The following is a 144,179-nucleotide window of genomic DNA, read 5'->3' as shown; positions in this document are numbered from 1 at the left end:
CACGCTACGGCCGCGCGGCTCCCCTGCGGACACACTTTGTGCGAACCCTGCCGAGACGTCGCCTTCTCTATCCAACCGAAGCGAGCTGCACTCCCTGACCAGAAGACAATGGAAGAGACTCGCAATGGCACGTGTGTCATCGACGGAGACCCGTTCTCCAGCCTCGACCTTCAGCTGCTGGACTTTTCCCGTGAGGCGATGTACAGGGAGACGGTGATCTGCCCCAATGCAGAGTTTGGCTGCCGGTTTCGTGGTGAGCTGCGCTACCTCGAGCAACACTTCCTCGACAAATGCCGTTTCCACATTACCGTCTCCAGCGGAAAGCGTGAATGGCCAGCTCGTGACATCATCCGCCACGTTCTTCGAAGAGCTGCCGAATCATCCAGGGTTCCAAAGCGGAAAATTAGGGCAGCAAAGCGGCGCCTTCTGGACACTTTCGATCTGTAACGTATGCTACAGTGCTACATTGTCATTGTTCAATACCGGTGTTCTTCACTACTCTTCATTGACCAATAAAGACTGATTCTTTAGGCAATATTTGTCGTATGACTGTCTCGCATGAATTGTTTAGTGACGGTCTATTCACATGTAGTTTACTTCTCCGCGGTATGCACATAGAATATTGTGCTGTAATGACAATGCCATGAGACTATATAAATATTGCATAATTATAAGCGCAAAGTCCATGATCGCCACTCCAGCAGACTGAGACCGACATTTTATTTCTTTTTCTGTCGTATTTCGAATATTTTAACCGCTTCTTTTCCTTATGGAGTGGGGGGTTATGAGTGTCTTTCTGGCTGGCTATCATTTCCTCTCTACAGCCGGTCATTTCGGCAGCGCTTCTTCCATGGAGGAGACAGACAAAAATGCAAGGGGATTAATCGAATGCACGCCCAATTCGCTACCCTGTCCTGGAGGGGAAAAAATTAAGAGTAGAAAAGACATAAAAGAGAGAGAGAAAGATACGCGTACATTCTGGATCCAATTATAGGGCCAAAGCTTTAGCCTATTCTAATTTTTCAGCCACAAAGATCTAACCTTTTCGTCGGTCGAACGTTTATAACTAAAGCGAAAAGATGGTTCTTGCTTGTGACGGTGCATGCTTTCTTTCCTTATAAATTTCTTCTATTGTCATAGCGATTATACGGACAGTCTCGGCTAGTTTCTTCACCGCCATTCACGCATATATATATATATATATATATATATATATATATATATATATATATATATATATATATATATATATATATATATATATATATATATATATTTATATATATATATATATATATATATATATATATATATATATATATATATATATATATATATATATATATATATATATATATATATATATATATATATATATTGCGCGTTTATTCAGTGAGCGAACAAGGGGGGGGGGGGGGGGGGTCGCTTATAGTTTCCGCACTATCCGCGGCAACGATCAGAAAATAAATCTCTCCACCACAGAATGCGGGAGCTTCTACGAGCTGCGCTCTCAACCCAAAAAAAAAAAAACGGTGCCAGAAGTGTACCTGGAGCGGCCGTCCACATATAGATGCACTCTACACATAAAAAAACTGCCACGAGCGGCGACACAGTTTCTTAGTACCAGCATGCACTCCCCACGGGTGACGCTTGTTATCAACGCCGTCACTTCGCATGAGCGTTGTTGTGGTCATCTACTGTGACCGCGCTGCAGGAAACGTTTTCCTTAGCAAGCGCATGTTTACTACAATTATTATTGTACAAAACAAAAACACAGCATGGAAGAACAACAAAACAGCACTGAATAAGCAAGAAAACGAAAACGCAGGATTTAGCAAAGGCTCAAGTGCACTCGAAGCCCGCGAGCACGAAGGCTATAGGAAAATTTGTGTACTCGTCATTACTATGGTCGCTAAATGATCGCAGCGCCAAAGTTCCCTCTAGGTAATTTCAAAAACCTCTATGGCAACAAATACATAGGTAGTGTAATAGCGGTGTTCTTGTGCTGATGGTCGGTGCTCCTATCGCCTAAGTTTCCTCCCAGATTGCAACCCCATGTAAAGTCTACTGGATTCAGTGTATGCAGCGCGGATGCTAGGCATGAGTCACAACGAGAGAACATGCGTTCTAGTTTACCACGTGGGTGCGCACTGACCTACCAAACTGATTCTTCAAATTGAAACCACTGGGCCTTAAAGACAATGATGATGGTCTGCCAATGACTTACACTCTCCAACTCGGGAGCCTTAAAAGGACTGAGCAATGATGGTGATCATGATTGTCTTCGTATACGGCTCACACCCACTCGGAAGGGTTAGCCTAGAAACAAATTATTTATACGAAAAAGTGGTCATTGTATGACTAATGAATTCTAGCGGCGGCTGCATTTTCGATGGAGGCGGAAATGTTGTAGGCCCGTGTGCTCAGATTTGGGTGCACGTTAAAGAACCCCAGGTGGTCAAAATTTCCAGAGCCCTCCACTACGGCGTCTCTCATATTCATATCGTGGTTTTGGGACGTTAAACCCCACAAATCAATCAATCAACTAATGAATTATAGAATAGTCAGAATAATTTATTCTTACTAACTTAGATAAACGAAATTGAGACCACCCTGATTTAGTAAAAAAAGTTTCTACCAAAGAACAGAGAATCTGGTGACAATAACCCAACGAGAAAAAAACTCGCTGGGATAGAATAATTGAAATAACAAAATAGACTGCGAATAAACGCCACGTTCATAATGTTTCGTCGTCGTCTTCAACTCCAGGCCAGCAGTGGGTGCGTGTCACGCAAGTTGAGGCGAGTGATCACCGTCATCGGAGAAGTGAAGAAGAACGCCCATCGACGGCCATGTTGTCGAACCAGGAAGGACTCGTGAACCGGACGTCTTCAACTGTGGCTCGGTCCACGGCGGCAAACGGGGAAGACGAACAGCCACAAGTCGCGTCACAGGGCGCCCTTGGTGGTGCGCGTGCCCGGAGCCCGCAAATGGTCCAACGGGACCTGTTCAGGATGCTTGGCCCAACCAGGAGCTGCATGCTGATGGCAATCCTCGTGATTGCGGGCCTCTGCACCGCCGGCCTGGTCGTGTACGTCACGCAGAGGGTCATCTACGCCCGCATACAAGAGGTTCGCGTTCGTTATTGCGAGAAGTTGATTTATGGCTGTGCATTCCCTTTCACACGTCGGAGGGCGTATTCTCAGCCGTGTTCCAGCTATTCGGTCTTCCTAGCTGTTTTAGAAGCTTTTACCTGCTTTCCTCATAACGCGCTCTAGTTGTGAAATGAAATTTCAATTCTGAAGTTCCGCCATATAGTTGAACCTATGGCATTACTTGAGATCGGAAACAGAAATTGTAATTGAAACTGAGAATTAGAAAAGGCCACCCCGGCGTTCATATAGCAACCCACTGCGAGAAATGTGGCTGGGCTGCGCTCTTTGGTGAAGTTCTGTGTTTTTTTGGCATAAGAACCAAGGATGCGTGAAGTTATTCAGGCTGCGCATATTTGCAAGAAATCTTAATTTTGCGTCACTGTTTCCTCTGTGGCCATACATGGTAAAGAGTTATCTAGATTTTGTATTATGGGAGTGCTATGCTTTATGTGGCCAAGGTTTTTTGTAATTTGGTCCATCATGCCTTTTTTCTTCTCTCCATGAGTTTCCTCTTGCTTTTCATTCTGTCGATTATATATTGCCTTGTTCTTGCAATTAAGCTTCTGTTTTAGTCTGTGCTTGTCTCTTCCTTTGTCTCCCTTTTTTTTTGCTTGTTTTCCTGCACAGTTACATTATGGATCATTAACAACTCGTCCAACGTACCATTATGTAGTAGTAGTAGTAGTAGTAGAAGTAGTAGTAGTAATAGTAGGAGTGGTAGTAGAAGAAGAAGCTACCGATCAAATAGGGCTCGCTACGCAACAGGACTGACCACGAACACGTGACATGTTGACGTCACAAACCTAAATAAGTTTACCCAAGTATCTGTTCGAGTGTCAGTACAGCGCCTACCCTAAGTCTTGCATTTGGGTCGCTTGAGCTCATCTTTTTTTTTTCTCGTTGGCTACAGCACCAGCGTGTGCGCCAGTACCTGCGCGAAGTGCTCGGAGAGGCCGGCCCTGAGAGTCACCCGGGTGCTCCCTTCCCGCGGCAGCCTTTCATCTTCGCCTGTCGGACCGAGCACTGCACCAAGGAGGGCAAACATCTTCGCCGAAACGTCGCCTGGAGCCTCGATCCATGCAGGCGAGTGCTTACGTCACACAGTGCCACCATATGCGATACTCGCACATAGATTTTGCGTATCAGATAGTGCACCGTTCAAGACAGCATTTTTTTATACGCCCGCGTGAACACCTTTAAGTTCATGACTTCGTCAGATAGCATGGGCTCCGGAGAATATAAGCTAAAACTGGCTGCTCAGGAGCTATTATATGAAGATATTCAGGTGACTCGACTGGCTTTTTTTTCTTTTTGCTATGCCGCTGATTTTTGGAACTATCATTTAACGCTTCAAAGCTCGCAAAATAAAAAAAGAAAAAAACGAGGCGTTTCCGTTCCATAGCAAAGAAACTCTGAAGTGAGACAGCGGATCAGTTTGGACTGCTAAAATGCAGTCTGAAAACATTCATGTCGTTGATATAACCATGGCCTTTTAGTTCCAAAATTTTCGCGCCGATATCTCCGCACATGACGCAACAGATTTCAACTTGTTTCAATCGTATTTTCTTCTACACTGATTCGAAGAAATTTTCTGAAACTTGGCTAGTAAAGTCAGTGGCTTTCTCGGGAGCCAAAGTACTTCAAACTTACCAATTAGAAGCTCCTCAGGCTTTAGTAGGCGCCATTAATATGTAAGAAGTCATGGCATCTGGTGCGAGAACATAAAGGTGGCGTCACCACTTTCATTTTGTTCTTGCGTGTTTTTTTTTCTTACCAAGCGTAGTCCCGTGGAAAGCGTGGTGATCTTGTTATTATGAAAGAGCGATTTACTAAAACGAGACAGTCATTTTTGTTTTTAGTGTCATTATTCGGAACGGCACTCTGAGAAACAGTTGAGCACTTGCGGAGTATGTCTGCCACAAAGTACGCACCGAAACGGAGACGCCATGTGTCGCTGTGGTGCGCAAGGGTGGGTGCCATTTTTGTGGTCTAGCAGCAGACGATTCATAGATTTATTATAGCAGACTTCAGAGGAAAAGTGGGGCCGGAGAAGTTAAAACAACCAAAGTGCTGACATCTTAAAAAGTTGTCATTGTTGTCATTACAATGCTTTAATGAACCACTAGGTATAGCTGCGCAAACGGCTAAAATTCTTGCAGTATAAATCATAAAAAGAGCGTGTTCATGCATTGTAAACGGACAGAAAATCTGTGATGTGTATATCAACTACGTCTAGCAAAGATGCGATGGTCATTCATGAAAGTGATTGCGTGCGGAAAGCAGCATTTGAAGATTTATTTGCTACATGGCACCACCGTCCTCGTATTGTATCAACATTTGAGGGCGAGAGCACGGCCGTGTGGCCCAATGCGGTCGCTTCCTAGTGCGTCGTGTCAATCGCAGTGTCTCGTCCACCGTGTTTATTGTTGTCGTGAGCCCGGAACTAGACTTTATGTGACATTCTCTAACTACAATGAAACGGAGAGCCACAAAATAGATTAACATGCCAGGGGTGATTGCAGCATGCACTGACACCGACCGCAACCGGTCCGTCATCAAAGTCGCAAAACGTGGCGGCCATGACTCTGTGTCGCTATCCGACTACTTGACGAACGTTGTTTGTCCTTATTTTAGTGAACGCTGTGCGGTTACTAACAGCTATCTGATTCACGGGATAACTTCGTGACGCGGGAGCTATTAGTGAACCACAAATCGTTAAAGGCTCGTAAATGTATTATCAATGATTTCACGGATCTCCCGAGTGTGAAGTTTGACGTCGTCTCGAAGGTAATGTACGGTGTACCTAATGAAACACATGTCAGCTATTCGTAAATGTAATGATATGACGCGTAATCAGTCGCTGATGAAGTGCCCAGCCCATCGCACTTTCTTTCCGCTGCTCTCTAGATCAGTAGGCAAGTTACCGATATGTTGCTCGTGTTTTTCGAGCCTGAGGTCGTGCTCCTGCTATATAATCCCGTGAGCGGAGTATAGTGATTTGCCTTTGTCACTGTAAAGGTCCTCCACTCACATGCCTTTGAGAAAAAGCCACTGCCGCCATTGTTAGGGCTGACGGAGAAGTTCTGTGCGCACACCGCACGTGCATAGCTTACCACGGTGCCACGTGTTCACAAGTGGGAGTAGTGCGTGGCACAAACTCAGCAATGCAACCCCGAATCGTCCAGGTCTTCACGAAGGAATTCTGCTTAGCTACGGAGCTCAGCGCCTTGATGACAGTGCCGTTGCCGTCGCACACTGTCCTAGCTTCGCTTTCGCCCCGACATAAAAGCCTACCCGTTGAAAGTATATACTCGTCGGATTTTTTTTTTGTGCGGTTGGAGCAACCGTAAACCACGCAGTCGACCATGATTGTTTTTCTACAACACGACACGTAACAATGTGTCGCTGTCTGAGAACATTGACAAGTCCATGCACCACGCATTTGTAGAGCAAACTTCCTGTGTCGCAGTATTGAACATGCAACAGACGAAGACGTGGAAGGTCAGAGAACACCTATACAACAGACAAAGATACGGAAGATCAAAGAACACCCACACGCAAGTACAGCAAACAGAGTCGCAAACATGGTCCATCTTCTGCGCGACAACCACAAAAATGGCGGCCGGCCCGGTGCACCACAGCGCCACATTGCGGCTGAGTTTCAGTACTTACTCTCTATCCTATGGCCGGGCTACACTGCACCTGCGCGCGCCTCTTTTTTAGCCCGGTCGTGCCTATCCAGAACGCTATGTCACGCTACAGTGTATTCACGCCGTTAGCACGCACACCGTTCGTGACTGCGAAATGCTGGGTCCAAGATGATAGCGCAAAATGACGAGGTATAGGACAACATAGCTGCGTGCCCAAAATACTGCCCTAAGTACTCAATTTTCTTCCAGGGGGTATTTTTCAAACAGCACAACTTTTAAAAAATAAAGCGGAAAAAATTAAAATACGAGCATATTGATGTCTTGACTGCATAGCTATGTGCACACCAGCAGCTTTTATTTCAGTCCTGGGCAAATACAATAATGTTGTTGCAGCCCTTTTCCCTTCAGTGTCTAAAATAGTTCTTCGCTTGTGCATTTCGGGTAACGTGAATGAGAAAATAATACTAGATGTTACACGAGCCAGTAAACAGAAAGAATCTAAAATGATGTAGCACCGCACAAAGAGCAATCCGTTATCTTGGAGCTCTGTTTGACTCGGCACGCTCAGCTGCCATGTGCCGAAATAGCTCAGTTGGGAGAGCGTTAGACTGAAGATCTAAAGGTCCCTGGTTCGATCCCGGGTTTCGGCATAGCTTTTTTTAAGGTTTTTTTTATTTACTGGAAATATTTATTTTGTGTTATACTGTGCTCATGAATATTTTTCATATATGATTATCACATATAAAGATATTCATTGTGGCAACTGATATTGTCATATGTGAAACAATATACTTTGCTCATGAATATTTTTATATCTTATGATCATATCACATATATATCTTTATGTGATGATCACAGAGAACCTCATGCCCCGTCACAGAGAAGAAGAAAAACAAAGGGGGTGGGGGGGGGGGGAGAAGCTTACAGAACACAATGTCTTCATTAAAAGTGTGGGAGCTTGGGCTAGTTGTTATGACATGAGAATAGCTATAGCGCGACAACAGAACGACGACAAAGAAACAAGAATGCTTCGTGTCCTTCTTGTCTCTTTGTCGTCGTTCTGTTCTCGCGCTATTACTATCGTCTTCATTGAAGCACACTGAGTGCTCGGTTCGAGACATGCTTGCGAACATTTCCTTTCAATAGTTGATAGGATCGGCAATACTATTACCATTAGATTGATTTAAAGATATCTGGGTCCTAACATCCTAAACCTGTTAAGATTATGAGGGACATTTTGCCTCCATAGAAATGCAGCGCAGATAGATAGATAGATAGATAGATAGATAGATAGATAGATAGATAGATAGATAGATAGATAGATAGATAGATAGATAGATAGATAGATAGATAGATAGATAGATAGATAGATAGATAGATAGATAGATAGATAGATAGATAGATAGATAGATAGATAGATAGATAGATAGATAGATAGATAGATAGATAGATAGATAGACAGATAGACAGACGGATAGACGGATAGACGGATAGACGGATAGATAGATAGATAGATAGATAGATAGATAGATAGATAGATAGATAGATAGATAGATAGATAGATAGATAGATAGATAGATAGATAGATAGATAGATAGATAGATAGATAGATAGATAGATAGATAGATAGATAGATAGATAGATAGATAGATAGATAGATAGATAGATAGATAGATAGATAGATCGCGGTCACACCATACATGTGTAATGCATAAATAAGTAAGCATTTCCAGGTCTCCGTATCGCTATGAAAACTGGCGGCTGTTAGTGACAGGGTTTTCTAGTCAGCGTATTGCCGAAATAGCTCAGTTGGGAGAGCGTTAGACTGAAGATCTAAAGGTCCCTGGTTCGATCCCGGGTTTCGGCACGCTTGTTTTTTTCTATCTTGTGTTATTATTCGGAAGATTGATCTTTCCACTGCAGTAGCGCTATTGAAAAGCGATCAGACATTTCTTTTTTCATTTATCGTCTGTTATGTTAACGCCTCGAAGACACGGAAAATAAACCGCCAGCATCACAGAGCCCTCAGTAACGAAACATGGCAGTTCTATTTTATTTATTTTTTGACAACCAGTTGGTGGTTTCATTTTTCCTACGTTGCACTGTGTTTTTCATGGCACCATGACCACGCTTGTGATCATGTGGGTGTGACATATGTCTTTCATCCCTACGTACAGTGTAGGGTGTGGGAATCGTGACGTAAACAGAGATAGGCGCGGTTAAAATACGGAAAATAAAAGTAATCACTTTGATACCTGTGATGTCATGATTGCAATCATGTCTAAAGATTGCAACATGGACTACAAAAATGAAACTTTAGCCTTGTTTTTTATGTATCGTAGATAAACAAGCGATGTGATATTAGCATTTCATTTTCCAAACTCCTGCGCACTGCGTGAAGACGAAGAGTGCAGCAAGGGACGCAGAAAATTTGCCTGGGCCGCGCTCCGAGGCCTGGGCGGACGATTTTAAGAAGCTTTCAAAAGGTGGAATGACTATGACAAACACAGTGCTGGTTTAATTGAATAAATTACCGGGAACGCATTCGCCATGTAGTTGGAGTATTCAAGCTGATAACGACGCTGATAATGCTGCATGCCTATCGGCAGGGACTTCCACGAGTACGCGTGCAGCGGCGACGCGAGGCGTCCGTCCCTCCGGGAGGACGCGCTGAACCACTTCCTCGCCGAAGTGCGCTCTGTGCTCGGCAAGTGGGGTCAGTACCGCTGGACGAGCCGACCGCCTCTGCACATAAAGGTGAGCTGCAGAGGCTATGCCTCACAGGCGTCGCTATTGTTGCAGCGGAAGTCTTCCCACTCATGCATACGAGGCAGCTCTGCCTTTGGAAAACTACCACCCATAGAGTTAATATACAGACTCTACCGGAAAAGCTTTAAAACCTTGGTGCCACCATGATGGAACGACGCTCAGCTTACGCGTGATTTTCACTCGCACTCGCCTGTATGTTGAAATAACCAATCCCATTTTTCTGTTTCGTGGGTCTCTATTACATCGCAGTAAGAGACTATCACGTGAAGTCGGGTTTTTCGCTCATGGCAACGAGCAGCACGGAAAACGAGGCACTGTATGCAACCTGCCCGGCACGCAAGCAAGCCTGCGCAAACAGCGCCGCACCACAGAACACCTACATACTACTATTACAGTGTACTAATATCATGGCCGCACCGCTTGCTCTCAACGTTACAACGATAGTGGCGCCATCTACTAAACAAATTTACAAACGCTTTGTTCTGTGCGCAGCATAAATAGTCGTATGTTACCTAAAGGTAATTGATATTAACGTGATACGACTTGCGTTCGTTTACAATACACGAACACGCTTGTTTACGATTTGTATTGTGAAAACTTGAGTGTTTTAAACGTCTCAAGTTAGCGCTTCTGAAAAGCATTGTGATGGTAACATTCACAACGTTTCAAGATGTCAGCGTTCTGGTGCTCATAGCTTTTCTGGGCCAGCTTTGCCTCTAAGAATACTATCTTTATGCTGCCACCATTCTTTGTTCAACGCCGCTCCCTGTTCGAAGTGCCTTCGGTTGAGCGACCACACTTGAGATAGTGCGTGCTTTGACTTCGTCACTTACTATTTTCTTCTACGCATAAGCGCCATGCTGAAAGTTACTTTCTGATCTCCGTGTTCACGTGGCGCGCTTGTCCCCAGCCTCGATGGGTTTCAGAGGCCCTATTTCAAAGCTTCACACGGCACTGCCGAGGTGGTCTGGCTGTTGCTAGCAATAATAATTCTGAGTAATGGACAGTAATGAATCCACGAAGCTGGTGGCGAGTATTGGGGTAGAATGACGCGGGAGAAGTGGTGGTTGCAGTAGTGCGTGTAGTGTTGAGTTGTGTATTTACAAGAAGTGGTTAACAATTTAGAGTACTCGGTACTCTACTATGGGAGAGCTGAAGCCCGCCCCTTAGGCCCCACACGTGATAAATTGTGAGAGTGGTGATCAGTGGTTGTGATCGAAGGAGCTGCACATCAGCAGTGGGATTTACCCTGTTTCTGTGAGTAGTTCCCCCGGACGTAAAAGCACCGACCAAGAATAGCATCGGCGCGGAAAGACGAAGCGCAGGAGCGTCAGCGTTGGAGGAGGTAGCTCATGGCGTTACTTTTCCACGGTTACAGGGTCTTTAACGGCACTAGATCGTCCACTTACCTCTCCTCTTATCGTTTGAGTAACGAACAATGAAGAGTTGTCATTATTGTAAAATATGTAATGATTAATGTAATAATTTGTGGTTTAGGCTTAGGTGTTTTAAGCAGGGTAATTTCAATGATACCTAATTACAATAAATAGTAGTAGTAGACAGTGAGCCTAAACGAGCTTCGTTTATTTGGTCAAAACATGAAGACATGACTAGCCAAGCCCTGGGCCGGTGAGGAGGGAGGGAGCTATAAGCAGCACGCATTTCTTTGGAATAAGGAGATGCCCCGCAGCTTGATGGTGCCTCAACGTCTTGTCTACAGGCTTCCCGGTTTTTTCGTGCCTGCGACGGATCAAAGCACAGCCGGGAGACCATGGAGCACGACCTGGCGCAGTACCTGCGCGGAGTCGATAGAAACCACAGGTTGCCGGAGGCCTGGGCTGCCGAGGTGTCCCGCACGCTGCAGCTTTTTCCCGTGTTCGAAGTGAGCGTCGCCGAGGTGTCGGACTCATCGTGTATCGTCCTCAAGGAGCCCGAGCGGTTCGACGGAGACGCGGTGCTGGGCATGCCCACCATTGCTTCGCGGACACATCGCCAACTCATTGCGAAGATGTGAGTGCAATGCACTTCAGCGTCTAACTGTAGTGCTCCTAACCGTTAAGCTGTTTTATTACAGCCTTTCCCGTACGTTCATGGCGTTGCGCTGGTCACGCGTGGTCTTGCGGTGTGGCGAGACTGCGGACCCGGTAGCAAGAGGAAGAGATATGTCCCGCGCCATAAATTGGGGCACCCTTAAGCTTCGCCTTTAGGCGTTGAACGTGATAGTGAAATCCGGCCCCTAGTGTGCCCTTCAACCCCTAAGTGCATACTTATTATGTTTTGTTACACACACACATTCACGCGCGCACGCAAGCGAGACGTATCCATTGTAAAGTAGTGACAGTGCAGCATGGCCACTTCCCTCTGCTAGAACGGCACTCTGCTGTAGCCGAGACAGGTTTTTCACAATGTCTCGAAATGCCACACATACACACACGCGCGCGCACGAGTGGTACATACAGTTTTTTTGTGTGTGTGTGTCTGAAACAAGAGTCGCGTGGCGTCCAAGATACACGCCACGTGCTCGCCATCTCGAAGGCCATAAAGAGTCTCACAATGCCTCACAGATGGCAGCACATTATCTAGCGTTTGATGTTTGCTTGATCAACGCCTCTGGAAAGGCATGATTTGTTTTCCGCTAGATGCACATAGTTGTCCATTTTTATAGCTGTTTGAAAGTTATTGTGTGTTTTTAGCGGCGATGGCTGCACTATCCCGGCTTTTTTCTACGTAATTTTACGGGCTCCCAACGGTGCCTACAAATCACCGAATGGGCTCGTTTTCGTCGTGACACCTGTCGAACAAAGTGCGCTAAGGAGACTTCTTCCACTACATGGCATTTATGTACTGTTTTTTTTTTTTCGAAGCAGCTGCAAGTAACATTGTAACGTTGTGGTAGGACGCCTGCTTGCCACGTGAACTGCCCGGGTTTGATCCTCATTGGAACCAAAAGTCTTATTCGTTATTTTATTTGCTTTTTTCAATTTTTTTTTTTTTTTTGCTCACGTATGATTTCTCGCTTACAGCCAACGGTGCCGATGCCACCGGCGGAATTTCTGCGATATGAGCTCTCCAACGCTATTGTGTTAAAATTGGTGAAGCTCAGCAGGAAGGCGTGTCATTGATGAGCGCGCAAAGATGGCCGAGGGCGAGGCTCGGTGGACTGGGGGAACGAGTGAGGGGCGCGCGCAGATTGGTGAGGGTAAGTCTGACGAAGGAGGCTCGTGAACTTCACTCTTTCGACATCGTTCGCGAAGTGAAGCTCGTCACATTTGGCTTTATTGATGTGCGCGCTTAAGAGTGATAGCACTACTGACACGTAGGAATCTGGAAAACGTCTGGTTACGAAAATCTAAGCTTCGAGATCTGGCGAGCTCATCCCAGCGTCTCTGAGCTGCGTTCAAGGTTCTCGTTGATGACTTCGCGCCAACATTCTTCCAACGCAGAGGCGCGCAGATAACGCACTTCGTCGCACGAGCATCGCGTGTCATCTTGACGCCGTACAAAGGGCTTCAGCAAAGAGCTAGCCACGCTTAACAAAATACTTTCGCATGCGAGTCGGCAAGCATGCAGGGATATCCCACATGTGCGCGTCAGAGTCCCAGCGAGTCGGGTTTAAAAAAAAAGAATGATCCGATCTCCAGTGAGTCCTGTTGTGAAAATTTTTCTTGGTTCCAAGCTCGACTGAACCCTGAGCGCGAAATATATTTCTTTATTTCACGGACGGGACGGACCAACACGGACACGATGAAAAATTCAAGAATTACGCAAACGTTAGGTAATGATCTGTACGTTGTTGTATCATAATGTTTCAATGAACAGTAGAGAAGAGCACACCTGTTTTGTCATTTAGGAAGTCTTTCCAACATATTTTAAAATGTGCAACAGATGTCATTACCAAAAGAAGACACGTCGACGCGATTTCGACGGCTTGGCCTACCCGGTTTTATTTTCACGAGTCCCGACCGAAAATCTCCTAGCCGCTGTGATCAGAACAAAAAATTTCCAACATTTTGGCGATCTCCGACATCATCGTAGCTCTCTCTTGCCAATCGGCCCGCCATCCGCGCTCTCCAGACGCCGTGTAGCTCTCGCCGAGTGGTGCCCCGTCCTCGGACTCTTTTAACGCGATAGCGTTAGGGAGCTCGTGTCGCAGAAACTCCGCCGTCAGCGTTGGCCCCGTTGGTTGTGAGCGAAAAAATCGTTTTGAGAACGAAAGAGCTCGTTACAGAGATTGCTGCGGGAGACCACTACTTGTCCACGCTTGCGCACGCAATCACTCTGAAAAAAGCCGCGCATTCGAAGAAAAAAAATAGAAGGAAGTGCTCAAGGTCACGAGGCGTGGGTGACGTAGTTGATTTGCCCCTGCCACCCCGCCCTGCTTAGATTCCAGCGCTTGCTTTAACACAAGAGAAGAGAGAGAGAATGCAATTGCATGCATGCAACAAACCTTTGTAACTCCCCTCGCACTGTACGGATTCTTAAAATTTAGGAACGTTGAATTCGTGAGGCAATAAACTCTTCTAGTTAATTCATTCCATGGTTTCTTGAAAAAGTGTTTTAGGGCCCCGTTAAACGCATTGTGCTCGACGGGTGTCTCGACAAACACTAGCCCATTCGGCAATTTGTAAGCGCTTTTGGGAGGCCTCAGACTACGTCGAAAATGGCCGGAACAGTCCAGCCATCGCCGCTAAATATACACAGAAACTTGCAAACAGCTCTAAATATAGACAACTATGTCCATCTAGTGGTAAACATATCATGCCTTTCCAGTGGTGTTGATCAAGCAAACAGCAAACGCTAGATGATTTGCTGCCATCTGTGAGGCATTGTGAGACTCTTTATGACCTCCGAGATGGCGAGCTCATGATGTGTATCTTCGAGGCCATGCGACCCTTGCTTTAAATAAAAAATCTGTATGTACCATTTGCGCGCGCGCACTGGTACAATCTACTGTGTGCGTGTGTGTTTGCGTGTATGTGCGTGTGTGTATGTAAGAAAACATATTAACAAGTATGCACTTGGTGGTTGAAGGGCGCACAGGGGCCGGTTTTCGCTATCGCGTTCAATTCCTAAAGGCGAAGCTTAAGGGTCCCCAAATTTTTTACCATATATGTCCCCCATCTTTCCTATCTCATCTCTCCTTTTTCTTGACTCGTGTGTGGCGAGTGCTCCGTATTTTGTTTCTATCTCTTTCAACTATTTTTTACATACCCTTACCTCATTCCCTACAAGGAACTTGACCGTGTCGCCTACAAGGAGTACAGAGATCAGCTCCTTTCTTTTCTTTCCTTCAAGAACAACTTACTTATACCCATCCTTCCGGCACGTGTGCAAGTATTCACGGGAAATACTTCTTTCTTTTCCCCCTGTTTAAACGCCCTGTCCTTCAGCATTGATACTCATCATTCAGATTAGCTATCTGTTACTCTAACATTTCTTGAGGGAGGCATAATGAGCTCTACGTTCTCCCGACTTATGATCGTACGGTAATATCATACGATCACGTTTTGCTATTCATTACGATGGTAGGAACTAATAGTTAACATACGTTACGAATGGCGTGCTGTGCCTTAGTATGCAGAATTCGAGAGGCACAACGTTGCTACCGACGACGGTGTGTTTTCCTCTAGCAAAGAATGAAAGGGGTCGCCTAGTCCCTATACAGTGCCTTCCAGCACGCTCTCCCGCGCACAGAACATACGACGCGCGAGGCAGCTTTATCAATTGAGGATTACAAATCATGACGGCCTCGGCGACGACAAGAAATGTGCTTCGAGAGCCCATATAGTTACTATCGCAATCAAAGTAGTTTTACAGTAACTTTATTAGTGTCACTCAACTACTGCCGTGTCTGACAGTGACCAAAAACGGACCATTCGTGCCAAATATGCTCCTTGGCACTGCCGCACACGAAACACACAACTTTGGGTAAAAACCTCGCCAGGAGATTTGAGTCTCCTTTCGCCTTACCTTGTGGACATATTTCTCTTGTATATAGGTCTGAAATAAAAGAATTGAATTGAATTAGAGTGTTATTCATAACTATTAATTTCTACAAATGAAGGATGAACAGAGAAGCCAAGTCTCTGGACGATGCCCTCCAGTTCGCCTGGTCTCTGCAGTGCTTCGGCGGTCCTCCGGATGACACCCTCACACCCATGAGCAATATCTCACAGACCACGATCACTGCGTTGGCGGCCGAGTTCAAAGGAGAGTGGCGCTGGGAGCGTTTTCTGGAGGCATTTCTTCTTGGACATCTGGACATGAGTGACCAGACATGCGTCATTGTGAGGTAGGCTATCCAGGTTATTGCAGAAGAGCTGATAGGAGGGGCAGTTGATATAGATCTATTATGCAAACATGGTTCTGCAAACAAACGACATATAGAGGGTGTGGTGCAAGTGCATACTGAAAACGGGATTTATTCACAGAAGAAACACTCAGGGTGTGTCAAGAAACGTTCGAAAATCATCAGAAAGGAAAATAGGATATTTTACCGCTGCTTTTGTGATTACTTTCTTTCTGCGGGGAGAGATTTGTTTTATATGACGTGACACAGCATTTAGAGATGTAATAAAGTAAAATTAATTATCTCTTTCATTACCTGAAATGAGTGGTCAAGTCTAATGGGAGCATTGCTGTGCTTCATCCTGCGAAGAGGCCAGAGTCGCTTTGAGATTCGGAAAAATCCGCCTTTGGTAATTATTGCGGAGCAATGAAATTTAACGAATTGCACCGGCGAAACCGAAGCTCCGATGACGGCAACTAGCCGACGTCATGAATGACGTCACTGTTCACGGCGACGATTCCAATGGTATTGGTTCTGCATTTGTCAACATGCGTGTGCCATACCTGCTCTTATAGAAAACGAAATCCGCACAACCACTAAGAAATTTTCAGTGCAATGGTAAAGCGACCCTTTTGCTTCGGTCGCCCCATATCAGCAGTAACGCAGGCATTGCGGATTCAGGGCGTCGACGAAGTCAACTCGGACATGCTGAACGTTATAACGGATCCACTGCCACGATAGTCCTCCTTAAAAGTGACAGAACCCCAATAAAGACACAGGAATGTAAGGCAGGAAGACACCAGCGGCACAATGCTATTCACCGTGCTTTTACGGGAAGTTTCCAGGGTTCTGGATTGGGAAGAGTTAAGAATTAATAAATAGTACCGTATAGTCACCTGCGTTTCAGCGATGACATTGTATTGATAAGTAACTCAGGGGAATAATTATAACTCATGAGTACTGCTGTCGACCCGGAAAGCTGAAGAGTTGGTATGGAAATCATTATACATAAAACTAAAGTAATGTGCAGCAGTATCGGCACAGAGCAGCGCTTTGCGATAGGTGGCGATACCCTTAAAGTTGTAAAAGAAATACGTCTACTTAAGAAAGGTACTGACCACATAGCCGGACCATAAGAGTGAAATAACTAGACGAATAAAGATGAGGGGCTGCACAATCTGCAATTCTCAAACCGAGAATGGTAGACCGCCGCTATCCCTCAATGGGGAAGTATATAACATAACAGTTACATCTTACGGTAGTAACCTGCGCAGCGAAAACCTGGAGGATCACAAGGAGGGTTTAATTTGAGGACACTGCAACAAGCAATGCAAAGAAAAATGCACTATAATCAATAACAATTTACGTGAGAGTGATTTATTAATGTATGACAACATTTAAAACGACAATCTTATCAAATACAATGCTTTACTTACCGATAAATTAGGGTATATGCACGTGAACACATGCACCGCAGTAGAGCATTCTCAAAAAGGTCCCGACGACATCAGAGTTACAGCCTACAATTTATGGTAGTCAAACTAGCTGCACTAAATAAAGAACCGCCTATACATCAAAGGATGTAATAAAATACTGTATTCCGCTTTTGGTTTATTCATGGAAAAAAGATCCGCCTGTCACTACCATGAACAAAGGCACGAGTGGTTCAAAAGTGCAATTTTCGCTTGGTTAAACTGGACAGGTCGTGCCATCTAGCGGAGCCCAGTTTAACCAAGAACGTCTGCCATCTCGGAGCCAACGGCAGGAAATTGTTCAATAGTCGTTGTTGCTGCTGGGGTTTCAGCCGCTTTCGTTCTGCTGCTACTAGTGTCGGTGGCCAGCAGTAAAGCCGGGCAACATTGGGCACGGCGACAGTGACGTGAGACGTTCTGTGTGAGGCGGGCATTGCGAAGTGCGCTAACGCAATGGGAGCCACTGAAACGTGATTTTATTTCAAAATAAACACTTTTTGGCACAAAATAACACTACGAGGTTTCTGGGCCGCTATTTTAAAAATCAACGTCGATGTAATAGTTGCCTTTAGTGACCCTTTTAGAAGCAAGAAGACAGTAGAGTGGGTCAGTGAACGAACGGGGCTCAAGGATATCGTAGTTGCAATTACAAAAGGACATCAACATGGACTGGGCAAGTAACGCGTGGACAGGGTAACCTTTGGTCATTGAAGGTAACTGACTGAATTCCAAGAGAAGGCATACGCATGAGGAGGAGAGAGAAAAAGAGGTGGGCAGGTCAGATTTAAGAGGTTTGCGGGCGTAACGTGGCAGTAGCAAGCACAGGACCGGGTTGATTGGCAAAGCTAAGGAGAGGCCTTTCGCCTTGCAGTGAGTGTAATCAGGCTATTGATGATGACGATGATGATGATGATGATGATGATGATGATGATGATGATAACAATGCTCGTTCATTCTAGACGACCCTGAAGAATACGACAATCGCCCTTTTCTTAGTTTTGGTTTTACAGACGAAGTTTGTCATGTTACTGCTAGTTGTTGTCAGCGGCTCCTTTTATGTACTCTGAAAGTGGCAATTGTCTCTCCACAAGAAGGGCCGCAATTTTCTAACCGGAACCAACGCCACTAATTAAAAATATGGTTAACTTAGTTTCCTCAACTGCTGCTACAATTCATGCTTCTACACATATTAAGGGGGGGGCGTGGCACCTAAGGGCCAAAATCAGCAAAAAAAAAAAGCATTGTCGCTGACAATATTTGCACATTCATAAGATCATCGCACACCTATTAGCAACTTTTCGCAGCTGAATGCCGTCAATTTATATCATTAGCCTACATTAAAAACCGAAACCCGTGCACCCTGCCAGTTTAATCGAAAGTAAACAAGGATAAGTTTTTCATGTCCTTTCTGTAACGGAGGAGCATGGTTCTCTCTGGGTTATAATAACGATTTATGTTTTGTTTCTGAGGTAAACAGATGCGATGTGCTGTAAGGCAAATTTTGTCATTATACTTTCATGAGAAAATGTTCAAAGTCGGATCTATGGTTTCAAGCGTCAATGAACGCATAGTCTGAATATGGTTTAACAGACCACAAATTTGCTAGGAAATGGCCTATAGCCATGGTTTATCCTTTTGCGACACACTATGAGCACCTGCAAGGGGTGCTGTGGGTTTTAAATTGCTGTCAAGGCTACTGTTAGTTAGCTAATTAGGTCCTAAACAAAAAAGAGGAGCGTTCGTGATATCTTGGAAACTAGTTACTATTCAAAAACAATAAATTATCCAATATCAGCCAACAAATATACGTAAACTCAGCAAGTTCCATCACCCTTGATCAAGATTGTTAAGAAAAAAAGTTTTCAAGTGACATATCTCCCCTTGAGGAAGGCAGCATGGGAATCTTTTTCTTAATTTTGAAGATTTTCTTAGATTTCTTCAAACACCCTGTATACAACAGAAAGAACACGAGGGGAGAAAAAAATAATAGAGGGAAGGTTCAACCCTTCTTTATATCACATGTAGATTGGGAGACAGATAGCTTGAGGAAAGGAAAAGACGCAACTTTGACAGCCCTAATTGGGAGCGCGGTGCCTGTAGGGTTGGGGTGAGGGTATTAAAGAGAGAGAAGAAGAAGGCAAATGGCATCTATCACTGAGGACGTGGTGGGTGGCTTCTATATAGTCGGTTTCAGATTGTGAGATCCCGTCTCTTGAAGACCCTTGATATTAGTTTCCCTCTTACATTTCCCTTTTCACTTCCGTTTTGCTTCCATATGTGTATTCTGTGAATAAATCCAGGTTTCATTTCGGGCTTTTATGTGTCTCTCGTTTTCTATGTCCCCAATTTTCCGCGCTTCCAAGCGTTCCTTATGTCCAATTTACGTTGTTAAATCATATTTCTTGTCCTATATACCTGCACCGTATAAGCAAGACTTCAAACAGCATTCATGTGGTCTGAGACGATTGTAAACGAAAGAACCGATTGAATTTGTTTTGTGTGCGTGTCAAGAACGACAGCTCATTTTGTTGTGATAGGCTTTTTCCTCTCCGTATGGTGCATCTGCTTTCTCGCGTATAATTTTTTTAATGAATGGTTTCGCATCTGTTAACCAAGACACGGGCGGCAGGACTATCTGGTCAGACAGACTAGTCTGCTTCTTGTCGTACATTCCATTGATATGTAATGTGTTGATAACAAAGAAGATAATAAAAAATAGTGATTTGTAGGGAGCACTGTCAACGGCTTTGAATAATCAAGTTTTAGAAAGCTCTATACATGGCGAATATATCTTCGATTCTAGCGTGAATGTAAGCGAGCAGTGCATTCTCAATTTACGTCTTCGTCTTCATGTTTGCCATTGGTTTCATTATTACACTGTATCTATTGGTTGTATTCCAATTTACTTATTAGACCCTTCTGTGGTCGCATCAACGAGAGACAAAATTCCAGCTCAGCCGTTCATGGAAACGAGCGCTGCAGCTGCCTTTCACCTACGATAGACAGTTACGCCGGTAGGTTTTTGTTTAAAATTTAAGTTATTTCTCGCAATTAATTCTAGAACTACGAATACTTTATGATAAAGGTTCTATGGTCGCCCTTAAATAATTTATTGCAATTTATCATCGATGTCAGAACCTTTTTTTTATTTTTACTAGGACGTTCATGTTTTTGTTATGTAACCAGTAACTGCAACGCAACTTTCTGCGGTGAAGTCAACTGGTAAAAGTTTCTGCTTGTGCGTCGTTTATATCACTCGCTCAAAGCGTAGACGCTTGAAATGCGGAGTAGAGCATCAAGTACTCGAAATCGTTAAACATTCTTTCTAAACACACGTGCCATCATCAGCGCTTTTTAAACAGTCTCTGTAGGCTGTCTTGTGAGCAGGACGGTTTTAAACCCTACCATAGTAGAGTACCTATAGTACTCTAAATCGTTAGCCACTTTTTCTAAACACAAACCCAACAGAAGTTTTTGCTTAATGGACGGCCTTATGCCAACCCATAGTAGACAACAAAGTACTCAAATTCGTTAACCACTTCCTCTGACCAGCTAACAGCACGGCTTATTGTTCTCCCATAGTAGAGTACTTATAGTGCTCTAAAGCATTCACAGTTTATTCTAAACGGTTGTTGCTTTCTCACAGTGTAGTACATTGTACTCCAAGTCACCGAACATTTAATCTCAACACGCCAGAAAAGCGTGGGGAGCTGGAACGGCTTCCTACTCTCCCACAGTACAGTGCCAAATCGTAAAACGAGGGTTCTTGTCGTCGTGCTCGGTGAAAGCTTTTCGTCGCAGCACTGTGGAACCTACAGATCTGAAAAACATGCCTGCCTGCTACCGCGCTAAGAAAACAGTACTGAACTTCACAGATAATGTTTTCAATTTACCTTGGTGTATTAATTAAATACTGCTCTGTTTATTCTGAGACTCTAACTGCACCAGACAGTCGTTGGTGAAATACATGTGTAATAACTTTAATTATTGTTCACTTTTCAAGAATGGCTTTCTTTTTTTTTCATTTCCTAGGCAATGCTACTTTTTCAGCATGCCCGTTTTTTCCAATGTAAATATGGCGTTAGTGACATACTCGGTCGGTATGTGGCCACAACCGCAAAATCAGTTCACCGAAAAAAAAAGTACTCGCAATATGCCGCGAGGCGTACATTTATCGAAGTTTTTATCCCATTCACATTTTCGCGCAAGAATGAAAGCTTGTTCTAGTTGGAATGTAGTCATATTAGCAAGAAGTTTATTTTTTTTTTCGGCGCGCGAGAATATTGAAGCGAAAAAAAAACTCCCAAGCATTTCCCCGAGGGTGAACATGGTTAAGTGCGAATACACGGGGTGATGCTATGAGGGGTATTTATTACTTCGCACTATTATATTTATTAATCACACTATGGTGCCTTTATGGTGTAATCGTTCCTGGGAATCGCAATTTGATCACACGGGGGAGTTTACGTTAACTCACTGGCGAATGCCAACGGATTTTAACTTTACTCCCCCTCACGACCCGCTCCCGACGGGAGACTGGGAGAGAAGGCGGGCGCGCGAGAGAGAGGGGTGCGCGCGCAGCTGCAGCGAGCGAGGAGAGCGGAGGAGCGAGCGAAGGGGGGGGGGGGGGGGGTATAAGGCGCGTTACTGACACTGATATCAGCGTCGCGTCCGTGGCTTATTCGGCAGAGCGTCGCGCTGCGGCCCGCCAAGTCCTCTTTCTTTTAAAGATAGAGAGATGACTGCGGACGCCGCCGACGGCGGTGGATGGTTTAGGGTCGCTTATAAAGTGTATTCACACAAAAAAAAAAACACTATGATGAAAACATCGTAATTTCCTCAGCAGTGTTGCGTTATCACATTTAGGACGATTACCTGACAGGGCTTTAAGGCGCTCGAAGAACCCTCACACGTGTTTTGACTACTGATACCTGTAGTAGGCTTGTTTTTTTACCCGCATGTTTTTTTTATATCTTCCTTTTCTACATATATATTTTTCCACTCTGCGAAAGAAAGTTAGTTGGAAGTGAGCGATTTTTCTATGTACCCTGTCCTTTCTTCCTATTTTCGCGCGTTACAAAAAACACGCAAGTATGACACACTTTGGTGTGGTATTATAAATTCGTTAAAAATGCGAGCGAGCAAGCACTAAATCAGCCGCAAGCCACTGTGTAATTGCAGAGCAACACCAACGTGCAGAAGCCCCACCTCTGCAGCCTTCGTTCGCTCCAGTGTCAAGATAAGTCCTTGTCGAGTATACTGAAAAACGCTGTCTTTGTTAATAAACACATATAACAGTTGATGCAGTCTTCATCTAGAGTTCTCGTCTTCGTTGTGGACTTCTGTGAAAACGTTGGCTCCGGCGACCATGAGGGGTTCCAATTCGGCGTGATACCTGCACGAGTGTAGTGGTGTTCTAGATAAACCCTTCTCACCAGCACCAAAGAAGTAACGCAGTGGACAAAATTAAATTTTCTTCCCTGAGCCAGGGTGTGGACCCAGGTCGACGTGGTCCGGAAGCGAATGCACTAGGCACTGTGAATCGAATGCGAACTGAACTGATCCATGCGAATTCCTCCCACCGATGATACAAAAAAGAAATTTTGCCTCGAAGCAGTTTACTTTCTGTGGGCGCTTTGCTGGAGTATTTTGTGCAGGTGGACAAAAAGTGATCTGCTGGGCAACGCTTAAGGTCGTAATCAGAAATTTCCCACTTCAGGATAATTCCGACTTCCAAAAAAATTGTATTACTAAACCACGTTCCCGTGATGGCATAAATGCCCTTTCGTTTGGTCGTTTTAGGGCTGACGAACACTGAAAGAAAATGAGGAAAGCATGCTGATTCCACCCGATGACAGCCTTGCGGGGATGGCCGCAATATTTGAAAGATAGATAGATAGATAGATAGATAGATAGATAGATAGATAGATAGATAGATAGATAGATAGATAGATAGATAGATAGATAGATAGATAGATAGATAGATAGATAGATAGATAGATAGATAGATAGATAGATAGATAGATAGATAGATAGATGGATGGATGGATGGATGGATGGATGGATGGATGGATGGATGGATGGATGGATGGATGGATGGATGGATGGATGGATGGATGGATGGATGGATGGATGGATAGATAGATAGATAGATAGATAGATAGATAGATAGATAGATAGATAGATAGATAGATAGATAGATAGATAGATAGATAGATAGATAGATAGATAGATAGATAGATAGATAGATAGATAGATAGATAGATAGATAGATAGATAGATAGATAGATAGATAGATAGATAGATAGATAGATAGATTATTACCGAAAGGGGAGGCACTTCATTTTTGTAAAGTACGTGCACTCTCCGCGATTCAAGACGACCGAAAATGGGAAGCGTAACTGCTTGTTGTCCCTGTAATTCTATTTTCTTGGTGCTGTCCAGTGGTAGTACATTTGCGCAGTGGGGTGGCCGACTTGTTTGTTAATGCACTTGACTTTCCGAGAAAGGCAACGCAAGAGACTTTGACAGCAGCTCTAGTACCAGTATTGCCATCTCCTGACGCTCTCTTTGACCACATTACGTTTAAACATGGCCTCCGAAAAGGGGCCATCTCGGAGGCATCGATGAAGAAAACTTCTCTTTAAGGCCGTTGCTCTCGTAAAAACTAAAAAAAAAATGAATGAGTAAGTTCACCCTTGCCTATATGTTGCTACTGGCGTCTTTTTTGCACCTGAAGGGTGACGAGTTCTCTCTTAAAGCGATATGTTACGCGCTGCGAGTATGCATAGGCGTGCATGGTCTTGTTGCACGCAAGCTTCAACAGGTGGCGCGACCAGCGCTGCCCTGTAAATTAAACTTCGAAGGCGGTTGGATTCAAAACTTCGAAAAATATGTTGATGGCATCTTCAGGAGCACATGAATGAAGAAATATCTAAAAAGCGTCTCACTCACCAGTGGAATCACCCTCACCCCAAAATTTTGACAATTGTCATTGTGGTATATACCTGTAGGCATACTAACCCACTCAGGTACATACACGAAGGGGCGGCGGCCCCTCCACCACCTCGGAAGATTATCCAGATAGGCATGCACAGGCTTCCCCTTCAGGATTGAGGGGGGGGGGGGCGACGGCTTTTCGCATCGCCCCTTCCCCTATTAAGTCAATGTATGTATGGGGCAGGCGTTGAGCCGCCCTTATTAGGCGACAAAAGGAGGCGGCCAGCCCCCCCCCCCCCCCCCTGCTCTGCCCTTTTCGTTTACCCACCTATGCTGGCTAAGCCCCTGCATCGAAGAGACTGGCAAAATTCCTATATACAGCACGGGTTAAAAAAGCCCAACTAGAGAAGCAAAGTCACGTCATTTGTTTTCACCGAGTGTCGAAATGGATGCTCATTTTAATCATTATCTTTGATTGATCGACTGATTGATGAATTGGAGAAAAGTACTATAGTGTCAGAAGGGATAGCAATTTAAATCATTGATTGATTGATTGATTGATTGATTGATTGATTGATTGATTGATTGATTGATTGATTGATTGAATAAAATATTCCTAGAAGTATTCATTGAATCAAGGAAATATATTCATAGAATTGTAGTTGCCACCAAAAGTAGCCATAGAGAAAGGGAATCATTTGAATGAACACAGGTATATGAACAAAATAATATTGACGTAGCCAGGAACACCCCAACCCCGGGACCTTTCGAAGTTTCTGACAGCTTGTATGTGTCAACCATTCGGGGCTCATCCAAAAGTTTATTTCCGGGAGAGCAGCTTTAACTACCCCTTTTGCATGTTCGTGCTGTGCTTGTGTGTATATATATATATTACACCCACTTACAACGAATACACTTACTTGCATACAAATACAATGAAGACACAGGATATCATTCGATACTGATGTGATGTTAAGTAAGGCAGATTAGAGTAAACAAGCTTCCGACAGACTGACTGACCACCTGACTGAATAAAGCGAACCAGACTTGACCAGCTTGGCGAAATCAGATATGGTATTTGGGAGCCGAAAGTTTTGCATCAGTATACATACAATCCCCCAACAAGCACACATGGACACGTCCACAAAGAGTAATTAAACAACCCCCGGCTTCTGGCTACGCGCCCGATTGATTGAGAGACATTGTTACAGTGCCCGATAATTGCGTCTTATCTCCTTGGAATGGCCACAGGTCCCCTTCGTACATGAAGCATGTGGCAGAGGTGATGGCAGAGGTCAAAGCCGAGACGGTGCGGGCCTACTTCAGCTACTCGCTGCACCTGCACCTGTGGCCCTTCTGGAGGCTACTCGACGGCGACAAGGAGCAGCACGAGAAGGCGTGCGCGATGCTCACGTACCGGCTCTTCAACTTCGGCTTCGTCAAGCACTTCAACGACACGGCGCGCATGAGCGTGGTTGCAAAGGCTGGTCTCAAGGAGGCCGTCGTGCGGAACTCGTACCGGTAGGTTGCGGTCGTGCCATGACCATTCATTCATTCGCATACATCTTCCGCCTCGGTGGTACAGGTTTACGGCTGCTCAACCGAGAGATGCGGGTTCGACCCCGGCTGGTGGTAGTGTGATTTCAATGGAGGCTAAAATGCTGGACGCCCTTGTACCATGCCACATCAGTGAACGTCAAGTAACACCAGAGAGTAAAAAAAAAATCAGGAGCACTGCTATGAAGTGTGTCTCATCGCCACGTCACAGTTCTGGCCCGTATAGCTCTATATGTATCACTACAAATCGCGCTACCTTTGCAACGATGTTTAAATCAGTAATTAATTGGCGCATTGAACAAGGCTAGTGACGATCACAGGATAAAAAAAACACTCAATAATCGATTACTTTTCGATTACCCGTATAATCCATCAAATGAAGGGACCGGTCTCTCATTAACCACGACCTGTCTGCTTTTTTATGTGCAAGCATGGCTATGCTCCAGTCTGGGGACATACCAAAAGACGTGAGGGAGCAAGTTCTGGACGGCATCGCCAGCGCCGACAAGTCATACTTCAACCCCATGGACGATGTCGATGCCTACTACGCGCCGACGCAGTACGTCTCCGTGAACTGGCGACACATCCTGACTACCTACCTGGAGATTCGGCACAGTCTAGTGAGTATAGGGTGACCTCCAGGAGCCGTCGTTAATTTAATATTTTATTTTAACGTGTATGTTTAGTGCAGAATGAAATAGATGTTTATTTCATGAGTGATGCACATCGCGGGCTGTGAGAGAGAATTCTGCTTTCGGGCATTTTTACAAGGATCTCGCCCAACGTATCTCGGACTTGGGACTTGACCACAAGCCTTAACTACAATACGTAAATACAATAAAAATAAACTCGTATTATTGGGGAAAACGCAGCCGCAGAACAGTTTCATGGTGAAATCAGGGTATGGCGGAAGTCCTTTTGGTCGGGATGAAACATACTAAAATAAAATTAAGGGCACCCACCAAAATGGTTTTAGAAAGCAAATGTACTAATACGTCGGCTTCTTCGTGGGAGGCTTGTTCACAGTTAAGATTGTGAGCAAGAATTAAGGTTAGCAGGGTGAAGAATGTTTCTCATTGGGTGGAAGGGAAAGATGTAGCTTCATTTCACGTCTCTCCCTCCCGACCAACTTTTTGCATCGGTCGAGTCCAAAATAGAACAAGTTTTGCGATTCATGCAAAAAAGAAAATGAAAAATTACAGTGATAACATGCTTAGCGCAACGGCCTACCTGTGGCCGTTGTGAGAAACCCGTGCGTGGACATAAGCCGGCTATTTAAACAACAAAAGGGCAGGTCAAGCCAACGTTATCATTGGGTCAAGCTGAATAACAGTATGGAGCAGTCTCAACGGCGCACGCTACGAATATTAGCCTCCCTCTCCCCCTTCTCCCGGGGTGCATACTTACGTATAGTAAGATGAAAACATCTGCAATAGACATCAGCAAAGTGCGACTTGATGATTGGTGGCAAAAAGTTAAAGTGAAAGAACAAAAGCGAATTAGAAAATACATTTTTTTCCAGCACGAAGCGCTGAGAATGAAGCAATGAATTTCAAGTTTAAAAAAAATACTTGAATGAATATATGCAAATGCCCTAGGCTCAAATATAAATTAAACGTGGTGGCTGACAATTCAATGGACATACTTATACCATGCATCCATTGACATCGTCAGGTCTCTCACTGGCTGAAATACGTGGTCGGATCGGGTGGTCGAGTGTTTGACACCAACCTGGACCTGGCGTGCCGATTCAACCCGGACACGAAGACCCTGGGCATACCGATGTCCATCGCTGACGTGGACGTGGGTGGCCGGGAGTTCTTCCTGGACATACCCACCGTTGGACTGCTCATGACGCGGTCTCTGTACAGGATATTCCAGGCATGTGCGAGTCGCACCGCTCCGTCCTCGTAGGCGTGCGCACAAGTAGGTGCGGGAGGGCAGGCCTCCACCCGCGTCATCTAAGAGGGGAGGGACGATATGTCTCTCTCATATATGACTGACTAGGTGGAGGCACTGCGATGAGCCTTCACCACCCACTTAAGATAAACCTTGTGCAAGCCTTCTCCTTTTATCAGGATTATTTGCTTGTTAGCTGGTTAGCATCCGATGACTCTGGTGCAAGCGCAGTGTGCCTTGATGTCTTACAATGCGACTGGAAGGGCTAAAACACGTGGGTGATCGGACAGAAGCGATACTTAGCCGTGGCTGCGCAAGAAGACTGTCACGCTTCTCATCAACAAACAAGGTACCCACTTGGTTTCTTGGGAGCTGAAGAGATTCAAAAGGAAAGACAATTTTCAATGATATGTGCTCGGAAATGGGAGAAGAGTAAGACGTCCCCAAAACGCAAATACGTAAGCTTAATGGACGAAAGAAGCATGCAGGTTTGATTTACAAAACGTGTCACTTTTTTTTAGGAAACGTGTTTGTGTTGTTCCACTGTCCCCTATGCATGCTAAGGACCACGGGAAGTCGAAAGCCATCTTTTTTTATTCTTTTTTAGCCAACTGTATGGATCCCACCACGTCAGCACCAGGCGATGCAATGCCTCCGGGATAAGGAGGCATTGCAAGCTTCCTGCACCTAACCTGGTTTCGGACGGCCTCCATGATCGGGCTTGCCTTTGACGAAGTAATGTCACTTGAAGACGTCCATCATTCGACGTCATCACGTGGTGATCTTAACAGCAGCACTTCTAAAGCCAAGCATATGATGCAAATTTTCAACTTCAAAAACCAGGCCCGGCCATGGTGGTCTAGTGGCTAAGGTACTTGGCTGCAGACCCGCAGGTCGCGGGATCGAATCCCGGCGGCGGCTGCTGCATTTCCGATGGAGGCGGACATGTTGTTGGCCCGTGTGCTCAGATTTGGGGGCACGTTAATTAACGCCAAGAGGTCAAAATTTCTGGAACCCTCCACAATGGCGTCTCTCATAATAACATGGTGGTTTTGGGACGTTATACCCCATATCAATCAATCATTCATTCAACTTTGAAAGCCAGTGGGGGCTATGTGCCACAAGAATTGGTTGATCCCCATTACAAAATACCAGCTTTTATGAGAATCATAAGAATGCATCACTGGTTGGAAAGGAAAATAAAAATTTGAGGAGGTGTCAGGTGATGGTGATGAGAAGGGAAAAAAAGAAGAGGGTTAAGATAACATTGGCAGGAGTAAAGAAAAAGTGTAAATGTAAGGCCTCGTTTTCTTTAATAGACACAGTATTAAGAACAACAAACACACAATGATACCAAGGAAAGTACAGGGGATGTTATTGAAAGTAATTGTAATGCAAACGTAAAAAGAGAAAAGTGAATGAAAACATAATTTACCACTGGCAGAAACCAAACCTGCCACCTTAGAATAACGCCACTGATGCTCTACCACTGAGCTACCGTGGCGGCGATCCCTCCGTCCACATTATAGGTTACAAATGTGCATTAAGTGTGCGAGGGTCAGTCAGCGCCACCTGCTGCCATTGCGGCGGGTGCGGAACACTTTTTGTTTTTTGCCTGTTGGTGTTACGCATAGCGCGTGATCTTATTACGACTGGCAACTCGCCATAATGGCACCAGGTGATACCTTGATGTAGCTCTTCCTGGAGTACTGTTTACGTGAACGTTCCCCTATAACTCAGGCTTGCCAACCGCAGGGTAATAACCTTGCTCATAGGGTATTTCCAGAATGTTTCGCCCAGCGTGGAATTGTGGGGTGGTTATGTAGGGTAATTTGAATATCTCGCTCGTCTGTGATAAGTGAAAAGCCTACAAGAGGCGCGCGTCATATGCAAATGTCACATTCTTGGAGATATCCAAATCGGATTTGTCCTCATTCAAATGTCACCAGCAGATGTAGGGCAATGACGAAAGATAATACGTCGGACATCCTCTGGCTAAAATAGTTTTTTTTTCTGGGGGGGGGGGGGGGGGCTCTTTTTTTTTTCTCGGCCATCTCCCATGTGTTCATCGCGTGGAGAAGCTTTTAAATTTTGCGATGGTAGTCGGAATCGGTAATTAAGGTAAAAATATTAGATGCCTAATCATACGTGACAAGGAATGGTCGCCGTCAACGCGAGTCATGCAAAGAGTTATCATGACATAATACGCCCCGTCATCATGTCATCGTGCCATCACACATCAAACGGAATTTTTTATGGCATCATAAAGTCGCGACTTTACTGTAGCATCACACTATGATGTCAAATGGTGGCGTCATCAGATTTATCTTAGCGAGAATAGAGATTTCTAAAATTAACTGGAGGGCACTCTGGCATTGCGATCCTTCAGCGACCTTGGGAATGATGAGTAGTGCATAGATTTGCCTAGTATTCGTGCTTGCGGGGTTCGACCGCACTTGTGCGTTCGTTTATTGCAGTGTTTTGGTTTTTTTTTTTTTTCAAATAAAAGAACGAATCGTTTACAACTTCGTGACCCGATTAGAAAGGGTGAGCTTGAAAACTTAAGGTGGTGAAGCGCAACCACTCAACACTTGCCGATTGTCGTTTCACGAAGAAAAAGCCGCAAGCCACGCGAAGCCAACCGGAGCCAAAAGTACAAAAAATTAGGCAAATCCGTCTACTACCCATCATTACCGTGCTCGCTTAAGCATCATGCTTTGCAGCTCCCACAGACACTAGCACCAGAGTTCCCTCTGGTGTATGTATTGGAAACTCCATGGTCGCAAGGTCATAGGAGAGGAGGATCTCGGAGGCACAGGATGTGCTGAAAGTTTGCGATGGCACTGATCCCGGAGGCAATGAAAAGCCACACTAGGAGCACAAACTTTGCGACTCGGTCAATCTCATCGTCTCAGAAAAAGAAGAAAAGGAAAATCGAAAACCGCCTTCCAACCGTCTTAGGTGAATGCGTTAGAGAGCATGCGAGTTTTTCGCTTAAAGCTTTTTGTTACCATGTCGCTTACAACGACAGCCGTATAGTTTCTTTTTTCAACTCAATTGACACTTTTCCTATAACAATGCCGAAACGTTTTTTCCTTCCATCTTCTGTTTTGCAGGCTCGTTCATCTCTCTTCGAAACTAATAGTCTAAACTCTGAAGTCGTCAACGACTCCGGAATCCCCATACGTCTGCGCGTCGTATAGGGTGTACGTTATCTGTACCTTATCATTGCTACACGGTGCCGTTTTCAAGCGTAGGCTAAAATGTGGGGTAATGAAACAAAAATCACAGCTTACGCACGGAGTGAATGATGATGAGTGGGGCGAAGCGTCTGTCCGTTCGTCCGCCTGCCCGTCCATTGGTTCGTCTGTTTGTCCTGTCCGTCCGTCTATCAACTATACGAAATCGCCAACTGTACAAAAACCTCTAACGCCATCTAGTGATATTTCGAAGGGCATATACGCACAACGCTATCTCGTGAGGAATTCCTAAAACTAACTATAAATGGCTACATACTGCTACAACTACTACTACTCCTGCTGCTACTGCTACTACTGCTGCTACTACTACTACATAGCAGGGAAATACCTACACCCTAAGGAGCTTCGCCCTTAGAGTTCTGTAGGGTAAAGCGGGGCATTTTGGGAGCGAAGCTCCCAATGCCTTGGGTAGTGCGTCCGCGATGTGTGTAGTCGCCGTAGTAGTAGGTAGCACCCTCCACGGCAGGACACTTTTCAATTGCGGAGGAAACCCACGCACGTTAATAATTAAATAAAAATAAATAATAAAAAGACGTTTCATTCTGATGAGATAACTTACAGAGACGAGTATTGGTGACTTACTATCCAATACAATTTGCCTTGAATTCGATGCTTACTAAAAAACACTAGTACCAGAAGGACGCACTTTGAGCACTATCTGACCAGAAAGGGTTGCCGCGTTAGACTCACAGGGCGCAACCTCTTAGGTTTTAGCAAGTTTTAGCGAAGGTTGGGTCACAGTGCCATGAATATATTGAACTAGAATATAGCCATGAACTATAGAGGTGGTGAAAGGTGGGAAGTAGACACGAAGCGCAGGCCGTAAGAAAGTGCGCGTGTGCCACCTCTCGTCTATTTCTTGGAATGTCCGCTGGGTGGCGGTACTTCTATATGCTGAATATATTATAAAAAGATGCCAGATGATGGTACTTGGAGCGTTCACCAGATGTACAGAGAGACAGATGCACTGACAGACGCATGAATGGATGGATGGACGCATGGATGGACGGAAACAAGACCAAACGGACGGACAGATGCTTCGCCCCACTCATCAACATACACTCCGTGGATATGCTGTGATTTTTTCTAAAGTGCCTGAAGAAAAAAGGGTTTAACAATTTCGAGTACTTGTTACCCAACTATGGGAGAGCAGTGAGCCGTCCCCAATATGAACGTTCGCTGGAAATGCCCATGCTTGGAGTTAGTTAGATAGACTGTATAAAAAGTATTGCAGCGCTTACGGGGCTGTTGCCCCTACCCGAACAGCTGCGTGCCACGCTCATCTGAAACACGCTGCAAAACCATGTCACTTTCTGTGGCAACAAGCGATTTCCCGTCAACCTTTGTCATCTGCAGCTGCAAAAACAGCGCAAAGTGAGTTACGGCAGCAATGCGTTTCATTGAAGGCACTTGCTTCTTATTACGGAAATTCTATTCGCGTATAAGTAAACATAGCAAGCTGTAGTTAGCTAGGTGGAAAAAAAGACTGCATATTCACGGGATGAATGATGAAGAGTGAGGTGAAGCTCTTGCTATTTAAGATAATTCGCCCCAGACCTTGAATTCAACTCGCAAGTAAAATGCCATTGAATAATGTTTATTAAACAATGTCGTTTATTACTTCCGGTTTTCGTTTTGCCTTAATTAGGACATCCTTATTTATGGTCGGTGAAATGCACCAAAAGCGGTTCTTGCACTGGTTGGACTCACTCTCTGTATTTCGTGCCGACCGGCTGTGCCCCCGCCATCTCCGACGACAGCACAGCTCTGGCTCGCCCTACGCCATCTCCTGCCGCCGACAAGAGCTCTCGTTGAGTGGGGCCCTGTCCTCGTACTCCTGCGACCATGTCCATCTTTCCTATTTCTTTGCTTCTGAGTGTCGCTATCTCTGCGCCACGCTCTCTTTTTCTCCCTCTCTATCTCTATAGTTTTAATCCTATCCTTTTAATCCCCCCTCACCCCCATCGCTCGTGAGCTACTATTGAGGTGTCGCACTCTGATGCAAATAGTTACGCGGCTCACTTTTCTTTTCTATTCAAGAATCACATAAACTACGTGAAAGTTTACAAACACGACATCGATGAACGTTCCCCTGATGGTCATCTTCAAATCAGGGTAATAGAAGGAGATGCACCCGAGTACGTAGCTGCTCCTGCTTGTCATGTATTGCATCAACCAAAGTTTTTTGCGGGTCTGATACGTCGACGTGGAAGTCGCTGACGAGCAGGAACGGTCTCGACCTGTCGTATATGCACATGTCCTGGTCGATGAACCTTTGAGATCTTCGATTTGAACATTGGGCGCCAGGTACAGCTTCTCGTGTGGCCTGGCTTCAAACTCCCGCGCTCGTGAATCGGGATCTTCAACGACCCGCCACGTATGGCAAACTATCCAGGAGACTGTGAGAAGCACTCGTTCGCGCACCATGAACGGCGCACAGGGAACACCGACGAGACGCGAGCCAAGGAAGCCGAGTGCAAGCGTCTTCAACGCGCCCACCACTCTGCTCCGTCCATGCTCCACAAACTATCCGCCACGTATGGCGAATATCCAGGAGACTGAGAGAGGCACTCGTTTGCAAAGCACGCGCGGCAGCCAATGGGAGAGTAGCGGCACTTCGGAGAGTAGCAGCAGAGTAATGCCATCTAGGAAATGAGACGAGAAATGGTCATCCATTTCTTTTGCTTTCTATTCTTTCTCGTCTCTTCTTCTCTCAATTATGCGTGACTAGTCACAAGGTTTAACTATAGGGAGCTTCGCCCCTAAAATGGTAAACAGCCAAGGAGAGAAGAATCAACAATGTATAATAGTTAAGAATCTATGAGTGAGTATACAGTTGATGGTATAACCATGTCGTATAGAAAATTGATATCTTTAGCGCTCAATTTATAATCGATGTAATTGTCGGTCACCGACTTGAGCTCGTATGGGTCACCGTTCAACATCGCATTCGCAGGAGCGAGCCATGTGGTCCAGCGAACTGCGGAAGCTGCGCGTCTGCCTGCAGCGTGCCTACAGCAACATTACCGTTTCCGAAGGGCAGAGCGTCGACGGCCTCCGCTGCCTACGCACCAGCATCATGGACCACGTAGTGCTGAGGGCGGTGCACAAGGCTTTCAAGTGAGCACTGCTTTCCTGTCCTGGCCATGGGCGTCGTTAGGGGGGTGCTCAAATCACGCATTTCTTGCGTGTAGGCCCTGTTGTAGCTCTATATCCCGCGCTAAATATTGCGCTTATGTCGTCGTGTGGGTCCTGGAGTAGTTCTGAATTCGCGTTAAATTCTCAGGCAATACCGTCCCTGTGTCGGGTCCTGGTGTAGCTCTTAGTACCGCGTTAAATCCTGATCTGCCATTTTTGTGTAGGCCGTGGTGTATGTCACGCTAATAGTGTCTTTCCTTCTGTCTTGGTGTAGTCCTAAATACGGCCCTAAATGCACCTCCACTACCTTGGAAATCGAGGGAGTGCGTAGCTCGGCCAACCTAGCAATTTCCTCAGCAAACGCGCGAGGTGGTGGTGCCCTCTCTATCGCGGTGCAGGTACCAGCCTGATGTCTCTGGAGCGTTTTTCGCGATTTTTGGTAAACTGTTGCGATTATTTCTTGGTTTTTTTTGTGTGTGAGGTTTACGTTTTAGGATCGGTTAGCTTGATTCGAAATGGTTTTGAGCACTGATAGCCAAGTCGAAGGTCTGTATCGACAACGGCGTGACCATGTGACATGAGACCAGTGAATGGATGATGAGCCGGGCCTCTAAATTGCTGCGCTCTTCAAAAGGCTTTCACCCCTCCCCTTCGCATCCTCCAAAGAGGCACCAACACTTAGCCTCCACCCAAGCCATGGAGGTAGGAATATACTGAAGATAGGGCATTACGTCCCATTTTGTAAAGCCGGAAGTAAGGGCAGAGTAGGGGACTCCTCCTCACAAGGATGTTCACGCTTCTGCGGCACGCGTATGCGCAGCTGGCGCCGGCAAGAGGGAGGCAAGCCGCGCGAACTGATTTTTAACGCACCGGGTGTCACTGAGAAGCTAGAAAAGCGAAACTTTTGTGCTGATTATGAGAAAACGTGCCGCAATGCTCGCTTGTGGAGTCCCTGTGTGCCATTCGCAGCATCGTTTTGGCTCATATTGTGAATCTACAATAAACTTGCAGCTTAGCACTTCGTGTTTCATCCGCTGAATGCAAGAAGGAAACGGTGCGAATTTGTTGAAAAGTTGCCACGACAGGCTGTTTTTTTTTTCTGCAGATACGGTAAGTTCGGGATACGGAACATAATGTAAGGATGAAGTGTTACTTATTTGGTCTTGCTGTTTAGCCAGATGAAGCACCTCCGAATAATTCATTGAGCATGTTTGTCAAGATGCGTACATACGCGCGAGTATTGTTTGCAGCAGCGCGGGTCAGCTCACTGCGATCATACCGAGAAAAACTAACTTGACCAAAGATGCAGTTACCGCGTGCAAAACGTAAACAGGAAGCGGTCATTCACACAATAAACCACCTTATTGTGCCAGACACGTCTAATTCTTCACTTTGCAAGCTCCGGTGACAACAGTGGGCCGCGTATTGCTTTCCGACAGTTCCAACCGCCGCACACGAGAATGGCTCACCGCCACATCTCCCGCCATGGGAGATGTGGTCGTGAGCTTCGAAAACAACCGCTTTCGACCAAGCGACATAAACTAAATTCACAACCGCGAAGACCCACGCTCACTGTAGGCTTTTGACACATTACATTATCTTTAAAGTGCAACAGCTGCATAAAAATGCACATTTGGAACTCGTGCCGGCCATCAACAACGCGGTAATACGAGTGGTGATACGAGTGCTGTACTATTATCTAATTCAGCAAGCAGTGACACGTCAAAAGCCGATGTACACTAGCCAGCACCAATGAGCTCACGCTCTACTATTACGTGACCAGCAGGACTGAAGGAGACGCTCACGTCATGGAGCACAGTCATGAACATGAGAGGAACTATTGTCTTCCCAAGTTGCAGCCGACTATAGACAAAAAGTAGACTACCGCAAAGCAACCTTGCTCACGTAAAATTATAGTTTGATTGATCGACTAGTTATACGCAGTGCCCGCCGTTTTGTTCTTGCCCGAAAGGCCACTATGAAATGTCTCGACACACGGATTGGCGTCAATTATGAGATTTTCACTAAACTATACCAGGATGTAGCAGGTTTCTCTACTTGGCGCAGTTTGGCGCATTTGACGCAGCTACTGCAGGGATGAACTTTTCGGCGCCTCAAGCAAAGAACCTAATCAATCGTGTTTGTGACGCGACTTAAGAAACCACCTTGGCGTACGGCAACTGTACTGAAATGACGACGTGTGTTGCAGACCACCTTAAACCTGTTCTGGTGTCTTTAATTTTCGTGATCTATTCCTCATAGTCTTACAACGAACTGAACGAGTTACTGCATGGATCTTGTCATATATATATATATATATATATATATATATATATATATATATATATATATATATATATATATATATATATATATATATATATATATATATATATATATATATATATATATATATATATATATATATATATGTGTGTGTGTGTGTGTGTGTGTGTGTGTGTGTGTGTGTGTGTGTGTGTGTGTGTGTGTGTGTGTGTGTGTGTGAAAACGGGAAATAACCTAACGTATACCAAGAACGCGTGAGAAGGTATTTCCATTGATCACAGATGCCTTATCATCCATAATGCGTTTTTGATGCTTGTTTTGTGGTTTTCTTTGTTGAAACGAGGACTGAGCTTCGTGCTGTATGCCTGATTGCAGGGCAGGATATGATGCTTGCTTCAATTGTTTGTTACCTGCATGGCTCTTAAACCACCCAGAGGTCAAAATTTAGTTGTGGCATTGCAGTAGTGCACGAGTCTACAGTCATTATCTGCCTGTTTCTCAACTAAAGTTCTCCAAGTGTCCTTCCTCAGCGTTCGAGGTGGAAGGCTTTTTTTATACTTCGCCAATGTGATAGAGAATGCACCCAAGTTCAGTATTCCAACTAGCCCAGCAAGCTGCTTTAAGCCCTTGGGGGAAGGGGGGTGGGGTCATATGTGACCTTCTTTTGCATCATTGCGGTGTTAACGCACTTATATTTTAAGTAACGCAAATCGCCGACTTGCCCAATCGTGTCATTTTGAGAACGGCCGTTTATACTTCTATACGACGACCCCGCGCCTACCGTGGTTTACAGGACGGCCGTGGTGACCTACTCGCCCCAAAAGGAGCGTGGCTACCAGATGCGAGACGTGTCCCTCCACTTCCCGGAGGTGCCGAACGTCAGCTCCGAGCAGCTCTTCTTCCTCATGTACGCGCAGTCCTTCTGCGAGCCCCACGAGGACGTCGCCGACGTGCTCCAGAGGGCGTCGTGGGCGCCCATCAAGTTTAGACTCAACCGTCAACTGGCGGACTTCGGGCCCTTTTCCGACGCGTTTCGGTGCGCCCCCGGAACACCCATGCACCCGAAGCAGAGATGCACCACGTGACCATCACCACGCTAGCGGTCTATCAGTGTTTTTTTTTCTTTTCGTTACTATATGTTTCTTTTTTATAACTTTCGTTCAAGAGCCCTCATAAAGGAGGTGAATCGGTGTTGTCGCAAGCATCATTTAATTAATTAGTTTGAAATACCTCATAAAGACTTGTTTTAGGCCTAGAGGGTTCATACTTTTACGCGCTAGTCTTGCTCCTCTTTGCAGATACTTTCCACGTGGTGTGTGCATGCCCAACTAACCCAGTCGTCCCACCAATTACTTGCCTTTCACCCCCTACCCGAGAAAGCTGGGAGGCTGCCCTGCTCCGCTGCTCGGCCTTAGAGGGTCAAAAAGCCCTCGTGGTCAGAGCGCGTGCCGTCCCGGAAGCCATAGAGATTCCGAATATAGATCTTTTGTTCAATACAAGGTTGGAGTACCTGCAGTGGCTGGAGGTATATTTTCAGGTGGGGGAAAACAAATGGTTACGTATGCTCCTGCAAATAGAGAAATGAGGAAACAAAAATAAGACACTGACAGAAGTAGAAAAAAATCATTATTTTATACATCCAACTGTAATGCTATGAACGGTGCTTCAATGCGGCAATCGACAACTTGCTAGCCGATTCCGCTGAATTTTCGTGTGCGACGCCTAGATATATCAGGATTCATCAGCGTTTAGAAGCGCCGATAGTTGAGGTTAAGCTGTGGGGAGTCGTACTTTCAAGAGGTTAGTCGAGAGGAAATCGTCCCAAGTTAAGATAAATGGATGACACGATAGACCGCCTTACAAGTTAGGGTACGTAACTTTGCGCATACGCATTCGCCTTGGGTGGTCGCGTTGACGTTTTCACGAGGAGACACCTCGTCTTCGCCGTGTGGTCTTATTGTAAAACTCACATTGTACGGACAGCACTAGTGACTTATTGCACTGCTCGGTTCAGTTTTGTTCTGACTTAGACTTTAGGGTCTGTTTGCCGGCGTTGCATGTCATCGTCATGGTGCGTCGTAAATGGGTGTTTGCCGCAAAAATTGAGTAAACCCAACTACTCGCCCCCAGACCATGCATGCCATGAGTTGAACGTTCATACTTAAAACCTAAAACGTTTAAGTTTGGGCCAAAATCCCTGACGAAATTTATCTAGATGCTAAAGTTTCATACATAAAACCAGATACACGAAGGTACATCTCTACGGTGAAATCATCTATTTGATACCACTTATTTAAACATACCGAAGAATTGATGCTATGTTAGTGTACCGGGGTGAGGGCAGTAGTAAAGTGTACTAATTTTGCTATGAACACCGGCGACTGCTGCATGCTTCGTCCTTAATGAAGTTCCACGTTGGTGCACCTGAAACACCCTTTCTCCTCTTTGCGCAGTGCTTCCGTCTGTATTTTTTGCGTACTTTTTTTAAGTGCCCTCTTAGCCATCCTCCACCATTTTTATCGTCATGGCAGTGACCACATGCATTTGGGCTCAAGTATGTAAGATACGTAAAATTGCAGGGGAGAGAAGTCGTCGCTACGACATAAGACACTGTCCGTCGACTCAGATAATTCTTACCCGTTGGACGTTTATGCACGTGGGTGAGCGAAAGACCTTGCTCAAGAATATGTTACAAGTTGGGCAACAAAGCTGATGCTTCGCAGAAGTGCAGGTTGAGCAACAGAATGATTAGAGACAGTCTCTTCAGGCTTTCTTCGAACGACTCCCTAATATACACGAACCACACCTCTCGTTTTATTATGGGTTCTGCGCAGAACATGTCACGATATCTCTGGATTTAATCCTGCTATTGAAATCTTTCAACGGCCGCCTTTTACCAAGAGCAAGAGATCAGTAAGAGATAGCCCTCTTCAACTATCAGTGTGTACGAATAAGCTTGCTGATGTAGCAATACTGCACCCCTCTACGTCACAGTAGATGCCGTTTCTTTCTCCCCTAGATCGCGACCACATCGCCAGGTGCGCACGCCGAAACACACGGCTCTGAAATGGCTGAGCTTGTACGTTTAACTGGGCCTGTTCAAGACTATAAAATTAAAATCATTGCGTGCAAACAACATTCGTGAACCATGCATTGTTTTAATACGACTGCAGAGTATGCCATCGTAGAGACCCCAAAACAACGCTGACAGCCATAATTTATGCTGATAATTATGTCGCATGGGTGTCCGGACAGAGGTTCGTGAAGTGGGGGCCTCTCCCGCTCCCCCGAGTTTCGGATATTTTCATATGCAGTATGAAATAAGCTACACGTACGTGTTGGTTAGCACGCTCAAGGTTGACATATCTTCGTGATACGGCCTTCAGCATTGCCAGCCAATTTTGCACGCCTATTACACAATATTTAATAACCTTGCCGCTCATGTCTTGGCAGTTAAAAAGTGCATCCCCCACCCTGACCCCCCTGAAAAGAGTTCTGTGTACATGCCTGGTTACGCTTGGTGAATTAACCACCGATAATTTAAACAGCTCTCGCGTTCTTGGAAGAACTCCCTCGCCCGGTGACCTACAGCCTAGGCCAGTACACTGACAGTCCCAAGCCCAGTACACCAGGGCAGTACCCGCTTAGGCCAGTACACCGAGGCCCTCAGGCCAGTACACCGGCAGGTGCAATTTATGTTAGGGAAGGGCGTACGTAAAGCTCACATACTAATGATGAGTAGTGAAAGACTGTGCTGATCAGCACAGATCTAGAGGAACAGCTCGGGGTGAACCTACGGGCCGAAAACGCCACCGGGGCCCAAGAGCTCCTGGCTCACGCCTATGTGTATGGGATCCACACCACTGAGGCCACCGGATTTTAGCAATTAAGCTTCACCTTCCCCCTCCACCTAACTTTTCAAAGCACAAGTTATGAAGCCACCGGTATGGTTCACTTATGGCCATCACAGTATGACTCGCCTACTGGTGCATATGCATGACTTTCATTGTTGGCACTGAAACCGTCATACCATAGCACCCCATGGTGTTTTTTGACGTCATGGTAATATTACAAGTTCATCGTGTGCAAGTACCCTTGCTATTTACGGCCATATGTCCATAATGGAACAAGATGATGAGTTGGGCAAGTTAGAATAGAAGTTTGCATTGTAAAGAAGAGGAAGTACTGCGGCGCAGAGGCAGCAGCATCGAGTGTGCAGCAGCGGCTCGAGCTCGGAAATTGCGGCTGGTGCATCGCCTTCCAAGCCTTCCAAGCACCAACCTTTCTGCTTAATAAATCTCCTTTATAATTGGTGGAGATGCTGGGTACCGTCCCTTACACCTTCCCGCTACCATCCTGGAACTCCGTTCTCGACGGCTACCTTCTGCTATGCCGGACGCCGATCAGCAGACGCTTCCATCTCTTCCGGCCACCTGTCCAGGCAGTGTTCCTCAGCGGGAGCCTCCAATCTTCAGTGGAACAGATGACAACGACGTTGAAGAGTGGCTCTCGACTTTCGAACGGGTGAGCGCTTTAAACAGATGGACGGACGCGGACAAGTTGACACGCGTTTCGTTCTATCTCACGGGTGTAGCCAGCCTTTGGCTTAGAAACCACCAGGCAGACGTCCGAACGTGGCCGCAATTTAAAACGTCGATTGTAGCAGTCTTCGATCGACCTGCCGTCCGAAAACTTCGTGCCGAGCAACGTTTACGCACACGCGCACAAGAAACGGGTGAAACCTTTACAAGTTACATAGAGGACGTCGTCGATTTGTGCAGACGCGTGAACGCCGAAATGACGGAAGCTGAAAAATGTAAGCACATCCTCAAAGGGATTGACGACGACGCTTTTCAAATGCTCTTGGCGAAAAGCCCGACCACTGTTAACGACGTAATTAGCCTCTGCCAAAGCTACGATGAATTGCGGAAGCAGCGAGCGCTGACAAGACGTCCTCCAGCGCACGATTTGGCATCGCTGTCTAGTGCGATCAGTGGTCATGACCACGCGTCACTAATGGCCGAAATAAAAGCATTTGTCCGCGAAGAAGTTGCACGACAGCTTTCCTTGGTGCCTTTCACACCAGAAGCTACCACGACTTTACCATCGTCTCTACGTGACGTCATTCAAGGAGAGGTCGCCGAGGCCTTACCAGCTGCTCGCGAGCCTAATCTTGTGGCTGCTCCTCTCACCTACGCCGCGGCTGCAGCCATGCCAACTCGCAAGGCGCCTGCGCCTCCGTTCCAGCCTCGCGCGAGCTATGCCCCAGCTCCAGTTCACTGGACCAGCACTAACACCGCCAACCCGTGGCGCACCCTCGATAATCGCCCGATATGTTACACTTGTCGATACCCCGGACACGTCGCAAGGTATTGCCGCCGCCGGACGCATATCACCAATGAAAACCGCCGTGAGCCTTTCTTCCCGCTTGACTCCAACGCGCGATACGGTCCCTCCACTCCAATGCCAGCCCGCTACCAGGACGACCACCGCCTTCGGCCGGGACGTCTTCGCTCACCCTCTCCACGCCGCCGCTCGCCTTCTCCTATGCGTCGACGGCCCGCACCTAACGAGGAGGAAAACTAGACGACGCAGTTCCTGAGGCAAGAACTGCGCAAGTTTCGGTTTGCCCAAGTCCTCATTTGTCACCTAGTGTTCGTCGAAAATATCCCTACTGTCGCTCTTGTAGATACCGGTGCAGCTGTTTCGGTAATAGATGCTGGATTTTGCCGCTCAATTCGTAAGGTTACGACGCCTTTCTCCGGATTATCGCTTCGCACAGCCAATGCTCAACCTGTTCAACCGACCGCAGTATGTACAGCCCGCGTGACAATTCAGGACGTTCTGTATACGATAGAGTAAGTTGTTCTTTCATCATGCTCCCATAATATTATTTTGGGATGGGACTTTTTGTCGCGTCATAACGCCGTAATCGACTGTGCTAGGGCTGAGGTCGAATTTTGCTCACTGGATGACCAAGCGTCCGTCGACACCCAGTTTGCCGCTAAACTTGTCGTTAGCGATGACACCTACATCCCTCCATGCTCTTTTGCGTTCGTGCCAGTTTCATGCAGCGCCATATCCGACGGCACGGTCTTCTTCACACCATCTCCAATATTCGTCGCCCGAAGAGCTCTCCCCCTGCCTTTTGCTGCTCTCGATCTGGTAGAAGGGTCAACCACACTGCCAATTTATAATCACGAGTCGTCGTCTTTATCTCTACTTTGTCGCGAGTGCCTTGGCCACGTCGAGACAATCAGTTCTTCCAGAATTATATCCGTCCCCGATGAGGTGCCTTCTACCTCCGTCTGTGAACTGGCTGTCGTCTCAGCGCCTGACTCAACGTCGGCAAACATATTTCAACCATTCATCTCTGCAGATTTGACATCTTCGCAGCGTTCACAACTCCTCACCATTCTTGAGAGCTACCGCCACTCTTTCGACGTTGAACAAACATCTCTCGGCCGTGCCTTAGCAGTAGAACACCACATCAACACTGGGTCCCACTCACCGCTGCGACAACGACCATATCGCGTGTCCGCTACAGAACGCCGCGTCATTGCTGACCAAGTAGACGACATGCTTCGCAGAGGCGTCATTCGACCTTCACAGAGCCCATGGGCGTCTCCGGTGGTTCTCGTCAAAAAGAAAGACGGTTCTATTCGTTTCTGTGTCGATTTCCGGCGATTGAACAAGATCACGCTGAAGGATGTCTATCCACTACCGCGCATTGACGATGCTTTGGACAGTTTGCAGGGTGCCGAGTTCTTTTCCTCGTTAGACTTGCGGTCAGGCTACTGGCAGGTGCCTATGGCGGAGGCCGATCGCCCCAAAACCGCTTTTGTCACGCCAGACGGCTTATATGAATTCACCGTCATGCCCTTCGGACTTTGCAATGCACCTGCAACGTTCGAACGAATGATGGACAACATCCTGCGTGGACTAAAATGGAAGATATGCTTGTGTTACCTCGATGATATCGTGGTCTTCGCCCCTAACTTTGACACACACTTACGTCGCCTTCAGCACGTCCTTACTTGCTTAACTAACGCCGGTTTGCAATTAAATCTCAAAAAATGTCGATTTGCCATGCGTCAACTGAACATTTTGGGCCACGTTGTTTCCAAGGAAGGCATCCTCCCGGATCCCGAGAAATTGCGAGCTGTTACGGCGTTTCCTAAACCTGCCACCATCAAAGAACTTCGAAGTTTCATCGGCTTGTGTTCGTATTTCCGGCGATTCGTCCGAAACTTCGCGTCTATTATATCACCTCTCACGCAACTTCTCAGCAGCTGTAAAGATCTCTTATCGTGGTCCCCTGCCTGCGACGAGGCTTTCAACACCCTGCGACGGCTTCTTACGACGCCACCAATTCTACGCCATTTCGATCCTGAAGCGCCAACTGAAATCCACACCGACGCCAGTGGTGTAGGCCTGGGTGCTGTGCTCGCACAGCGTAAACCGGAACATCAGGAATACGTCGTGGCATACGCTAGTCGCACACTTACCAAGGCTGAGAGCAACTACAGCGTCACAGAAAAGGAGTGCTTGGCCATTGTGTGGGCCCTTGGAAAGTTTCGCCCATATCTATATGGTCGTTCTTTTGACGTCGTGACCGACCACCACGCGCTGTGCTGGCTTTCGACGTTAAAAGACCCATCTGGCCGCCTCGCTCGCTGGGCGTTGAAAATTCAAGATTACGACATACGCGTGGTTTATCGGTCAGGACGGAAGCATGCTGACGCCGACGCCCTTTCCCGTTCCCCCCTGTCCCAGAATGCTACAGCTGACTCCGCTTGCGATTCCACATTGTCATCGCTTGACTTTGACACCATTGCTATCGAACAACGCAATGACCCGTGGACTGCGTCTCTCCTCAATCATCTCTCCGACACTTCTGAACTCCCGAAGACGCGAACGCTTCGGCGCCAAGTTCCACACTTCTCGATACGTGACACGCTTCTCTATCGACGTAACTACGCACCAGAGGGACGCAAGTGGCTGCTCGTCGTTCCACGAACCCTGAGGTCGCAGATTTGTTCCTCTTTTCACGCTGACCCACAATGTGGCCACGCAGGAGTCTTCAAGACCTACGAAAGGCTTCGACATCGCTACTACTGGCGTGGCATGTATACCTTCGTCCGCAACTTCGTCCGCTCTTGTGCCGAATGCCAGCGCCGAAAATCTCCACCACACGCCTCCGCCGGTGAACTGCAGCCTTTACCATGCCCTTCCCGACCCTTCGAACGGGTTGGAATAGATATTTATGGGCCACTTCCATTGACTCCGACTGGCAACAGGTGGATAATAGTTGCTATCGACCACCTAACGCGCTATGCTGAGACCGCTGCTCTTAAAACGGCTACAGCACAAGAGGTTGCCACTTTCCTACTACGTCATTTTGTGTTGCGTCATGGAGGCCCTCAAGAACTCCTCAGTGACCGCGGCCGCGCTTTCTTGTCCGAGGTCATTGAAAAATTGCTCGCTGAGTGTGCTATTGTACATCGCACATGTACCGCTTACCACCCACAAACTAATGGGGCTACCGAGCGCTTTAATCGTACTCTCGGTGACATGCTATCTATGTATGTGACGCCTGACCACTCTAACTGGGACTTAGTTCTCCCATTCATTACATACGCCTACAATACGGCAACGCAAGCGACAACAGGCTTCTCCCCTTTTTACCTCCTCTACGGCCGTCACCCCTCCCACACCATTGACACCATTTTGCCCTCTCGACCAGACGCGTTCGAGTGCCTACCGATCTTGGACGCCGCCAGACACGCAGAAGAATGCCGCCAGTTAGCTCGTCGCTTTACCTGCGATGACCAAAACAGGCAAAAGGCAATTCGTGATGCCCAGACCTCAACTCCCGTTTTTCTTCCGGGTTCTCTTGTATGGCTGTCAGCGCCGCATCACACACCTGGGCTCTCTTCCAAACTTCTGCCAAAGTACGATGGGCCATATCGTATTGTCGAACAAACTTCGCCAGTAAACTACCTCATTGAGCCTCTTACGCCACCATCAGACTTGCGACGTCGCAACCGCGAGGTTGTACACGTACAGAGGCTCAAGCAATACCACGGTTCAACGCCGCCTGCACAGGACTAAGTCGCCAGGATGGCTCCTTTTTTTCTCCGTGGGGCCATTGTAAAGAAGAGGAAGTACTGCGGCGCAGAGGCAGCAGCATCGAGTGTGCAGCAGCGGCTCGAGCTCGGAAATTGCGGCTGGTGCATCGCCTTCCAAGCCTTCCAAGCACCAACCTTTCTGCTTAATAAATCTCCTTTATAGCATTAACTAGTCGACGCGTTGATCCAAGAGGTGGACTTCATCGTATAATTTTTAACACGGATGTCAATCACGTATCGCCCACTTCATTTTAAATTGAAGCAGCTTAAAGTCAACGGGGTTATTTTGCCTTGAAGTATACCGTAACCACCCGGTTGTAGTGCATGAGCCTCAAGAATCGACGTCTGTGACGTCTCGCGCAAGCAATGTCTACGACAGATATCGCCTACATATGCTGCCCCTCTTTACCATGCGCTGACACGCCCATCCTGACAATCCATAACAGCGTTCACCACGTGTGTGCTGAAGGATGCCTAAGATATCACCCGTAGCAAAGCTATCGAAGGCGATGAAAGAAGCCGCTATCGTAGCTTCAAGCAAACACTCGTGCAGGGGCTTGCGGAACGATGCTGAGCCGTGCATGCTTTCTATATAAATGGCTGAACAAATAGCGTCTCTTCCAAACCTGGTTCTGATTCTATATCTATCTAGCTATCAAAAAATAAACTACTTCAGATTCAGATAGCTTTATTCCGGTGTACAGCTGTACATTGAGAACTGCGTACCGAGGCAATTGGGCTACAGGGGTTGCAATACAATGGACGGAGGCCCAAATTCCTTTCGATTGTTTAGGCCCATATTGATGCATGAATGTTGCACGAGTGTTATGCGGTCACGATACGATATTATACAGTGTTATACAATGTATGAGTTCGACTGAAAATTTATCTATCAATGTGAAGAATGAATAGCACTCGGCAACTTTTTTTTTTGTGGCAACTTACCGCACTTACCTGATGACCTGTTCTTTTCTCATCCTTTTTTGCGGCAGAAATATTTGAACACAGGCAGAAAGATTCTTATCAAGCAATCACAGCAGCGTCATCTGGACTAGACATTTCACTAAGCGAACGAAGAAGCAGCTATATCAACAAATACAAAAACTAACGACATCTTCCCAAGTGGAACCTTGATGGGATGCGAAGCAGCAGCGTTGCGCACGGGTGGCGTGAAGGTTTTGAACGGTACTAACACGGGTGCTGCCGTGAGCACTGGAAGATTCGTTTGAAGCGATGGCTGGTGTAGGTCTTGTCGTTGTTTTTTTTTTTCAGAGTGAACACGGGCGCTGGACCAGAGCTGGCGCGCGTTTCGCCTTGACTATACCTCGGCCTTGTGATCGGTGAAGTGCATGCTGATAGGTTCCTGCAGACATTCGACGTCGATGTTGGCAAAGACCGAATCGATGCACGTTTCCCTTATCGTAGTTTCCGTCCCGCCAACATGCACTCCAGCGAGTGCACGTCACGCATGTAATCGATGGGACTCCTCCGCTGACGTCAACGTTGGAGTCTCCCGCTGCTATAAAGGCGCGTTCACACTTGGCCTCGAAGAGAGCGAAACCGGCGAAACTCTCCGCAAACTGGCTCGTTTCGCCGCCCAAGCAGCCGGAAAACCACGCCGCGCGGCTGGCGCGCAAAAATCGGTCCGAGCGCAATTTTCCGCCACGCGAAACCAGATCTGATTTCCGCTTCACAGCTTTGGCTGCGCTAGATGAAACCACGTGACCTAACCAGCCGGTCACAGATTCAACATGGCGGCACAGGCGTCGGCGGTGGCTCGCATCGGCTCAAATCGAAAACTACCCGTGCAGCCCGACGAAGCTTGATGGCCTCCACTAGGACGCGCTCATCGAGAGCCTGACTTGGATTAAGATCACCGAGAAATCTGGAAGTAGACGGTGCTGCGGCAGTCACTCAGTCCACGTCTCCTCCAGACAGCGCTGAACCTGTTCCTTCGGCAGGTTGGGAGCGAAGTGCAGCGCTAGGATCGCGACGTCACCGACGCGCACGGAAACGCACTCGGAGAAGGAGCGTCTTCGATGGGTTCCAGATCGGCTGGCGTAGCCCGTCGCTTGCGGGCGGGCGCTTTGGTGAAAGGCGCGCAGCGCTTTCGAGACGTTGCCGACGACAGCGACGTCGAGGATTCGACGGCGTTTCCACTCGGCACTTCCACTCGGCTTCCTTGACTCGCGTCTCTTCGTGGTTGCCAATGCGTTGAAGACGTCTACGCTCGGCTTCTTTGGCTTGTGTCTCGTCGGTGTTACCCGCGCACCGTCTCCATTCTCCAACGCGATCGGCCTGCTAGACTCACACCTCGTCTGTGTCGTTGGTCTTCCAGTGCCGACGCTTGCGATCGGCTTCCCTAACTCACGCCTCTTCGGTGTTAGGCGCGACGTCACCACTCGCGAACGCGATTGGCTCTGCTAACCCTCGCAAAGCCGGCGACAGCCGGTCTGGCCCAAATGCTTTGTCGGGCGAAGAAGCTTCGCTTTCCAGCATCCTCCCATTGCGAATAAACGAGCAGAAAGGGTGTTCACTCAATGTGCACTCGAACATTGCGAGCGGTGGAGAGGGGGAAGCAAAAGAGGTGACACGCGGCAGGCGAGGGAAAGAGTGATGTCACCGCACACTGCTTGGGAAGGTGTGACCCACTTGGCACCACCCCAACACCTGCAGTGCGTTAGCACGGAGGGACAGCGTTGCACCGGCAAGACAAATATCTGCTTCGCATCTAAAGGCTTCAGCGCCAACCCCTTTGATTATTTTATCAGCTTCCATCCCTTCTGGCTCAGCAAGTGCTAGTAGTCTTCTTGAAGCACGGATATCCGTAATGAATCCCGGAAGTGTGTACGAAAGGTCATGCGGATGTTATCTCAATAACATAAGCCTTCATTTCCTAGATGTGCGGCCCGAGGGCATAGACTGATAATGCCTGATAGCTTTTTCTTCAAAAACACTTAGACCTGTAAGATGGCGCGAAAGTATGGGGGCACATTCCTGTTTAGCTTCACCCTTCTCGACTGCACTATTCGAGTGTGTGTACTCTGCTGAGATAAGACCCATCTGTTTGCTAGCGATAAATACGTGAGCATTTGCCAGATGATGTCAGAGTATGCCGCAACGTTGGAAGATAAGCGCTGACGCGATTGAGGCTGTCGTACCGCCACATTAATCAATTTTTCAACGCTGCGACCTTGTCGTGATTCACTTATCCCTTCCGGTGTAATTGACACCACTAATAGAGACAGGAGTATGGCATATTTACCTTCACGTGAATGCGCTAGAGACTAGAAACATCGACTGTCAGCGCTGCTCAGTCAGTCCCAAGATGGCATTCACCTTAGCAGCTTGCATGTCTCCTTTGAAAACTCCCAAGTTTTCGCGTCCGTCTTGTGCGATTGTGGAAGAGAAGTTGGTGGACTGAACGGCAACAACGCGAGCGTCTCTGAGTCAATCATAGATGGATGATGGATGAAAAACTTTTATTGGGGTCCTGAAGGATTCCACCCCCGTTTTATAGGGGTAGAATCGCGGGCCGCTCCCACGTTGGGACGGGGAGGCCCAGCCTCACCACCGCATCGTGGGCCTTCTGGACAGCCTTGAGTTGTTGTATGAGAACCGGACTCGTGAGCATTGAATGAAAGGAGTTCTCAGAAAATTCTTCATTTTTTCTTTGTAAAGAGGGGCACCTCCAGAGCATGTGGTTAAAATCACTGCGATTCTGGCAGTCTGAACAAAGTTCTGAAATATCGGAGTAATGGCTATAGGTTACGAGGCTAGGGTATGTTCCCGTCTGAAGCATGCGAAGAGAGATTGCCTGTGGCCTAGACAACTTTTCGTGTGGCAATGGAAATGACCTACGGCCTAATTGATAATGCTTCGTGATCTCGTTGAAAGTAGTCAAAATGTCCCTAAAATGAAGGCTGCTGGCTGACTCCTCTGTCTGAGAAGCACAAGTCCCGGCGCGGTAAGTGAAGCCTCGCGCCTTGGAGTGGGCTAGCTCGTTGACATTGGGAAGGCCTCCAACCCTTAAGCCAAGGTGAGCAGGGAACCAAATAATTGTGTGGTGGGTGAGTTCCTTGTGAGCGAGAATTCTCAAAACTTCCTTGCAAACGGAACCAGAAGCGAAGGCCCTAGCAGCGGATTTAGAGTCCGTATAAATATCCGTCCTTTGTGGATCAAGGAGTGCTAGTGCAATGGCCATCTGTTCTGCTTTGTAAGAAGAAGGGGTTCGAACCAACGCCGAGGATAAAATCTGACCCTTAGTATCTACGGATACTACCGCAAAGCGAGCGGAACGCCATACTGGGCGTTAATCATAGAGTTACCTAAAATTAACTATAGTGGACTCTGGCTCTGCGATCGTTCAGCCACCATGGGAATGGGTAGTGCACAGATTTGCCTAGCATTCGTTCTTGCGGGCAATAAATCGCGCATGCGGCTTATATTGCTGGTTTCGGTTTCGTTTTTAAAGAAACAGTGAATTCATGCAGTTTTGTGACCCAATTCGAAATGGTAAGCCTAAAAGACTAATGTGGTGAAGCGCAACCGCTGAACATTCGTTGATGTTTATTTTGTGAGAAAACAGCTCTAAGCCACTCGAACATAAGCCAAAAGCAAGCCAGAAGTATGAAGATTGGACAAATTTTTGTACTACCCATCATTTTCATGCTTGCTGAAGTGTCATGCGTTGCAGCTCCATAGACACTAACGCCAGAGTTCCCTCACGTGTATATTTGGAAACTCTATGGAGTCAATCTTCTTGCGCTAGCTTCGCACGGTCGTGGTCATAGCCGTGCACAGGGTCCCTTCTCGGGGGGAAGGAGAGGGGGCAAATGTTCATCATTCAATGTCAATGTATGCGACGGACCCCCCCCCCTCTAGTCACAGCGCCCTACCCTCCATTTTATATGAATGTTTAGAAGAACCGAGCGTTGGTTGGATCGGTATTTCATTGCAAATAGCATACTGCGCAAACAAACAAAAAACACGGACAAGAAGGAAGAGAGCACCGACAGGCTCAGGTATGTGATTTCTTCCTTCTTGTTCTTGTTTCTTTGCTCAATAAGTCATCCACTATATCAATGTATGGGGCTGACTTTGGGTCACTCCTTTTAGGTGACTATGGAGGGCGCCCTCCCATAGTCACCCCCAACCGTTTGCGCACGCCTATGGTAGTGGCATGGCTTCCGAGATGGGAAACCCGCCACGTGCCCGCTATCTCGGAGGCAATGATAGTGGAGACCCAAACAGCTTTCTACAAACCGTGCGTCATGGGACATCCCAACTTCATTTTGTCGCACCCAGATACCTCGATACAACTAGTAGTAATCCGGGCGAGGTATCCGCGTCACTCGTAGATTCCAAGTTAGGAGCACTTAATGCGGGCCCGGCTGTCGTATGCTGTCGTAGTCGCTTGGCGTACTGCTCCATGTGTATCACATTGAGCGCGCGCACACACTAAGGAGAAGTTTTCTTCATCTTATTCGTGCGCCTTGGTAACCATCACTTAGCATCAGCGAAATAAAAACGAATAGTGCGCTTGTCGCGACGCAGTCCTAACCACGTTAAAATGATAGGGGGGTGAGTAAGCAAGCTTGAAATAGAAAGAGAGGGAAAGGGCAATATAGGGAGGAAAATTAAGAGGGCAAGAAAGGAAAAGAAATAGGTAAATAGACAAAAGAAATTAGTAGAAGTAAAGAGAGGAAAAGAAGATGAAAAAAAACAGAAAAGAAGAAAGGAAAAGAAAGATAGGAGAAAGAAAAAACTGAAGAGAGACAAATACTGTTTTGTAGTCCGAGGCGAAATCCGGAAAGAGGAAGAAATAGACGGAGAGGATAGCGCGCTGCAGAGAAAGTGCTATAGAGAAATAGAGCGCGATATAGAGAGCGCTATAGACAAATAAAGTGTTATAGTGAAACAAAGAAGGCTGCCCAGCTCCGCCTTCGCACCCCTAGTGCGAAGGGCATGTTTGTAGTAGTAGCCACCTCTCGTTTAGTTCTAAGAAGGTTCGCTGGATGGCGGTACTTGTATATGATCAATATATGATGACAAGATGCGAGATGGCAGTACTTGGAGTGTTTACTAGATGGACAAACGGTCAGACGAATGGACGTATGGACGGGCGGATGAACGCTTCCCACACTCATCATCAATCACTCCGTGGAGACGCTGTGATTTTTTTTTCATACATACTGCCTCTCCTAGCGCCTTATACGCCACTTATTCAACTTTTACATATATACTGGCTTTTGAATGACAGCGCGACTCCTCACTGGGGGGGATCAGTGCCCAGTTGACAAGCAGCATCATTCGACGCGTACTAAAGAGGTGATGCTCGAGTAATGGACATGTTTCAATGCCCCACCTATAGCTTCCTGTATCCTGTCTCTTATGATTTTCGCAACTAACTTTTATTACCCGCATGCTCAATAATAATGATAACCACCTCTATACGTTATTATGAATGCAAGACGAAAATAAATGTGTTTCATGGAGGTTCCGACTTCCCCGCCAAAATAAAGGGCACGCACTCTATTATCAAGTTCTCCGGTATTTGTTTAATAAACCAGTAGATAGAAATGGACGACAATAATGAATTAACTCGCTGTTTAGCATATGCATCGTTTGTCGCACGTATTGTACACACGTGAAATTTCCTCTTGAGCCGCTCTGCCGATAAGCAACAGACGCGCTTTCGTGCGTTACAAAACTTTGCCGGAACTGGTAAGTCGTTCTCGAAAAGGTTACCACAAAAGTTAAGCATTATATCATGCCCTAAACGTGCATGCTGGGTGTGAATACAGTCCTCCCGTTGGTCTTTCTTAGGCGCTTTTTTTTTCATATTGGCTTTCTGTCTCTTTCATTGTGGATTTAACTACGCTTAAAACAAGATATGATGAAGTGATGGGGGTGGTAGAATTATTTCGTTGAATCGGGAAGTTCGTACAACTGAGGAAGGCGATTTTCGTTGTTTTTTTTTTTCGAGGTGTAAAATTGTAAGATAGCGTCACTCAAAAGTTACCGCCACATTTTATTTTCCGCTTATATACGCCAGCGCGAGTGAAAAGTTCGCAAGGGCAGCCCGATCGTGAATTTCTCCTATGTACGTGCCGACAACCTAACCTATGGATACGTGTCCCGACAGACCGGAAAAAGAAAATTTCTTCGTTATATCGAGAAATTTCTAAAATCTGGTTTCATTTGATCTACCTTGAACTTTATAACGTCCTCGTACAAGTATACAAGCGCACCTGCGCCGCGAAACGTCAAACGAGCAACGATAGCGCTTCACGGGGTTTGTTGAATCTCGCAACCGTCCACAAATGAACGAGCCCCCGTTATTACATCGTATCTTTTTCTAAACCTGCAATATTACGCAACGCAGTCTATTGAATCAGTCGAGCCCAGCTCATCTAAAAACTGACATCGCCACACGCGCTATATATCTCGAGGCTGCTGGCATTGCCCGCAACGAAATTAGCCTTCAACGACTGTGCCAAGAGGACGCGCGCTCAACTTTGCGGCTTACGCCAGTCTGTTTGAACGGTCGCAGCAGCGCTCGGCGGAAGTCCAAGGACATCTCAGTCGTTAAAGGGCCGTCGCTACTGCGTCGGTCGGCCCGGCATCCCGGGCCCGCCCCCCTGTCGGCTCTGTTTTCCTGCCTGGAGCTTGCACACCCAGTCATTCGTTCATCGCTCTTTTTTTGATACTTTTTTATACTTATTTCTTTTCTTTCCCCCTGCTCTCGGTCGTTGCTAAATCCTACCGCTAGCTTGACTGTGACACAGTTTGACTCGAAGCCCTGTGTTGCGTGCAACAAAGGCGCGAGTGAAATTGGTTTGAGTGAGGTATCGTCTTAAGTACATGCACGTACAGTTGTGCCCACTGTTAAAGGAAACACTGAAATCAAAAATCTCCGCCGCTTTATCGCCTCTGTTTCCCTGCCTGAAGCACGTACACCCAGTCATTCGTTTTTCGTCCATTTTTATTGTACAGTTCATTTTCTTTATTTCTATATGTTACCCTGCTCTCTGTCGCTGCTAAATCATACCGCTAGATATATTGTGACACAGTTCGGCCGAGCGAGACCTCCTATTGTGTACAGAAAGTCGCGATATACCATATCTACTTAGAGAGGCATCGTTATAAGTAATATATGTACTACAGTCGTGAACAATATCAAAGTTAACAATAAAATCACTCGCGATAATCCGTGCCCTCCTGTCGTTTTTGTGTTTCGGCCTGGAGCACGCACAACCAGTTACTCATTCGTCACGCTTTTTAGCTTCAACTCTTTTAGATGCGAAGTAGCTTTTTCGACTAGCCTGTGTAACGCTGTCCCTCCATGCGTCCGTACGAACGCACTTCTTTTGTCGCAGGTCTTGGAGCGGTGCCAAGTATGTGACGCCGCAGCTGCGCGTTGACGTCACGCTTTCCTCTTAGTGCGCGCTTACTTGCTTCTCTCCCTCGCCTGCCGCGCAATCTCCGACGTGCCCACAGCTGCCACCACGTCCATTCGGTAGCAACATCTGCCACTACCCCAGCTTGCTCCGCTACCACGACTGCCACTCGCTAAAGCGCCGACTCGTCGGTTCACGCGTCATAAACCTAATGCGCGCCTAACGTATGTGTTGAAGCATGTATGTACGTGTCACGTCTCTCTCACTTCACCCTCTCCACCACTCGCAACGCTCGAGCGCACATCGAGTAGTAACACTTGGTTCGTTTATCTGCGATGGAGAGGACGCCGGAACACGACGCTCTTTCCCCCACCGAAACATCCGCCGAAGCGATTAGGCCTAACACGGCCGTAGCCGGTGTTACGAGCGTTAGCGAAGCTGATCCCGTTCGTGACGTCGCGCCTGCAACACCGACAAGGTGTGAGTCGATTGATTGATTGATTGATATATTGATTGATTGATTGATTGATTGATTGATTGATTGATTGATTGATTGATTGATTGATTGATTTGTGGGGTTTAACGTCCCAAAACCACCATTTGATTATGAGAGACGCCGTAGTGGAGGGCTCCGGAAATTTTGACCACCTGGGGCTCTTTAACGTGCACCCAAATCTGTGTAGACGGGCCTCTAACATTTCCGCCTCCATCGAAAATGCAGCCGCCGCAGCCGGGAATTGAACCCGCGACCTGCGGGTCAGCAGCCGAGTACCTTAGCCACTAGACCACCACGGCGGGGTAAGGTGTGAGTAAAGAACACCGATCGCGTCCTTGCAAAACGCTGCTGCTTCGTATTCAACCAGGGTTCGCTTTGAGACGATGGAGCCATTTTTTTTTCTCGCTTCTTCCCTGTGATTTCCCTTCTCTCTGTCGTTGCTGAATCCTACCGCTAGCTTGATTGTGACAGTTTGGCTCAACGCCTCCTGTTGCGTGCAGTCAAGCCCATAGCGACAATTGGTTTGAGGGAGGTGTGATACGTAATGCGCGCAGCCCACAATTGCGAACACTAGCAAAGGCAACGCTTTTCCAAGAGCATAAGCAGTAACCGCGCTTATGCAGAATAACATACGAGTGCATGGGCACGTTTGTTCGAATTCATAAAAAGAAAAAGGCAATGTTAGAACGATTTCAAAATGAACGAAAAAATAGGAACATACTCAGATGTGCTGTACCATGTTGCGAGTACAGCGCTTGTCGTGCGTTCTTCATTTTGTGTTTATTCCGGCGCTACTTTTGTGGCATTATGGCCATGTTTACTTGCCCTTGCACTCTTTTTTTTTCCTCTTTGTTTCTATCCTTTCATTCTATCTCTCCGTCTTTCTCGTTGCTAAATCCTACTGCTAGCTCGCTTGTGGCAGTTTGGCTAGGCGCCTCCTGCATCGCGTGGCAGCAATGTCGCAAGTGACAGTTTACTTTAGGGAGGTGATTATATGTAATGCTTCAGGGATACAGACACATTTTTTGTGTGTGTGGGGGGGGGGGGGGGGAGGAAGAAGGAGGGAGTTTAACCATACTTTACGTGTGCACGTTGAATTGAAAAAAATGATGATGAACTGAACTCCCCCCCCCCCCCAGACAAAACTTACCTAATGTATGTACCACAGCATCTAGCAGTCATGTTACGTGCATTGTATCTAGCCATATACCGTGTAAGTTAATATATGTTACATAGTATGCAAAGAATCTGGATAAACTCATTTGACTCTACTTGTCACATAACGTAGCATAAATCAGAACGCTCTGGACGAAAAGGGCACGTTGGCAGTCCATGTTTATGAACTGCAAACGAACGCTGGAAACAAACACACAACGAAAATACACGCACGCACGCACACATGAGGTTGTAAGTGGCGCGACCTGCACGCATGCGTGATCTTTCGTTGTGTGTTCATCTCCAACGCGCTTTTAGCGTTCATAAACATGAAGTTGACGTCTACAAAGCAGGCGACACCAGGGGCTGCTCCACAACTGTTTTACTGGAGGACGGGGTGGGAGAACTTACGCGTTATGGTTTGGCGATGATTCCTCCGTGGAAAGAGGGGGGGGGGGTGAAATATAAAGGGGGGGGGGGGCTGCGTCTCTTTTCATTCTCACCTTTGGCACCACCTTTGGGTGACACAGGTGCGGACGTTCGGTAATCTTTATAGCTGCTTTATAAGCATTTCTTATCTTCTAGATTGCACTCACTGTCAACAGGTTACTCGCGTTTTGTCGTACGCTGCGTTTGCCACTGTCTCGTAACAAGTATTTTTTTCTGAAATGAGGTCGCCTAATTATCCAGCTCCCGTCGTCTGATTTCTCACCCGGTAGACCCACTCAATGTAAAGCCTGACACTTTTTTTGTTTTTTTTTTGTTCTCTATTTGTCGGCTGTTATATGTGCATGTTTAATTTTACGATTGAGAATTCTCTCAAAACCAGATCTACATGCACCTGTTTCCATCTCCGCTTGTCGTACGCTGTGTAACTCTTATTTGCACCAAGAAAACGTCTCGCTGAAAGCCAGCCAGTGTTCGTGTGGTCTGCATTTTAACGAAAAACCTGTTTTATATCGCACCGCGACCTTCCTCGCTGAGTGCCTGCTGCATGCCATTTACCCCCGACCTTATGCAATCTTTTCCATTTACCTGTGTGTCTTCTGCGACGTAACGCTCATTTTCGGTAATGAGAACTCCTTTAAAAAACGAGATCTTTTTGCCTGCGTTTCATTCTCCGGTTGTCGTCTGGGACGTAACGCCTATTAGCTCTGGCAGCGCTCCTTCTGAAAGCCAGTGCCTGTGTCTTCTGCATTGCAAAAGAAAACCAGTTTCAAACGACACCGAACTCCCACGCAAAGCGCACCGTGCATGCCATTTTCACTCGCGCTTATGCAATCTTCATTTTTCTCTTGTTTCTTTCTCTCACTTCCCGTCTCTCATTGTGCCCTTTCCTTTGTTCACAAACGGTCGTGAAATCGTTGTCACGTGACCGATCGCCACGTGGGCTGACGAGCCTCTTCTCTCCGAGCGAAGAAGGTCAACCGTTCCGCATCAGTCAAGTGAGGCGCGCGCGTCTGCTTCGGCGACTTTTGCTCGCCAGCATAAACACTGATAGAAAGCCTTGATCGGCGCTCGACGGGCGCGCTTTATTCTCGACGCCGCTTTCTTTTTTAGCCGTTGGACTCCGTCACGCCGGGAGCTCTTCAATGTTCCTCGTGCATGCTCGCTATATCACTCTAGGAAAAAAACGAAAGTAATGCCGCTCAAAGCGTAAACAAACTGTGAGGTCACTCAATAGACATGTTGTGCATTTCGAAGCGTAAGCTTCATTGAAACGTAAAGAAGAAAATGTGCCGGAGCTCATAATGCCCGAGTTTCAAGAGACCTTGCAAGGCTGCTCGAATGCCTTCTTTCTTGAAATTATTACAACACATTTGCGCTAGTCGCGTCTCGGGAGTTAATAAAGTTTCACCATCCATCCATTCATTTAAAAAAAAGACAATTTTGGCCTTGCAGTCACTTTATATGGACAAGTGGAACACAAGTGAACGTGTGGAATTTATATTTTATAGCACCTCTGGTCATTCTTTGTGGAAAATACCTTCGCCGTAATATTCATCAGATTTATTTATTGATTTATTTATTTATCTAGTTTTTTAAGATACCTCATGGGCCCTGTACTCAGGGTTTTACATAAAGAAAGGGATAAACAAATGAGATAGGTGATTTACAACCTACGACTCGACGTAGTTATGATGTCTGAGGGAAGATTGTCCCAGTCAAGGAGGATTAAAAAAATTGCTGGAGTGGAAGCTCCCGCAATGCCTTGCTAGCAGAAGTGAAGCCATCTTTTGCCACTGCCAAGATGGCGGAAACATGCTCTTTTCTGATAGTGCCCACTTAGAGATCAAGTGCTTTGATATGTTAGTGCAAATTCTACGATAGTTTTATATTGAAATACAGTTGTTCCCGACGAGATAACACACAGAAACGAGAATGGGTGACTGAATTTCCCAAGTACTTTGCCTCCAATCGGAGGCTCACGAAGAAAAACTAGTTACACTAAGACGCACTTGGAGCACTATGTGACCTGAAAAAGTTTCTACGTTACACTCGTTGGGCGTTCGAGAGAAACGCTCCGTTCTTAATTGCTGAACGGTGATACTTTATCATGCCCCTAGTAAGATGGCCGCTGCAGCCTCCATCTTGCCAGAGGCCCGGCTTCACTCCTAGGCAATGATTTCCACTCTAGCAATTTCTTTAATTCTCCTTGGTCCCAGTCCATGGCAGTCTTAAAAAAAACTAATTCAAATTACTCATTACAAGCACTCCTGTGCTTCTAATAAAATTCTTTATTGAATACACGTGCGTTTACCGTTTTTACTCAACCACAGGAAATCCTCGTGCGAAGTTTCACCTGTAATCACAAGGGGTAAAAAGGGCGTTCGTCAAGTGTTCCAACAATGTGTGACAACTCAGAATGCAACCCTGAGGCATCAGACCGTAAAAAGTACTGAGCAATCGTGCGAATGTACAAATACTCTGAAAACTTGGGTTCGTGAAAAACTGCTGCTGCAAGATTCTGTCGGAGTATGCTGTCGGGGGGCGGAAAGAGATGTGCTTGGTATCTTATTGGCGCATGTTTCAAGTCTCCAGAAATTGGGAATGAAGCACTTGCTTGGTATCTTATGATAGTTTGTACCTCAAACTAATCAGCTAAGCCGCGGCAGTCGTACAGGACAATCACAGCTGACAGGATGGCAAATTTTAAAAGAATTGCGTAATCCCGCTATGAATGCATTGATAGGAAGAGCTCTATTGATGTCCTAGGGAAGGCAATCTAGCCTGCAGCGCGCGTCTCTCGTCGGAACAAAACGACCAAGCCTCAACCTGTTCTTTGACCCGCAATCTGGTGGTGTTGCGGTTTTCACGATTCTCGACTGCTGATCCGCAGGTTGCGGGATCGATTCCCGGCCGTGGCAACCGCGTTTTCTACGGAGGTGAAAGTGCTTGAGGTGCTTGGATGCACGTTACAGAACCCCAGGTGGACGAAATTTTCGGAGCCCTCCAGGGTTTCCAGACAGCGTTCCTCGCAATCATATTCCGGTTTTGTGAGGTCAGACACCAACAACTGTTTTTATCATTGGCTACTCTTCCAGTCCGGGAATGTACAAGTCACGGACCATGCTTCTGAAGTGGACGCTAATACCGTCATTATTTTTTCAGGAGCTAAGCTCCATGGTACCTCACGATGTCCATCCGGCTTCAATACGTCCAGGTTCCGTGCACCAAAGAGAGGTAGCGAGGTATAGCGTGAAGGCCACCATGAGGTGACATTCCCGGTATTTCTTTGTGAGACGCGCACTGTGATTGGAAGCTGTCTTTGACGTCAGCAGGCGAGTGAAATGGTAGAGAGAACGTTTCTCGTCGTCGTCTGCTCGAGTTTTCAACTTTGAGGACTCATAACTTCACTTTTTGTGCACCAATTTTTTATAATTTTCGTTGCACTCGTCTCAGCAATCATTGGTACGTGTGGCCCGGTGATGAATAGGCTTGTCGCAAAAGTGTCGCAGGGCCCCTTCAAGGAGATTTGCCCCTAAAACCTTGCTCTCGCGAGCGCAAGATAAATACGGCTCTCAAAGATGCGCCAGTCACACACCATTCGTATACGCTGATTTCAACAATAGTAGGCACTCTCTCGATAGTTTTCTCGTGAAAGATAAGCCGTTTTTGATATGGCAATCTGATTATGATATGGCAGATTAAGCAATTGAGGTCTAGTCATTTAACGTCGCCTCATTTCTTCGTCGCTCAGATATGAACGCTTGACGCCGTTATTGTCTGTACTAATTCAATTATTGCGCTGATAAGGATGTGAACAACAGTGGTGTTCCCTGAAAGAGGAAGGAAACAGTTGGGAGAAAGCATTGCGCAATGCAAAAGAAAGAAATTATTAACGAAAGAGAGAGACGACAACGAGAGGCGGAGGCTGGTCGACTACAAAAGAACGTCCCTTAGAATCCCTTTTCCAAGTATACTTGACTCAGTTCAGTTAATCTTCTTGTCCTGAATAACAGGCGCTATATTTACTGTTTCCACTACAAATTCCTCGTGTAATTGTGTATCTGTCAGGTCCTACAGAACACAATGGAAGTGTCTGTAACAAATCTGAAGTGCGTCAACAAATTACCTAACCTGAACGAACATTACAGTGATAACGATGCCGAGACAACTGGAGATAGACAAGCTCAGACTTGCGGCATTCATCAATATGATAAGCGTCCCGACGGTGTTTATAGGCATATGCACACTGTTTGTAACTTTATCTCTTCGCTCTTTGTTGCGCGCGATAACAGCAGGTCGATCGCAGGGACCTCAAATTGAAACCCGAATTCTGAAGATATGAGCGTGATGCTCCTCTAATTGTGTTGTACCCAGCGGCCTCGAAGTTATCAGTTGTTCCGAGAACTCGGGAATGCTGGCTCATTTCGTTATCTCTGTTGCAGGTACATTTCCATGTACAGCTATTCTGGGCATGCCCATCACGGGATCATGGCACTGAAAAATTGCCGTGACCCAAAGTAATATTTAGTTTTGGGTCTATAGGCCGAACCAAATTTTCTGAAACTTGTTACGTTGAATCTCTGGTTCTATCAGAAAGCAGCGTACCTCCCTTGTGCCGATGTAGGCCATAGCAGACGCCTTCAAAATCTATGACGTCACGGTGATTGCAGCGTGAACATAAAGGTGGCGGTGCCACTCGCCTTTTCTTTCTGAGCGACTTTTCTTTCTTGCTTACGAAGCGCATTCTCGCAATCAGCGACATGTCTTCGGTGTAGTAATAGGGCAAATTACTAATAACAGAAATATCGTGTTTCTCTTGGGCGGCCCAATAAATTGTATTGGCGCAACCAATCTTTACCATGTCTTTTTTTTTCTTTTTTGTTGTGGCAACAGGAAGCTAATGACCCTCTTATTACGACTTAGGGCCTCGTCTACTCGATCACGCGACGGCTATTTATTTCGAAACATGTTCGCAGCACCCAGTCGCAGTTTACGTGTCAGAGTAAGTAGAGGACAGGCCGGACCCAGAGTTGTTTTTTGTGTAAGCACAGCTGGCTCCTTGAGCACGCAAAGCACTGAGCGCCGCGCCGACAACTCTTTTCAACGAAGACGCCCCTGACGCCACCTTTATCCCCTCTGAGCCGTCGTATACTAAGCATTTGGCTTCTTGCGATTGGCTTCTTGCGAAGGTGAATGCGCGACACAAAGCTTGGCACGTGTAAGCTTATGACAGAACGTTGATGGTGCACTCAGAATCTGTTCGTTTCTGTTGTTATTTTTCATGTCATCTGTCGGGAGTAAAATTTTTCATTGTATGTCTAGAGGTCGTCCTGTGTGCATCTTTCTGTACTCTTGTTTTGTTCCACTATCATATCTATTCACAATGGTACCGATGAAAGGGAGCTTTTAAATAGAAGCTGGCCAAGGGTATCATGGTATAGTGTTACAGCGTCAGCTCTACGTAAAACGGCGGGGCAGCTCCTCCATTGTACACTGGATGCAAAGACGTAACGTGGATAACCGAGCCACATACTTGCTGTCTTCCAAAGCGCGTGCACTTGGCGACCAATATCTACAAACAAAAGACAGAAAGGAATGTTTTTTTTTAGCTGTAAAGGGGCACTTGAGTCAAATGACAATTTACGTCAGGGTGAAAGCTCAATGTATGACAATATCTAATACGCGAATATTACCAACAGCAGTGCCCTACAAGGTAAATGCAGAAGAGTACATGAACCGCAGTAGTACATTCTCAAAATGATATCAATGACATCAGACAAACCGCCTACATTTATTCACTAGTAATCGATCTAGCTGCACTAAATAAAGAACCTACCGTGCCTCAAGAGACGCAAGAAAGGCCGCTTGTTCGTTTCTGTTTGATTCATGGAAAAAAGAACCATTAGATGTTACTATGGGGAATGGCGCGAGTGGTTCAAAAAAAATGCCGCCATATCCACGAAGTGAATGATGATGAGTGGGCGAAGCTCCGGAGGTAAACCTGGTAAACCATGAATCCTCCGTAAATTTTGCCCACTCGATTTTATTGCAACGCTCCCCCTAGCGTACGTCGCCGCACTATATCGAACGATGACACGCGCCATATGTGGCATCATTCCTATTTTATAACACCTCGCATCTTTCATAATCAACTACATGTACCGCCGTCTAGTTTATAACATCTTGCATCTTTTGGACGGACGGACGGATGGACGGACGGATGGACGGACGGATGGACGGACGGACGGACGGACGGATGGACGGACGGATGGATGGACGGATGGATGGACGGACGGACGGACGGACGGATGGACGGACGGACGGACGGACGGACGGACGGACGGACGGACGGATGGATGGATGGATGGATGGATGGATGGATGGATGGATGGATGGATGGATGGACGGACGGATGGACGGATGGACGGATGGATATGGCTGTACCCTTTAGATCGGGCGGTGGCTAGCGTAATACTTAGAACTGAACGAGAGGTGGCTACATACAGGGGACGCACAGCCCACGCCTTAAGGAGCTTCGCTCCTAAAATTTCATTTTCGCGTGGTTACACGAGACAGGTCATGCCATCTAGTGAGGCGAAGTTGAACCAAAATACGTACGTCTGCCATCTCGGAGCCGATGGCAGAAAATTGGTCAATGGCCATTGTTGCCGCTGTGCCTCCCGCTGCTTACGTTTTGTCCACTGGTGTCGCCGACCGCACAGTAAAGCCAGGCAACGTTGTACGTGGCAACAGTGACGCGAGACGTTCCACTTCTTGAGTCGAGTAATTTGAGGTGTGCTATCCCGATGCATACTATTAAAATGTGATTTTATTTCAAAAGAAGGCCTTTCTTGGCACAAAAGTAACACTACGAGGTTTCTGGACTGCTATTTCAACAATCAACGTCGACATAGTAGTTGCCTTTAGTGTCACTTTAACACGTCACTTGCCGTTGAGCATTTCTGTGTGTGAATTTTTTACAAAGCAGCTTACTAACGTCGAGGTTAATCGCTGCGAAGCGTAATGCAGGTATGTGGCACAGAAACTGGGTAAGCTCCACTGTACTCACGGTCAATTAAAATGAGCAAGCTGTAACAAGGCTAGTGGGTCAAGCAGCTCAAGATACGTGTCATGGGATAAAAAAAAGTTGCACTACTCGCCTATGGTACACTGAAATATGATGTTGTCTATAACTACAGTGTACTAGAATGCAAAACAAACTTTCTGCGCCCGTATAATGATAACGCAATTGTACTAAGCCGTCAAGCTGCTTCATTTCTAACACGTAAGTGTTTATTGTCGGGAACTACCAAGAACTCAGTGACGCATTTCCACCACGAATATGACGTTGATAAAAGGAACGCTAACGAATGTTACAAAAAATGTTCCGCAACCGAGAAAAGAACTTATCAGTGCTCAGTACTCAACGATAAGCACTCGGTGTCCTACCGGCTAAGCTACCGAGGCCCATTCACGGCACTTCACAACCGCATCTTACATCTTGCATGCATTCTCTCTCGCCTTGTGCTCTCTGCTGACTAGGCCAGGTGTGGTTTGTGCAGTGCCGCAGTCTGTGAACGCTGACGATAAGTAATGCGTCATGACACTTTACACTCTTGCGGTGATAGGGAATGATTCGAAAAATATGCAGCTGAATCGGGGGTCAATCGTAGAAGTCAAGGTTAGCGACTAGAACGCTGGCATCGCGGAGTCGACGAAGTAACGTTCTTTGCCTAACTCTTCGCGTTGGCAAGTGACGACTCGTTGTCAAAGTAGCGCAGCTTCCACGTGTACCAAAACTGTTTTAGATGCGGAGCATCTTATACTCGCGCCTTGTAGTGCGCCGTCCGCACCGCTTCTCGAACATTCGACAGCTGACGCGCGCGCATGCGCCGTCGCGCCGTCGCCCACTCTTCCACCATCTGTGCATCCCTTCCTCCTCTACACACCGCGCGCGCTTCACTCCTCCACCATCTGTGCACCCTTCCTCCTCTACACACCGCGTTCGACATCTACAATTCTCCTGATTCTCCAGTGGACGCGCATGTGGCGTCGCGCTTCGAGAACATTCAACAGCTGACAGTGCATGCGCCGCCGTGCTGTATATATGCTCAAGGTCGGCGCTCGCTCGCTCAGTTGCCGCTCGTCGGTTGGTTTGTACGGCGCGTCGACGTCCAAGGTCGCGGTGAAATGAATTCCAACGAATCCACAAACACAATGATCGACGTCCCTTCGACCAGCGCCGCCCTTTCGCATACGTGTGTACGTGTTCACTCATTTAACACCCCCTCCTACAACCACGTTAACCAATTTAGCCATCGACCCAAGTAAGTCGCAATTTAACACCCCATTTCACAACCACGTTAACCAATTTAGCCATCGACCCAAGTAAGTCGCACTTTAACACCCCGTTAACCAATTATATGGTCCGCATCCTCCTCAGTGTTCCCCCGAGGGAAGCTGCGGGCAATTTTTTTACGCCACGATGTGTATCTAGTCTGTAAAACTGAGTAATAAAACTGCTGCAATAAGCTCTACTAAAAAGGCAACTATGTCAACTGGAGAGTGCCGTGCCTTGATGGAAAGAAACAGCCCAGCGGAACCCGGAACGCCAACGCGCGTTCGCAGCTCCAGGTACCTCCGCCTCCCATGTAGCTCACGCACAGTGTAGTAGTGGATGCATTAGAAAAGGAGGATTTCGAAAATGCTGGAAATGAAATTATTGCCCTGAAGTGAAGTCGTACCCACCAAAATATGGTAGCGGCGGCCGCCATCTTACTAGGGGCATGACAAACTCTCGGCGTTCGGCGATTGAAACAAGGAAGTTTATCGCGTACTATAGTAGCAGCAGTTCAGGTGAGTACAACTGCCCCGGGCAGCCAAACGACTTCAATGGAGAAGTCATCTACAAGAAGTCATTTTATTTGTTCGAGATATCAACAGTCTTGCAGATACTGCGGACTCGGGGCATCTACGAAGCCTATGTAAACATACTGGAAGAAATATACAGTGACTCTACAGCCGTCGTAGTCCTTCATAAAGAAAGTGACGAAATCTCAATAAATAAGGGTGTATAAGGCAGACAGAGATGATCTCTTCAGTGCTATTCACCGCGTGCTTACAGGAGGTTTTCAGGGATATAAATTGGGAAGAGTTAGGTCTAAGAGCTCATGAATAGCATCTTAGTAACCTGGAGTTCACTGGTGACATATTGCAGTGGTGAGTAACTCGGGCGTCTCATGATTACTGAAATGGACACGGAGAGCAAAAGAGTAGGTCTGTAAATTAATATGCATGAAAGTGAAGTAATGTGCAGAGTCTCGGCAGAGAACAGCACTTTGATAGAGTTGGCGAGACACTGGATGTTGTAAGTGAATATGTCTACTTAGGACAGGTAATAACTGCGGAACCAAACCATGTCAGTGAAATAACCAGAAAGATAACGACGGGGTGGAGCACAATCGGCAAGCGTTCTCAAATCGTGAATGACAGTCTTGTATTATCCCTCGAGAGGAAGGTATGCAAGAGCTGCCTCTTATCGGTACTTACCTACGGAGCAGGAACTTGGCAGCTAACAAAGAGGGATCAACTTGACACAGCGGCTGATGGAAAGGCAAATGATATGTGTAACCTTAAGAGACGAAAGAGAGCAGAGTGTGTCAGGAAACAAACTGGGGTCAAGGATATCATGGTTGAAACCAAGAAAAATAAATGGACATAGGCCGGACACATAGTGCGTAGGTAGGATAAGCGCTGGTCATTGAGGGTAACTGACACGATTCTCAGAGAAGGCGAGCGCGTGAGAGGGAGGCAGAAAATTAGGTGGACAGATGAGATTAGAACTTTGCAAGTATAACGGGGCAGCAGAAAGCGCAGAACCAGGTAGATTGGCGGAACACGGGAGAGGCCTTTGCGCTGCAGTGGGCGTAGTCAGGCTGATGATTATGAAGCTATATAGGGCTGCATGGGGCTACCGCACTGTGTGTTTTGAAAACGTGTTTGACCATTTCGAGTACTTAGTAGTGAACTATGGGATATCAATGTTTGGAAAAAGTGATGAAGACTTGGAGTACTTCGTACTCTACTATGGGAGAGCATAAAGCCGTACCGTGTGCCTCACACTTGATGAGGCCGTGTCGACAAAAACATTGTAACTTTCGTCAAAAACGCCGAATGTTAGAAATTGTGTGTACATAAAAAGTGGTTGATGATTTATAGCACTGGGTACTTAGCTATGGGAGAGCATGAAGCCGTCCCGTGGGCCTCACACTTAAAGACCCTCTTGATAAAAATTACGCCGTGAACACGTTCACCACGAATAAGTGTTCTCTGACGACGAGTGTGTTTAGGAAATTGTTTAACAATTTCGAGTACATCGCACTCGACCGACACAATTATGGGAAAGCAGTGAGCCGTCACAGCCAAATTGTCATCTTTAGAGTTGCTGCGCAGAATCTATGTGCATTAGAGTTGTGTGTCTTATTCAACTACAACTTCAAGAGAGAATCACATTACCTACGAAACTTTCTTTAGGATATTGACTAGCGTTATGGAGTAAACATGTCTGACTATTGCAGTTTTTATTCATCTGTTGAGCCACGCATTTTATTTGACCTACGTTGTTTGAAAACAAACTGGGAGATTGCAAACCGAAGTAAGGGTTGATCGCACTTGCATTATTTCTTGCGCACCCTGTGTCAGAAACAAAGCACATAACGCCGTGATTCCACGCCACCCGTTTTCTTTTTTTACAGTTGAAGACACTGACACCCCCGTGCTATTTCACAACGACCTTAGAAGAGGGCAGTTGGTTACCCGCGGACAACTGCAGACTAATTCATATGTCAATTTGAGTATATGCTTCGCTAAATCTATCTGGCAACATAAATGCCCGCTGAGTGGAGACCATGAAGCTCTTTTCATGTTATGGCCCATCTTATCAAAAAAAATGTCAGCATATCCACGGGATGAATGATGGAGAGTGGATCAAAGCTGGGTCCGCAGGGCGCTGCCGCGCCGCTTCGGCCCCCGTTCTCGCACGCTGTGATCTTGTCGGCGCCGCCGCGCAGCTTCACGGCACGCTTCTGCCTCGCGCGCTCGCACATCAGGGTTCCGTCTTCGAGCGCGAGCCGCCGCCGCCTTGCGCACACGCTGCTTTGCAGCCTTGTTCATCCGCCGACCCTCTGAACACTCGCGCGTGCCAAAACGGCTTTTATTTTATTACAGGCGCCCCCTAGCGTATGGCACCGTCAACGAACACGCGATCGCCGACGTCTTCATGTGACGTCATTCCTATTTTCTCGCACGCTCACAAATCGGGGATCCGTCTTCGAGCGCGAGCCGCCACCGCGTTGCGCGTATCACACTTGTTATCGGCAAACCGTGAATAATTTGGTGGCCGTGTTCATACGTCGTCTGTCTGCTGTTTGACGCACGGACGGACACAGGGACGGACGCACGAGAGGAGGGACAGATACACTAACAGGTGGACGGACGGACGCATGAACGGATGCACAAATGGACGGATGAACGCATAGACGAACGCACAGGTGAACGCACGGATGGATGCACGAGATGACGGACTCATGGATGAATGCACGAACGGACAGATGCACGGATGAGCGGAAGCAAGAACGAACGGACAACCGGAAGCGCGGACGGAATGGCGGACGGTTCGCCCCACTCATCATCATTCACTCCATGGATATGCTGTGATTTTCATTATTTATGGTACTACAAGTAACGTCCTCTAGTATCGTATCATTGCATTTTTCAGCGTATATGCATTTCGTTATATGTAAAAGTACTGCCCTCTACGGCTGATTCAAAAACTAACGAGAGGTGGCTACAAACGATTACGACGGGATGCTTAGCCCTAAAGAATTGGCAGATCCCACCAACAGTGGGAATCGACGATATGCGAAGCACAAATGACCAAGGTTTCATATGTCACATTAAAATCATCACAATTAACGTTACGAGGCGGGCGTAAATTATGCCTTAGTACACGACTTCCATGTCATGATTATTTTTTTTTGCGCCTGGCATTTGTGTTACTCGTCTATTCACGTCACGCAATACAAAATTTGGTATATGTGAAGCAAGCGAAACGCCCACGAGCACACTATGAGCGGAGCATGTAGTCATGTTTACATGACACGCATGTCATTATTATCTTGTTTGGACATCTCATTTACCTCTGTCGTATATTTACGTGGCGTAATACCACATTTGGTATATGTCAAGCTAGCGAAATGGCCGCGAGTGCATCATGAGCGTGGTATGCAGTCATGTTCTTACTTGTCACGAATCTTATGATTATCATGTTTGCACCAGTCACATACCTTCATCATCCATTCAAGTCACGTATTACGAAATTTGGTATATGTGAAGCTAGCGAAACTACCGCGAACGCATGATGAGCGTGGCATGTAGTCATGTTTTAATATGACATGCATGTCATGATCATCATGTTTGCACCAGTCATATACGTTCGTGATCCATTTACGTCACGTAATACCAAATTTGGTGTATGTGAAGCTAGAGACACGGCCGCAAGCTCATCATGAGCGTGGCATGTAGTCATGTTCTTACATGACACACATGTCATGATTATCATGTTTGCACGTCCCATTAACGTCACGTAATACCAAATTTGGTATATGTGATGCTAACGAAACGACAGCGAGCGCATCATGAGCGTGGCATGTAGTCATGTTTTCACATGACACGCATGTCATGATTTCCACGTGAGGGCCTGTCACTACAGTCACCATGCAGTCATGTCATACCAGTTTGGCAATGTCATGTCAACGAAACCACCGCAAGAGCAGCATGACCATGACATGTAAATCCTGATATTCATGTCTTGATTTTTATGTTATGACTAGTCAGTTAGGCTCGTCACACAGTCATGGTATGCCACACCAATTTTGGTATAGATCCCATTATCCAAACGGCTGGGAGAGCTAAATGTAGGCGGCCAGATAGATAGATAGATAGATAGATAGATAGATAGATAGATAGATAGATAGATAGATAGATAGATAGATAGATAGATAGATAGATAGATAGATAGATAGATAGATAGATAGATAGATAGATAGATACTTTCAAACTTGCCCAAGGTCGCTAAGAAATGATTCGCAATTAAAAGCACGGTGTATGTAGTCTGAACGAATTGAAGTAGTTCCACAGCTGTAAATCGGCAGCTACCCTGTAAGTTTTAGTTGCACTTTGCGTCATCATCACATGCAATCGCGAGCAACAACCCGTTATTTCCTGTTCACTCGTTTGCAGTGAATAGCTAGCGTAATCAGCATTAGTCAATGACAAAGTCTTACCCACCCACCATGCCGTCAAAGATATGTGCATTAGTCACTGACAAAGTCGCATCCACCCACCCTTTCTTTAAGATAAGTGTTTCACGACGTGTGATGCATTGTCGAAACCTAACCTCCATGTAGTCATCAACCGGACGCTAACAGCCCCGACTCAGGGGGGTTATCGCCACGACCGGCGCGCGGCCTGACGCAACGAGTTGAACGAGCGCGGGCATTCCTGACGTCACGCACTCGAAGCCGGCTGCTGCCTTATCGTACACGACAAAGGATGACGACATCTGGCGCTTCAGCGACTGCCGCGGCGTATGGAAGTGTAGCGCTTCCGAAAGTCGCACATTGCTTAGCGGTAATCGCGTGCGGCGCGAGCTCCCATTCGGCGTGCTGGCATTGACAATTTGTGTTTTCGTTTCCCGCTGACTCTATTTCCAGTCGCCAGGCGTCGCATGGACAGGCATGAGTCCCATGGATGCGTTCTGCGGCTCTCGCTTTTGGGTGAGTACATTTTTTCGCGTGTTTCGGCTGCCTGAAAAGCGATTTGCCTGCTTAGACCGCGTCAGATTGCTTCGTGAAAGGCGTTCGGATCAGAACGTCAGGTTACAAAGTGACGTTGATCGCTTCGAACGTCGCGGCAGTGTTCCGCAGTCGGCCCCGCGATGCGCTCGTAGAAAAACCGGCACTCAATCGCTGGTTCGCCCGAAGGCTGATTCATATGGAGGAAAGACGGAACGAGACCTTTATTTCGCTACCGGAAATGAGGAAAACAGCTCTGACATTGACGTTCACGGGTTAATCTGAATGGGTTAAACAACCGACTGGTGCCCTTTTTATTGGGTGAAAGAGCGCCGCTATATTGCCGTCTCTCGGCTTGCTATGTTTTACGTAATTAGCGTACACATAGATCGCCCTTGCACGTGTTGAGCGTGCGAGCCGCCGACCTGGGCTTCTCATCTTGACACACGACCGTGAACATGCTGCGGCTTGTTTTGCGTCGTTGCGCGAAGTCTTCGTACGCCCCCCTTCCTCTGTATGTGTCGGATGGCACAATGAGACACCTGAGAAGACGGCGGGCAGCTACGTCTCGTGTTCGTTTCGTCGGTGCTGTCCGTAGTTTTGCGGCTCGTCTGGGGAGCTACAGCTTCCACCTGTAACTCGTGAATCGGGGGCTTCGCTTTCACTCGTGATCGAACTACCGGAGTGACGGCGATGCGTCGGCAAAGAGTCGGCTGGATCCCGAATTGTCACCTTGCCCTTGTAGCCACGAGAAAAAAAAATAATAAACTGTGAAGAGGCGTAACCGTATTGCAGCAGGTGTTTTCTTTTTCCCCCATCCCTCCTTTGGCGTATGTGCCACCATGTATCAATAATAAATTCGCACGTCCCGGCAGATGCGTCATGGTGTAGTGATAAAAGTCTTATAGTTGTTCATTTCGCTGATCACGCTGCATGCACGGAATCAAAGATTCTGGCGCATTTATTGCTCGGTTCTCCAATCTCGGAGCACAGCGCAAGCATCCTGATGAGTGTTGTAATGCATGCTAGGATGTGGGTTGTGGATACGATTCCGGGTGGTGCACGTGGTAGGATGACAAATATCCCACCGTTTTCGCAGCTGCGATGTACCGTGCAACAAGGAAGCGGTGGTAGGCCTGCTTGTTTGATTTCTTTCGTTTTATTTTTTTTGTTCGCTTCATCTGTTCCGTCCTTGCAATGTTTTTATATGTGGTCGTGAGCAGCTGCGACCGCTTTTACGCAGTTTACTGACATCCGAGTCATTTTGATTTACTCGCTATACTAAGGTCCTATAACTCGGGTAGCTTCGCATTTAATGAGAATTTTCGGCGGTGCGTTTGTTCTGGCTAATGCGCATTCTTGTCAGTGCTGCTTCATGTTTTCTCGCCTTTAACCCCATCTATGGCTTGCATTTTTGTTTTGCAACTTGCTTGTGGCCATTTGGTAGCACAGTTATTGTTAAAAAGATACCTGGACATATTTCATGTCTGGTGCTTTTTCCCTACCCTCCTATGATACCTGAGGCTAAAAGACTGAAATAAATTTGACGCTTTCGAGACCATGCCAATAGGTTTGCATCGTGTGTAAATAAATATGTTTCACATTATCATGCAGCACTTTGGGACATGACCTGTCGTAAGAAAGATGCATGCTTTGTAGATGTTCATTTAGTACATGAGTGTTTACTGTAGCTCATTTTAAAGCCTGTTGGCAGTGGCCACGCATGTTGAATTCGGTTCAAGTTCTTCCCCTAAATGAAACAAAACCTTACTGCTGATGGGTTTAGTCTCAAAGAGGAGGTCGTCTCTGACTCATCATGCGGATGAAGGAAGTTGCAGTTGTGTACCAACTGGTCTTTGAGGGGACTGTCATTCCCATGAATCAAACTCCATAGTTCAGTGCTTGCATAACACTGATACTTTATGTGGAACTGATCACCCTGCGCCATCCCCTGGCGGCTTGTTTCCATTTGCCGAATGAATCGCCTATCATTTCGGGTCAACTTTATTCTCACTTGATGCAGCAACATTCAATCACAGTGAGCCACTGGTTCTCGATTCTCATTTCATGTATTTTTTTTTTTTGTACGGTAGGCATACCTCGTTGCTGCAGGTAGCGTTCAGCATCAATGAAATCAAAATGTTTAACATAAATAAAAATGTATGTATATACAGACAGGGCTGCATAGTAGAATTAAGAGATTCATGAGGTACTTGAAATTGAAAAGAAAAAAAAATATTCATTTACTGATTCGCAGCTGCTGTGTTAATAACAATGACGTATGCAGTTCGAAATCTCCCTAGTTGCTGAACAGTGACATTGGAACCTCGTTGCGTCAGTACCTTTCGAAAACAATGCTCGGCGGTAAGACAGCCGTGTAACAGTTGCAGAGAACTGCCCAACAAAGAGGAAATTGCCGTTCCAGGCTCAATTTAACCATCTTGCCTTGTGAGTCCACTTTCATCACCATGGCAAAACAAAAGCCTCTTACTACGATCTTGGAGTATTTCCAGTCCTGCGTCGGCTGATTGAATTTTATGCCCGTGTACTTCGGTGTTCTCTCGAACATCATCTAAATTGTCCAAATGGCCGATTGGTCATGTTGGTGACTCATGGTTGCCCTAAAATATAAGCACGTCTTAGACAAAGACTGTCCGTGTCTTAATCTTTGTTTACATTACGTGCTTGTATTTAACCTATCTATATCTTCTGTCATCCTTAGTCAAGTGTTTATGTGATTCGTAGGTAGCCCTTGTGCAACTCTGCAGACACCGCTGGCTATCTGCCCTACGCATTTCACAAATTATTCCGGCTATAAACATTTTGTTGACTACAATATCGGCTACCCCCATTTTTCCTGAACGCCTTCTTTACCATTGACGAATATAGCTGAGTATGAGGAGTTTAGTCAAAAGATTTTCCAACAAAATGACCAATGACGACTATACTTGTTACTACAAATATCAGTCCTGCATGGAAGCGACGAAGGCTGCACTTGTCATACTTGTGTATCTCCACACTAGATTGTCGTTCTTGTCCACATTGGCACATTGTGCCTTTGCATTCTTTTCGTTGGAAATTTTTCATTTTATTTTTATGCTGTGAAGCCACATTCATAATCTTTTTTTTTTTGCACGATTAATGAAAGAAAGGAGCCCCATTGAATTGTATTGGCACCATTTTATTGCGAAATAAAAAAAACTCAACAAATTGAGCGTAAAAGACTTTTCAGTAACTTTAGCCCATTTTTTTTTCGGTCTTGAAGGGTCATGTCTATGCTGTCAAGTTCTTGTATCTACTCGCATAGGCTTGTGCAGGGTCCAGCGTAAGAACCCCCCCTCTACCTTGCATTGGTGGAAGACAAAGGAAATCATTGCTAAGAATGTAAATTTACAAAAATGATTGCATGCTTTACCCTCTCTTCCCCCACATAAAGTAGGGACGTAAACAGCGGTTAAAATGCAAATAACAGGCATCCCTGGCCACTGTTATCTTCAAAGACCTGCATGGTGGCCATGTCCCTGAACATTAAAGTAATGATGGAACAGGCCCAATTATTTTAATATGTTGGGCAGGCTTGGCTCCATCCTTAGATGATTGGGGGAGCTGGGTTTCAACGCCCCAATCCCCCTTCCTCTGTACATTCCACTCAGCCTATGTCCTTGGTTATACCCGTAACTCTTTGTTCCACAACTATACATTATCTTAACCTAGAGCCTCTATTGATGCCAATCCATAGCTCTGTTTTTTTCAGCTCAAGAGCAGGCCCAGTTTCGATCTAGGTTCATAGTTTTGTACTTCCATCTCAAGAGCAGGCCTTCTTTCACGCTTGTCACGTAGTTCCTTCTTTCCGTCTGTCAACATCTCGCCTCATTTATGTCAAGATCTCACCTCAATGTGCTTGCTTATAAATGAAACTATAGACCCACAAACACAGGCCCTTTGATGACATTCAGTTTTGTCCACTGATGTGCCTTAATAGCGTCAGTGGACAACAAGAGCTTTAGAAATTAGCCCGCTGATTTTCTACAGTTTGCTTCCCATTTTTGGCAAAATAGTTTCAAATTAATGTTCTTTTGAACTATATAAAAATTATCAAAGATTCCCTTGTACTTTACACACGTCCCTTTTATATGAAAAAACGAAAGAAAGACTTTCCTTACTCTTAAATAGAACTTGGAAACGGGCTTACAGTTTCGACTTTAGGAGCTGGTAAAGTGACTGAAAGTTTTTTTGGGGTACAAGGCTTGCAACCTTCACACCATCTATATAAGCCTTCTGGGGGATAGTGTTGAAGCATATGCGGAAGGAAAAACTCTACAGGTGCTTTTATCCAGAATAACGGGCATGATTGCATTCTATTATTACGAGGCATAAGCTTCTAACTCGATTTTTTTCTTTTTGTTTTTTCAAGTAAGTGGGATTCTGTTTTGTCGTAAGCTGCTGTAACGTAAATAAATGAATCAATTAATGGTTGGAAAAAATAAATGAATGGGTAAAATGAATGAACTAATAACTTAATGAATTTTAAATTAAGGATATCAGCTAAACCTTTCATTTTAACTTTTAATAAAGGTTGTTTAAAAATTATAAAAAAGACATCTGCACCTGTTTGAAATGTATTTAAAAAAACCAAACTAGTTTTCTGTATTCAAGCTAGTTGATACAGTAATGTATAAAGGCAGGTGATCGTAAAAACAAAAACAAAAAACAGGCAGTCAAAAGACGGGCATACAGAAAAAAAAAAAGGTCTGCAGTTGCTTGTCATGCATGGACCTCCTTTTTCTAGATGTAGAACATCTCGTCTGAATTTATGCAGCGAATGATAAGCAGCATGATTTCTCAATCTCAACGTATTTCGATAAGGAGCTCCTGAGGTATTGCTTTTAGATTTTTCTTGACTGATAGCGTCATTGCAGATTTCCCGCCAGTGTGGAGAATCCCGGATGCAAGCCGTGAAGTGTGTTTCCAGAAAGAACACTTTCGCTTGCTTATCTTCTAAATGTCAACACGGTTACAGGGTAGCAGCTCTTCATTCCAAGAGGAAAGAGCTCAGACTGCCGTCCGACTTTCGAAGATAAATCTCTCAAACTCTCAAGTGCATTTAAAGGTCCTTATCTCCCTAAGTGCGTAGGTGACAGGCCGCTGCTCGTTGACTATTGAGAGCCGCAGCTCGCGTGAGGAGCACAATGCAATCTTGACATAGTGAACGGTGTTTGCATGGGGCCTCGCCTTGTCGATTCTCGCAAGCAAATAGTGCTCAGTTTGCGAGTAGATAACCGCAGACATCTTGTACACATGCAAAACAATGTAAAACAGTCAGTACACAAAACTACAAGTGCAGAGTTTTGAATGAATTTCATCTGTATAAATGTGTAATGTTTTGTTCGCAGATGATGTGTGAGAAGTACCCAGTCAGAAAGCACGCACGCTTGAAAATAAACACGCCTTATTTCAGTTGCTGCGGGGAAGTTGCAGTTGCACAGACACAATCTGTGGATACATCCTTCAATGGACTTTAATGTGATACAAGGAATGGACTTAATCTGATTCATTGTACACTGAGAAGTCTAATGTCATTAATTTAAGCATATGTTCATTCATACTAGAGCAAATGAAGGTCTTGGTTACTCTCTTAAATTTCACGCTGAGATCTCCGCACGTGATGTCATGCAGATTGTGCTCTGATAAAATTTACTTCTTGATTTTGGTATAGCTAGTCTCTGGCCTTCTCGGAGGACATGGTATTTCATTTATATCGATTATGAACAGCATAAGAGAAAGTAGATGCCGTCTAAATTCATGATGTCGTGGCATGTGGTGTGAAAATTTGAAATTGGCGTCTCTACCTGCATTCCCTTTTCACGCATTTTATCGCTTACCAAACGTTGTCTCATGGTAGGAGTGATGTTTTGGATATTGTGAATGTGTAGTTTACTAATACATATGGACCCCTTTATAAGAGACATAGATGTAAGCGGCATACCAGTGTGCCCTACATTAAAACAAGGGTTCATAAGAGAACGCTTACGTGGTGATCCACTTATGAGAGGCCGCCATGTAAAATTCAATTGCTCCTCGATGCGTGTCTCTTTAAAAGTGTTCAACCTAACCTAACCTAACCAAATTGTTTTTCTCTTTCGTGTCCCAATGTTTTTGGAGTGTACCTTTGGAAATGCATTAGAAATGGGTGTGAGCATGTTGCATAAGCTTATGGGCAGCTGTTTCTTACAACGCTGCGTGTCGCGAATGTTCATTGACCCTTCTCGTTCCGTCATGTGCTTGCTGGGTTTGCAGTTCCTCACTTCCACGTGTTTCAATTAGTTTTGCAGAGCCTAGCAGCGTTATTGCAGAGTGCAGTCACGCTAACATGAACCATGAAGAGATAACGAAGTGATGACTTTCTGGACAATGGTCTATTAAAATTACTTTCTGAGAAAACATGTTGTGAAAGTTCAGGAATTTTCTGGATGTATTTTTAACCAAAAAACCTTTAAAATATACTATATTGGTGCTGTGCCCATGCGTGCTGAAACGTTTATCTTGTGCATAACATAATTGGATACTAAATGTGACATCTCTAACGGAAGCATAGGAAGGTGTGATAACGCAGCATTTATCAGGCAAACAATAGCTCTCTCAATATATCAGTTGTATTGTCTTTTGTATCATATTACGCATTTGATGTATTACTTTAGATAAGCTAACTTTGAGATGCTCTTGTTTATGAGTAGAGTGGATGGGCTGTTGGGCAGGCCGAAAGATTACAGAGATACTTTTTTCAGGGCGCTGACAAGCGGCGGCATGACGTTTAAACTGCCCTTAGCCAATTCGCTTGGTCAGCTTGTTGACGGCTGTGCCAAGCGGTACCAGTTGGCCGATCTTTATTGCATTTACCCTAATAAACTCTGTGCACTCTTTGAGTCTTCATGGAGCATAGTTTTCAAGCAGCTTACTGGCTTGGTGCTGAAATCTTAAGCCTGTGCATTCTGACACTGGCACAGACATTTCTGTAGTAGCAGTGAGTATCTGAATAGTATGTCATCATCATCATTAGTCTTATCTTACCTTTAGATCAGGATGAAGGCCTGTCACAATGATCGCTAACTTACCTTGCCCTGTTGAAGCTAACTTGATCTCATATTTTTTGGTGCTGTCTCCTTCTCTTGTTTGTTATTTCTTTAAACTTGCATGTGTGTGCATAAATGTGTATGTTTTTCCTGTTTTTCTTTACTAAAATCGTGATAAACTTGTAGCTTGACTCATCTCTTTTTTCCAATGCAGGGTTGCCATTTAATTAGCAATCACTAACCTCGTCTCTCCATATACTTCTCTGTCTTCCATTGAATTTTATATGTAGTTTTGGGGCTGAAGGTGCACTGAGATGTGACGTCACTGGTATTTTAAGTATTTTGCTGTTTATAGGTATTCTATTATTTAAAATTAGGTGTTCTACTTATTTCTCAGCTCTTTATCATAGCTCTGGAATGTAGCCTTTGCATTGCAACTTAGAATTCAAGTATTTTTTTATATTATTACCACAAATATTGCAGCAGTGCTGTGTCTATGATAAGGTGTGTTGCCACCTTCTTAGAAATATTCTGCGATTTTCACTCAAAACTGATTACTTTGTCCCTTGACATAAAGCTGTGTAGGGACCCTAAATATTTGTGCTGTGATCATAAATAAATATAATATAGCCTAATAACCAATGTTTTCATTTCAGGAGGTTGTGTGTCTGCCGCAGCCTTGTAGGATCAAAACTTATTTTTCAGTTTAAGTTATCGTGGTTCATATTAAAGAACCTGGGCTGGCAAACGAGTATGCAAGAGAAGTCAAGACATCACAAACTATGCATTTGTAGTTGCTTGAAATCCCTCCTTTGTCCATGCTTGCACGCCCAGTCGTGTTAACGTGAATGCTACCAACTGACTTAGCTCTATATTATTGTTTATTTCATTGTGCCTTGTAACATCTCGTCAAGAAACGTAGAAGGTTTTGTTAAAAAATGATCGATTCGTTGAAAATGTACACAAGCTTTTACACTGTGAAGAACAACTGAAAATTATGTTTTGAAAATAATGTGAATAAAGTTTTTCGAAACACGTCATTTTCAGTTTGGGGGCATTCACAAAAAATTCGATAGGTTCTGAAGAGATTTAGGTACAGACATAATTTTTTGTTCACAACAGTTCTTAGTTCTGTCTTTTAGGATGTCAATTTCTCTTTTAAAGTAAAAATATAATTTTAAAAAGTGGCAGTGTACCTTAAAATACAGGCTTGTATATTGTGGCTCATCTTCGTAGGAACATTTAAAGGACCTCTTTTAGACTCGGAGTAAGAGGGGCGTGATATATCTGGCCTGAATGTCTTGTTCTGTCTCGTCTTCTCAGGACTACAACCAGACATGGAACACGACAGACCCCGACCTGAGCATCTGCGTCCAGGACACGGTGCTGGTGTGGGTGCCATGCGGGTTCCTCTGGCTCACAGCTCCCGTCGAGACGTTCCTGTTGCTCAAGAGCAGCAATCGGCTTATCCCATGGACCGCGCTCAACCTGGCTAAGCTAGTAAGCACTGGCAAGACCCTGTTTTCTACTGTTCATTTATAATCAATATATGTATTTCACGTACTCTCAAGTGCCAAGGCATTGCAGAGGGCAGTGGGATTCATGGGCAAAAACGCACACAAAAAAGTAGATTGCTCTCAACATGAATCACAGAAAGATACACAATAAATTACTCGTTGAACATTGTAGTGCCCTCATCTAAGTGATCATGTGCGGGCCGTACACTAGAAAATGAGGTTATATTAATACACAATTATTACACAAGAGGTTCAATTCACGGACACCTCAATGTATCTTGCCCTTGTTAAACCACTACACTCACACCTTGGTATAATGAACATAGGCATAACGAATGATTGGTTATAACGAAAAGAGAAGAATAGTCTTATCATGTATACAATGTTCTTTATATACCTTTATAAGAAATTTTCTGTTATATTTAAGTATTTTCATGGCAGGTGTGTCTATGTTACTGTGGTTTGAGTATATTCAACAGAACTGCCAAAGACAAGTTGTCCACACTAACATGTACAAATCAGCGGAACAAGTAACGCCTACTGCACCACAGTACTACAAGCTTGTTGCAAAAGCGTAGTGCCAGTTCTGTGCATCATGCTGAATGTGCCCTTTGCCTTTTTGTTTCTTTCTCCTCTTGTTTGCGCAGACCATAACCTTCATGCTGTTTGTGATATCGCTGGTCGAGTTCAGCTATGCCGGCCACGCAGCCCTCTCGGAAGGCATCGCCCTGCCGTCCGTCTACTTCTACACGCCTTTCATCAAGCTGGCGACATTCGTGAGTTTTGCTTGGTTGCTGTCACTTGGTGCGAGTAGCTTCGTGCTAAATACGATTACATTTGTTTGACTCTTACCCTCACATTGATGAGATTAACTAAATGTTGGGAGATTTCAAACCGAAATGAATGTTGAGAGCTACACTCATCGTTAACGAACATAGGTCTTGCACGGAACCATTGACGATACTCGTCATAGCTCTGTTCTTGACGCTAGATGGCCACGTTTGTCCATGTTTTGCCATTTGTGTCTCGGCTTTCATTTTATAGCCATTGATGCCGCTCTTCTGTCTGTTTCTGAAGCATATGAAATGAACTTGATTGATTGATTGATTTTTATGTGCAGTTGCTGGCTGGCCTGCTTCTCCTTGCGGGCCGGAAGCGAGGCTATCAGAGCTCCGTGGTGCTCTTTTTATTTTGGTTCCTGCTCATGTTCTTCGGTGTAGTGGCGTACCGGTCACACATCAAGCGTGCCTTAGCACCGCCCGACGAAGATGCACCAGACTATGCCAAAGATGTAAGCTCGTGGTCTCCGACGAAGACCCATCATGAACCAAAACTTCCAATTTCCAGTTCATCAGTTTTCACTGCTGCCACGCGTGTTATGCCAAAGCCACATTCACTGTTGGCAGAGTTCAAGCACTTTATCAGTGCTATCGGCATGAAGCACTGGTAGTGGAAGCAAGGTTCCCGAATGGGCAGGTACAAGTGAATTAAGGATTGGCAGTGACGGTTCGATGAAGGACAGTTACAGACAGAGACTGTCTTTTACTGTCCTTCACTCAACTGTCGCTGCCAATGCCCGAATTGCTTATAGCTACCAATTATGGAACCTTGCTATCACTACCAGTACTTCATGCTTTGAACAAAACTTCCGCTTCCCGATTGTAAGTGAGCCATGTTACTGTCGACAAGTGTGACTTTGTGTTTCACATCAAATTGCACGATACACACGTAATATATTGTTTATATGCAACGCAGTGTACTGTCGGTCACAAATGTGAAGGTATGGAAGAATGTCGAGCTTTCGCACAGTGTGGCCTGCTATCTATGGAGCAGACTGTACTAACCTATCGTTGTTGACGTAGTTGAGAGCCCAACGAAATGCCATCTGGTAGGTGTAGTTGGGGCAAAAAGTTGCAGGCCACTCGCTAAACTCAAACCAGCAACATGTTTGTCGATCAGTGCAGACCCTTAATCTTATTCACAGTGGAATTTCTGCTTGTGCAAAAGTTCTTTGAAGCAAACGATGTAAAGTTCCTTAGGACATCCATATGCACACACATGCGCTCGCGAACATTTACAGGCTCAAACTATTTTGACAAGCTTTGCTCAGTTGCCATTTTCATTGGGAACAAATGCTCTGTAATGATCAAGGAACAAGTGAACATTACAGTCATTTGACTTCATTCAATCACTCCGTCTTATGTCACTTGCAGGAGAGGCCAGGAGAGCCACTATATTTCGGGGCCTACATGGCCTACTACCCGCTGGTGATAATTCAGTTCCTGCTAAACTGCTTTGCTGACTCCAAGCCCATCTACAGGCAGCACGTGCTGCCACCCGAGGAGGCAAGTTTTTTTCGCTTTGATTAGCAGAATGCCTTCCATTGTTCTTGTTCTGACTTTGTCCTTGTTCATGCTTTCTCATGTGCTTTTGTCTCTTCTTCTGTGTTTTTGCCGCAGTATTTGTGGTGGATTTATACCCACTACCCCAACATAACCTATTTCTGAACATACTGATGGTTTGGAACTGCTGTCTGCCATTTAATGTAATACTTAGCAAATCCTAACAATCATTTAGTCCTAGAGAATGAGTGGGATTGTTGCCCAATTTTTACCACTTCATTGAGCTTGTGTATTGATGAAGAACAATAGTATTTGTTCATGCCACTGCATAATTTCAATAAAAGGCTTTTCACAAGAGGTTGATACAACAAAAATTATTGGATGATGCTGAGCCACATTATTTTGGAAATCAAGCTTATGTTTGCATGTGATGGCATTTGTCTTATATCATGCTTGTGCTATTTTACTTAATGAAGCCTGTTTTAACCCTGTTCACATGTTAAATGTTTCTGCTTCTGGGTAAATGTATTTTATTTTGTTGCTTTCCAGGCTAAGGTAAGGATTTTAACATAGAAGTGATTCTTTAGTGTGAACACACTATTAGCAAAAGTGTTCTTGCACTGTCCTGAGAGGACATCTGCAGAGCAGTTGTTTTCATGTATTCTCTGTTCTTCTGACACTTTGTTTAAAAGACAATTTAAGGCATTTACATTACATACGTCATCATAAGAGATGTTGAATTAGTACAAAGGTAATGAAGCTGTAGCTGTTTTTGCTGGGTTATCCGGTTTAACAGAAATCAGCATTAGCCAAAGTGGAAGGTATAACAAAGTGAGTTTGCCTGTTCGCATGATAGATGGTATTCTTAAGGCTGTAAAAATACATATGTAAGCTTATAACTCTTGGATCTCACTAGCATTCAGATACTGCTACTCAATGTGGCACTGGGAATCAGCAGCCGCCTCATGGTACTTAACAACATATGGGGTACATAACAGCAACATGGTACTTAACATCTGTTTTGTTGCTGCTCCAGTATTTGTTTAAGAATTTGACTTGTTTTTGAAGCAACCCATGGCCAACTTGACAAGCTCCAAGTTGTGCATCTTCCAAAGATGGTCTCTATAGGGGTGGGGGGAAGAGGGAAGGGAAGGGTATTGAGCATCCATGCATGTATTGCTATATGATTTAGGACATTGAGAATTGATGTGGGCATCTATTCTTTAACTGGCTTTACTACAGGGCTGATTTCTGTGCTTTGATTATCCACAGTAATGCATTAGTTTCAGTTTTGATCCGAGTTGTATTAAATCTCGCATAACTTTTAAATTTATTTTTTCATCAATGGTCTTTGTTGAGGGCCTGTTTGCCTTCGGAATATTTCTTGTGCATTTAGAACGGTCAAAAATCTACTTGTGTGAACTGCTTTTTTAAGGCTGGTAGGGTGCTTCTTCTCTTCTCTCCAAAAATAATACTAAAAAAAAAATAGAGAAAGGTGTATGTTCACTGATTCTTTATTCCTGGAAACTCTTAATTGCAAAAGTTCGAAGCTGACACTTGGGAAGCTCGCCGTTGAAGTCTTGTGACTCTTCTTTCTTTCTAATTGATGTTATGGCATTGCGTGAGTGAAGCAGATACCATTGATACTCTAGTTGGCAAAAGTAGTTAAAGGAAGCTTGAATGAAATTAAAGCTAGATGGAATAGCAGAAATGGATATGAAATGAATAAGCTCGTAAAGTAGCACTTATCCCAAGTTTTGAGCCCGTGAAATAAAAGATGTGTAGCTTTTAATGACTATGCTCGGTCCAATGCCTGGCTTCCTCCATTGACACATGCGAATGTCAGACATGACAGACATATAAATATCATATGCGTAGTAGACATGTAAATGTCACCAATGTGGTAATCATGTAAATGTCGCAGACATGGTAGACATCCAAATGCCATAAACGTCGTAGACATGGTAAGTTATATTTGTTAATGTACTACCTGCCATGGAGACCTAGTGGCTGTCCAGATCACAAAAAAAAACATTGAATCAGCTCTGTGCTGTAGTAACCTAGCAATCGCACTTTGATAGTGAAGAAATGCAAAAAGGCTTGTGCACTTTGATATAGGCACATGTTAAAGAACCCTCAGGTGCTCTAAACAAATGTGTAGTTCCCCGCTACACTATACCTCATGATCTTGTGGTATTGGTGCGTGTAAAGTTTAAAGTTTATTTTATTGCGATAGCAATTATATGGACACTCTCGGCTAAATTTTGCCGTCGGCATCGCCGTCATTCATCGTTTATGTATGCGTATCTATATATATGAAAACGCAAAAAAAAAATAATTCTGAAAAAGACTCCGGCGCGCGAAATGGAACGTGCCACCTCTGAATTGCGAGTGCGAGGTGTTAGCCACTGAGCCACAAAGGAGCACCTCCCTGAACTTTTAAACTGCAAGCTATTTTTATGTACCACTTACCGCTGGCAATGGACATCTTGAAGGGACTATCGTGTTTTCAGCATTACCAGGGGGATGGCGCAATGAGCGCGCGTCGCCAGATCGTCGCGACGCGGTGGCACGCGCTCTCATCTCCCACGCATACTTTGCCCCGCGAAGAGGGGACGCTCATGCGTGCGCTCGCTTATCTTGCGGTGGAGACAATCGTACGCCTTGGGCTTTCACGCGAACGATTCTGTTGTAGTTACTGGGTGCACAAAGGTCACGGCACTCGTTGCACAGTCTCTGTTTGCGAAAAGGGCGCGCTTTTAAGACACAGCAAAGTTACAACTGAGATGCCTATTCGCATTCATCTGTATCTGTGAGGACGTTTCATGCGTCATTTGTACATGAGAAACGTAGGGCACATTTCGATCTGCTTGCCATTCTTCGCGTGACGTTCTAGTTTGTTGCAATCGCGTTCATTGCTTTGCCTTTGCGGCATAGCTGTAAATTTTTTTCAATTTCCTGGTAGGTTTTCATGAAATGTTGTGAGCTTGTGTACATTTTCTTTCCAATTTCATATGTGCCGCTGTTTTTTTAGTATAATGTGTTGTTTTAAAATAAAGGACATTTGATGTGCCTCTTGGGGAGCACGTTTTTTTCTAAACTGAGAGAGTTACAAAGTAAATCAGCACATCACAATAATCCGGAATCAGAACTGTGTGCAGTCAATAAAAATGGATATGCTAGACCCATCGGAAAAAATGTTATGGTATGTTGAACATTCGGGAGTAAACTCCCAGCCTGAAATAGGCTCATTCTCCAATGTTTAGCATGCCATATCTTTCACTCAAGTGTATTTAGAACATCCAGATTATAGTGATATGCTGATTTACTTTACTTTCTCAGTTGAGAAAAACCTTGCCCCCAAAAAGGCATATGAAATGTTTTGTCTTGGAAACTACTGATTATAACGAAAAAATGATTAGTACTTGAAATCAGACCTCAAATATATGTTAACTCTCCAAATCTTGTCAAAATGAATTGAGAAATAAAAAACCTTTATAAGGATCATTGCCCGTCTTCCCCTCTTACGAATTTTGCTCAAGTAAAGCTGATCACGGCCCCTATGCACTTGCAGAAGGAGAGCCCAGAGGCTGGTGCCTCGTTCCTCTCCCAGCTCCTCTTCTCCTGGTTTGACCCGCTGGCCTACAGGGGCTGGCGGCGACCCCTCGAGACCTCTGACCTGTGGGCGCTCAACTTCAAGGACCGCACCGACCAAGTGGTGCCGGATTTTGACCGCCACTGGCTTAAGCAGGTTGCGGCCGCACAGTTTCAAAGGGACAGGTGGGTGTGTGCACTCGCTTGCCACTGTTGCATATTTATTAAATTTTTAAAGAAGCAAAGCCCTCTTGGGCTATCGACTGCAAAGCATAAAGGCATTGTGTATCTGTTTTGTAACCCGATTCTCTTGGAAACCTGGTGCTCTAACCATTACCCGCCACAGTGGTCTAGTGCTTGTGATGCTCACCTGCTAACCAGACGATTGCGTGATCAAGTCTCGGCCATGGTGGAGACACTCTTAAATATGGCGGTCATAATGCTAGAGGCCCGTGTACTTGGATTTAGGCGCATGTTAAAAAACCCCAGAGCAGAAAGGTAGGTCTTAAAATTAATCTGCAAAAAATCAAAGTAATGTACAACAACCTCGGAAGAGTACAGAGTTTCGAGATAGGTAGCAATGCACTTGAAATTGTGAAAGAGTATGTCTACTTAAAACAGATAGTAACCGCGGAGCCGAACAACAAGATTGAAGTTACTAGAAGAATATGAATGGAGCGGAGCACATTCGGCAAGCATTCTCAAATGATGACTGGTCGATTGCCACTACCCTTCGTGAGGGAGGTATATAACAGCTGGATCTTACCGCTACCTACCTACAAAACATAAACCTGGAGGATTACAAAGAGGGTTCAATTTGAATTGAGGACGATTCCAGAGGTGAAGCCAGAAATTTTTTTAGGCAAGGGCACCTTCTTGATTTTGGGGAGAGCATCCCCTTGAAATGTTCATTTTTCGCTCTCTCTGCCATGGCAAAAAAAAATTTTCGGGGGGCCATGGGCTCAGTGTGCCACCGCTTGGCTACACTCTCGTAGGATGCAGCGAGCCGTGGAAAGGAAAATGATAAGTGTAACCCCAAGGGATAAAAATTGAGTAGGAGTGTATCGGGTAACAAAGGGATGCTAAGGACATTATAGTCGAAATCAAAAAGAAGAAATGGTCATGGGCACATAGTGCGAAGGCAAGATAACTGCTGGTTATTAAGGGTCACAGACTGAATTCCAAGAGAAGGCAAGCGGGTGAAACGGGGACAGAAAGTTAGGTGGGCAGATTATATTAGGAAGCTTGTGGGTATAAAGTGGCAGCAGCAGGCACAGGACCGTGTTCACTTTTGCAACATGGAAGAGGCGTTTGTCCTACAGTAGGTGTAGTCAGGCTGATGATGGTGATGATGATAAAAGAACTCCAGCCGTTCTAAATTTCTGCCATCTTCCAGTGCGGCATTCCTCAATATTATAATGTGGTTTTGGGATGTTAAACACCAATAAATATTATTTCTGCCTTTAGTTTACCCCTCAGGCATAATTCCACTCCATATCTCCATGTCATTGGGTGGGTATGCAGAAGCGTCTATCATAACAGCTTTCTGGTGGCAGTTGGAACAACACGGCCATGCCAGAAATTTGTGACTCAAGTTTCAATTTGGTCTCAAGCCAAGAAAACCCTTTGAAGGAACCTTAATTTGAAAGTGAAGGTACTCTTGATTGGCAACAACTTGATTGTATCACGGTCTCTGTGGTTTCAATGTCGCACTTGCTAATTAGTTTTAAAAATTGTGCAAGGCATGGTTGGACATACAGCAGGCATTGGTCCCCATACAACATGGATTGCGTGGAGCTGGTTGCACTGTCGCGAAGATGTGTGACTGATCAGCCATGCCTGGAAAAATCGGTCGGCAGTTTGGCTTCATCTAAAGACTATGGACTGGACATTAACCTCTAGCATCAAATTTAAACGGGGCAAATGCGACAGTCACTCGCTTAGATTATCGGATGTGCTGGCCTGCTTGGTGTGCCTGTCTTTCATGTGCGCATTTTAAAAAGAAATGTCAAGGTTGTACCAGTGAGCTATCACTTCCAGTGAGGTTATGTAGGAACTCCAGCAGCTTGCATCGTAAGCTGTCTGCATCGTAAAATGAAACGATTTCTACAGTAGAACCTCGTTCATATGATTTTAAAGAAAACGTGGGTAAGAACATACCATGCAGGAAAAATGCAATCTGGGAGAGGTACTGAGTAAATCAGCACATCAGAATAATCTGGAATCGAAACTGTAATCAGAAGGTCACTATAACATTGCAGTGTTGCTATATGAAGATATATCCACAAATGTTGGCAGTGGAAAATTGTATGAAGTGGGAAGATATGGATGATGTTCTGCTGTAGTGTAATAATCTGCTCTGCTGAAGATTTGAACAGTGGTCTCTATGGTTATTGTAATTATTTGCTCCTGTTTTGGATTGCTCTTTCTGTCGTAACTCTGAGCTTGCAGTTAAATTGTGTTGTCTGCATACCCGGTTGTGTAAATGCAGTAAATATCTCTATCTCTTTGGCAGGAACACAGCCGCTGGAGCACCAGCAGGGGGCGATGTGGCGGCCAGTTTCCACCACAACAACGCCAACCACGACGGCGGCGAGGTGAAGTTCTCGGACCCAAACTCTCGGAAGAAGACCGGCAGCTCGGCCTCATTGCCAGCGGGCGGCGAGCGGCGCATTAAGCTCAGCATTGTCAAGGCTCTGATTCAGACGTTCGGCCCGAGCTTCTTTCTCGGAAGCATCCTCAAGTTGGTCCACGACACGTTGCAGTTCGTATCGCCCCAACTGCTTCGGTGAGTGAGGTTGTGGGTTGGCTTCGCAGCTAAGGGTATTGCACTTGAATCAAAAACAGATTCATTAGCCCACTTGCATTTTGAATTTAAATGTTTTTGCTCCTGCATAAAGGTTTACGGGAAGCTTTGGCCTCCATTGTCTTCCAATAATAAAATGGTGATCGCAAAATTTAAAGCAGTGGAGTATTTAAAAGATAATTTGCCAGCCTGAACTGATTGCAGTAGGTCGCTGTTTAAACGTTTTTAAAACAACATGAAAAAAAAATTAAGTCTAAATTTACTGAAATATTGCACAGTTATGCTTCATAGCCATACCGTAAACATTGGCAAGCAAAACTGCATGAAACGAGAATGGATCAACCAGGTGCTACTTTAAGGGGGGACGCGGCACTTCGGGACCGAAAATCAGCCAAAAAATAGAGCTTTCGCGGACCTTCTTTTCGCGTTCCCGACATCATTGCGCACCTATTTACAAAATTTCATAGCCGAATACCATCAACTTTTATCGTTATTCAACTTTAAAAAACCGAAAACGGGCGTCCTGCCCTTTAAATTGAGGGCGAATAGCGCAGGTTTCGGCTCTACGATACGCGGGAACTACGCGCTCGATCGGCGCCATTTTGGTCTTGTTTGAAAGAACGCGTTTTCAGCTGTTTTTTTTATTCAGTAAGCAACATTGAGCGTTTCCCCGGCTCGAAAAACGGGGCCTCAAAGACGAAGAGCCGCGCTCACTGCCATTGGCTAAACAGCGCACGTGACTGAAATGGCGCTTTCTGGTTGGCTGGAAGCTCGCGGCTTGCGCCTGCATACACGACCCGACGCCATTTTGAAAGGGTTACCGCTGTGACGCCTCGAAATCGGCAGAGCACTCTGAAGCTTCTGATCGTATCGCCATGCCTGGAAACGCAAAAAAGTATCGGACCATGCACGCATTTGGTCGCAGGAAACGCAAAGGTCGTGGGAGAAAGTCTACGAAGTCATCAGAGCCCTTGGTTGACTCCGACGAACGATGTGTCGACGCTCCGCGGCCGTTCAGCGACGGTGCGACCGAGCGCGTTGCCTCCGACGACGATGACGGTGAAGCGAACTCCGGACGACTACGAATCGACGCCAAGGTGGTGACAAACGCCGAAGTTGAAGAAAATCATGCCCGGGAGAAAGCGACGCTCGACCGGCTTTCATCGGCGCCAGCAACTGCACGGAAAATTGACTTTTTCACCGCGAGTTGTAGCGAGGCAACCACACAGGACTCAGACCACGCTGCTCCTTATCTGCTTATGCATCTAGATATCCTAAACGCGATAATGGGTGCCTTGTGTTGCAAAGCCTGCCACGGACCGGCTACGATCGTCAGAGGGGATCGGGACTACGGACTTGCCGTGAAAGTGCTAGTGCAGTGTGAAAGGTGCGGCGAGATCGCGAATGAATGGACTTCGCCCCGCGCGAACGGCACGAAAACGTGCAATCCGTTTGAAGTAAATCTTCTCGCTTCGAGGGCGATGGTGGCTACCGGCAACGGCCAAACGAAAATGAACGATATTTTCGCAACATTGGGCATCTCACACCGCGGTATGCACCACAAGACGTTTCAGCGGCATTTGAAGAACACGCTGGCACCCGCTGCAACGCGAGCGGCTGAGTCCGCTATGGGCGAATGTGCGGAAAAGGTTAGAACAATTTATGATGACTTGTGCTTCGGCCACCGGGGCAATATTGCCGTTAGCTACGACGGCACGTGGAAGACGCGAGGCCATTCTTCCCACATCGGCGTGGGCACAGTTATTGAATTATTTAGTGGCTACGTGTTGGACTACGTCATTCTTTCCAACTTTTGCCTAGGCTGCGAGGTGGGCCCAAAGCCTAGTAGTGAGGGCTATCAAGAATGGAAGGCTAACCACAAATGCCAAAAAAATACGAACAGCAAAGCGGGGCAAATGAAAGTGGAGGCGGCTCTAATTCTATTTCAGAGGTCGCTTGAACGCCATGGCCTGCGCTACACAACTATGCTGTCTGATGGAGACTCTAGGACATTTTGCGCGATACAAGACGCCAAAGTGTATGGTTACATTGACGTGCAGAAGGAAGACTGTATTAATCATGTACAGAAACGGATGGGCACCGCATTGAGAAACCTGGTGCAGAAACAAAAGTGCGATGGGAAAAGAGGCCTTGGTGGGAAAGGCAGGTTCACAGGTGAGCTGATCACCAGGCTGAGCACATATTATGGCCGGGCTCTGAAATCGCATGAAGGTGACGTGGGCGAGATGCAAAAGGCTGTGATGGCCACATACCGCCACGTCACCTCCACTGATGAATGCTCGGACCACAGTCTGTGCCCAGCTGGTGAAACTTCATGGTGTCGGCACAATGCCGCAAAAGCAAAGGGTGAGCCCAACCCCAGGCATGCCTACAATCTACCGAAAGACGTGGCAGAGGCATTACTACCGGTTTATACCCGGCTTTCGGAAAGAGCCCTGCTTCAGAGGTGCGAACGCGGCAAAACGCAGAACTCCAACGAGAGCCTACATTCGGTAATCTGGAGTTTGGCCCCCAAGGAGCACCATGCGTCCCTGTTCGCTGTTGAAGCAGCTGTTGCAGAAGCAGTGCTGCGCTTCAACACGGGCAATTTGAATTCTGCAACGGCAATCTTAGGTGAAATGGACATGAATGCGACAAGTACTGGTGCCAGGAGAGCGAGAGAAAAAGACCACCGTCGCAGCATTGTCTCCAACAAGAAAAGAACAGCCTCATTGGAACTCCGGAAGCTAGTGAAGAGGAGGCATGAGCACAGAATGCATTCAGACTATGCTTCTGGTGCGTTTTGAGGTTGTCTTGTTGCATCTTCTGCAATAAAAATGTGTGCCCACGTTTTTTCTCGATTTCTCTAAACGACAATTTTCATGCGCTTCCCATTATGCCGGAGCAATATCTCTTGTTCTATCTGGGTTATCATTACGATTTCTTTTTTGTTTCGAAGATAAATGCAGGGGATGTGTCGTAAAGTAAGTTTTATTGTAATAATTTTTGGAGAAAATTCTCTAAATGGATCTTTTGTTTCAAGTGTAGATGGGGAAATTTTTCATGTCATATTCAACATCCCACAACTTTGCTTCGAAATAGCCCAGAACAATGATTTATACTTTATTGCACACTGTGAACATACCGAATTGGTTCTATAGGTTGCACATCAATATCCAAGTTACAGTTAATTAGCTAATTAGGCCTTAATTGAAAAAGTCGCAGTTCAATATATCTTTAAAACTAATTGTCACAGCAAAAAAAGAATTAGATTTTTGAAATCAGCAGTAAAATCTACATAGGCTCTCCAAATTTGACTGAGGTACTCGCAAAAATAAAAGAGTCTTTGGAAGGTGTAGCATCCCCCCTTAATATTCCACATTAGCGTCTGTTTCAAAAACACAACGAAGGAAAACTGCACATGACACTAGCTTTCTCGGCCATTGAAAGTAACAACGGATTTTTCTTTATGCTGCTTTTTTTTTTTTCTGAAAGGAAAACAAAACTTTTGATGTAAACAGCCACTTCATTCTGTGCCTCTTTCTCCCTCCACAGAGCGATGATTGGCTTTGTGGGCTCAGGCGAGCCAGCATGGAAAGGGGTGTTCTACGCTGTGCTCATATTCGCCACGGCATCGCTCCAGTCACTGATGTTGTCGCGGTACTTCCACCGTATGTACATCGTCGGCATGCACATCCGCACCTGCCTCATCTCGGCCATCTACCGCAAGGTGCGCAGCCATATAGTGTAGGCCATAGTGAACGCCTTGTTTCGCCATTGCATGCTGAAGTACAGTTCAACCTCGGTATAACGAAGTAATTGTAGAACAGTATTGCTGCACACACAGTGTTAGGAATAAAATTTTATCACTGCACCATTAATAAAACACTGTCACATGCATTTAGCATTTTAACTTTAGCTGTACATGTGCTATTTTTCGAGGACTTTGTTTTGTTGTCCCCACCTTACATTTAATACTGAGTGCTATTGATGTTTAGAAGTTCTGATCTAGTGGACTTTCTAGAAAAAGAAAACTGCAGGAAATAATTTAGTAAACTTGAACACTCGTTATCGTCGGTAAAATACGAAGCTAGTGAAGCTACCAGTGCTACTTTCTTTCTACCTTGCTATCTATGGTGCATTTCGTGTTGATATTTTTCTAATGAATAACAATAATAACTGGTAAGTGTCTCTGTACCAATGGATTCTTTTGAATTATTGGTAGCAAAGTTGTTGCCAGTCCTGTGCTTTGTTGTTTTTATTTCTTTTGCGCTACAATTTCTTTCTTAACATCATGATTGGGCTTGAGCTCTTTGTCGTCGGAGACTTTTGCCAATGTACCCTGTCGTGTTTTATTGATTTAATTGCCTTTTTGCTGTGTTTTTTTGTTTTTTTTTTCACTCTGCAGAGCCTGGTGCTGTCCAATGCGGCCAAGAAGGAGTCGACGACGGGCGAGATCGTGAACCTCATGTCGAACGACGCCCAGCGCTTCATGGAGCTCATGGTGTTCCTCAACATGCTGTGGTCAGCACCTTACCAGATTGCACTGGCGCTCTACTTCCTCTGGCAGCTGCTGGGAGTCGCCGTGCTTTCAGGTGTCGGCATCATGGTGCTCATGGTGCCCATCAACGGATTCCTGGCTGCCTACTCCAAGAAACTCCAGGTACGTCATCGTGGCATGCTTCAGCTGAGCCTCATCGTTTCAAGATATGCCAACACTGCATAGTACACTGGAGAACGGTTCATGAGCGACAGGCCGTGAACGACAGCATTTGTTATGGAGGAATAGACAAGTCTCAACTGAGAAATGGACAACCTTTTACTGCGCAGTGAACAGCAGTCTTTACTAGGGGTTAAAGAACAGCACTCTTTTGTGGGAACTGAACATCAGTCTTCACTTGGCATTAAAAGCCATCACTTAGCAGTGGACAACATGCTTTGCTGGACCGTGAACTCCGGTCTTTCCCGAGAAATGAACCAATGTTTTTGCTCGGCAATGGACAGCAGTTCTTACTGAGCAATGGGCAATATTCATTACCGAACAGTAGACAACCGTCTTTACTGCACAGTGGAGGGCAGTCATTACTGGGTGTTAACAATGGTCTTTTCTGGACACTGAATATCAGTGTTTACTCAATAATAGCAGCCTTCAGTGAGCAGTGGACAACATGCCTTGCTGGACAGTAGACACCGGCCTTTCCTGAGAAATGGACCACTGTTTTTACTGAGGGATGGACATTATTCATTACTGAACAGTAGACTGCAGTCATTACTGTGCAGTGGATGACTGTCACTATTGAGAAATGGGCAACATAAACTATTGAAGCACTGGCAACAGTCTCGGAGCATGATCCTAAATGGTGTAAAAGATTGAAAAACAAGGTTAGAGAAGGGAGATCAGACTCGAGCGCTACACAGCGATACATGCGAGAGAGTCATACCAAGTGCTTAGCTTAGTGTAAGCCATCTGACCGGATTTTCTGTCCCGTGAGGCTATGCAGCGGCTTAACTCTGGCAGATCTCTGTCCTCCTGGTCGCAACAAAATTAGGAAGGAACTGGATGTGAAAGTTTTCTTGCCAAACGTTCCTGGCATTTTTCTGTGTTTACAGACGCGCCAGATGAAACACAAGGACGAGCGCATCAAGCTGATGAACGAGATTCTGGGTGGCATGAAGGTTCTCAAGCTGTACGCCTGGGAGTCCTCGTTCCAAGATCAGGTGCAGCACATCCGGGAGCGCGAGGTGCGCAACCTGCGCCGCATGGCTTACCTGTCAGGCGTCATGTCCTTCCTCTGGACCTGCGCCCCTTTCCTTGTGAGTCGTCCCAGCAATGCTGTGCCCCATCACCAGGATTAAACCTTTCAAACTAATTGTCGTTGCGGTTGTCTCTACAGTCAAACCTCATTATACCAGTTGCATAAATGAAAATAAGCTCGTTATATCAAAAAATTCATTATAAAAGTTATTTCTAATACTGTTACGAGGCTATCTTTTATTTACTTTGTTATAACCAATATTTTGTTATATCCAGGTTCATTAAATCGAGGTTTAAATGTATTGTTTATCATTGTGTCGCCAGCCACTCCTGGTCACTAAATACCACTACATGAACGTCTGCTTGATGTTACTATGTGGCTGTGATCTGATAAATACGAATGCCATCCAACCATTTGCTGGTGGGATTTCCTAGTCTTGCCTCAATTAAAAATGTGCACTTCTGAAAACTAAAAATAAGCAAGCTTTAAGCTTAGTGTCATCACCGCTTCTTCTTTGTGCATATTCTAAGTGTTTACAAGAGGAGGAGAATTATATATCGTGTGAATTAGTGTGAAGCTACCACTTCATTTGAGGCTTACCATATTTACTCCTATAAGGCCAGTGCTAACGGGTGTTCAGGTTAAGCTGTTTTATTTTGCTTGTTTCATTAACTTGCTGAATTTTTCATACCACTGTTGGCTAGCGTTGGACATCAATTCATTCCGGATCGTTAATAATGATAATGCATTTCTTCATTATTATTTTGCCACCAACATCTCTTTTAAAAAGTTTTTCTGACTTCAACATCACGGTAACAGGATTAAAACTTTATTGGCTTTTTGAAGGTTTCTTTACACTTTATAGCGACACTGCATGTATGCAGTTATGTTCAGCAATTCCTGCTACGCTTATTATAACAATAAAACCTTCTGCTGTGTAATGTTAAACTAAGTTATAGCCCATTATGATCACACTATTTCAAGCCTTGTAGACTGTGTCGTTTCCTACGCAGCATCTTTTATTAGTGATCAGCATAATGTAGATGTCGTTCCATACACGCCACCAATGCTTCAATTTTATCTATATTTAAATTCTTTTTTTTTTTCTTTCACACGCGCTTACGGCCAGGTGTCGCTGATGTCGTTCATGACATACGTGCTCATCAGCGACAAAAACGTGCTGGATCCACAGCGGGCTTTCGTGTCGCTCACGCTGTTCCACATTCTCCGTTTCCCGCTGTCCATGCTGCCGATGTTAATATCCATGCTCGTACAGGTGAGTGCAATAACGTGCCAACAAAAACAAAGGTATTAAATAATGCCTAATTTTCGAAGATTTTTGTATTTAAAACTCTTACAGTGCGAAAGCTATAGCTTAGGAGTTTTACATACAGAACAAAAAAATGGGAAACTTATACAAGGCTGCATCTCTTATTGCAGTTGAACCCATATTAAAGGGACATGTTCCTGTCCTTTATATGAGCAATCTTTTATAAGCTGGTTACCAGAATCTCATTTTCTGAACCCTAATTTGCATTAAATAAAAAGACGAGAACACCTTGTGATCTAAGGCAAGGGCCACTTGTAGTTGGCGTCCTCATCTTTTTGATTTGATTGATATGTGGGGTTTAACGTTCCGAAACCACCTTATGATTATAAGAGACGACGTAGTGGAGGGCGTAGTAGTGGACGCAGTGGAGGGTGGAAGTGGAAGTTTCTAGCACCTGGGGTTCTTTAACGTGCACCCAAATCTGAGCACACGGGCCTACAGCATTTCCGCCTCTATCGGAAATGTAGCCGCCGGAGCCTGGATTCATTCTCATGACCTGCCGGTCAACAGCCAAGCACTTTAGCCACTAGACCACCGCGAAGGGGCGTCTTCATCTTTTTTGTTTAACGATTCTTTCCTGCGAGATGCGTGTCCGTCAGAGCCTTTATTTCAGCCCCATGATGTTCTGCCGCACGATGTTGATTTCAGCCCCATGAGAGCCTCAATTTCAGCCTCATGTTGGTACGCTGGAGTCATAAAGTTGTCTTATACTCAGTTATTCTTACATCAGTGTCTTCTATAAAATAATGAAACTGTACTTACAATATCAAAGAAGTGGACAACAGAAAGAAAGAATATGGGTTAGTTTTTGTTTTTGTTAAATAGTTGGAAATATGAAAACGTAGAAATTGTAGGATTAGAGGTGATGAAAAGCAAGAAAGAATTGTAAATTTGGTTGTTTGTAAAATATACGCTGTTGCATAATGTGGTTTTTACAGAAATCTGCAGAATGACAATTTTTTCATATAGGAAAGCCTATGTTGCAAATCATTTGCATGTGGCAACGAGCGAGTGATGTTTTAGTTGCATCAATAATTGGTAAGCCGATCACTGATTAATGTTAGTGTTCATACAGAAAAAAAATTCTCATCGAAAGAAATATTCATGGCTTCATGAGAATTTATCTAAAAAGTGCAAAGTATAACTTTTTGTACTTTTCAAATTATTGAGGATTTACATCAACTATGCTGAAGCATCCCCTCATTTTGCAAAATAGCAGAATTCTCATCATTGTTTTCGGCTTGGCGCGGTGTTTTTGTTTGCCATCAATGCAGTCTTTAAAATACAAGCAGATATTTATTAACTTGCCAAAGCATATTTAAGTACACTGAAATATAGCAACGGGTGAGTTTATTCCATCATCCGTCCATTCATGTTATCGGTGCATGCAAAGTGCATTCTGAAAATGTATTCTTTAGCTGGAAGGATGCGCTCTTTTGCTTGCGTATTTGTGATTTTTTGTTGATTTGCCTCGCAGGCAAGCGTGTCAGTGAAACGGATGAACAAATACTTGGGACACGAGGAGCTTGAGGAATATGTCTCCCACGAAAAGGACGATGGTAAGCTGGTCTAGCCATTGCTCAGTCCTTGCCTAGAATGTTATTCTGCTTCTCATTATAGTATAGATGCATAGAGGATGCATTTTTAATGGGGACAGTTAGGTTGAGCCACATCCCCGATGTTGAAGCAGCAGCAAGTTCTTGTCCCTGTGTTATCAATGCCACTTAGCTTCACTAGCAGTAGAAAACTCACGCTATCTTTAGTCAGTTCTGCCATGTACTTATTTAATTATTTATACATACCCGCAAGCACTGAGGCCATTACTGAAGAAAGTGGTGACATAAAGAAAAAGACAGTTGAAGTTCTAGTCGTAAATTTTAGCTAATTAGTCATAAAAACAGTTTCTGTGTAGAAGTCGCTGATGCAGGAAAATAATTCCAGTGTTTAGTGTGTTGGTACTGACTTTGGTACGGTCAGGGCTTAAAGAACAAAAGCTTGGTAGGAAAGTAGATCTCGAAAGAGTTGTAGGACATGGCTGTAAATTTTGAGAGAGCAGGATAGCATGAAAATTTCTCTGAAGTGTGCCAGTGTTCTGGTTTATTTTTCATGGACCTGGCTGAAATCGATACAATTATTTTATTAATCACACCCTCTATTTCTTTCCAAGCTTGCGTTAAATGTTGTAAAAGGAGATTCGTAGTGTGACATATTAAGTCTGTAAAAAAAAGTGTGGATAGCTTGCACTTGTGGTGCAAAGCTGAACCAGCAGCGGAGCTTGCGGCCGACGTAGAATATTTGTAAGGTTCTAATTAGCCTACTAATAATTATCAAGCTTCTACTAGGGTTGTACTTAATTAACGTGGTTTTAAGTGATAGCATAATAATTAGCATGATCTTAATTAACATGTTCCTCTCTTTCGCTCTTTCCCCGTTTTACATTTATCGGTTCTGTTCTCTTTTGTTTGTTTTTTCAGAAAGCACATGTATTGAAATATGTGCCTTCATTGCACCGTCAACATGTCATCCTCAGTCAGTGTGTTTGCTACAGGCCTTATGATCTGTCAAGTTTACTTATTTACTTGGAGATACTCAAAAGTGTACTATAGCTTTCTCATTTCTCATATATATATGTAGCAAAAATCAAGCTAATGTTCTATTATATAAAGCAGAGTACATTGTAAAAAATATATGTTGATGTATATATTTACCCTATTATATAAAGAACAGTACATAGTAAAAAACACTGCGCAAAAACGTCAGGCAGGAAACAGAGACAAGACAGTCAATCGTTTCTGTTGTTTTAACACTGTAATTTTATACTATGTATGTGAACCAACTCACCCAAGCCTTAGCCTTTTAAAGAAGAGGACAAAAAGAGCACACAGTGGCGGAGAGAGTTGTCACATAGTATGTGCCGCTTAGTTTTCAGGTCACGTCAAACAGAACAAAAATCATAAACAGCTCTGTCGTCAAAATTTATGTTCTAACATTTATATCTTACATCTTTTTATTTTAATTTGGGGCATCCTTACACGGGGCAATTGTTCACTTGTCATTAATTTTCTCCACAGCATCCATTCCGATTCGAGTGCGCAATGGCTCGTTTGCATGGACCAAGGACGAGGAGCCTGTGTTACGGGACCTGGAAGTCCAGGTTCCCAAGGGCGCACTGGTTGCCATCGTAGGGCAGGTAGGGTCGGGCAAGTCGTCCTTGCTTTCGGCTCTGCTTGGCGACATGGAACGCATCGAAGGCTCTGTCAACGTCCAGGTGTGTATGTGTGTGTGTCATACATTTTTTCTGCTGCAAGGCGGAGATGCATTGGTACTCAATAGTCGGATGCAACTCGAGAAGTATGCAGTATTTCCTCCTTAGGGGCGGGTGATACAAGCCTGCACCAATGGGCACATACTCCAGACATACAACGTGAGCAGGACTGCCAGTGACTACGCCTTTGGAGAACATTGCCAAATTTATTCATCATCATCATCATCAGCCTGACTACGTCCACTGCAGGACAAAGGCCTCTCTTATGTTCTGCCAGTTAACCTGGTCCTGTGCTTGCTGCTGCCAATTTATACCCGCAAACTTCTTAATCTCATCTGCCCACCTAACCTTCTGTCTCCCCCTAACCCGCTTGCCTTCTCTGGGAATCCAGTTGGTTATCCTTAACGACCAGCGGTTATCCTGTCTACGCGTTACATGCCCGGCCCATGTCCATTTCTTCTTCTTGATTTCAGCTACGATACCCTTAATCCTGGTTTGTTCCCTAATCCACTCTGCTCTCTTCTTGTCTTTTAAGGTTACACCTACCATTTTTCTTTCCATTGCTCGTTGGGTTGTCCTCAATTTAAGCTGAACCCTCTTTGTAAGTCTCCAGGTTCCTGCTCCGTAGCTAAGTACCGGCAAGATACAGCTGTTATATACCTTCCTCTTGAGGGATAGTGGCAATCTACCTGTCATAATTTGAGAGTGCTTGCCAAATGTGCTCCACCCCATTCTTATTCTTCTAGTTACTTCAATCTTGTGGTTCGGCGCCGCGGTTATGACCTGCCCTAAGTAGACAGTCTTTTACAACTTGAAGTGCACTATTACCTATCGCGAAGCGCTGCCCTTTTCCGAGGTTGTTGTACATTACTTTCGTTTTCTGCAGATTCATTTTAAGACCCACCTTTCTGCTCTCCTTGTCTAACTCCGTAATCATGAGTTGCAATTCGTCCCCTGAGTTACTCAGCAATGCAATGTCATCGGCGAAGCGCAGGTTACTAAGGTACTCTCCATTAACTCTTATCCCTAACTGTTACCATTCTAGGCTTTTGAAAACCTCCTGTAAGCACGCGGTAAATAGCATTGGGGAGATTGTGTCCCCCTGCCTTACACCCTTCTTGATTGGTATTCTGTTGCTTTCTTTATGAAGCACTATGATAGCAGTTGATCCCCTGTAGATTTCTTCTAGGGTGTTTATATATACTTCATCGACGCCCTGATTCCGCAGTGTCTGCATGACGGCTGATATTTCTACTGAATCAAATGCCTTCTCGTAATCTATGAAGGCTATGTATAGTGGTTGGTTATATTCTGAGAATTTCTCTATTACCTGATTGATAGTATGAATGTGGTCGATTGTTGAGTAGCCTGTTCAAAATCCTGCTTGTTCTTTTGATTGATTGAATTCTAATGTTTTCTTTACTCTGTTGGTAATTACCTTTGTAAATAGCTTGTATACTACAGAGAGCAAGCTAATCGGCCTGTATTTCTTCAAGTCCTTGTCATCTCCTTTCTTATGTATTAAGATGATGTTAGCGTTCTTCCAAGACTCTGGTACTCTTCCTGTCAGGAGACACCTCGTAAACAGGGTGGCTAGTTTTTCTAACACAATCTGTCCTCCATCTTTCAGCAGATCTGATGTTACCTGATCCTCACCAGCAGCTTTGCCTCTTTGCATGCTTTCCAACGCTTTTCTGACTTCTTCTACCATTACTGGTGGGGTGTCATCGGGGTTACTGCTAGTTCTTATAGTATTAAAATCGTGGTTGTCCCGGCTACTGTACAAATCTCTGTAAAACTCCTCCGCTATTTTAACTATCCTATCCATATTGGTAGTTATTTTCCCAAATTTATTAGTGGGACCATTTCTTGAGTCATAAAGCCAAATGGCTGTCGCACTTCATTCGTCTCTGTGGGGTCTTTTTGGACTTGAATTGTATTCGACTGAAGACCAGTGGATCTCAAACTGGTCTGCGTAGACCCCAAGTCGCAAGTGTATTTATGTATTGCTAAACCTCACCGTAATGAAACTGAAGGGTCGTTGTAATTTGCTCATTATAAGCATTGTTTTGTTACAGCAGCAGGAGGCATTCACTGCAAATAACATACATGTGCACTGTGTGGATTGACTGCATGCCATGTGCAGTGAAAGTATGGCAGGAATGGTTTTACTGGTCCAGCAGTGTGTGAATTGTGCCATCCAGCTTTGTGTGCGTTGCTGAAGTACGTCTCCAGGAGTTTTGAATTGCTCAATGCTCTTGTAGCGTTGCACAATGTCGTGATTTTGGCTCAAAATATCATTCGAGAATAAAATTTGTTCATTATTGCCCATAATAGAGAAACTTTGCCTAGTTAAAATAAGGTTTTCAGTACACTGGTTTCTATGTGAACATTCAAGGGGATCTCAGATTCGCTCATTACGCCAATTATTTTGTGATAGCCTAACTCGTAACGAATTTCAACTATCATCACAATTTTCTCAAGGACGGTGACCTACGAGATTGAAGATAGCTGGCCAGCCAGTGGTGGTGTTGGGGCATTAAAACTTTGGTTAGGCAGATTTAGAAGAGTCGGCTCCCATTCTTTCTTCTTTTCCTTTCCCTCTCTGTGCTATTATCCAGGGCTCGGTTGCATACGTGGCTCAGCAGGCATGGATCCAGAACGCCACAGTACGTGACAACATCATCTTCCAGCGGAAGATGGAGCGTGACCGTTACAAGCGCACTCTCGAACAGTGCGCCCTGCAGTCGGACCTCAACATCCTGCCAGGTGGAGACCTCACCGAAATTGGCGAGAAGGTGGGCTCGTTTGCGGCAAAGTATCGGCAACACTTCAAGCTGTACAGTAGAACCTCATTTTTATGTTTAGAAAAATAATCGCGAGAAAAATCTTACTATTTGAGAAAATGTACTATCCAAACACACTGAAACGTTGAGCAGTTTTGTCTGATAACATTCCAAGCATTGGTAATGGGAAATGATACAAAACAAGAGCAAAGGCATGAGGTCTTACTGTGCACTTGAAGGGGTTTAACAGGACAATTCAGGTTCGTGTTTATTTTAGATGCGAAGCAGCTCATTGACTAGCCTGTGTAACGCTGTCCTTCCGTTCGGGCTGCGCTCTTCGGGTCGCAGGTGTTGGGGCGGTGCCAAGTAAGTCACATGTCCCCTCGCAGTGTATGCATGTTGATGTCACTCTCTTCCTAGCCTGTCGCAGCTCACCGCGTGTCATCTCTTTCGCTTCAGCCTCTCCAGCGCTTGCAACGTTCGAGCGCACATCGAGGGAACAGTCTTTATCTGGAATGAAACGCATGAAAGCCACAACAACTTGCTTGTTTTTGCTTCTTGAGCAAACGTTTACTCTAGTAAATGCTACATCAAGTTTTGCTTCAGATTGTTCTTTCAGCACTCGCTTCGACACCTGTTTCAACGAGGTCAACACTGTGCGCACCGCTGCTGCTTCGCATTCCATCAGGGTTCCCTTTGGGGAGATCGTCCATAATTTTTCATATAACAGTTAGGCAGACAACAGCTAATAGAGCAAATGACGTGGGTTCATCTTTTGGATTTAGATTAGTCTTGTTTTATTGCAACGAGGGCTGCTGCAGTAGATCATTGGTTATAGTGCTTGATTGCTGTCCTAAAAGGTGTTGGTTCAATCACAGTTGCGTTAGTCATATTTCAAGGGAAAGGAAATGCTAGAGGAACGTGCAGTGCACCATGTCGGTGTAACTTAAACAGTCTTAAAGAGTCGAGTTATCTGTGGCCTATGCACTGTGGCATTTCTCATAGTACGAGTTGTTTTGGGATGTTAAACCCAATCAACAGACTAACATTCATGGGGGCTTATTTTTTAGGGCATCAACCTGAGTGGTGGCCAAAAGCAACGCATCAGCCTGGCTCGTGCCGTGTACAACGACGCCGACATCTACCTGCTGGATGACCCGCTGAGCGCCGTCGACTCGCACGTGGGCAAGCACATTTTCGACCAGGTCATTGGCCCCAAGGGCGTGCTCAAGGACAAGGTGAGGATGGGAAGCTAGCGTAGTCTCAGCCACTTATTGCACTAGCGATAGAGAATATTAGCCCGGAAAAATTGTTGAGACAGTATGAAGCTGAGAGCTTCAAATTGTCTCGTTATTTTTCTGCACGTGGCTGCGAAGTTCAGATGAAAGAACACTGTTTGGGAGGAGAGTGATCAATAACAACCTGTAACTTCTTTTATACATAAAAAAGAAACTTTGGCAGCATTGCACTACAGTAGTGTCGAGCACGGCAGACACAGTAGAGCTGGGCAGCCTTCCTCGTTTTTCTTTAATTTGTTTTCTTTCATCCTCTCTTGCTCACTGCTGTCGTGAGCTTTTTAATCCAGACAAATGGTCACAAGTGTTCCATGAGTGAAGCAGAAGATAAGGAAGAGCGTGAAGAATGTGTGTCAACAATGCCATTGCATTCACAGTGAAAATAGATTTTGTTTGTGCCCAGCGCAGTTTCTCAGAGCACAAGCTTCGCTTCAATTATTGCACAAATGATTTACTCTATGGGTAGCTGAACAGCATACATAATTTCGAAATAAACGTTTCAAGGGCTCCGTGAGAGTTACCGGAGTCCTCCAGTTTCATTTCTAACCTTTCTTGTCGCCCCCGCAGACGCGCCTGCTGGTGACGCACGGCATCTCGTACCTGCCGCAAGTGGACCGGGTGATCGTGCTGCGGGACGGCCGTGTCGAGGAGCAGGGCACCTACCAGGAGCTCTTAGAGCGCAAGGGGGCCCTGGCAGAGCTCCTGCTGCACTTTCTCCGGGAGGAGAGCCAGGAGGACAAGCTCTTCAACGAGGACCCGAACATTGTTGAGGACCTCTTGCTGCACGTTGCCTCTCCGGAGATCACCAGGTGTGTCTGCTGCCCACTGTTACTAGGCTTGTGCGAATATTCGAATGCTTTGAATATTCAAATAAATAGTTGAGTATTCAAGTTCGGTTCTATTTGAATTTAAATTATAGAATATTTTCCAAGTATTCGCAATGAACAAATAGGTGTATATTAATCCGCATGTCACCACTCGTAAAAAGAGTTTCACTGCAATGTAGGGGTGCTGAGCAGTGAAAGCATCTATTCAAGAAACAATTGCTTTGCCGTGAAGCTCTTTTTTAAATTTAAAGGAGCCCTAGAACACTTACTGAACATGGTCAGAAAACGCTGCCGATCGGTAGTCGAGGCTACCGAGAACACGCGAGGCGAAAATTTTAGCGCAGCACGTGGCCTGTAATTCACAATAAATTTTCAAAGCTAAATATTGCTTTCTTTCTTCAGCAAAAGACACTTGTCGCAAAAAATCACTTGTCGCATCCAAGAAGGAATATATGGCTCTGGTCACAGGCATTGGCTGGTTTTAGCATGGTGCGCTGGTCGTTACCGGAACCGTCCCTTGTCCACGAGTACGTGCTCGATCGCACTGGAAAGACGCATATTCTAAGAAAACAAAAACAGGTGCTCAAGGTCAGAAGGTGCGTGTCAAGTATTTTCTTTCATCGTGCCATTCGTCCCTGCTTAGTTTCCATCTATTTCGTTGAGACGAGAAGATAGAATCCAATGGCAGCGTGCAACAAATTTTTGGAACTCCGTTCGTACTGAACTGATTCTAGAAACCTTGCGGCAGTAAATTTGTGAGGCAACAAGCATGTTTACTGGCTCCATGGCTACTTGAAAAAGTGTTTCAGGGCCCCTTTAAAGGAACATGTTACCCTCAGATCAATTCTTCATTTTATTAAGCTTGTTATGATGGCTTATATGATCCAAGCACAATAAATTTTGAAACGTTAAGTGTCTTACAGGTTAACACTCGTATCCTATCGAAACTACTACTCAAGGTTGCTTTGACTTTCTTTGAACTAAAAAAAAAGGGCATTTGCATAGAGCCCCTATTTCAATTCAAAAGAAATATTGTGCAGGTTAGTTAGGTCATGATAAATATTCCCTTTTTTTATATGTCATTCATACCATTCGAATTCGGTTTTAAATTATTCGATCAAAATCACTATTTGCTTCGAATTCGCTTCGAACCGAAAATTCACTATTTGCACAAGCCTAGCTGTTACTTATTTTACCGGAAAGTTTTTATAACTCGCAGATTTCGGATGCCGAAAACTCCAGTGTCGGCTTGTGTAATAAAAAGTGCAGCCCTTGAAGGTGTCTGTCACGTGCATGTTTGTATGCGCCGTTTTACAATAATGGCTGCTCTCCAGATCGAGGGCTTGTCAGCAATCAGCAGTTTCTGACATGAAAGTCTGGTCTTTTATCAAGATCACTAGTACACTCATACCTCATAATAACAAAGTTATATCGTACCCGAAATTAAAGTTTGTTATGTCCTAAATTTCGTTATAAAGGTATATTTCTTACACTACATCTATTGCAAGGCTATTCTTCGGTTACTTCGTTATAACCAATGTTTAGTTATATCCGGGTTCGCTATATCGAGGTTTGAGAATTTCACATACCGTAATTACTCGAATCTAACGCGCACCTTTTTTCCGGTTAAGCGAGTTCATAAATCGCATGCGCGTTAGAATAGAGTACGAACAAAAAAAATTACAGTCAATCTATTGCCATCGGCAAATCCAAAATGGCCGCCCCCTACGTGCGCCGGCATGGCGCGTCGGCCATTTCTGTGTATGTGTTTCCCATGTGCGGCACTTCGTACGTGTGCTGAGGAGTCCGTCATCTAGTAGTGCATTAGCATCGACGGCGTGGAAGGGCCGACTCCAAAAACTCGAGTGCACCACGATGCCGCTTTTAAAAGGAAAGTCATGGCGTGTGCAGAAACGGACGGAAATCGGGCCGCATCGCGGTCGTTCGGAGTTCCCGAAACGTGCGTGCGGGACCGGCGGAAACAAAAGCAGAAGATTGTCGACAGCAAAGCTTCACGCAAAGGCTTCAGTGGACCACAGCAGGGTCGGTTTCTGCAAATTAAAGAGCTGCTCGGCGAGTATGTCTTGAGCAGCGAGCGGTACAGCCCGTGACGACAGAACTGCTCCAAGTGCGGGCTATGCAATTAGTCTTAGAAAAAGGTCTAATGCGGAGCCAGCTTAAAGCGAGCAGCTGCTGCCTAAATAACTTTATGAAGAAGAAAGGCTTTTTCCTCCGAAGGGGAACATGCATATGCGAAAAGTTTTGCGGAGGAGTACGATAAAAAACTTCAGTTTTCAGAGGTTCGTCCTAAACTTGCAGCGCAACAACAGCTACATGCTTGGGCAAATCGGGATTGCCGATCAGACGCCTCTTTACTTCGACATGCCTGGCACCACAACCGTCGAGAAGAAGGGGGCAAAGCAAGTTCGCGTGCTGACATCGGTCCACGGTAAAACTACAGTGACGGCAATGCTCTGTTACACATCAGATGGGCACAAGCTTCGCCCGTACCTCATATTTAAATGGAAGACGCTCCCGAAAGGAGTTGTTTTTTCGAGTGGTGTGATCGTGCGGGCTAGCGAGAAAAATGGGTGCGCGTTGCAATCGATGTCTTACGTTCTTTTTTTTTTTTTTTTTTTTTCCGCGTTGGAAATCGGGTGCGCGTTACAATCGAGGGCACGGTAGAATCGAGTAAATACGGTAGCCAGGTTTCGTTGTTTCACAGATGACGGTCGTCGTTACCTGTAGCAACTTGAAACTTTGCACTGCTAAGCGTGTGGATGGAGTGAGTTTCAATTTCCAGCATGCAGGAAGGAAGGATTTTGAAGGGAGCATTGAAATAAAATAAAAAGAAAAGTATCACCTCAGACACGCACACGTTAAGCTTCATGTGCCCCCAATTTTCTCAGTAAAGGAACAACTCCTGTATTTTTTTTCCTTTTGTGTGACATTAGGTTTCACTAAGGTGACCAAAACACCTCATGACATTGCAGGCAGCTGTCGGATCACAAGTCGACGTCGGACTTGTCGGAGGCAGAGCGCAAGGAGTTCCTGCGGAGCCTGTCCCGCCAACTGTCTGAGACGCAGAGCCAAGGCTCCAACGGACCTGGCTCGGTCCCGCAGGCTGCGGTGCCGGGCGTCGGCCCTCGCCGCTCGAGCGCCGGCACCGAATCGATGTCGGGCCGCTCACTCTCACGCTCGCAGTCAACCTTGCGCGCCGGGCAGGGGGAGAAATCTGCCTCTGTGGAAGAGGCCGGCACGAAACTGGTTCAGGCGGAAGCGGCCGAGACTGGCAGGGTGAGCCGATTGTCTCACGTTCGTTCTGTTACAATGGTATAGCTCTGCCATAACATGTTTCTTTCCAGCGCTTGGCTTTTGAGTTCATCTGTCGAGCACCACTCACAAGATCAGCCAGTAGATGTCAATACAAGTAACCGAAAGGATTTTCACATACAATCGATTCTCACTCATACGAATCTGCATAAGATATTTTCAGGCTAATACTTTCTTCTTTTTGCCTGTGGACAGCATTACTCTTGACCATTTTATTTGGTTTATAAGATTTTCACATAATGTGTTTTATTTTCTCTATTCTACGAAAAATGTTTTAGCGATATTTCGCTGCATCTAAAGCTCCACGTCCTGCTTGAATTCTGCTGTAAACTGGTTTGGGTTCCTTTGTAGACCTGGCAGATTGTGTCTTCTAACGTTGTGGGCACAAAACCCAAACCTCTGATAATTTAGCTCTTTCGATATCAAATATGACATGGTTGCAGTGGTGTATAAATGCAAGTGGTAGCATGTTGTCTGCCTGTTCTTGTTGTCAAGTCTTTTTTCTTGCTTAGCTCTAAGTGCATGCATTTCACGTTTGACCACACTTTCTCTCTAATGTGTGTGTGCACGGTGATGCAGGTGAAGTGGCGGGTGTACTTCGCCTACTTCGGCGCCATCGGCGTGGCCTGGATGGTGCCAATCGTATTGATGAACGTGGGCTCGCAAGCCTTCTCCATCGGCTCCAACCTGTGGCTCACCGCGTGGAGCAACGACCCTCCAATGCCTGACGGATCGCAGGACCTCGACAAGCGAGACCTGCGCCTCGGCATCTACGGTGCACTCGGCCTGGCACAGGGTGAGTCGCCGAGGGGGAGAGATCGGTTAGAGACAGTTTTTTCGTATAAGCAGCAGTTTAATTTAAAAATTTTTTTGTACTTGTGACGCACCGGCATGATTGTGATGTGCTTAATTGTGGGCCGTACTTGTCTGCATGAGCATTTAGTGTTAGGTACGAACGCTTTTGCGCTTGCCAACTGTGTCCTGCTGGTATGACTTTTAAGGGGGGACGCGGCTTTGGGATCGCGAAAAATGGCAAAAAAATTGATTTTTTTAAACTCAAGTTTTCAGTTTCTGGAACCCTTTTTTTATCTAGTTCCAAAATATCTACACTGAAAACCGCGCAGAAGTGCTTCGGAAAATTCGTTTCACCCACCTAGGTAGCAAAACTTTTTCTGGAAATGGCGAGAAAACAGCGATTTTCAAAAAATTATAGCTTCGCAATGCTTGGGCCGGGAGCCGGCTTCTTGGGCTCATCGGAAAGAGCATTTCTCCGTGTTTAACTTTCTCGCCTCAGCTGGCTCCTCCCTTTAACAACAAGCGAGCAAAAAGCAAATTTTTGAAGGTCGTTTTGAGGCCCTTGATTGGCCGTAGCCACCATGTTGCCTCAGCTCGCCTCGCCATTGGCCCGATGCTCGTTCCGGGAGATCGTCGTCTGCTGCTTGTGCGTCGCGAGAACATGGCTCTCGAAAATCGCCACTTCGTGACGTGTTCACGGCTTGATAATCATTTAAGGTATAACTACGCTTTAGTTACGAGCAGTAAGCGGATGCGCGATCAGGTTACTACGAGCGGGAGCGCGGTCTACGAGCGCCGCACGCCATCGGAGTCGTCTTTAGCCCTAACTCCGCCGACAGCGAGACTGCGGGCAGGAACGACGCGCTAGCGCATTCGTGGCGACATGCTTCTTCGCAAGCAACGAAGCTGTAAGCGGCGGCACGATCTGATTACTACGAGTGGCCGCACCGGATGCACAATCAGATTACTACGAGCGGGCGCGCGATGGTCTACGAGTGCGGCGCGTCATCGGAGTCGGCTTTAGGCCTAACTCCGCTGACAGTGAGACTGCGGGCAGGAACGACGCGCAAGCGTACTCTTAGCGACGTGCTTCTTCGCAAGGAATGTACCACATCACTCGCTAGCTCCTCTGAATCTCGTACGGGCATTTTACGCATCGGCAGCAGACAAGACAGTCAAGCTCGTCACCCCCTCCCCCCCCCCCCCCCTTCACTGCCAAGGATTGCTTGGAACAGCGGCTAGCAGTTCCGCGCATTGTCACACGAAAATGCGATACCAAGCACAGCGCACGCCGATTTTTTGTCTTCGTAGTTACACATTTCGCGCATCGTCATCGAACGCCGCCGGCAAGTGCATTACGCGCCGGCTGCACTGTCCACGCGGCTGCGCACCCCACGGTCATATGGAGTGCTGTCAGTAAACTTTTGTGATGCGATTCAGACGTGCTTGGAGCCGTGCTTGATATCGCCACGAACGTCTATGAATGTTTTGAGGTTAATGAATTGCTGTAGATTAGTTTCCGCGACCGGCTGTATCATGATGCGTTTCACGGCTAGAGCGGCGAAAGAGCATGTGTGAATCAGGGGCATGAATTTTATATTTCCGTTTCGTGTCATTAATTATACTGCTAGAAATTCCCGTACCACCAGTCTTCTGCCCATAACTTTGTTATTTAGAAAGAAGGCATAGGCCGTCATGGTGTGATCCATTTTTCTGATGCAATAAACCTCTCTCCAAATAAAAAAAAGTTCAGTGAATATTTGTAATCAAGTACTTAATTACACTAATTACAACTTCAGCACAAAAAAAGTATGTGTAATAATTTCAGTATATGGTTTTATTCAATTACAATCTTTTCTGTCATACCTACCACACCACTCCTTCATACAAAGAACTTGGTTTGAAATCCATACTTGTTCTTTGTAAATCATGAAAAGGAGTAAATCATGAAAAGAAGTCAAATATCACAAGACAAACCTGAGATCACAATTTTTAGGTGTCTTAGAGACGTAAAGAAAAGTTGAAACTTTAAACGCAGCTTTCTCAATTCTGTTTTTTTTTTTACATTATGCTTAGCCCCTCCACATGGTTCAATGAAGAAATAATTTGTTTCTCGTAAAGTATTTGTGGTATCGCTTCAAAATTTTTATGGAAGCACTGTGAGGTTATTCTTAGTGTCTGTGCCAATTTTCATCAATATCCAACAAGAAACAAAAAAGTTCATTGAAAAAAGCCTGTCGAAAACTTCGACAGGCTTTTTCTCACAAGTGTGTTTTGGACATTGTGCATTGCTCGTGGAAAGAGTAGCACGAGAATGACTGGACTGATTTTGTTTCTGTTTTTTTTTTTTTTTTACTGAATCCCTGAACACTGCTTGTGGGTACAGCAATCTTCAATTTCTGTTTTGTGGCTCTGTTATTTTTCTAGACGATGATTTGTCCGTGCCATTGTTTCTGACAATGTGTGTCGGCAGCCATGATGATCTTTAAAAAAAAAAGAGAACTTATTAAAAAATTCTGAGAGTGCCATACCCTGTAGCTTTCTTTTGAGTAAAGATCAACACCATTCGCAGCTTCCTGGCATGTTTTGTTGCAGCGCTAGGCTTTCCACGAGCAGACCATGTAATTGGATCGTGTAGCATTATGTAACTTGAGAACTACTGAAGCTGTCATGATGAAACTGCATATTTCCCTATTCTAGACACTTATGAGTATGCATGCCAAATTTCATTGGGGTAGGTCAACAAACAAAAAAGGTTTTTTTCAATGCCACCTCCCCCCTTAAAACGTAATTTCTGTGTTCCCTCTTATATCGTTCATGACTGCACACTCAACCTGATTGTCTGCCATTGCATGCATTGTGCACGTGAAGGTGTGACGATCCTGCTTGGCTCTCTGGCGCTGTCACTGGGCAGCCTGAAGGGCGCCATGCTCCTGCACAATGGCCTGCTGCACAACATCCTGAGGTCGCCCATGTCCTTCTTCGATACCACTCCGCTAGGACGCATCGTTAACCGCTTCTCCAAGGTGAGTCAAAGGTCGTTAAGGCCCCTTGTGCTCCATCCCTATCTCTGTGAAGTTTGTGGTTGTACATTCATTATTAGACAAGAAAATCGTCAAAATTTCAGATTGTCAGCTGAATGCATGAGATCGTGGCTTTCTTCCTTTGTAATTTGGTCATGTTAGCTTAATGAAATTTCAAGAAGCTTGCCATGTAAAAACTGGCTTGTGCAGGATGAAAAATTCATTTTAACCTATCAAGGGTTGCGCAGTTTTTAGCAGAGGCTGTTGCTACAGAAGTGTTTCAGCAAATTGGTTAAAAAAACTTTGTAATGGCCCCAACATAGTTGCTTTGTAGAAGATACTTTGGAATGAGTTTTCCCTCCACACCACTAAGTCTTTCATTTGACGCTGCTTATTTCGTGCAGTCTCCTTGTGAGATCATTGAATTCCCTATTTGTGAGCATGAGGAACGTCTCTGGGGGCAATTTTTTAAATGCTGATGGCCACTGAGCACCTCGTCACTGAGAACCTCGTCACTGAGCACAAACATTCCTTAACAGTCATCATCATCATCATCATCAGCCTGATTACGCCCATTGCAGGACAATGCCTCTCCCATGTTCCGCCGGTCAACTCGGTCCTGTGCTTGCTGCTGTCACTTTGTACCCGCAAACTTCCTCATTTCATCTGCCCACCTAGCTTTCCTCAACAGTGATGTGTAATGGTCGTATGCTAATAACAAGTATTGCATATAATGAAGATACAGTCAACGTCCAATTTCCCGGACCCTCAAGGCACCAAGAAAATGTCTAGAAAATCTGGCAGTCCGGAAAATTGAGTGCACATGAAAGCGCACCTTTTTTACAGGCATTTTTCATGACAGAGAGTCATGGCAGGAGTACAGATTTTCATTGCAGTCTAGCAGGTGCACCGTTTAGGTGGCTCTTAAAAGAGATGTTTATTAAAAAAGAAAGAAATGCAACGTAGCAAGCTCTACCTCATTGGTCAACATTTTGGCCCAAAAATGTCGCTTATTTTATTTTGCAGGACATTCAGCTTGTTCGTGATGATGTCTGCCTCAATTTCAGCCAAAATCACGCACTTGCTTGCTGTACACCTGTGACAGTATCATCAGTGCTCGTGTGAACTCCGAGCTCATTGGCTGTATAGGCGCTGCCTTTTGCCTCTTTGATCTGTGTGTTGGAGTCGTCAGAATCCTCGGAAACGTGACGAATGATTTTGTCATCGGTCAGTTCCGCACACAGTTTGAGGTTTTTTTTAATGTCGGCAAAGTCCTCAAAGGTTATCCCAGCTGTAATCGAAACGCTGGCAGCGCGCCGATCACCGAAGGCAAGGTTCAGCGGACAGAAGTTCATCACACACAGTGTCCACTCTTCGCTGTCTCGGTGAATTCACTTGATGAAAAGCGCAGCACCAAATGGCTAAAAACTCGGTGGATGCGAAAGATCGGGAAACGCCAACGCAGGAGGTAGCGTGCAGAGGCACACAATCTATCGCAGAGCTGATAGAACAACACAAGAACAACACAGTGAGGTTTCACCACAGGTTTCACTAAGCTACGGCTCGCAGCGGATTTGCGTGTGCTACATTGCGGCAATTGCGATTTTGATAGGTTTCTGGGCACAACAGCCTCAACGCAGTGTTGCTTGTCACACCTGCAATTTAAGTATGGTAGGTTTGAGGGTATGAAAAGGACCAAAATGGTGAAATTGACAGTGACTTCGAGTCTGTGTTCAGCGGTAAAAAGTCTGGGAAATGAGATGGCAAAGGCAATAAGCATACGAAATTTCAGACTTATTAATGCATTGACTCTATGGGCAACTTGATGGTGCCACAGACAAGTGCAGGAAATCGGGCATGCCTGGAATTGCGGGCGTGGAGGTTGACTGTATTTTAATGCCATATGCAAATTAACTTTCAGGAGGTTGGACTGTGTGTGAAACACTGTGTTGTGACCACCGCGCATCCATTGTGCAGGATGTTGACACGATGGACCTAGCGATCCCGATGACAGTGCGGTCATGGCTCATGTGCTTCCTGCAAGTGGTCTCCACGCTGATCATCATCACTATGACGACGCCCATCTTCTTGGCTGTCGCGGTTCCCGTGTTTGTTCTCTACTACCTCATACAGGTGAGTACCGCTTTCTTTTTTTTTCTTTATCAAGTGCCGCGTAGCAATTCAGTTGTTCTTGTACCACTAAGACCATCGCTCAAAATTCAGTTGTGCGTTGAACTTTACGCTTAGCGAACCAGCAACAGAGCCTTTGGAGCAGCTTGGGCACTGCACATCTCTCAATGTCATTGGGTGATACAAGCATTAGAATGCTGATGTTATCCCAACTCATTTGCATAACAGATAACAGTGGCAGTGGCTTGCTGTATAGCATGTGCGGAAGCCGAACGTTAGAAGATGCTAGAATTTTGTGTAGAAGACTGAATGCTTTCTAGTGAGCTGCATGCATTAGCCAATGATATGCGAGATAAGTCATGTACATGCATGCCATCAGGTGTCGCATACTAAAAATGCCACCATTGCGCCACTTAATCATGTTACAATGATGCTTCCACCATTTAACGTTTACTATGTGGTGAGAGGGGAATACGAGATGTGTCCACTGTGCAAGCTTAGGCATCACATATGCAACTAAGTACATGAAAATTATACCAGGCTCATATACACATGTGCCGCTAGCAGAGAAATGCATGCACCATGTGTCATCGATGTCAAGCAACTACACGTACCTCATTCTCACATACTTGGATCTTACACAAATATCAGCTCATTGTATTTGAAAATTTGTTTTAAAGGTATATTCCTAACACTATGTCTATTGCAAGACTATTCTTCGCTTAACTTCGTTATAACATATATTTCATTATACTGTCAAAGCGTGTTTTAAGTGAATGCTGTTTCAACGAAATTTTCGCTACTATGAAAAAGTCTGGGTTCCCTGTCAGTGGTTGATAAGAGTCAATGCGTAAATATTCTCACCACAGCAAACACTTCTGCTGTTCTGCTTCAACGAAATTTTACGATGCAATTCTAGGCTCGAGTATTTAATGCCGTGCAGCAAACAGAATCTTGAACATTTTGATGAATTTTCAGAACATAGAGATACATCTACAAAGTCTAAAACTAGCGTTGGCACCGCCAGAAACCGCCGCTGTTTACTAAACATGGATGGCTGCCATTGCTCGGTAGCAATGGCAATGAGGCTGCCCTGCTTTTGCCACTGGCTTGCTTGAGAAGCCGCAGGCAATCTGGAGCTGAAGCTCGGTCGCTCAGTTCATGGAATTTTTTACACACTGCTTTTTTCTACACGATGCCTATTCCCATGCCAATGCTTCTGGTTGTTTTCGTGCTTGATCAGTGTAGTCACGGGTCAGAGGTGATGTTTGTCCGCGTTATCAACAAAATCAGCCAGCTGCAACGAGTAGATAATAAGAATAGCAAAAAATAAGGCATAATTCGTTGCGCCACGATACCACGCCAGCACCTCGGCGTTGTTGGTGCAACTGTTAGGGTCGTTAACGAAAGCCATTGTGGCTGTTGTTTCAGCGTGCTTTTCAGTATGGCGTTACTATGCATGCGTTAGAATCGCGTCACAATTTTGTTAGAAAAGGAAAGCAAGCAGCTGACATTTCTTTAAATTTTGGAAATAAAAGTGCCTTTGCTTTGCTTGCTCAGGACAGCTATACTGTTTTTTATTTATGTACGTCAAATGTTTTTATGTACATCAAACTTTTTCCACGTTCCGTCAGTTTCGTTGTAGCAGGGTGGACTGTACAGCGAAATATCGATACCACAAATTTCAAGGGACCGCAAAAAATCATTCGTTATTTTGGAAAGTCGCATTGAAAGTATTAAAAATTTGCGCAAAATTCGTAAACGCAACCACGCAAGTTGCTTGACGGTGCTGTGTATACATTCCCTTCCACATTAATCTCTAATATAAGCATGAAAAAACAAACAAACACGAAATGCGTTTTTTAGAAGAAGAGTGTGATCTATTCTGATGTGGGCAGCTCGAATGCTGAAAGACATGCTCGTAAGCGTGCGCATCCTTCTTGCGCACTATGAAACATCGGCGTTAAATAACGATTCTTCGTATTGGTTCGCGTTTGCCATTTCAACGTTGTCTTTGCTCTCTTCGCAGTTTCCTTATCACGACAAATGGTACTAATCTTATCAGTCGTCAGCAAAGCTCACATGCTCGCGTCGTCGTCGCACTGTGCATAGTGTTCAATCGGCAACTTCATCCCATAGGTCACGCGCGTCGCATTTTCCACTGTCGTAGCATTCCTTTCGTGCTGCTTCCGGAGCTCATCTTGAAAGTTCAACCACCAACCAAACCGATAAAAAACAGCCATGTAACAAGCACGCAGGTAAAGCTGCCCAACGCAAACAAAGGTAACGACGCGAAGCCTGACGCAAAATACAAGTACCGGGCGATGAATGTGACGATAGAGCTGTCGCCCATTTGAATAGAGCAAGCATATAGAGAAATTCGCGAGTGTTCTGATGATGGTGATGATTACAGTGGCAAGCACGAAGCTGGGCATTATTTTTACAGCCGCGAGTAGATTTTTAAAATCATCGCTATTCGTTATTTTTGACTGTTGTGGAGATATGAGGGGGAGAAAATTCGATGTTATTTTGAAACTGTCCATGTTCCTAAATTCGTAGTAGTGAGATATTTTTACATTAAACCAGTGGACATTTGGGGGGGAATTTTGGAAAAGGTTGTTAATGTGAAAAAAATCATTAATCTTAGGTTCGCTGTAACGAGATTTGACTGTATACGGGTTCGTTATATTGAGGTGGGATTGTACGACAGTGACTACCGCCCTTGTGCATGCATCATCCGGTGTATAGAAATGCGCCATGTAGAGCCTTGGAAATTCGGTGCTAGCGAGCTAGCAGTGTAGACATACAGAACTTTCTCAATAAGTTCATAAAAGGCTGTTCATTCAATTAACACTCAACTGCCCTCGTGCCGTTGTCATCCTTGGCTGTTGCCAGGCATTCTACGTGGCCACGTCCCGGCAGCTGAAGCGGCTCGAGTCGGTGACGCGGTCGCCCATCTACACGCACTTCTCGGAGACCCTGTCGGGCGTGAGCACGATCCGCGCCTACGGTGCCCAGGAGCGCTTTGTGCACGAGTCCAACCAGCGCGTTGACCACAACCAGATGTGCTACTACCCATCCACCATTTCCAACAGGCAAGCGTTTCTCAGGTCTTCTTCTGCGGTCAATATTCCAGCCGAGGACGACATTGCCTCATGTTGTAGACTCTCGAAAATTTTAATCACAAAGAGAAGCCACCATTCCATTGCCATTATCAGATACTATCGTAGGTTTGCCGTATATAACTTTGACAAAAATATCGGGAAAAGCAGAGATGACAGATGAGCTTGTGCGTTCTCTCTGTGTTTTTTTTTTCTGCACGTTCTTATCACTTTTACAAATTCAAGCAAACAGTTGGTGTTATTTTTGGGTTGTTTCTCTCTGCTCATTTTTATCACTTTGACAAGTTCAGGCAGACAATTGGCATTACTTCTGGCTTTTTAAAAAATAATTGAATGCAAATATTAAGCTGGGAGGAACAAGGCAGCTGATATATCAGGGTTGTCAGTTTGAATTAAGAAGTGATTAAATGCATTGAAAACATAGTAACCTACTGTGAATTGGAGGTTTGTTCAATTTAAGCAGGGTTAGGAAACATTAGATTTTAAATCATCGTTAGTCTACTGTATGTTGGCGACTGTTTAGTATCGGTGAGCCATGGATTCTAAACCTCTTCTGAGGCAGTCACCGTGTCATCGAAATTTCGCTAGCATAGTGCTTATCTGTATACTGTTCTAGTTATCACGAACCATCAGCAACAGCTACCTTTTCTTGCTTTGTAAGATAAGACCATGCTGTGTGGAACTCAACCCTGTTTGTGCCCACACCCGATTCTCAGCCACCACGTTGAAGTCGATTGAAAGCTTGGTTTATTTTGCCACACGGGAGTACGAAAACACTTGCACTTGAGATGTGTTTTAGACATGAGAATTCTGTTCAGCTTCGATGCAAATTATTATAGCTATGATTATCACATGCATAATTGAAATGGATAGCTGACAGAATCGTCTCTCTTTGCAATTGGGTGTAACTATGTCATATAACGTATAAGTATGTGCTTGGCAAAGATCGCTGTCTGAGCTTGTGTCTTACCTTCTCTCGTTTTGTCGTTCGTGCCCCAGGTGGCTGGCTGTGCGTCTCGAGTTCTGTGGCAACCTGATTGTCCTTTTCGCGGCCCTGTTCGCCGTCTTCGGCAGCGATCACCTGGACGGAGGAGCCGTCGGTCTGTCGCTCTCCTATGCGCTTTCGGTGAGTTCTCTCTCTTCCGTGCGTATGGTTTGCATGGTCGGTAAAGGTCGTTACTGGGTCTGTGCTAGTTTCGAGCACTTCGAATGGTTGAACAAATACTACAGCATTCCAATTCGCTTCAGCGTGATCTTAAATTGTTCAATATTATGAAATACGCTCGTACCTTGTTATAACAAAGTTACGCCTTACCCGAAAATAATGTTTGTTATATTCAAAAATTGTTACAAAGGTTTATTCCTAACACTATGTATTGAGAGACTATTTTTTACTTACTTTATTATAACTGATACTTTGTTATATCGAAGTCTGAATGTGTATGAAGTAAACCAATAGACATGTATAATCAGCATGTAATCCCTGTTAAGATGGTTTCACTGTTTTGGAGCCACGCTATACTGTTATTACACCTATTCGGAGGAAATCTGCACTGCCGTGAAGCCTCACTTGATTAAAAGAACATATTACCCTCACATTGATTCATCATTGATCACCGAGCTCGAGTTTCCTCCGATTTCTCAAAAAATATTGTGCCGATTAGTTGGGTGAGGACAAATTTGTTTTTTTTTTATAATATACGATATATACTATTCTAACTGAATTTGAAATGATTTGACCAAGTGGCTAGTCATTTAGAATTCGCTTTGAACCTAAAATTTACCCGACACACATGTCTGGTCATTAACTGTTCACAGGCTGCACGTAACTTCTCTTGGGGTCACCTGCATATGTTTTCATTTGCCTTGCCCTGATAACATTGTAAAACAGTTTTTTATTGCTTTTGCACTTTTCTAGGAATTAAAATTCTGGATTGTAACTCTTCACCCAGGCATACTTGCACCCATATGGGATTCGATTAAACCATAAGGAGGCGCCATGAATACTCTCATACCTTACATTTACGTTATTTTACCTTATTATCTATTTTATTACGCTTCGTACAAAGCACATGGATTGAACTATGGCAACAAAACATTTAGCACAACAATTGGTACATGAAATTGCTCAAGATAAGCTTGTCATGTCACCAGGAATCTTTCCATGATGTTGGCTCTGGTGTAAGTGTTCACGCCTGTATGACACAAATGAAGGAGCGAGTGGAAATGAAAGTTTGTAGTAAATTGTCACATTTCAATCATTGAGCACAATTTTAGCTTTTTTTTTCTTTAAAGGTGGTCCAGCGCTGATCAACCACGTGCCAGAGTCTGAAAAGGGGATCTGCAGTATTGATTAATCAGTTAGTCAATGAGTTCATTTGTGTTAACTCTGTTGGAAATGAATGTTTCAGATATTCACACAAACCTAGAGCTAGCACTTTTCCCGGTGGCCGAAAGACATCTCTGCTGTGTGTATGAGCTTACATGTGACCAGGTTGTCTGATGTTGGGATGCGTTTCGCTCACCCAGATTACGGCCACCATGAACTGGATGGTGCGCATGAGCTGCGAATTCGAGACCAACATCGTGGCCGTCGAGCGGATCATGGAGTACACCCGGTCGCCCACTGAGGTCAGTGCCATTGTGTTCAACTTGCAACCTTTCTTTTCTCCAACTCGAATAATTGTCGAAAAATTGACTGACATGGTCACAGCCCTTATTGTATTGCACTGGCAGTAAGCGCAAAAACATTTTCGAGGAAGTACGATACGGATGCAGATGGGCACTACTGTGCCCACATTTAGAGTCTATGTTCATGTTCGTACTAGTCTAGTGCCTGTTTGTGTATATATCCACTGTAAGCTCCTCAAGCAAGCACCCCTACCTGAGCAAGCATAACCTTCACCTTTTTGGGAGACTTGAAATGTGCTCCGGTAATCAAACAAGCCTCTCCCCCTCCCGTGACTTTGTCAACTTGTTCTCCACTGCAGAATAGTACAGCGGCAGTGGCTCCCAGAAACCCAAGTTCTGAGGATCTTTAAATATGTGCATGATTTCTTGTTGCTTTTACAGTGTAGAGCCTCGTGCTTACGTTCAGTTGTCACAAATTCCCAAGAGCATCTTTACCACCTTCTCATAACATGTAAAATCTCATGCGAGGATTCCCCCGGTCCAGTAGAAACAGTGAATTCACACATATTCATTAAAGCGTTTTGAGAGAAACACAGGTGTGCATTCTTCTTAGAGGCTCTTCCGCCACCATCATGAATTTTGGTTCGGGACTAAGAAAGAGGGTGGCTTGCTGCAGATTTTATGGTGCACCGTATTTACCCGCAAAATAGGAGCACTTCTTTCTTTTTTCCTGAAAATTCGGCACCGAGTTCGCGGTGCACATATTACAAGGGGTAAAATTTAAAAATATTTTATTTCTGACTGCAGCATTGACCGCTGATAACGTGGATCGCCGAAGTCACAAATATCCGCTCTACACTGGCGCAGAACGTCTCGAACATGCAGTCTCGCGTGTCCAAGAGTCGAGGCATGCGATGGGGGGTGCTTACAAGCATTGAAATTTCCAAAAATTAGCATTGAAAGACCCTCATTGCCGGCAAAATGAATGAAAAAAAACTGCAAAAATAAAGTGCCATCACGGAAGTTTGTCGAATACGTCCCGGGCGCCACCTAGATTATGCGCATTATCAAGACCGAATTTCGCGTGCTGAGCAGTACCGACCATTCGTTCGATTTCACAGGCTTGCATGCAATGTTCAAGGACATTGCGATCGAATCACAAACTACAATTCGAGCGTTACAAGCACCAATCATGCCCCCTTTCTTTCAAATATAGAGCTACCACTAAGAGATATGTTGATTCCGTTCAAAATTGAACATTTTACAAGACGTCAAGATTGGGCATTGAAAAGATCGCACTCATGCACTGATCCAAGAGTAGCGCGCATGATACGATGTATAAGTTCGCGGCCGGAAAATCAGCTGGGACAAAAATACACCAAGCTTGTGCAAGCAAACGTAGTGGCAGCAAAGGTGAATGCTCAAATCGAAAAGCCGAAAAGCTTTTAGATTTACCCACGAGGTAGTCAACACAAAAACGATGACGCTTTTTTGTAGCAGGAAACACAAAGCGCAGTTGATGACTACTCGATCGCACGTTCCATGCGGAGCGCGCGCAGCGGATGCTACATCGGCGCCGATCCAAAGGTTACCCCGAAGCCCAGGCAACCGCCCTTCTTTCTTACTCGGCGAGCCCATGCAGCTGGCGCAGTGCAGCCGCAGTCTTTTTTTCTTTTCTTTGCCCTCGCACCAGTTAACATAAGAGGATGTCGAATTATGACCATGCAAATACAACGCACAACTACTGATCACGACCAAATTTGCGATGCGTCTTTTATGCGCCGAAAAAAAAAAAAAGAATCTAATTTCTCGCAGCCAAAACGGGGGTTGGCCTATTATGCAAGTAAATACGATATTAGTTTAGCATCTTTCTATGTTTGTGTCCTTATGAATTAACACCTCTCTGTATGTGTTCATAAAAGTTAGTGTCAATCTATGTTTGTGTCCATGTTTTTTGTTCGTACTATACAAGACTGGAACATCCTGCCACCTTAAACTGTCTGTATTTATTCAAATGACGTTTCTTGTTTTCAGGCTTTATGAATGTATTATGTGCTTATTTATGTGTAATGTACCTTCTCTGCTGTATGCCTCTTGGCATAGCAAGTACTTAGTAAATAAGTTAAATAAATAAATATTAGTTTAGCATATGTTTGTGTTTGTGTTCATTATAGCATCTGTTAGTACTTGTGTTGGTATAGTTTAGTGTCAGTGCGTCCATGTTTGCGTCCATAGTCCGCATCTGTCCATATTGGTGTCCACGTCAGCTTAACATGTGTCCATGTTTGTGTCTGTATTAGTTTGCTACCTGTCTACGTCTGTGTCCCTATTTATCATCTGTCCATACTTGTGTCCCCATTCGTTTAGCATCTGTTCGTGTCTGTGTCCGTATTAGTGCAGCATCTCTCCACACCTGTCCGTATTCAGCATCTGTCCATATATGTGTCTGTATAAGTTTGGCATCTGCCCACATTCGTGTCCGTATTTGTTTAGCATTTCTTTCATTTTAGTGCTCTTATTACTTTAGGGCCTGTCTACATGTGCCTAATTTTTTCTGGTTGAAAATTCACGGGCAATGATGGTTGATTTGGGGGTGCCAGTCTACTCGAATCCATACATTGTTGTTTTTCAGGCGGCATGGGAAGTTCCGGATCACAAGCCCGCTGCTGAGTGGCCCAAGGATGGTGAAGTTCAGTTCCAGGACTATGCAACACGCTACCGTGAGGGCCTGGACCTCATCATCAAAGACATCACAGTCTCTGTTGCTCCTGGCGAAAAGGTGGCTTTTCATTTGAGACATTTTTCAAGTTATTTTGACCGCACATCATGTACAGAGAACAACACTTTCTTGGCATACCTGGTGAAATGCTAAATGCGTAGTTCGTCACTAAAAAATGTGCAATCAAAAAAAGAAGGCGAGGATGGCGGCGCGAACGGCACGAACTAAAGTCATGTGTCAGGACACAAAGCATATATACTGACAAATACAACAGATGCGCCTAACACCACAAACCTAGCTAACAGGACAATTAATGCTGAAAAAATTTAGTCTCCAAAGGTTCTATGCTATCCTTTATTTATATTTGGCAGCTTCTCTACAATTGATTTAATATAATTGTCGTTACTATTGTGATGTCTTTTAGACAGCATGAAAAAGGGCTTCCTTGTGTGCACAAACTTCCTATTCAGAACACTAAAGTTTCAAGACCTAAGGTTGACTTTCAGCAAGAGGCATGTTTCCCGGCAGTGCCAGGAAGGGAGTAGTGCCATGCCACTTGGCCACCTCGAAGTTTATGAAACAAAGTGTCTTCCTATCACTTGCTCTCTACTACAGGTTGGCATCGTGGGCCGGACCGGCGCAGGCAAGAGTTCGCTGATGCTGTCCCTCTTCCGCATCATCGAGCCTGCCCAGGGCACCATCCTGATCGACGGCGTCGACGTCACCAAGATCGGCCTGCACGACCTCCGCTCCAAGCTGACCATCATACCACAGGTAAGTCCACTTCGTGGCTACTCTCGTTGACACAAGGTAGTCTCGATTAGGAGGTGTTTGCCGACTACAGTCGATTATGGTGATAATCGATCTCTTTTTGGTCTAAAAAGGGCTTCGGTTTAAAGAAGGGGACGACATGTCACGATGGATGCTTGCCTCACATCTAAACTACCTATCTGTGAGTAGCAGGTGCCAGTCTTGATCATTGTCTCGGGTGACTGGCTGCGAAGGTGATAGTGTGTGCTCTCAAGTATTTGCACCGAGGATCTCTTTAACGTGGAAGCATCATCTGCGCGCTCGCCAATACACCTACATCATTCCCACTTTTGAGCACCCGGGTCATTCATGTACTGATTTGTTCTTAAATCGAAACAGAGAGCCATATTCATATTGAGCATTTATCCTAATCAGTTTCCAAGTCTCGGACAAGTCCATCTTGTCAAGACTCACTGATTTGCCACATAGACCAAATAATTCTTTTCAAGTCTTTTAAAATTGCCCTGCACCTGTTTTTGAAGCATATGTGAAATTGACTCTCGAAAAGAGCCTATTGTCTCACAAATTCATCGCTGCAAAAATTTTCAGAATCCTTCCAGTATGAGTGAAGATAGAAAATTTATTGCGCATTGCAATTACCTTTCCTCTTCTCTCGTCTCGACGAAAGCACTGGAAGCTAAGCAGGTGGAATGACACGGGGAGAAGAAAAACGTCTTGCAAGCATCGTGACCTTGGGCAGTTTTTTTTCTCCCTCTCTTTTTTTTTTCGGATATGCTGTTTTTCAGTGCGATGGCAAGCACACGCATAGACAAGTCACGACCTCCCTCGGCAATCCTTGTAACGACAGAGCGCGCCATGTTCAAATCGGCCAATGGCTGATACAACGGCGGTGAATAGTGATTTTTGTTTGAGCTTCTTCCATCATTTATCAAAAGAAGAGGAAGCCGTTTTAGATGGCTTTAAGAATTTATTTGGAATTCCAGGCCACGTGCTGCACTATGATACTTGGCTCGCCTGTTCTCGGGAGCCTGTACAGTAAAACCTCGTTGTAACGAAGTGAGATATAACAAACTAATAGATTTAACGAAGCAATTGTAATTCCACTTGAAATTTCCATAGATGCCAATGTATTTAAAACCTCATTTTAACGAAGCAAAAATTTTTTCACAATAGATATAACGAACCATTCTTCGTCTGCATTGAGCATTTACTGATCATTTTGGTATACGTCAAATCAATATCTTAGAGTGCGGGACGGTTTACGTCTCATCACGGCTGCAGTAATTAAAAACTCCCGCCTTGCGCTCCCCGGAAGCCGCCTGCGGTCTGCCAAGACGCCTGCGGGAGCGAGTCTCCCTGCCTCCCCTTTCCTCAGGAACTAATGGACTTGCCCGCGCAGCAACTCCGCGATCGTGCTCGTCACCCGGCCTCCCCTCTCCTGTAGAACTCTACCCGCTCCCCACGCATCTGACCTTCACCTCTTCAGTTCCGCGCCGGGGTGGCAGAGATCGTGGCGATCGTCCTTGACGTTCGCCGTGGAGGAGCAACACCACCTCTATCAGTTTCTGCCGCTAGGCACGAGATGGACAATGGCAGCAACAAACGTAATTGCAAAAATAAACAATCGAGCAGAAGGCGGCATTGTTGAAAGCCATTGAGTCTGGCGTCAAGAAAAAAAAAGTGGCTGAAGATTTCGGCGATGTCGTTCGGTGCTGCGGGCGACCAGGCCCAGACCTTGTAGGATGCTCTTCTTGACGACGACATTGTGTCTGACTGCAACACTTTCTGCGTGTACATTGGTGCCGATGCTGACGCAGGGACAACCGAAAAGTTGTCAGATGCGGAAATTGTGTGCGTGGAAACAGTGACGAATGTGTCGACACCCCGGAGCCTAATGTTGGCGAACCCGACACCAGCGCAAGCGCTGGATGCGACAGACCTGCTCTGCTCCTTCTTTGGTGCTTACGATGACGGCGAGGACAGACTCGAAATAGCTGCTGCAGCTGAAAAAGCAGTCATCTGCATGAGGGAAAGTCGGCAAAATCATTAATATTAAGAACTATTTTTCTTTGAAGTGATCTGCCGGCTGGTTTGCTGAATTTGGTGGAAATAAAGTGCTTTGTTCATTGTTATTTTGATATTTTTTGCCTTCTGACGACCGTTTTTCTCTGCGCGGCAAGCTGCTGTGATATTCGTTGGTGTGTACATTCTCTCTTGCTGGCTAATTGCTGGTAGAAATGGGTATTGGCTTTAACGAACTAATGGTCATAACAAAGTAATTACGACTCCGCCTTCAACCTCGTTATAACTGGTTTGACTATACTACCAATCGGCAGCATTTTCTGACCATGCTCAAAAAGTGCTGCAGGGCCCCCTTAAGATTGAAGTCCTGGGAACTATGGAGGCTTGGAAAAATTATTCAGCTGGTAATGTTGTGGCAGGGAACATTTCAACAAATGAACACACATCGTCACGGCAAGAACCCAAGGTTGCTGCCCTGATGAAGATATTGTTGAAATGTTGGCTCTATTGACATTCTCTGTTTAACTATCTCTCATCATTCCAAGTCCTTCAAGTTCTCTGAAACTTGCTAGCTTTTAACATAACCTGTATCATCTACTCTGGACTGTCTTTGGAATACCTTAGACAGATTTTAATGAACTATTTGTCACCTTATGCTCCTTGTGTGCGATTCAAATGTGTCTCATCTGGGGACATGTATTTCAAATAAGAAATTATTCTACGTAGAAGAATGGTTCAATAGTGAAGTTTGAACTGCTACTTTTCTGAGGAATGTCTTCCTTTTTGCTGCCGCAGGATCCGGTGTTGTTCTCCGGCACGGTGCGCACCAACCTGGACCCGTTCAAGTCCAAGAGCGACGAGGACATCTGGGCAGCCCTGGAGCTCTCGCACCTGAAGAACTTCGTCTCGGGTCTCGACCGGGGACTTGAACACGAGGTGCAGGAGGGCGGCGAGAACCTCAGGTTGGTTCTTCATCCACAGTTTCAACAGCCTGTCCATTTCTAAAGTTTTAAATGCAAAGCACTTAAGTCAGGTGTTTGCCCTGTTGCGGTGGTCCAGTAGCTAAGGTACTCTACTGCCGAACTGCAGGTCGCAGGATCAAATCCCGGCTGCGGCGACTGCATTTTTCGATGGAGGCAAAAATGCTGTAGGCCCACGATGCCTTTTCCGATTCCGATGTTTATCATTATGTTGGCGCTTGGCCAGTGTGGTAACCTATCAGAGCGGCTGTTCGTCCGCATTATCAACAAAATCAGCTAGCCGAGAATGATGGATGATAAGAATGGCGTAGAATAATGCAAAAGTCACCGCTCCACGATACCCTGCCTCCATCTCGGCGTTGTCGAATACTTTTTGACGGCAGACAGCTGCTGGTGTCTAACCAACCAGCTGCTGGTGTTAATGCAACTGTTTGGTTTGTTCACGAAGGCGGTTTTAGGCGTTGTTTCAGCGTGCTTTTCACCATGGCCTCGCTATGCATGGGTGAGAATCATATCGTGATGCTGCTGGGAAAGAATAGTAAGCAGCGGACACCTTTTTAATCTTAAGAATAAACGTTCTTTTGTTTTGCTAGCTCAGATCAGCTATATCTTTTCGATTTTACTGCAACGAAACATTTTTCGCGCCCCGTGAGTTTCGTAGTAGCGAGGTTCGACTGTAACCGTTATATCCGGGTTCGTTATATCGAGGTTTGAGTGTATCGCAGAATTTAGTGAAACCTTACAGTGTTTACATTCCCATAGTGTAAGTTTTTTCACATTTTCTGGCCCATTGTTCTCGCTAATGGACAGTTGTATAGCCGTGTGAACCACAGCTAGTCAGTCTCATCTGCAAAACTGAATTGTTGTGTATCCCAGACGTTAAAAGGCCGCTACGTCACCAGTGATAGGCTTCATGCAAAGATACAGATAACATGCAATAAGTCTTTGTTCCTACCAGCCACTTTATACGTGTTAGCTGCCGTTGCCGATTCGCAAGGAGCGGCAGTGATGCTGGCTCTCACGAGAAGCCGCTGCCAACACAAGCACAGATGTTGTTCTGGTACTGTGTCGGTTTGCGATATTTTGTCAGAGCCATTTTCTTAGGCAAAGAATGGGTATTAGAGTCCGAAAAAAATGCGGTAATTCTGACGTTCACGTTGCCATGCCTGTTTCAGTTCTGTCACCTTGCTTTCGTATCCTGGGAAAAAAATTTCTGCATGTGCTTTAATGCTGTATTTGCACAAGCAGTCAAATTGCTATTCAGACCTGCTTGCGTATCACGTGACCACAAGTCACCCTTTCCTTGCTGCGCCCCTTCAGCCTTCACGAAGTGATTAATGAAATGAGACTGAAATCACAGTTGGGTTCTTTGCCAAGAAATATTGAAATCCTCCCCTTTCGTGTTAATGGGGACAGCGGAGTGATCCCAAACGCGTCGTGCGTCACATGACCAATCTGCTTGCTGTCACGTGCATCGCGTGAATACAACTTTACCGGGGAACCTACGTTGCTCGCTAAAGACGCTTCCACAATGGCGCAGTGTGGGCCAGCGTCAGTTGCTGTGCCTGGCACGAGCGCTGCTGCGAAAGTCCAAGGTGCTCGTGCTGGACGAGGCGACGGCCGCCGTAGACATGGAGACGGACTCGCTCATCCAGCAGACGATCCGACGCGAGTTTGCCGGCTCCACCATCCTCACCATTGCGCACCGGCTCAACACCATCATGGACTACGACAGGTTGGTGTGGCGTCGCTTCATTGACCCGTTGTGGTGGTTTTGGCAGGATAAGGTGTCGTGCCGCTGAGCCTGGGGACCCCAGGTTTGATAACTAACCACAGGGTGCATTTTAAGTTGTGGTGGTTGAGATACCTAACTGCTGGCCTCTGCAAGTGATGGCACATATTCACATTTCTGTGCCATATATCCATGTCCACAGTGGTCGACAGATTGCCACCTCAGACCCACACATGCTCTTGTTACAGTGTAATCTCGATACAACGAATCTCGAGGAACCAATAAAAATTATTCGTTATTTTAAAAAGTTGTAGCGAAAGTGTTGGGATTTCGGGTGATTTTGAAGCCCCGCCGCGGTGGTCTAGTGGCTAAGGTACTCGGCTGCTGACCCGCAGGTCGCGGGTTCGATTCCCGGCTGCGGCGGCTGCATTTCCGATGGAGGCGGAAATGTTGTAGGCCCGTGTACTCAGATTTGGGTGCACGTTAAAGAACCCCAGTCGAATTATCCAATTTGTAAGTGGTTGATTAATCAAAGTGACAAAGTGGCACTCTTTTTACGGGGCACTTTAATAACAAGAGTGCACGGCAATGTCCCTGTTTCGAATGGAGGGGAAGGGGGGATGGTCAACTATTCTCAAATCACGTTTTATATGTGCTGTCTTGCACTTTTTATGACTCTTACGCGCACAGCCACATCGGCGTGTTATGTCTGCCAAAAAAAAAATATGTATCAAATTAGCTTTCAAAATGCGAGTTCTGGGATAGATCTGTCGAGACAGGCCCTACTGGCCTGTCTCGACAAGGAAAATGTGTGGTGCCCATTGACTGTTATTAGCACAGTGCTCAGGAATAAGTGTTGCATCTTGTTATTTCACCACTCCCGTGAAATGGTCGCATATGCTTATCGTGTTACATTGAGGCTGTACCATACTTTTCGGGCAGTGTCGCCAGTGTTATCTTATGTTAGGCGCTCGACATTGCACTTGGTGAATTGATTTAAAATCATGATGCAATGGTGTAGTTAATGTGTCGGTTCAACATTCGGTTCTTTTGTTTGCCAAACATGTTAAACTTCCGTGTCATGGCTAATTCAATTGTCCTGCTGTCAATTTGTGCTTGTACTTACATATCAATCAGTGTGCTTAATGTTGTACTTAATGAGTCAATTTAAGGTCATGATACAGTGTAGTTTACTTGCATTGGACAAATTAACCTAATAATTATCATGATGATACAATAGTATCAAACATTTCTTTCTTGATTTGTTGAACATGTTTAACTTCCATGCTATAGTTAACCAAATTACTTTGTAATCGATTTATATGCATGCACTTTAAGATCACCAAGCTGCCGCATCTTCCCTCAACTGTTGGTCAATCAACCAATTAATCGACATGCGCAGAATCCTGGTGCTGGAGCAAGGTCGGGTGGCCGAGTTCGACACGCCGGCGAACCTGCTGTCCGCCGAGAACTCCATCTTTTATGGCATGGCCAAGGACGCGGGGCTGGCCTGACCGACGATACACAATTAGCCTATGTTATAATTAATATTGTTATTACAATGATGCACATCGTTCACCACCACCCTCCTTAGGACCCTACCTCCTTCTTTCCACAGTCACGGCACAGCCTTTCCCTTTTTCCTCGTCTCACCGACCATACTGTCGGCACTTGAAGCGTGCCTTAGATGGCAGCGGCTACCTCATAACGAAGCCACGCCAGTTTACCTTATAAATTTTTTTTAAACCTAAGTGCGAGCTCCTCTTAGCACGTCCACACGCGTTTTGCTTCGAAGCAGCTTAGTTTTTACGCCGCCGGCAAGCTTCAAGCTTTCTCGCCTCAGGATTGCACTGAGTGAAAGTTTTCAGTTCGTCTTCTTTTAATCCCCTACTCCTCTCCTCTGAATTGCCGTGTCCTCAGGGTTTCAGCTAAAGCTGTGAAAAGGCGGGGTCCGTGCCATTTTGCACGTTGTAGCCCGCCCCGACGAGTTTATGTAGTGTGTTCTGACCAGCGTCGTGGCCCGCGGAAGTGCCGAAATGCATCGCAAATGCTTTCCCGTGCTAGGTTGGGGTAGCGTCTTAGGAATCTCGGAGGGCAAGGGAATAGGAGTATGTGACAATTTTTAACAAACACGTCGCTCGTGAGTAGCGGCCGATTCGTAGCGTGCTCCAGAGCTTCGCCGCTTCTTGAAGTTCGTTTCGAACACACCTTGGTTGAGCGACGGGGTTTTGAGAATCTCGGAGGAATATAGTACATTTGTAAAGGCTTTTGTAGCGTACATTTTCTTCTCGTGGAATAAACGAAAACAATTTCGTCATTTATGACAAAAAAAGTGATGGTATACACTGGTCTTGAAGGCGACGAAGCGTCACATTCTCGACATTCTTGGGAACTACGCCACTCGTCTGCATTGTGACAATATGTCGATTTCCGCTAGTCTTCATGCGTTCTCTCAATTTGATTGAGTGATTGTGCGACATTTGTACTTTAGGTGGCCGTCAGGCAGTATATCGGACAGCAGTTACTAGACAGTAGATATTTAATTTGGCTTCCTGCTATGCTACATCCGGGCTCAGAGAGCCAATGTTTTGTCGCAAGTGCCTGAGGCGTTGCGTAGGCGCTGTTCGATTCCTTGTCCGTAACGTTGTAATAGACATGTATGGGCACAGCGTACGTTTGGTGCATTAAATGGCAAATAACTAAAAAACCTTAATTCAATTTACAAAGAGTGCTAAAGGCACTGCTTATGAGGGCCATCTATTAGTGTAGATTTTGAGTTTGCCATAAAAGTTTTCTGTATTTGTACGTGATCTATTGAATGACCTATTATTGGCATTTCACAAGTCTTCATCTATGCTTCTCTGGCCTAATCTGACTTAAGTTCTCGTTAGTCGCAAGGTCTGGCTCAAGAGATCTACACAGTGTGGAATCTTCCTTGCAAGCACCACCTATCGTACTTGGCTAGAACCCACCGGGAAAGTGTGTTGATGTTGAGCTGGTGTTGGCAGTTGCTGCATAATACTGCCTCACAGTGTTGGGACTGCACCTTTGTGGCCAGCATGATTTGATTGGGTGTATTAATATTTTACAAGCTGCTAGAAAGACCATGCAGGGTTATTAGGTGCCGAGAGTCTTGTGCCATTATTTGTTCATTTTGAAAAGCTAGGAGTAGGTGGGGTGGGAGGGGGGGCGGATGTCATTAGAAAGTTTTACTACAGCGTACGTTGTTCACAGTGTTTCGCGCATAAGAATGTTGCGTTTTGTGTACTGCGCCGGAGCAGAAGTTCTGCGCACGCTTTCTTTGCAAAATGTGAAGTTATGTATGTTGCTACAGATGCTGTGTATCCAGTAATGAAACCTTCTGTTGACATGACAGAAGGTAGCATTGTTATCAGTCATTTGAGGGCCTGCTATTGCACCTTGTTCAGTATCTGCTTGGGCATTAACTCGTCATCATACATCGTTGGGACTTTGTAAACTCTAAATGTGAGAAACATTTCTTTGTCCTGATGTGGCGGTATAAGTATACATTTTGCAATGAGGATTTGAAAGTATGTTGCGTTAGCTTCCTGTGCTACGTTTCTTTCACTAAATGTCCCAACTCCTTAATAATTTATGGTGTCACAGATGTTTGAAGGGGCGTCTGCGTTATCAACTGCCATTCATTGAGCCATTTACTGTATCTATTCGTTTTTCTTTTCTTTTCACTCCTTAACATACTACCCCATGCGAACAAACAGAAGTCATAAACTTGTTTGATAGTAGCTGTTGCATGTTTTCATTTTCAACATTACATCATTTCACTATTCGCTTTATGCAGCTGTATGTGTGTTCACTACTGTTGGTATTTGAATAGGCTGGGAAATGTTTCACTCTGCACTTCCGCAAACTGTCCGTGCACGTGCTTGTCTTTCTTCTTTTTTAAGCTCAGTTTTGCAATGTCAGTTATTGAAAAAATTTTGATGTGTGTCTTAAGAGAAGTTTATATCGTCACGCGTTCGTGACAACACAGTTTTTGTAGGTTTTTGTGAGTGGTAACAGTTTTTGTGGGTTTAAGCCGATCACATTATAATAGGGAAATAAGGGCACATTGCAATATGGTATACTGATGCAACTGTTCTCTAATATGTGGGTTATTTTTTTATTATGGTTTGGGGGCTCTTATCAGCTTTTTACTAGTGATTTAAATACTTATGCGCAAATCTCGTCCAACTTTTTTTTTTGTTCAACTCGGGGCACTGCTTGCTTGATTCACGATTGCTGAAATATGTGGTTAGAAAGCCTGAACTTGTTTTGAAATCCTGCTTTGGTGTTTTTGTTCAAAGGTTTCCCGCGATTGTGAATTTATACCGAGTCAAATACGTTGCCTCTGGCGGCTTATTCATCTACACTTAGCTCGTTCACCTAATAATACGCATTGTAGCAAAGTAACTTTATGCATAAGACGTTCAATCGTATAACTTTCCAGTTCCCATGGAAGACTTGTGTACGAAAAAAAATCCCTGAACATTCATTGCAGATGATGTCATTTTTTCAACTATAGGCACCTCTAGCATTGTCAAAGAGAAGGAAAAAATACGAAGCTATTTGAAGGGTGTCAAAAAGTGCTTTCACACTCAATGTGTATTTCCATGAGCAATCAGAGTGTTTGCAGGTTGAATAGTTTACACGATCTACGGATCACATGAGACGGAAGTGTATTTTCGAATCAGCCAGTGTAAGTGGTGTATTTCAACAGGAGACCTAAAGGGACACTCAAGTTAAGCGTTGGATGATTTTAGATGGATAATTTGTAGTCTGAGGGCTCACATGCCGTCAATTCTATCATCTTGTGTTTATTAACAGAAGAGAAAATGAAGCTCAAGATTTCGTTTCAGAATATGGCACCTAAGTCTCAGTGCATTATATCACCCATTTTAGTCTTTTTTTTTATTTTGGTTGCGTTGGTTATACGAAATGTCCTGAAGCCTGGTATGTTAAGCCTACGGTCCCCTCAGGGAACAATACACTTAACCTTTGCCAGTTCGGAACTATTAGACTCCATCTAAACTTTTGCCGTGATGGCATGTGGTGCTGGAACATCAAAATAGCATTGCCACCCACTTTTGCTTTTCACGCATATTCTCAGTAACGAAAGGTCTTGCAGTAAGAGTGGTGTTCTCAGTATTGCAAAATAATAATTCACTGATACACGAAAAATCCCCCTTTAGTGTCCCTCAAGCAAAGCAAAATTTTCCGAGTGCTGAAGATAAACCGTAACGATGCTGGTCGCGCAACTTTCAAATGCGGCAATACAACACTGCGCGACGACTCAGTGTCTCTATACATCTTTGAAGGGACTTGTACTTGTGCATATGAGAAATTTCTACCTTCCGGCCACCTGTATTTTTTGTATTCCAAACTGCCACCGAAGGATCGTTTTTGCAAGCAGAACAAGGGCATTGTGAATGCATCTTTCTCTTCTCTTTTTGCAATCGCTCGGATGTACATGTATAAATATTATGAAATATTTAATAACCATTTTCTCGCGAGTACACGTGCTAGATGAAAGTAGAGAGGGCTGCTTGTGACAGAGCCAGTGTGATATCTCTTTCACGTACTTTGTACTATAGGTAGTTTTTAGGATGTTTGTACCTTATTGTAGTATTCAGGTCGCAGACCAGCATGTTGCTGCTGTACGACGCGCCATGTGTGGTGGAGGCACAAACGTCCCCTTCTGTCATTTTTTTACGACATTTGAAATAAAATGACATTTTTCATGAGGTCTGGCAGAAGTGTTTTGCTTGTGTTTTGAGCATTCATACTTGTGAAGCGAGGTTGGCTACTGGGGGACGTCGGATCGTTGCTGATGTCGTTGACGAGATCCTGCGCCTGTCTGCCTGCAAGATTTTACCATTTTGTGTATTACCTGTAATGATTCATGAATTCATTTTCAACCCTTTCTCTCAAAAAAGTGAATCAGTTTAATAAGCAAGGCACCCCTCGATTCATGGCCTATCCCCCAGAGTGGGTTGCGCCAACATGTTGAGGAACCAACCAACCAATTCCGCGATGCGACCCCGTGTCAACCACAGACGAATGGCCTCGTAGAGCGGACCGACAGGACGCTAATGAACATGTCAATTTATGTTGACACTGAGCACAGTACTGCTCTTCCTCACCTACGCATACAACACCGCGAAACACGAGACGACAGGATACTCGGCCTTTTTTCTGTTGTACAGCCCACTCCCTTTGCAGCTGTCTCGACTACATCCCGCCCTTTATGTTGGATGTGGAAACTTTGGTTGCCGAGTCACTACGCCACGCTAAAGAAGCCCGTCGCATCGCATGCCTCCAAACCATCGCATCTCTACAGCATCCAAGATCCGGTACGACGACCACCATCGCTTCATTTCTTTTGGAAAAGGTGACCTTCGCTAATTGTGGATGCCTGTCTGCAAGTTCTTGGCCCACACGCACAAGTGGCTCATACACACGACAAAATGTGTGTAAGGGAAGTAAGTGAAAATTTTTGTGAATCGAATGCCCATTTAGTGTGCTAAAGGCGAGAGAGTTAATAAAAGGGACAGTGAAGTCAAATAACAATTTATGTCAAAGTGAAAGCTCAATGTATGACAGTATCTAAAATGATATTAGCCCTTTATTGACGAGTGCTGCCCACTGGCAACATACAGAAAAATTTTTTTTTAGGAGTTTCGGTTTCGGGGCACTTCATTGTTTTGCAAAGCACTGCCAACAACCATGTTCTATTATCGTGTGACGCCCCCTCCTGCAGCAAGTTGAAATTCGTGGAGGAGGAGAAAGAAGTTCGGCGCGTGAATGGCTGCAGAGAGTGCGATGACATCGCGTAAATCTGGAAGCGCCAAATTCGTGGTACGCACTTTTTTTTCTCTTTAACATTTCACAGTTATTCAGAAGAACGCTGTATCTTGCATTCTGTCGAGTTATATAAACAGGAATCAAAATTTGTGCCCACAGCGTCGCGTCGCGTCCTGTGTTGCCTGTAGGCAACATCAGGCACTACGCTGTGTTTCTCATTTCGCTCAGTAAATCATGTGGTGGCTTTGCTGAGAGCGCTTAATTTTGTGTGACGTGCTGGCATGAACACTTCACGGTATCGCGCAGGAATCAAGGACCCGTCACTACTCGCTAATTATAGACCCGGGCGTATTTTACGGCAAAAAAGCCACAAAGGTGCCTCCCGAATGCAGCAATGACTCGGACCTCAAATCGAGCGACGACGAATCGGAAAATAGTGGTTCAGCCCGGGCATGTAAGTACTTTTTATTGAAATAGCCAGAAGTATTCAGGCATTCAAGATTTAAATGCTGTTCTGTCTCGAGAAATAATGCGATAGGAAGAGGGGGACTTGGCGTGCTTGGTTAGTAATGCGTTTTTGCACTTTTGAATGCGAAGATATCGCGTATAACCCTGATTGTGCATTGGTCATACCAGTCTTATCTTTCTGATTGTATCGGCGTCCTTGTGAAGCCGTGAACGCTACTCACGAGGGACGCCGTTACGTATACGTTAGACGCCCACAAGCGTCACTCTGTTTACGCTGCCCGTGAAAAGTTTGCATCGGGCCTTAGAGACGCTCTCTTTTCTAGCTTTTATAGTAAACTGACTTCCTTTAGTTCGTGCTCTCAGTAAATGCGAATCCATATAAGTAATTCAAGAAGCATTCTATAATTTTGTTTGCTTTTCTTGGCTCTAGTTACATGCCGTATCCAGTTTCTGTTGATTTTTTGTAGGTGTCTCAGAGGATTGCCAAGGTGAGACATCTAACACACCAAGCAGAGATGATAATGATGATGAACTTGAAAGGATTACGAAGCCTTCGAAAAATCATCCTGCATGGAGCCCTGTGCAAGACCCGGTTGGTCGTGCCATGCCAGAGTGGGAGGATGTGCATCCATGTCCATCACCGGTCGAGTCCCCCATCAATTATTTTGGAAGATTTTTCGACATGAACTCCTTCTCTTTCATCTGTGAGCAGTCATCACTCTACAGTGCTCAGAGAAACCCCAACAAAGTCGCATCTATGACAGTCAATGATTTGGAACAGTTTATGGGCATAGTGCTCACCTATGTCTATTATGAAACTGCCTCAAACACGCATGTACTGGCCCGAGAAATTCCGTATTGATCAAGTTGTCGACACCATGACCAGGGACAGATGGGAGGAATTGAAACAGTCCCTTCATTTCAATGACAACCTGGAGGCACCAGACAAAGATGACCCAGAGTGCAATAGGCTGTACAAACCCTACTGGATCACCTGATCGCAAAATGCCGCGAACTATCGAAATCGCAAAAACTGTGTGTCGATGAGCAGCTAGTCGCCTTCAAAGGCCGCAGCTCACTGAAGCAATACTTGCCAGACAAATGCAAAAAGTGGGGTTACAAACTCTTCCTTCTCAGTGACGAATGCGGACTCATGTATAACTTTTAGGTATACACGGGCAAGATTCTTCCGCAACCAGGTTTTCTTGACATCGGCGCCAGTGGCAATATCGTTCTCCGAATGAGAAGTGTCATACCTCGTGACCTCAACTACATTCTGTAGTGTGGACTTGCAGGTGCTACTGAAAAAAGTTGGCATAAGTTCTGACGGCACAGTTCGGGAGGTTCGTTTGAAAGGATGTAAACTTCCATCTGACAAAGAACTCAAGGACAAAGGCCGTGGCTCTTATGTTGAGATGGCAACAACATTTGAAGAAGCGAACTTGGGGGCTGTGAAGTGGTTCGATAACCGTCACGGGTCCCTACTGTCCTCATTTGCTTCTGCTTCGCTGGAACAACTCGTCAAGCGCTTCGACAAAGACACCTACAACAGTGAACGTGTCTCGTCCTGCCATTGTAGCAGTCTACAATGAATCCATGGGTGGCGTTGACCTCATGGACATGCTCGTGGCCCTTTACCGCATCCAACTACGTTAAAAAAATGGTACAGGAGGCTATTTTTTCATCTATTGGATGTAGTAATTGTAAACTGCTGTCTGCTGTACCGCCAAGATGCCAACGCCGCTGAAGTGCCACGCAAAGATTAAGTGACCCTCCTCTCCTTCAAAGCGGATACTGCGTGTGGTCTGAGGCAACAAGGGAAGGTTACGACACCCTCGAGGAGGCGACCTTTTGCCTTATCAAGAGTGGAGAATGAACTGCAAGCAAAAGAACGGCGTGGACCAGCAGCTCTTGTTCCGTGCAAAGAGATCAGGCTGGACACGGTCGATCACCTTCCAATCTCCTCTTAAAGGAAAGGCCGCTGCAAATACCTGAAATGCACGGGTATTACCCGGGTAATGTGCAGAAAGTGCAATGTACATCTTTGTTTCACGCCAGGAAAGGAGTGCCTCCCAAAATTTCACACTGACGCATAGGGGTCATGCAATGAAGCCTGATTTCCGCCTCATGCCTAGTGTTGCCCACACGCAACAAAGCTGTATCTAGAAAACCAAACATAGCAATTTTTTTTTTCGTTACAAAGTGTGCATTGTAGTGCTATATTAAGCACCAATATATAAGAAATAAATGCGTTTTTTTTTAAATATTTATATCTCGTCAATAAAGGTTTAGCAACAGCAATGCCCTGCTTACCGAGAAATTAAGGTAAATGCACAAGAATAGATGCGCCGCAGTAGGGCATCCTCAAAATGATCCCGATGACGTTAGACGAACTGCCTACACTTAATCACTAGTAATCGAACTAGCTGCACTAAATAAACCTTCAATGCATCAAAAGATGTAATAAAATGCTTCTTGTTCGTTTTTGTTTGATTTATATAAAGAACCGCCGGACGTTACTATGGGGAATAGCGCGAGTGGTTCAAAAATTCGTTTCGCGTGGTTAAACTGGACAGGTCGTGCCATCTAGCGTGGAGTAGCTCAACTAAAACCCGTCTGCCATTTCGGAACCAATGGCAGGAAATTTATGAATGCCGTTGTTGCTGCTGCGGCTCCGCTGCTTTCGTTCTGCTGCTACTAGTGTCGGCGGGGCGTAGTAAAGCCGGGCAGCGGTGTGCACGGCAACAGTGACGAGAGACGTTCCACTTCGTGAGGCGGGTAATTTGAAATGCGCTAACCCGATGCATACCAATAAAATGCGATTTTATTTCCAAATAAGCCCTTTCTTGGCACAAAAGTAACACTGCGAGGTCTTTGAACCGCTATTTCAACACTCAACGTTGACTTAATAGTTGCCTTTAGTGTACCTTTAAATGGGAATCGGGCCATTGGAATTCTAGGTTGTTTCAAAGGTGCCTTGAATGGTCATTCAGAGCTACTTCACTGCTTGAAAGAGCAATGACGATGGAATGGACGGAAACAAGTTAGCGAGAGAGGCTTGCAGTCGTGTTCTTTGAGCTGGCTTTGTCGCGGAAAAATTGATATGACGTCAGTTTGCGTCACGTGACAGCGCTAAACGTAGCGGCGCAAGGAAAAGTTGTGTGCAACTCTGCTAGAGGAAAAGACGGGACTACTGCGAATTTCAAGACTTCAGTGATGATTTCTTAGTGAATGATGGAATCTCGCATCGTGCATAATGTCCCTTTGCGAAAAATATAGCTTCATCATGTGCGACAAAGTCACAAGCCAGGCGTATAACTCTGAAGACACCTTTAAGCTTCCATAACATTCCTAAGGTCCGGTACTTTCTATAAGTCTCGTTATACGAGCATTTTGGGCATAATCCTCATCTGGGTTAAGCTTTGCGTGAAACGTGAGTTTACGATTTTAAAAATTGCTATTGTCAGTGAGCAGCAAAGGCGCATCGATTCCAACTTATGATTGCAGGAATTTACGGAGTAACGGGAGAGGTAACCTTCGTTACTTTTTTCGTAACGTTAACGCGTTACCATTTCTTGGAGATAACCTAGGGTAGTAACGCGTTTCTGTTTTGTCAGAGTAACGTACTTAGTTATTTGTTTTTCTGTAACGCATACAAAGCTGGCTGTAACACGTACAACGCATTGTGTCGTCCACTTTCTTGTCCTCGCGATAGTAGTCACACACGTCGTTTATTTCTCAAAATGGTCCCGGTATCGAATTCACTAAAATGGAATGCAATCTTGAAGTCTCGAAATATCGAAACATTTTCAAAGGCCTTGCGATTTTGGCTCAAGATTGTTCTGAATCTAAATTCATCAAATTGTGACGAAACTATGCAAAAGCATCAAAAAATGGAAGTTTCCAACTATTGTATGCACGTGATTCCGTCTACAAATAGATATAAATTGCCAAGGTAACTTGTGGCACGAACAAAGATGGCGTACAAAAAACACAAAAATTATTAGAGCTGACATTAGATAACACTATCTATAGGATGATTCCGCCTAAGATCAAACAAAGCATGGCTGGTCGACCTCTTGAATTTCTTTAGATTTTTTTTATATATTGTTGCCTTATGCGTGGAAAAAACATATCCTCAATTGGTTTTGCTAAAAAAAATTTGAAGCACAGTAAATCAATAATGACCAACAGGTCGAGTGCTGCGCTTACCTGCTCTGTTACTTTTTTTTTCGAATTTGGCGATGAGTTACACAAAATCTATTAAAGCTACGCGTGTCAAGTTTGTTTAGCTAAATAAAGGCATATTTGTGCTTACATTCAGGTATTTTTTTGATTTTCTGGGTAGTTAAGCTCTTTTTTATAAAAAATCTCAAAGTTGACTCAGAACACTTTTTTTTTTTTGCCTAGTTTCCAGGTCTTTAAAAAGAGCTTATGACAGAGCGGTTGAAAATTACGCCTACTTTCTCATCGTGCGTATTTTTAAAACTGCCAAAGCTATAAAATATATCGCGCAAACTTCAACAAAAGAACATGCAAAGAAAGCTTCTGACGACGATTTAAAAAAAAAACACCATTTTTGATAGTTCTGAAACTTTTCCCACTTACACCCAGACAACTCAAATACAACCTCAGGACGTCCTCAGTATGCCTCCATGAGGACAATATGACGCCCTCGGAATGTCCTCTTATGGTACTAGAATGGCACTAATCGAGTCCTCTTGTTCATACACATAACAATCTCAGCACCTCCTCAACACAACACTTCAGGACTTTTTCAGTATTTTTTAAACAACTGCGCGATTGGTTCCATACTGTTGGCCGTGACACTACTTAGGATTTACTTCTTTCCATGGTATTTACATACATCGAAGGAAAAAACCCCTTTGAGGCCTCGTGTACGCACTCTATCAAGCAACAAAGAGTGCTGGACTATTACAGTAAAACAAACAAAACTTGTTGAGTGAAATTCATTTATTAAGACCTTCGACGGAAAATTTTTTGTCTGTCTGTCTGCACATTTGTCAGTTTGTCCGCCCTAACGATACCTCAGACGGTATTAAACGGCCAACCCCATCCGCAGCGCCCACCAATATTGTTCAAGGTTTAGCGTTCATAGTTGTGCGATTGTCAATTGAAAAAGCAAATATTGCGCATATCTGAGGCGCCATAACATGTCTATGTTTTGTATATCTGCCTTTATACTAGAAGAGGCACACACAAGTAACTCTAAGAACTGTAGTGTTTAACGCGCTGCGCTGACAGTGCAACGCGATGCTCAAGAAGGCGTTTCCAACGCTTTGCTACGATGGCATGGTGGTGGCACCTGCCCGTCACTTTGCATTCTACACCTTATCACCTCCGCGACTGGCGCGCATCTTTCTCCACGGTCGCGCACGCCTTCGTTTTTGAAGATAACTGCCAGATGGCGCTCTTGCCTAACGTGCCTAGATGGGCTTGTTCGCCTCCGTTACACGCTCGAGGCACTGTAACGCAGCGCCTGCAAAATACCTTTCACTGATTTTCTTGCGCAGAACATCAATAAACGTTTTATTCACTCTCTACAAACGCAAGACTATCGTCTTTCGACGACATTTACAGTGTAACATGTAGATTCGGGCCAATTTTTTTAACAGTAATTAGTGGAAACTAGGGCGACTTCCAACACCCACTTTCGAGATCGGAAAGGATGTTTCATCACGTGAGAGTGATGACATAGCATAGTGCGGATGTTTTTACTGGGTCGATGCGGAAAGTATCGTCGCCTCCACATTACTCAGCGGATGCATCAACTTGCATGAACCGTCACAAAATATGAGATGACGTGGAAACTCCTTACTTTATTTATTTCGAGCAGGCAAAGACTTGTGTACAAGTGAGGAGAAAACGAAAAAGAAAGGAGAACAAGTTAGCAATTAGTTAGGGCAAACAATATTCGAACAGGTCCCGAAATATAATTATTCAAAAGTGGACAGAACCTCGAAAACTCGTAAAATAAAAGCTTTTCAAAGGCTATACTCCCACTACTTTCTTTCTGAAAAAGGTTTGGAAATATAATTATTCAAATTGCGACGAAACCTCGAAAACTCGTGAAATACAAGGAGGAGGAAAGATTAAGTGGAAGGGCAGGGAGGTTAGCCAGTTCTTAGACCGGCTGGATACCCTGTTGCCGGGGAAAAAGGTGAAGGGAATAAAATATAGAAAAGCAATGTTGCGAAGAGAGAGAGAGAAAAAATACAAAAAAATAGCGAAAGAGTAAATGCAAAATCAAAGAGAACAAGACACTAAAGTCTCCGATGCCAGTTGTCCGCGAAAAGCGTAGGAAAGCTTTCAAAGCCTTCTGGGCTGAGGATGGGCTCGGCCAATGACCCAGAATCTTTTGTTTCGACAAAGGCCGATCATCTAGTCTATCCAGACCTTCAGTAACTTCTTGTCTTGGCGCGTTGAAATGCGCAAGCTCACATAGAAGGTGGGCGATGGTTTCTTCGCAGCGGCAGTAAGTGCATGTAGAAGAGCTGGCCATTTCAATAAGATGGGAATATGCGTTCGTGAAGGTCGCTCCAAGCCACAGGCGGCATAGAAGGGCCTCGTCAACTCGAGATGTTCCTGAGGGAAACGAAGCTGAAGATCAGGACCGAAGTTATGCAGGCGCGCGTATGTGAATTCTGTCGAGTTTTACTGTACCAGTGTGAGATCACGTGCAAGCGAACGAAGTCCTGTAGCTGCGTCGGCTCCTCAGAACGGGATGGCTGTGTATTGGGTGCCGTCGTGAGCAAATCTAGCGGCCTCTTCTGCGTGGTCATTGCTATATATACCGCAATGACCAGTTATACAGTGATATACTTCGCCGTGTTGTTTCTCGATTGCTTGGTGATGAAGAAGCTTTATTTCAGCTACTAACTGTCCATTAGGTCCATGTCGAAAGGGTGACATGAGACATTGAAAAACTGCCTTTAAGTCCGAGAAGATAGACCAAGTTTCCGAAAGTCCTTCAACTACAAACTCCAGAGTAGCACGTGGGTATGTGGCGGCGAGTTCTGCAGCTGTAGACGACGTCAAATGCGATGCCATGAATTTATAATTGTGATGAACCTCGCGGAAATAACCACCGCCCCTGCTGAGCTTACTGAAGACACAGAGCCATCCGTCTAAATGTGAAGGCATCCGTTGTGCTTCTCTTGCTGGAAGAGTAATGTGGCCTGTCTTAGGGCTGGATGCCAGGAATTGTAAGAAGGGCTTTGAGTGGGTATAGGCACCGCAATGGTAACAGCTGACGCGCTGCATGCGTGAAATGCACTGAAAGCACTGCGCAATGCTGAGGTACAGTTGCGCTGAACGCTGAGTGGGGCCTAGAAATTCGAAGTGAGGCGAGGTGATGTGATGGAATCTGAGCGAAATGTGTTAGGTGCATTCTCAAAACGTCTACGCGTATGTATGTGTTGACTGGATAATCACGCGCAATGATGACTGTCGCTGCTGTAGATGCGCATCTCGGAAGACCAAGGCATATTCGCAGTACTTTGGCTTGGATGGATTAAAGGACGCCCAAGTTTGTTCTTCGGATCCCACAAAGCACGGGTAAGCTGTAGCGCATAAAACCGAGGAACATAACAGTGTAGAGTTGAAGCATCGCTCGTACCGATGCACCCCACGTTTTTCCAGCAAGAAACTTCAGTACGTGGGTGATCATGGTGAGTTTAGTTTTGATGTGGACCACGTGAGGGCTCCATGAGAGGATTTTAAAGGCCATATATAGGCTTGCTACGTTTTCTCAAAATGGTCCCGAAATTGAAATATTGAAAACTCGACGCAACCTCGAAAACGTAAAATACAAGCTTTTAAATTGAAGCTTACGAGACTTCGAAAGGTTACGGACTTTCCTATCTGATCGCAAAAGCCATCAGAGTCAATATAATCAAAATACGAGTACACCTTCTGAAATTCGAAACATTGAAAGGCTATAGTTCTTTCGTTTCTGATCGGAAAAATCCCTATAGGAATCGATATAATTAAAATAATACATTACCTTCCGAAATTGAAAAGGACAAGTTTTCGTAAGTCTATAGACTCCCCTTTCTAATCTGAAAAGCCCTAAGAATCGATATAGTTACAATACTGTAACACCTCCTGAAATTGAAAATTACCTGTTTTCTAAAGGCTATTGACTTACCTTTCTGATCCGAAAAGCTCCCGGAGTCGATAGAGTTAGCATACGACCATACCGTCTGAACTTCCAAAGACTATGGATTTACCTTTGCGGTAGGAAAAGCGATAGCATTATATACAATTAAAATACGACCATGCTTGACAAAATGGAGCAAGAGTTCCAAAAGCCTTTCTCTTCGGAAAAGCACTAACACTCTATTTCATTCAAATAAGGGCAATACATAAGAACATTGAAAATTATGAGATTTCTAGATAGCTATTGTGGTACACCTAATCGAAAACAATTTTTATGCCTCCAACTCATTTCTTTACAGAGGCAAGAAAAGATTGTGTTCACCCAGACAGGGACTTAAAAAAAAATCACAGCTTCACAGAGAACCGACCACCTTCAAAACTGTGTTATCACGCCGTGGCAGTAGCCGAGTGTTAAAGCGTTCGTCTCACAATCGGAAAAGCAGTCGCACTCTGAATAACTGAATATCATTTTGAGAGAAACTCACAAGCATATAGCATTTCAAAAATTAAATTTTTCGAGTTTGCGTCGAATGCTTATAATTCATATTTGGGGTCAAACTGAGGTCAATTATAAAAACAAACAACGCACTTTGGCGTATCAGCGCCCTTCACCACATCGTCCTGTTTTTTTTGTTTTTTTTTTCAAGCCTACTGGCACCGGGATTCAAACCAGCGACCCTTCAATTTAGAGCTTACCACCTTACTGTCTCGGCTATTCTGCCACGCTATGATAAGACGGTGTAAAAGTTGTTGTGTACATTATGCAGGCCATTCTTCAATATTAAACGGTGAATTTATGTGTCCGAGTCTTGGCGCACGATCTTTGAGAAAAAATCGAAAGCCTAATTTCAACTTTTCGAGGTTGCATCGAATGTTGATAATTCATTCTTATAGCCATTTTTCGGCAAAATGGCGAGCTATGGCTATCGAAAGGCTTCAATCTTTCGATTTTCCTAGGTTTACTCCCGTTTTGATTAACTCATTTTTGGCATCATTTTCATAGCCTTTGAAAAAATTTCAATTTTTTCAGGTTGCAAGTGCTGATAAACCATTTTTACGACCATTTAAAAAAATTACGACTTTAGAGCCTTCAGAGAGCTTCTATATTTCGATTTTTCGACGTTCTGTCGTGTTTCAAATCATTTAAATTCTTCGTGATTTTGAGAAAAAAATCACAACACTATACCTTTGGAAATTTTCGATTTTTCAGGGCTGATTGATAGATATGGGAAGTTTAACGTCCCAAAACCACCATATGATTATGAGACACGCCGTAGTGGAGGGCTCCGGAAATTTCGACCACCTGGGGTTCTTTAAGGTGCACCCAAATCTGAGCACACCATTTTTTAAGGTTGCGTCAAATGCTGATAAATCAGTTTTAGTACCCTTTTTAGACAAAATGACGACTTTATAGCCTTTGGAGAGCTTCTATCTTTTGTTGTTTTTTTTGCGTTTTGGCATGTTTTAAGTCATTTATATTCGGCATAACATCTGTCTTTACGGACGCCAGAAAACATTGTGTGCCCCGAGGCAGGGACACAAAAACTGCGGCTGCGTAATGTACAGACCTACTTTCAATCCGTGCTATCCAACCGCGGCAGTAGCCGAGTGGTAAAATGCTTGTATCACAATCGGATGGGCAGTGGTTCAAATCCCGATGCCGGCCTCATAGTGAAGACGTTTTCTTTAAGGATTTGAAATTTTATTTTCTTATGTTTATTCACACACGAAATTGACTCCGATTATTTGTCACTGAAGTTCTCACCACAGAGGTAGCATAATGGTATGAGCGTCTGCTTCCGATGTGGGAGGTGCCGGGTTCAATGCCGTACCGGTTACCGGCCGGAAAGCCACCGGATTCAAAGGCAAGAGGGATGTGTGACCCGGACCTGGCTCAATCCACAGTGGTACACCCCTCGCCCTGGGGATTTCTCGGGGTTAACGCGAGCGCTTCGCAGTTGTGCTACGGCACGGTGAGGCTTGTCATGCTCGGGGGGGTTGCTTGAGCTACATGGCGGCTATTGGGTACCCTGGACCTTCGGCAAGTCCAGAGCCGCCGTAGCTCGTGGCCCCTACTTTTGCAAAAAAAAAAAAAAGTTTTTTTTTTCACGAAAAATGGAAGCGTATATATTTGTTGAACGATTTTTTTTTTCAGCCGTGTAAGCCCCACCTGCAGATTGGCAATCCGTATTTGCCTTCTAGCATGTGGCATTGCGTGCATTTCGGGGTTCGTAGTAATGTTGTTCAGGCACTTGCCGCTCCGTGAATCGAACCATCGACCGTTTGGTTGCGAACTGAACACCATACGCACTGGGCTACTGCCTCGACACAGGATACACGAATTAGAACTTGCTCTGCTGAATATTCTGCAGGTCAATTATAAAAACAAACAACGCGGTTGGGCGTATCAGCGCCCTTCACAACATCGCCCTGCTTTTTTTCTTTCAACCCTACTGGCACCGGGATTTGAACCAGCGACCTTTCGGTTTAGAGCTTACTACCTTACCGACTCGGCTATCCTGCCACGGTATGACAAGGCAGTGTATAAGTTCTTGTGTACATTATGCAGGCCATTCTTCTATATTGAATGGTGAATTTATGTCTCCGAGCCTTGGCGCACGATCTTTGAGAAAAAAATTAGAAGTCTAGTTTCAACGTTCTGAGGTTGCGTCATATGCTGATAATTCACTTTTAGGGCCCTTTTGAGACAAAATGACCACTTTGTAGCCCTCGGAGAGCTTCTATCTTTCGCTTTTTCAACGTTTTGTCGCGTTTTAAATCGTTTAAATTCTGCGTGCATTTGAGAAAAAAAATCACAAGATTATAGCCTTTGGAAATTTTGGATTTTTTAAGGTTGCGTCAAATGCTAATTAACCTTTTTTAGGACCCTTTTGAGACAAAATGACGACTTTATAGCCTTCGCAGAGCTCCTATATTTTGATTTTTCGACGTTCTGTCGCG

At 45.1% G+C, this 144,179-nt stretch overlaps 2 protein-coding genes and 2 non-coding genes across 4 annotated transcripts; all 4 read left to right on the top strand.

Moving 5' to 3' along the window:
* Positions 1-2,852: 2,852 nt before the first annotated feature.
* Positions 2,853-37,521, top strand: LOC119165258 (neprilysin-1). The gene is made up of 10 exons (XM_037417439.2): positions 2,853-3,131; positions 4,066-4,238; positions 9,415-9,562; positions 11,295-11,584; positions 15,639-15,866; positions 25,526-25,795; positions 26,262-26,451; positions 27,506-27,712; positions 33,947-34,110; positions 37,208-37,521. Exons 1-10 carry the CDS (start codon positions 2,853-2,855, stop codon positions 37,497-37,499), a joined length of 2,241 nt encoding a protein of 746 aa, XP_037273336.2. The 3' UTR covers positions 37,500-37,521.
* On the top strand, positions 7,383-7,455 carry TRNAF-GAA (transfer RNA phenylalanine (anticodon GAA)). The gene has a single exon. It is a non-coding gene; the product is annotated as a tRNA-Phe (tRNA).
* TRNAF-GAA (transfer RNA phenylalanine (anticodon GAA)) lies at positions 8,600-8,672 on the top strand. The gene has a single exon. It is a non-coding gene; the product is annotated as a tRNA-Phe (tRNA).
* Positions 37,522-69,695: 32,174 nt separating the features above from the next.
* On the top strand, positions 69,696-127,726 carry LOC119164278 (Multidrug-Resistance like Protein 1). Its single transcript, XM_037416424.2, has 28 exons — positions 69,696-69,883; positions 78,295-78,471; positions 79,136-79,264; positions 79,609-79,779; positions 80,702-80,833; positions 84,405-84,610; positions 86,940-87,212; positions 90,786-90,960; positions 91,639-91,893; positions 92,841-93,044; positions 94,116-94,262; positions 95,794-95,875; positions 97,388-97,584; positions 100,203-100,379; positions 101,438-101,605; positions 102,230-102,471; positions 105,483-105,786; positions 106,402-106,618; positions 109,489-109,643; positions 111,618-111,773; positions 114,666-114,865; positions 115,892-116,018; positions 117,422-117,523; positions 120,156-120,302; positions 120,858-121,016; positions 123,831-123,997; positions 125,556-125,750; positions 127,150-127,726. Exons 1-28 carry the CDS (start codon positions 69,845-69,847, stop codon positions 127,259-127,261), a joined length of 4,815 nt encoding a protein of 1,604 aa, XP_037272321.2. The 5' UTR covers positions 69,696-69,844; the 3' UTR covers positions 127,262-127,726.
* Positions 127,727-144,179: the final 16,453 nt, after the last annotated feature.

This window comes from Rhipicephalus microplus, chromosome 8 (genome assembly GCF_043290135.1).
Source record: "Rhipicephalus microplus isolate Deutch F79 chromosome 8, USDA_Rmic, whole genome shotgun sequence".
NCBI classification, from domain to species: domain Eukaryota; kingdom Metazoa; phylum Arthropoda; class Arachnida; order Ixodida; family Ixodidae; genus Rhipicephalus; species Rhipicephalus microplus.
The sequence above is the reverse complement of the archived record's forward strand: the minus strand, read 5'-3'. Positions and strand labels throughout refer to the sequence as shown.

What these genes read in the sequence shown, in the direction of transcription:
- LOC119164278 (XM_037416424.2), top strand. Translation starts at nt 69,845, where the DNA reads ATGAGTCCCATGGATGCGTTCTGCGGCTCTCGCTTTTGG. An exon ending in TCTCGGCCATCTACCGCAAG is followed by an intron (nt 90,961 to 91,638) that starts GTGCGCAGCCAT and finishes TTCACTCTGCAG; the next exon opens with AGCCTGGTGCTGTCCAATGC. An exon ending in ACACCCGGTCGCCCACTGAG is followed by an intron (nt 117,524 to 120,155) that starts GTCAGTGCCATT and finishes GTTGTTTTTCAG; the next exon opens with GCGGCATGGGAAGTTCCGGA.
- LOC119165258 (XM_037417439.2), top strand. Translation starts at nt 2,853, where the DNA reads ATGTTGTCGAACCAGGAAGGACTCGTGAACCGGACGTCTTCAACTGTG. An exon ending in CAGACATGCGTCATTGTGAG is followed by an intron (nt 15,867 to 25,525) that starts GTAGGCTATCCA and finishes GAATGGCCACAG; the next exon opens with GTCCCCTTCGTACATGAAGC. An exon ending in GTCGTGCGGAACTCGTACCG is followed by an intron (nt 25,796 to 26,261) that starts GTAGGTTGCGGT and finishes TTTATGTGCAAG; the next exon opens with CATGGCTATGCTCCAGTCTG.